The sequence below is a fragment of the Camelus ferus genome, chromosome X (genome assembly GCF_009834535.1).
Source record: "Camelus ferus isolate YT-003-E chromosome X, BCGSAC_Cfer_1.0, whole genome shotgun sequence".
Classification (NCBI taxonomy): domain Eukaryota; kingdom Metazoa; phylum Chordata; class Mammalia; order Artiodactyla; family Camelidae; genus Camelus; species Camelus ferus.
The window spans coordinates 25234455-25356923 of NC_045732.1; the positions used below are offsets into that span (position 1 = coordinate 25234455).

The 122469-nt window shown below is 40.7% G+C and overlaps 2 protein-coding genes and 1 pseudogene across 2 annotated transcripts; 2 read left to right on the forward strand and 1 right to left on the reverse strand.

Moving 5' to 3' along the window:
- Positions 1-766: 766 nt before the first annotated feature.
- Positions 767-6162, forward strand: LOC116662204 (annotated as a pseudogene).
- Positions 6163-8423: 2261 nt separating this feature from the next.
- LOC116661986 (mitogen-activated protein kinase kinase kinase kinase 1-like) lies at positions 8424-9574 on the reverse strand. Its single transcript, XM_032475056.1, has 3 exons — positions 9396-9574; positions 8925-8987; positions 8424-8692 (listed from the first exon to the last, which is right to left on the reverse strand). The coding sequence occupies exons 1-3, from the start codon at positions 9524-9526 to the stop codon at positions 8635-8637; spliced, it is 252 nt and encodes an 83-aa protein (XP_032330947.1). The 5' UTR covers positions 9527-9574; the 3' UTR covers positions 8424-8634.
- A 15019-nt stretch (positions 9575-24593) lies between these two features.
- LOC116662205 (probable ATP-dependent RNA helicase DDX60) lies at positions 24594-121471 on the forward strand. Its single transcript, XM_032475672.1, has 7 exons — positions 24594-24654; positions 34132-34178; positions 115556-115660; positions 115928-116069; positions 117617-117738; positions 119493-119640; positions 121090-121471. The coding sequence occupies exons 1-7, from the start codon at positions 24594-24596 to the stop codon at positions 121254-121256; spliced, it is 792 nt and encodes a 263-aa protein (XP_032331563.1). The 3' UTR covers positions 121257-121471.
- Positions 121472-122469: the final 998 nt, after the last annotated feature.

Here is a 122469-nt window from a genome sequence, read left to right on the forward strand (position 1 = left end):
GAAGGGCTATGAATTGAAACAGCAAATAGATCTAAATCCATGGATTCATAGTAAATCTCTGTTCCACTCCCCATCCCACCCCCTGCAAACAAAACCCATTGGCCACCTTGGCAGGATGTTAGAACATCAAATCGTCATTTATAAAACTGGTAACTAAAGAGTCTGATTCATCTTAAATGAAACAGTGAGGAAGCACACCGTTCCCCAGAGCCAGAGCAAGGCCAGACCGCTGGCCCTGCCTCCCCACCTGAATTCAGGTCTATGTTGTTTGTCTTTTGTTTTTTGTTTTTGCACATCCCGGCTCCAAATGCAAGCCACCTACCTCCCCTAAGCTCCCCAAAAGATGGCAGTAGGGGGGAAGGACAAACTTCACCTGGCACGGGGTCTTTAGAGCCTGACCCCGAGTGAGATGCGACCCCACTGTGTGGAGTCCCCTGTGAGAGAAGGACTGGAATTCCAAAGCCCCCTGGCCTGGCTGGTGGCTCCTCTTCCCTCCTGCCCTGACATCTTGTGGCCTCTTTCTCTCGGCAGGTCTTTCCCCAGCAACTACTGGGACAAGTTTCGTCAAGCGGAAGGTGAGAGAATGTGAATGGGGCAGTAGATGGGCCTCCTGGGCTGGGTCCCTTCCTGCCACCTGGCCATCTAAGCCCCATCAGGCACTCGCTGTGTGTGTGACCTTGGGCGAGGGGATTTGCTGAGGGAGCACCTCAGTTTGCCCATCTGGAAATAGGCATGAGAACCACACACCCCTCTCTGGAAAGCGACGATGTGCATAACAAGCATGACGCAGTGCCTGGCACAGAGGTAAGTACTCAATAAATACTAATTTTAGGGGAGGAAGTAAAGCATTCTGTTTTAAGCACATTGACTCGGGAGCTGGACTGTCTTGTTTGTCTCCTCCTAGCTGTGTGAGCCTTTCGGTGTCTCAGTTTCCCTCATGTTCAAAGTGAGGTAATAAGAGGGCCGCCCCCACAGGGTTGTTGTAAAGTTTATATGACCTACTAGGTGCACAGTATCTGGCCCATAGGAAAACATCAGGGCTGCGGTATGCTCAGTGGCAGAGCACATGCCCACCATGCATGAGGTCCTGGGTCCAATCCCCAGTACCTGCACCTAAAAAAAAACAGATACATGTTTGCTGATACGTTCATTCACTCAGCAGATGTTTGCTGAGCACCTACTACGTGCCAAGAACAATTTTGGAGGGCGTGGAGTCCAAGCAGTAGGTACGTTTCAAGCAGTAAACACATTTTGATGCTCGAGTTGGACAGACAGATGAGGAACATGTTTATGGTGTTCAGGCGGTGATAAGTGTGCTGCAGAAGGAAAACATAGTCCAGTAAGAGGGTTGGGGGGTGCGTGGGTGCTGGCCCAGAGAGGTTGCTCTTTCTTGTGCAGGGTGGTAAGGGAGTGAGCCAGGGGGAAATCTGGGGGAAGACCGCCCTGGGCAGGGGGAACAGCCAGTGCAAAGGTCCTGGGGGAGGAACGTGCCTGGCGTATTTGAGGAGCCGTGAGGGGGGCCAGTGTGGCTGGAGCAGAGTGAGTAAGGGGGTGAGGGGGAGGAGATAAGTCCATAGATGACAGGCGGCCCAGTTGTATAGGATTCTTTGCCCACCTGCCTAATAATAATGTTATCCCAAATAATTTGGCTAATGAATTAACTGGACCTTTATCACGTTTGGACCCTCCCCCTGAGGATCTGAAAAAAGCTCTGGCCCTTCTTCCCAGAAAAATGCATTCCCAATTTTTCACACAAAATTCAGAGTGTTCCCAGATGCCTCTGCAACCCAGGCCATGACTCGCCCCACTCCAGTGCTGTCTGCTTGCCCTCTGCTCTCCTGCGCAGGTCCTGGACAAGCACGGGGACATCTGTGGGCGGGAGTGGATCGCCGAGCTGCTGGGCATGGATCTGTCCACGCTGGAGATCACAGCGCACAGTGAACGCAAGCCTGAGCCACCGCCGGGGCTGCTTATCTGGTGAGCCAGGGGTGATCCTGCCCAGGCCAGGGGCAGGCAGGGGAGGTGGCCAGGGTCTGACCCTCCGGCATCTGGCCATCCCTCTTCCCTCCACCTGACAGGCTCATGTCCATCGGCGTCAAGTACCAGATCTGGAAGTTCGGGGTCATCTTCACCGACAATGTGAGGAGGGGACTTGTAGGTGGGGGAGGGACCTGCAGGAGAAGGGCCCTGGGAGGGTTGGGGGCTCCAGCACCAGGGAGCCCTGACCAGGGACTGAGTCCTGAGCCTCTGTGCACCTCTGTTCCTCGGGCACCCTCTGAACACCCGCCCAAGGCTCCTTGTCCCCTAGAATGCTCTTGGATTTCCAGACTACGTCCTGCAGAGGGCTCCTCAACCCCACCCAGGATGGCTTCTCACCCAGAGTGCTCCATTGTTCTAGAGTGTTCCTGATCCCTCAAGTAATCCCAAGCCAGCGATGGCACCCTGACCCCCCAGAGCGCACCTGACCCTCTTGAATGTTCCGGGGGCTCCCCGAGCTCTCCTTGACCCTCAGGAATGCTCTCTGACCCTGACTCTGTGTGCCCACAGTCTTTCCTGAACCTGGGCTGGTACATGGTGATGTCCCTCCTGGGGCACTACAACAACTTCTTTTTCGCTGCTCACCTCCTGGACATTGCCATGGGGGGTCAAGACGCTGCGCACCATCCTCTCCTCCGTCACCCACGATGGGAAACAGGTGTGGAGAGGAACTGCCTGAGGGATGTGAGCCGGGCAGGGCCAAGCATGGCAGTCTGAGCAAGGGTGGAGGGGTGAGGGCTGGGCGGCCAGGGTGAGGAGGGGCCAGGCGAGTAGGCTGAGCCAGGGTGGGTGTGGGTCGTGAGGCCCCAGCAGGGAGAGCCACCTGGGTAGCAGCAGGGTCAGGAGCCCGAAGGCTGGGCAAGGTGGAGGGGCCGGCTGAACATGGCGCTGACCCGCCCATTGCCTGCCCCCAGCTGGTGATGACCGTGGGCCTCCTGGCGGTGGTGCTCTACCTGTACACCGTGGTGGCCTTCAACTTCTTCCGCAAGCTCTACAACAAGAGCGAGGACGAGGACGAGCCTGACATGAAGTGTGACAACATGATGACGGTGAGCCCTTCCCCCCCAACGCTCTTGGGCAACTTCCGACCACCCCTGACCCTCAGGTTTCCCATCTGCCAAGGGGCTTAGGAACAGTGCCTACCTTGTAGGCTTATCGTGAGGGTTCAGTGAGCTGATACTTGTGAGGTACTTCGAACAGTGCTCAATAAACGTTAGCCACTGTTGTCGTATTATTTGAGCTTTTAAAGCTGTTATTATTGGAAAGGTGCTCAGGCACAGTGCCTGACTTACAAGCTACATGTTTTGGGGTTGGCTACTCAGCTTCCCCTATGCTCTGGTGTCCTCACCTGTGAAATGAGTGTATAATAACAGTGCCTACATCCTAGGATGGCTTTTAGGACGTAGTGATGCTCCCTGATCATCTAAGAATTAATAGTAGTAGAACACTGCCTGGTAGGGATTAAGGATTCCATAGAGGTGAGCTATTGTCATCATTATCTGTAATTAAAAGTTTCACCCAAAGAATGCTATGCAGGTTTCATTTTTTTCTCTTCTAGTCTACTAGAGATGATCATAACCAAATTGAGTTTCTCCTACTAGAGGCATGGGCCACATTTAAATGAATTGTCCCAGGGCTTTATCTCAGAAGATGGCCTGTAATCAGGCACCGTGCTCCTGGGACCTATCCAGCTCCTCAGCCTGACGTTTGAGCCCCACCACCCAGACCTGGCCTTGCCACTCAGCCTTGTTCCCTCCAGTCACTGGTCTTAGCCCTTACCTAAGACAACTAGGTTCTCCCACTTCCCAGGGACACAAAAAGGATAGTGTAAAATCTTTCCCACATGCCAGGCAGACCATGTTCCTCTCTCTTCTCAGAACTTCCTCTTGGTTCCCCAGTGCCTTCAGCATGGCTTATGAATAGCCAGGGAATAGCTAGCCTGGCCTGAGTCTAACCACAGTCCTTCTTGCTTTTTGCTCTCTGGCTGCCTGGTGCCCCTCAGTTCCCCTAAGATCATGTATTTCCTCCCAACCCAAGCCCTTTGCATCTGACGGTCTCTCTGCCCCACCTCCACCTCAGACCCTGAGTACAAATACCCCTTCCCTTGATGCCTCACCTTTCAACTTAAGTGCTGCCTCCTACAGGAAGCCCTCCTTGACCATCGGCTGGACCTCATTCCTCTTGCTGTTCTTGCTCACGGGAGCTCTACTTTCCAGCTTCACTGACCCTCTTTCACTTCCTCACAGGAACGAGATGTCTTCTTTCCTCCCCAGTGGTGACGTTGCATGTGTGGTTTTCCCTGCCTGGAACACTCTCTTCCACCTAACATTTCCTTCAAGTTCCAGTTCACACATGTCCCTGCTTCTAGGAAGCCTTGCCTGATCACCCAGGCTTTGTGAGGCTTTCAGAGCTTCAGCGCTTCCTGTACTCCCACTATCTCGCCCCCGATTACACTGTGCTTTCCCCGTCCCAGCCCTCAGCCCTCTGCCTGAGCTGTCCCTGTCACAACCCTGATCATTTCTGGGCTGTCACTGTCTGATGCCATGTGAGGGCGGAGCCCAGGGCTGTCTCAGCCATTACTGTGAGTCTCCTGCCCCACTAGCCCAGGGTCCCGTAGGTACTTTGTGAATACCGAATGACTGAATGCATGACTAATGTGCTTCTCACCTTGCCCCCACAGTGTTACCTGTTTCACATGTACGTGGGTGTCCGAGCTGGTGGGGGCATTGGGGACGAGATTGAGGACCCAGCAGGTGATGAATATGAGCTGTACCGGGTGGTCTTCGACATCACCTTCTTCTTCTTTGTCATCGTCATCCTGCTGGCCATCATCCAGGGTCAGTGCTGGTCGGGGTTGTGGGAGTGGGGATGCCCAGAGGCAGACTAGCTCCTCTGAGATTGCAGGCCCGGGATCTGGTTGACCTGGCTCTGTTTCTCCCTACTGTGAGACTTTGGGCAAGTTACCTCTCTGAACCTCAGTTTCTCCATCTGTAAAATGGGGATATTAATTATACTAGTCTTACAGGGTCGTTGTGAGAAATAAGTCAATTCATAGGTAGTAAGGGTCTCATGCTAAGTGCTCAATAAATGCTAGGTATTACTTTCAAGCAGCAGGGTGAGATTAGGGAGATGAGAGATTAGGGAATGGGAGGCAAGGCTCAGAAGGGGGTAGCCAGAAGAAGGAGCAGTCTGAATTTGGTCAGAGATTAGGCACTGACTTGCACCCTGCCTCCCCAGGTCTGATCACTGACGCTCTTGGTGAGCTCTGAGACCAACAACAGCAAGTGAGGGACGATATGGAGGTAGGCCATATCAGGGGGCGATCCAGAGGGATTACAGGACCCTGGGGGGGTCAAATGGGCCTCGACTCTGATGCTTCCTGCCACCCACAGACCAAGTGCTTCATCTGCGGCATCAGCATTGGCAGCGATGACTTTGATACGACACTGCATGGTTTCAAGACCCACATGCTAGAGGAGCACAACCTGGCCAATTACATGTGAGTGTGGGCCCGCTGGCTAATCAGGAGGGTGGGGCCGTGGCCGGGAACATCCGGGGAGGGGATACCGGGCTTTGGTCAGTTAGGAAAGGGCTGTGGCTTCCATGTGGGTGGGTTCTCAGCCAGCCAATCAGGAGAAGGTAAGTAAGGCTGGTTCTGACCTATCTCTCACAGCCCTTCCAACCCCAGGTTTTTCCTGAAGTGTCTGATAAACAAGGATGAGACAGAACACACGGGTCAGGTAAGGGGGTGTTAATGGGAGAAAAATGGGCAAGGACATGGAGAATTTTAATAAAAGTTCAATCAGCAGGTGGCAGTAAAAAGCTCAGATCTTATCAAGCATTTGAAGATGTGACCAACCAACTCTTCCCCAAACCCAACCCCTAGGAGTCTTATGTCTGGAAGATGTACCAAGAGAGATGTTGGGATGTCTCCCCTGCTGGTGATTGTTTCCGCAAGCAGTATGAGGACCAGCTTAGCTGAGACACCCACAGCTGGCCCTTCACTCACACTTCAAGTGCCCTATTCTTACAGCAAGCCCCTTAGTCCCCAAATCCCTCCTCCCAAGGCTGCTGGGGGAGAGGTGACCATGTGCTGTAGAAATAAAGTCTGTGCTACATCCCTGATGTTGTACTGGATCGTTGAATTTGGCGGGGGGGTTCAGTAGGCATCCAGGAATTCGGCCCTCCTCCCCTCCCCCCAGAAAACCAAGATGACAGCAGAGGATAAAATCACAGTTTATTGGGAGACACAGGCATGTCATGTCCACTATATTGTGTCCACTGGGGAGGGAAGGGGGTGCAGAGACTGATTCCAAACACCCACCCCCAACCCCAGGGACTCATTCCTGGATATAGAGGTTGCTGGGGGCAGTAGGATCATCTGCTGGGTGTGTCTCCACTACCACAGGCCTGGGGAAGTAAGAGAAAAATCATTTACTCATTCATTTATTCATTTATTCATTCATTCATTCATTCATACACTCACAAAAGAGACTACAGAGGGTGTGCCAGCACAATGCTCGGCTTCAGCAGTGCGAGAGCAGGCACGGCTCCTGCTCTCGGGGAGCTCAGTCTGGAGCAGCAGCCCAACATGAATCAGTGAATGACGTGAGTGCTGGGTACTAGGATGTGGCAGGGGCTCCAGGGTTGAGTTGGGGTGAGGTTAGGGGTGAAGGGTTGGTGGGGAGGAGAGTGGGGGCTGGTGTGGGAGGGTCAGGGTTAGGGTGAAGGTAGGTGGGTACTGAGTGTCCAGCCAGGGGTCACGGCTGAGTGGTGGAAGGAAAGCAGGGGCTGAGGTTGGGGTCATGGATGGTGGGGCTGGGTGGGGTCTGAGGCGCTCTCTCACATGTCCACGTTGTCGTAGTCATCTTCGGACTCTGACAGGTTCCTCCTGAGGAGGGACAGGCGTGATCCTCGGGCGGTCCCCACACATATCCCAGCCCCCCTCCCATGCTGAGGGTCCCTGACCTAGGACTGCTGCTCTTGAAGCCTCCAGGGGGTTGTAAGCGAGCCTGTGGGATAGGAAAGAGTCAGCAGTGGCCCAGGGGGAGGGGAGGGCGGTGGGGCAGTGGGGAGGCATCTCACCGTGTCAGCTGTGGGTCTGGACTACATGCCTCTGAGCTTCCTGAACTCCATGTGCCGCCATGGGGGTTGGGGTGGGGTGGTATGCAGGTGACACACAGTGAGCTGGGGACATGGATTCGGGAATAGAAAGAATAGAAGTGGGGTGGGGGAGTGGTCTGCAGCCAGGATCTTAGGAGTAGAGCTGTCCCTTCAGGGGAGGGATCTTGGTTTACAGGGGTCTCATTTTGGGGTCAAGATTTGTGATCAGGATGATGGGGGCTCAACATGGTTATAGAGTGTTTGTTTTTAGATTCCACTTGGGTATCTGGGATCAGAACAAGGTTTCTGAGGTCTCTGGGAGTCCTGGTGGTTATAGGAAATCTTATGGGGTCCGTGTGCAGAGCAGAGAGGTAGGGGTCTCTAGAATCATTTCGTAGATGAGGTTCTCTGGGGCCTCTTGTGGGATCAGATGGTAATGGGGGGCCTCTGAGGGTCTATTTAGAAGCGAGAAGGGTCTCTGGGGTCTCTGGCAATCTGATGAGGGGGTTACAAGGGTCTCCAAAGCTTAAGGATTCTCTACTGACGACAGCAGTCCGCATCTGGGATCCCCACAGAGCTGGATCGATGGGTGGATCGGATCCGCCGAGGGATGGCGGGGGGTAGCTGGGCAGAGCGGCAGCCGCATCGGGCCCACCTGCCTCCAGCAGCCCAGTCTGGAGCCCTCGGCTCTCCCGTAACCTCTGTGCCCCCAGCTCTGTGCCAAGCCCCCCATGCTCCCTGGCTTTTCTCTTTCTAAGAGAGGCAACAAATGGACACCCCAGGCAGGGGAGCAGCCTGAGCAAAGGTGGGGACCGTCCAGTGCTTTTGTCATCCGAGCAAGGCCCACTCACCTCAGGCTCCTCATCTTCAATCTCGCCAACAGCTGCCCCCTTCCCTGGGTTCCTCAGTTTGTCAAGAAGCTCTAGGATCAGGCCTCTGTTTAGCCCGGGCTGGGTCACCAGTTTATGCTGGGGGTGGGAGGAGGAGGCGGTCAGCAGACAGAGGGCTGGGCTGCAGGGAGAGGGCTGGCACAGGGGCTTGAGAACCCATCTAAGGGAATCTGGCGGTGAAGGTGCCAATAGAGGAAGAAGGCGGGGAAGTCTGGGCAGCTGCCACCTGGGGGATTCTGAGGTGTCTGAAGGGATCAGACGAATTCAGAGAAGTTGGAGAATGCCAGAGGTGTCTCGGGTGTCCCCTGGAATTCCAGAGAACCCCCAGGAATGGGTCCTGAAGCCGTTGGCAACTTGTGAGGTTTTAGAACTCAGCATATCTTGGGGGAAAGGTCTGGGGTACAGTTTGGAGGGTCTTGGAAGGCGGAGCCCTGGGGATTTCAGAGGGAGCAGGGACTTTGAAAGGGCCATAGGCATTCTGTGGAATAAAATCATCAGTGTTCTAGGGAGCCGAGGGAGGCCCTGGGGGGTTCCCACAGGGGGTGAGTTTGGGAAGGCTGCTCAGGGAGGGGAGGTTTACACTGAGCATCTTGGTGGCGCCAGGTCATTTCTTGGCGCTCTTGGTGAGGGTGACTTTGACGAAGATGTGGAAGGCAGCCGACCTTGGGAAGAAAAAGGCAAGTACTCGGGGAGGGTACAGTTGAAGTGTTAGAGCGCATGCTTAGAATGCAGGAGGCCCTAGGTTCAACCCCTTCCTCTAAAAGTAAATAAATAAATAAATAAATAACCCCCCCTAAAGGCAAGTTCTGGGATGAGGGGACCAGAGACCCTCCCATCAGACCATCAGCCCTGACTCTGCCCTCTCTCCCCCGCCTTCCCATGACTCTCTCCTACCATTTGCCTTTTTCCTTTAGCCGAGGAGGCTGATAGCCACTCTTGGTCATGAGGAAGAGAACTCTAGAAAGCAAGGACAGAACATGGGATTCAGACTTCCCAGTGGAGGTCAGATCTCACGATGTGAGGGACCCCCGATGGCACTGAGGTCAGCAGAGAGCAGTGAGGGACAGGAGGAGAATGAGGGGTAGGTTTTACGATGCATAGGACGCCACTTCCAGGGGATGCTGCTCATCATGTTACAGAGTTCCAGAAGTCTCAGGGGAGCCTCAAGACAGGACTCCCTGCATTGGGGGCTCCTGGTGTGGACTGGAGAAAATGCTTTCTGGGTTGAGGTTCTCGGGTTGGGCTCGAAGGGAGAGGGATCCCCTGTAGGGGGGTCTTGATGTGGGGAAGCAGGCGGGGGTTGGTGTTCAGGGTCAGAGTCGAGTGGGATCTCTGGGACCAGGTGGACCTGCCACACCTGCCTACCTGAGAGGGTGAACGTCAAAGAGGGGTGGCTGTAGCTCGGCTAATTCAATGGCTGTGATGCCCAGTGACCAGATGTCACACAGCTTGTTGTATCCCCCCTTCAGGGCCACGGCCGCCACTTCCGGAGCCATCCTAGAGGCAGAGACCCTCAGAGAGCCAGGGCATGAGCTTTCTGGGGAGACCAGGGAACATATTGTCATGTCTGAATGAATGAATCTCAGATGGTTGGGGAGAACCCTGCCCAGTGTTCTAAATATTAGTGAATGTTCCAGACAGGCTTCAGTCGCCCAGACTGCACATAAAAACTGAGTGATGGGGACCCTTAGAATGAATAACAGCATTTATTGAAACTAAAAATCCCAAGACTTCCAGATTCAGAATCCACAATGTCCAGCCTGAGCCTTGATATTCCACCGGTTTTATTTTAGAATACATCATCCTTGCTCCTTAGATGACAAGTCTTGCCTTGTTGCCATTTACACTTCAAAATGTAGGCTACTTCTTGGAGGAAATATTGTTAATTATTTGCCAGTAGGAAAAGAAATAGTGTTAAAGTAAATATATGCTGTCAAGCTGTCAATAATTATTTAATGCCACTGTGTACAAGCTATGAGCCCTGTCAATTTGCTCTGAATGAATTAGGCAAAGACAGAACCTACATTTGCAGAGTTTCTGGAGTAGTCACATTAATACATAATTACAACATACAATATAATAATATAAATTCGAGATAGGGAGGTGGGCAAAACTCCCACCGAAACCAAATCCAAAACAAAAACAGAAGATAGGTTTGAATCAACTGTGAGCAATAATTTTTATTCTAAAACCAGTTGGGAAATAGAGGAAAGGCTATTACCTTCCTGGGAAGGGAGGGAGGGACATTGCCAGAGAATCGGATATTTATGAGTTTCTCCTCTGTTCCAGACCCTTTATATCCTTCAAGAACTTTTGAAGTTATTTTTTGCCTCACATTTCATAGATGAAGACACCAAGACTCAAGAAAATTGAGGCAAAATTCCCTCAAGGGTAAAGTCCTGGAAGTTTCCACAACTGAGCCCCAGATAGTTTTGTCTTTGAAGGCCATTCGTTTTGAGATTCCTTAGAAACCCCACCCAGAGCCGACAGAAATGTACCCATTAGCTGTAGGGCAATGTGAGAGACGACTGCATCGCTGCAACTATTGTTTCTATTTTATATCATCTAGTTTATAAAAAACAAGTTCTGCTCTCCGTTTCTATTATTCCTTGAAATAGCTGTGGAATAAGTAAGGAAGGATTCTTTAAGAAAACGAAGAAACACAGCTTTGGAGGATTTTAGGGCAAGACCCTCTAAAACAGCAACATGGCTGCTATTTGTTCCTTTGGCCATTGAGCCAAATCTTCTACCGAGATCTACTGTCGGGTGTGAAGACCTACTTTTTGCTGCCTCAAAATAGAGGGAATCAGGCCTGACTCAATAAATGCCAGCTATTATTATTATTGTTGTTATTAATACTCAGTCATGTTATAAAACAAGCCCAGTTTTAAGCTATTGAAAGTTTTGTTTTGCTAAAGTATTTATTCTTCAAAAGTTTTTTTTTGGGGGGAGGAGGTAATTAGGCTTGTTTGTTTGTTTAATGGAGGCACTGGAGATTGAAACCAGAAGAGTTGGAATCACTTTTTTATCAGAAGGATGCTGGGAATGATTGGAGAACTTGACGACGCTCTGGAAAGATTCCCTTTTGCCCTGCTCCATCCTTTCCTCTGTTTTGATTTCTGCATGGCTGTCTTCTTCCTTGGCTCTCATCACTCCTGTTCAATCTAAACCTTTCCACGTGGCCTTCCAAACACCATTTCATGGTGTCCTCAGTCTCCTCACAGAATGATTGCACGTGTTGGGAAAGGCAGTCTCCTACATGTAGTCTTTTGACCCCCACTTGGCTGCCTGAGAACAGCCCTTGGGGTTGGAACACTTCCTTACCGAAAGATAGAGAGTCCTCACAGTTGGTGATGAGCTTAGTACCTTGTATGGGAAGATCGCTCTCTGTTTCAGACTCAGCATGTGCTCCTTTGTTCTGCTTTAGTGGGCATGTCATGTGGTGCCTGGCTGACCCAACTCCTATATCTTGGTTCTTCTGCACAAGAAAGGTGCTTGCCAGTCAGGAGGGGTCTTCTGGCCTTTCCTGGCTGTCACTGGGAGACTGACATTCACTCCGAAAGCTGCTCTTGCTGTCTCTTCTCTATGTGACTAAGGCGTTGTGTCCAGTGCTGGACTATATTGTTTTCCTTAACAATTCTGATATCAAGATGCAGTGGGCAGAAGTATTGGGACTTAGATTCCCCATAGCAGGCAACAGATGGCACTTGCTTGACCCTTGTAGCTGGCCCTCCAAAGCTATTGCTCTTCCTGCAGCTCTCCCCAGGGGCTGCACCTTCTCTACCTACCTACTCATTCAGGGTTGGGTGTTGGGATTGGCTTCCTAAGTGAAGATTCTGATCTCCATTGCTGGACGTTTGCATTCTTTTGTCCCCGTTCCTCTGAAGCTTAGGTTGTCTAGCTGCCTCGCCCAGGAGTTTTCTTGTTGCTCTCCTTGGATTCACTGTCCATGCCATTGTCCACTGAATATTTGATAGCTGGCTCACAGCATTAGTTTCTACCCTGCTGTCATTGTGTGAAAAAGGAAGACCTACACAACAAATAGATCTCTTCCTGTCTTGACCTCAGTGAATTTCATTTACATCCCATTTAGCCACTTACTCTCATGAAAATAACCTATCACCACTTAGAATAGCTTCTCCTATGAAATCTTAAAAATTTGTACATCTGAACTTTTCACTAATGCCCTATATAGCTCTTGTAGTTCTCTGCTTTCATTTTCCCACCTCCCTTTTTCTTTGATCTCATGGAGACCTTGGGTTCCATGACAGCTCTAGTTTATTCTCAATGCTCTTATTATCGACCACATATCTATCAATAATTTCCTTAAATGTCAATGGACTATATAGCCCAATCAAAAGACAGAGAGCTCCTTATCCATAGACTATCACTTCCTCCACTCTTTTGCCAATATCCTTGGTCATCTTACACCATTGTTCCATTGTATCCACCAAGAAAAACCAAAGTAAATAAGTGAAAGCTTGACAACCCTTTCTGCATGTCATCAGAGCTTTAAATCTGGGTCTCTGTAGCCCTAGAGATACTCTCATTCCCTTAGCTGGGTCCCACTACAGATTCACGATTTCCATCGTTAGCTGGCTGTCCACATTGATTCTTGCTGTTCACTTCAGCATCTGTGTACATCTCCACTCTGCTCAAACTTATTACTCCACCATCTCTTCGTTCACTTTGTATCCAACTCTGCCTACTACTGCGCCTCTCACAAGAGAAAATAGAAACCAACTTCTTCAGCTTCTGCAACCACACCTGTATGAGAACTTTTGGCCTGTCTGAATAGAAGGTATACCTTCTTGTAGCTAAAACTAAGCTTTTCACCCATACTCCAGATGCCAGTGATTCCTGACTTCTTAGGAATTACATTTTCTAATATTTGTCTGCTCTCCTGTGCCCCATCTGATCAACTCAACAAAACCCCCAAACCCTTTCTTGACAGTTTGTTCCCTTTTTTAGTCACTGTACTCTTTCTGTTACCGGGAAAAGGAAAATAAGAATTACCTCAGTTCTTAGTCACCCCCCCAAAAAAAAGAATTTTTGACAAGAGACGAAAAACATGATATAAGCAAGATTTTTATTAGTGAAGTTAAAAAAAATAGTGAAAGATAGCACACTTAGAGAACTAGGAGCGGGCCAATCCAAGAGAGGAAACATGGCCCTGTTCCTTTGTTCTGCCTGTTTTTATATCCTGGTTTTGTGATTGATTGATTGATTGATTGATTGATTGATTGATTGACAACTCAGGTTCCCTGTGCTCTGGCATGCCCATCTTTTGGGCAGGTTCATTGGGTCAAGTTATACCAGGGCTCCCTCCCATGTGCAGCTGCAGTGCTTTTACTGGCCCTCATTTAGAGAAAGTAAAAATTTCTGGATTGTTCCTTTCTCCTTCCCCTCCCCCTGCCCATTGCTCATTTCTATCTAAACTACCTAACATTTCTTTCCTTTCTTAGCCAAACTTCATGTTGACGTTACTTGTATCTAATTGCTGCACTGCCTTATATCCCATTAACCCCTCAACCCACGGAGACATTTAAAGTTGTTCCTAGAGTTGGTTCTGACCTTCTCAGCATTGAAGACAAGACAGTAGAAACAGGGACCCTGTTTTCAATGACTGTTAAAAGGAAATTTATGTTCAACAAGACAGAAAAAAGGTACTGCACCTGAATTTCAAAAAAGGAAGTGATTGGAAACATTATAATAGGGACGTTGATCAGTAGTATAGGTATTATTTTATAGAGCATAAAGAAATATTCTGCATTTATATTCATTGTTTCAACTGGACAATACTGAGTGTCACACTTAGCACTCTGCTGAGAGCCCTCAAAACCACCTGTTTGTACTTTTGAGAGGAAAACTATACATAGGTACCATAATCAGATCTGCAGGCGGGAAGTTTTAATTTTGAAAACTGAAAAATCTAGTAAGTATGTAAAATCTCTCCCCACCTTGGTTGAAGAATCAGACTACCAGAAGAAAGGAAATAAACTTCCTCAACAAACAAGAAGTTTTGAATTTGTAAAAGTTCATAAAAACATGGAAAAGATATTGGAGAAAAATTAAGGGCAGGGATTATCAGTTGCCTGCAGCTTAATTCATAATATTTATTCATTTGTGTGTGTGTGAATAAAAGTGAAATAAGAATTTATTTAGTAAAAATATTTAATATTTATATTTTTAAAAAATAACGAGTAGTACATGATTCATTATTTAAAAGCTTGAAGTTATAAATGTTGAAATTTGTAGGTGGAAGTGGCAAAATGTTCAGGAGGGAAGGTTGACGGGGGCTAGCCATGACTTTGCTTAGGAATATTTTGGGGATAAATGCACACACAAAAAAATGGAGACAGACATCCGAATGCCAATTGATTAAGGTCCCATGAGAAATAACAGTCGGAGCACTGGAATACGCAGTGTCTGCATCCTCACCGGTGGTCATAAGTATGGAAGCCAAATTTTTCTTTGCAGCGTAAGAAACAAAGCTAAAGATGAGGTCACAGAAAGTCCCTCAACTAAACTAGATGAACAAATCTTCAACCTTGCGGAATTGCTTTACTCCTGGGATCAGGATATTTGAAATCTAATGGCAAACATTTGCTTTGACAGGGCTGTGTAGCTATTGTTGATATTTCATATCTGTCCATCATCTTTATTTATCCTTCATTGTAATGTTCCATCAATAGCCACTTGCTCTTTGTATCTCTGGGTAGCAGTATTATAGTCTGTGTTGCAGTTTTGGCAACTGACGTACGCCCGGATTGTCTGGGGCAGTGATTCTCGATGCTGGCTACACGTTAGGATCACCTGGAGAACTCTTAAATATATCAATTTAATCAATTAAATCAAAAGCCCAGGGATTGGGGCTCAGGCGTTGGCAAGTTTCAGAAACTCCCCAGGTGATTCTAATATGTAGCCAGGGTTGGAAACCCTGGGCTAGAGCATTGGAGAGGGCTGCTTATTTAATCTTTTTGTTTTTTCCCCCCAGGGTTGACTAAGTTAAATCTCTTTCTAGCACATTTCTGTGTTTATTTTCAGAAGGCAGTCTATTTCTGTATTTCCAAGTTCTTGGGGATATCTCTTTGTAGCCTCAAAGAACAGTCAATAGACAAGTGCTCTACTTTAAGATGATTTAATTTTGCCAAGTTAGGGCTTTTTATTGCTCTTTTTCAATATTTGAATGTGCAGTGTTTCTCAACCTTGACTGCATTTGTCTGCCCCTGACTGCAGCTAGGAAACTTTAAAAAAAATATCAATGCCCTGGTAGAGTCACATCCCTAGAAATTCTAATCAAATTGGTCTAGGGTGCAGCCTGGACATTGGGATTTTTAGAGAGACTCCCCAGGTCATATGGTAATAGACTCTTAGCAGAAAAGTCTTGTAAATATATTCAAGATCAGTAAACGACCTGATAGGTAAATGATATGCCTAATCTCTGGTCAAACTGAGGCTGAAAACCCAGCAGTTCCACTGGCAGCCAGCCAACCTGGGCTGCATGTGGGAACTGCCTGGGATCAGGGAGCTTTTAAAACTACTGATGCCCATGCCCTAGCCCTAGCAATTATGATGTAATTAGTCTGCCAAATAGCTTGGATTTCAGAACCCTTGAAGGCTTTCCAGGGGATTCTGGTACACAGCAAAGGTTGAGAACCACAATTTAGCCTTGCCTACCAAACACGTGGCCTATTTAGTCAGTTTCAGTAGTTTAAGTCATATGAAAGTTTTTAAGGGTAACTGCACATGCATTTCATCTACCAGAGCCCTCAATGACTTAATAAGTTGATGGTATATTCTTGCTTCCTCTCCCCAACCACAATATGTGTTATTTCAGAATTAAAGGACTGAACTGTGAAAACTGAATGTGGGATGGAACCCTATTACTTTGAGTTACTTATTCTTCATACCTCTGTTACAGAATTTTGGCTTCCTTTGGTCTGATTTCTGTCGTATTGAATGCAAGTTTCTAAAGGGCAAGCCCAATTTTTTTGACTTGTTTAATTGACCATTTAACACCCATATATATCTTTTCATATTTCAATTCACTTATTATCTTTCTAGATTTCAGTTAGACTTAAATAGCTGCTGATTCAATTCCCACTAAGGCTGAATCTCAGAACCCACTGGCCACACAGTGGTATAGGTTGTAGGGGAGGAAAAGCTTTTTCCTCTCTCCTTCTTGGTTCTTTGGCTGGTCTAGTAATTAAATTAGCATAAGACAGATTAACAAGAATAGAACAAATTTAATTACGTACATCTTTGGGAACCCCAAAGAGATGAGACCCAAGAGTAAGTGAGGCAGTTGAGGCTTACATACCATCCTGAGCTAAGGACTGGGATAGGGCCCTGGGGCTTCGGAGGGGAAGAGGTAATTCACAGGATGATGAGAAGAGTGGGTGTTTGGTAGTTAGATGTTTGCCTCGCTGTACACTTGGGTTGCTCAGATAAAAATTTCTCTCTGACAGTAGCTCTTTCTCTGAGCCAGGTCCTCTATATTCATTCTTTTAGGCAGTTTGTGGGGAGTGCTAAAAAGCCCATCCTGAGTCTTTGGGGGCTTAATTGTCTTCAGCTGAAAATAATCCACATGCCAAAGTGGCACATTTGGGGGAGGCTCCTCGTGAACTCCTTCGAGGTGAAGCCATGTTTGAGCTAGGCCTCATTTTTACCTCTCTGAGAAAAGTGTCATTAAGACCATTGCTGAGCAGGCTTTGCAGAGACTGTGCTTCTTCCTTGAAAAAGAGTCTCTTTTGAAAGGAAAACTCATGCGTTTAACTAGTGACAATAAAGTAGAGGAGATGATATTGATTTTTTGGAACCAACACACAGTTTTTATTACAGTTCAACAAAATTGCCAATATCCTTCTTAAAGAAAGCATTTTAATAAAATTGACTTCCTTGGTGGAGAAATGGTGCCAGTTTTTCATTTGCAAACAGTTGCCACTGGGGGTCACCATTACAATAGCTAAGCTTTGCCAGCAGCTCTGAAGCTGTGACTGCGACTTGCCTAAAACGAGGGGGAAGATGGGGGAAGGATTAATATCTTTCCAGCAGCTTCTTTTCCTCAGTATCTCAGGGAGGCATTGTTCAGATACAAAGATAAATATTTGTGTTTTGTGGGTAGGATACTCGCCTGGGCTAAGAAGGGATTCAATAAATTGTCTTGTCTGTCTAATAGAGAAGATGATTCTTCATGGTTATAGCTTGTCTCTGAGGTCTGTGCCATCCCTCAGAGAAGGTGATCAATATGCACTTTTCTGCCCTTATTTTTCAAAAATTTAACTAGGATTTGTCTGCAGCATGCTTTAAATCACTCAGCTTTGTTTTCTTTATTTTATGAGGACCACCCCTTACCATCTTACCGTATATGTCAATACGTTGTTTCTGCCTAGAAAATCTCTTCAGCTGTTTGCTTCTTATATATTAAATCACTGCCACTGTCATTACATAAGGGACATCTAATAAATAACCCAACCAAAGCCAGAGGCCCCTAGGGTGGAAATCCACATAGGACACACCAGGCTTTTGGGCCATGAGAGGAAATGTGTGAGCAAATCCTGCGGTGTAGATGTGTGAGGTAGCAGCCCAGGCAGGAGAGGGAGGGTGACAGCAGGTGGCACTCTGATGTGTCTTAAACAGGCCATCTTAACTGCTGGGTGGACTCCACTCATGTTCAACTTCCCGTGAGTAAACCCCTTTTTATAAACCCTCCTGACATTCATTGTTTACTCAGTATGTTTAACATTCATCAAACATTCCCATGGTGGGAGCCATAGTTAAAACAGTGCATAAGGCAGAATTACTGCCGTTAAGACTTTTTTGGGTTGTGACCTGGGCACACAGGGCCTACAACTCAGAAGTACCTTCTCATATGTGGAATCTTAAAAAAAAAAAAAAAGAAAGAAAGAAAAAAGAAGACACTAATGGACTTATGTACAAAACAGAAACAGACTCACAGACATAGTAAACAAACTTATGGTTATGGGGGTGGGGAAGAGGGTGGGAAAGGATAAATTGGGAGTTTAAGATTTGCAGATACTACTATATATAAAATAGATAAACAACAGATTTCTCCTTATAGCACAGGGAACTATATTCAATATCTTGTAGTACCCTAAAATGAGAAAGAATATGAAAAGGAATTTATGTGTGTATATGTATAACTGAACCATTATGCTGTACACCAGAAATTGACACATTGTAACTGACTATACTTCAGTTAAAAAAAAAAAGAAGTATCTCCTCACTCGCATTCACTGTCTTGAAATTTCTAATACTATTTTTGGGGGACTGGGTAGTTAGGTTTGTTTTAGTTCGTATAAACTTTTTTTTTTTTTCAATAGAAGTATTGCAGATTGAACCTAGAACCTCGTGCATGCTAAGCACACACTCTACCACTGAGCTAGACCCTCCCCACCCCCATTACTTTTGAAACAAGGGTCCCTGCATTTTCATTTTGCTTTGGCCTGGCAAATTATATAGCTGGTCCTGAATACCTTGAAGAGGGTTCCCACTGTAGCGGGGAGACAAAGGAATAAAGTATAATGAGTAATAGAATGCTAATATTAAATAAGTGGTCTATTAGCGATATGAACAAAATATTAAGGAAAGAATGTTATTCTGTCTTCAGGGAAGAGGAGCGAATTGAGGAAGGTTTCATTCGTGATTCAAATACTAATAAGTACTTACTATGTTCAGGGCAGTGCTAAATGGTTCAGAGGATTCAAAAATGAATTGGCCATGAATCCTGCCATCCATCACAAGGTAACTCAGTGTATAAAAAACATATATAGGGCAGAATGAATTTGATATGATTAGACAGGATATGTGACTGGGATGGAATATTTATGTGAATGATTCATCTTTCCTACCTTCCTGTTTTCTTTTTCTAATCTAGTCCATGCAGGTCAGCTAAACTAATCTAACACACTCTTTTGATAACTCCCTTTTCCCGAAATACTCATAGGATCCTCATTGCCTCTCCAGATAAAGTCTAGACCCCCTTAGCCTGGCATTCAAGATACCCTGAGATATGGCTTCAGCCCTCATACTTCATAGTTAACTAAATGCTTTATTACTCTCTTAAGTGATTCCTTCCCCTCGGACCAGATTGGGCCATCTGAAGTCCTAATGTGTTAGTTACATTTTGCTATATAACAAATTACCCCGATATTTAGTAGCTTAAAACAAAACAAAACAAAAAAAAAAACCCACATTTGTTATCTCAGTTTCTGTGGATTAGGAATCTGGAAGGAGCTTTGCTGCATGGTTCTGTTCTTGATTTGGCAGGAGAGAGAAGCTGACAGTGTAAAAGGAAGCTGAAACAGAGTCCCAGACATAAATGGGGTTGCACCTCTAGAGAAAGGAGCAAAGATACTACTGAATTCTTAGACATTCTTGGTTGAGTTGAAGCATCCTACTTAGTAAAACACTCCCTCGCTCCCCTGGCAATGCTGGGTGAAGGCACAGGGATCAGTGAATGAGCTATGGAGAAACAAGGGCTTCCCACTTACATTGAGATATTTGGATTTTAGTAGTTACTGCTAGCTTAATACTGTTCTGGATTTTACTTACTCTTCTATAAAGGGTTAACTATATCATTTAGTTTGTGGATGTAGAATTATAAGAACTACTACCTGAATAGGATAGTGACAGAACTCAGGGAGAAACGGATATCCCATGAGAATCATGGACTCTGAAACTGATAAACAGCTTTTACATTGGTTCCCAAAGCCCCTCTCTTGGATGAGTGACTGTTATCTTATGGGGGAAAACAGAATATGTTTGCACTTGTTCAGAGGACAGTTTGAATAAGTTGGTTAGGGCTCATATTTGAGCTCATATTTCTAGGAAGAACACTGGTTCCTGGCAGCTAGTGAAGGTTGAAATGTACTAGATATGTATTTCTGCCATTGTTAAAGATCTGATCAGATCCAGGAACCATAGGCACATCACTGGGACTTCATGTTGACAGGCTCCACTAATCAACTACCCATTAATTCAACTTTGAACCCACCTAATATACCAGTAAGCCTGAATTCTTCCATCTGAGCCATGAAGATAATATGATACTTGTCAAGAAAACCTACAGGTAGAGTTAGAAGAAAACTACAAAGGGGAGAGGCAGAGAGATGATGTCCCCTCACACAAAGGGGCCTATGGGATTATGGGCTCTCTGTCCTTGATCTTGGATATCTGTCTCTTTATCTTTAATTGTCCTGGGAGAAGCTTGTTACCATGGGACTAGAAGTGAAGGTACATTTTCTAAGGAGGAGTTGGCTTTCAAATAATGACCTGAAACTGTTGCACAGTGTTCTGTGACAAACCTCCTGTGGCCCTGCTCTAATTAGAACTCTGGAAATGAAGTTAGTTAGGTGTGGATTAGGATGATGCAGTTGCAAGGTTGGAAGGACTCTGAAAGGGCATCTTGTATAACCCATGTCTGAATTCCTTTTAAAAAGCAGCCTCTGTCACAGAGATTAAATCCACACTTGTACAAGATGCTTAGCGCCAGGGCAGTTTTACTGTACAGAAGTCCTGCCATATATTGAACTGAACTCTTTCTTCCTGTAGCTTCTTCTGTTGGGTTTTTGGGGTTGTAACAAGACAGTTGAGTCTCTTGTAAAACAGTTCTTTAAATTTTTTATATGGCTTGATTCCTAAACACAAGTCACCTAGTACATTTCTGCTTTCTTGATGAAACAGTGAAAAGATCTGACACTTTTTAACTTTCAAACCTAACCCTGCAAAGTAAGATGTGAGTCTATATAACTTCTATCACTCTGCTTCTATTCTTGCCCCTGTGTTATTTTTAACCCTGAAACTGGAGTTTATTTTTTAAATTATTTAATTCATTGAATTTATTTTTAATTAGTTTAATTTAAAAACAAATGTTGATGGGTAATTGACATATCACATATAAGGGGGTCGAGAAGTACAAGTTTCCAAGGGAGTGTATGGCTCGGTGGTAGAGCACATGCTTAACAGGCAAAACGTCCTCGGTTCAATTCCTAGAACCTGCATTAACAATGAAAAAAGGTACAAATTTCCAGTTATTAGAGTTAACTTTAATCAGTTGAAGTCAGATAATTTCATTCCTCTAAAAATCTGTCCAAGGCTTCGCATTTCACACAGAATGCAAAGTCCTCATGATGGCCCAGAAATCCTATATGATCTGTCCCCTGTTACCCCACTGACCTTTTCTCTTATTGTGTCCCCTTTGCCAGCCCCCTGCTCCATCCACACTGACCACCTTGCTGTCTCTGGAACACGCCTCCCCATGAGGGTCCTTACTCTACCTGTCTCTCTCCCAGAACCTTCTTCTCCCTGATATCTCCCTGGTTTACCCTCCTACCCCCCATCTCACCCTTTCAATTACGCCCACCCTTTCCGCCCTGTTCCATGTTGCAAACTGCACCACTGCCCTGCTTCCTGTACTTCAGTTCCCTTTGCCCCTACTCGCCTTAGATTTATCCCTTTAAAATTTTTATTTTTATTTTTAATTTTTTAATTGAAATTGTCAGCCGTGGGAGGCTGGAGAGGGATCCGAGGAGGTGAGCTGCCCAACTGGAAGAAGGCACGAGGAGCCCACATGGAGCAAAACAGCACTTTATTGCAGTACAAGCAGGTGGCGCGCGCGCTCAGGTGTACGCACTTGTCCTTTTATTATGCTAGTGGTGCATGCGTATTGTTTATAATGCTGACTCATGGCACTAGCGCATGCGTATACTTCTTACCTTGCATGTGCAGGTTATTGTGAACTTTGACCTGGGTCCCACGGCCTACTCACTTAAGACTGCCGACAGAAATATAGTCAGTTGACAATGGGGTAATTTCTGGTGTACAGCATAGTGATTCATTTATACATGTATAGATTCCTTTTCATATTCTTTTTCATTATAGGCTATTACAAGGTATTGAATGTACAAGGACCTTGTTGTTTAGACTTACCCTTTTTAACTCTTTATTATTTAATTTGCTTATTATGTCTATTGTTTGTTGTCTCCCATCCCCCCACCCTCGAATGTGAGCTCAATAAGGGAAGGGACCTTCACCTGTTTGGTTCACTAATCTAGCCCGAATACCTAGATTTGTGCCTGGCCAGCACATCATCAGTAAACTTTGAATTTTATTTCATTCTTCTCAGCTCTTTCTTAATGGATCTGGAACTTTTCATTTTGTAGGGTTTTTTTTAGGAGTTAATCCTTGCTTCCTTCTTGAAAATCGTTAAGTGCATCTTCAGGGGCATTTTGACTTTTCTTCATGTTTCCCAGGAGTAATTATTACCTGGGTGTGGGGGTGTTAGATGTTCATATCTATAAATTATTTATGGTAGAAAACATTATGTTCTGAAGTCCTGATTGTAGCATGGACTTTGAAAATGCCAGACCCCACAAGGGTTGGAATCCTAGTCTTATTATTTACTAACTCTGACACTAAGCAAGTGACTTATTTTATTTGAGCTTGAGTTTCTTCATTTATACTAAGAGGAATTAAAATCTGCCTCATAGGGTTTTTGTAAAGTTTAAATGAAATCATATACATAAATCTCCCAACATGGTTCCTAGACCAGTATTTTTAAATTGAATGTGTTTGCAAAATCACCTGAGAGTCTTCTTAAATTGCAGATTCTGACACAGCAGATCTGAGGTGAGGCCCAAAATTGTTTCTAAAAAGCTTCCAGGTGATACTGATGCTACTAGTCCATGGACCACATTCAATTGTTTACTGTTGAGATCCAAGTGCATTTAAAGTGGCTCACACTACTTTACATATTTGGTCTTCAGTTCCTTTTGTTTTATTTTACTTTTTTAATAGAGTTACTGGACTTCATGCATGCTAAGCATGTGCTCTACCATTGAGCTATTACCCCCTTACCCTATTCCCTTTAAATGAAGTTTGTTCTACTCTTTCCAATTTGATGATCATTTTTGCTGATGGAAAGCTGGAAGTAACAGAGGAGAGGTTTTCCTTTCTCATTTGAAATCTGTTCTTAGGACTTAGCTTTTCTTTTTCGTGTCATTTTTCTCATTCCTTTGTCATTTGCAGACTTGATTTTTTGGTCCTTATGTTCATGAGTCCATTCTTTTCCTGGCAATTATCAATGCCTACATGCTTCTTTTTCAGTTTTAAGTGTATGGACTTTTAAGATCTGAATTAGGGAATCCCCTTTGCACAGTCAAGTAACATATCTCCTATAAACCCCAATATCAGAGAGTAACATTTTAAGACAAATTGCTAATGGGCATAGAATTCTGATTTAAAGGGTTTATTAATCACAAAGTTTATCCCTTTTCTCATACACAGACCCCCCCCATTCATTCATTCATATTCTCTCTCTCTGAGAAACTTGTTCTGGTGAGAAGAAAAGTGGGAGGGGATGTAGTCTGTGTAGAACATCCCAGAAACTTCTCTTCCCTTGGGTAGTTTATATAATGCCAGAGATACTGCTTAAATGCCCTTTGCCCGTGGAGCTGCTCTGAGCTGCATTAGCATATCTATTAGTTTGTAGTTTTGAAGATCTGGAATTTTTATTCACTGTTATAATCAATTCAATTCAATTTCACAGACACTTACAGAATTCCTACCTGTGCCAGTCACGGTGTAGCTAACGTTACAAAGATGTGCACGAACCTCCCTCGGGGGTGGGGCAGGACAGACACTTAAAAGAAACAAGTACATTGAAGTATATATAATATGTGCATACGGTACAGAGACAGCAGGCGGGGTGTAGGCTTAAGTGGGGAGAGGGGATGCTCAGGGAAGTCTTCACAAGGGAGGCTTCATTTTTTTATTTGTAAAGAATAAGGGTGAGGCCTTATTTCCATTAGATGGCATTGTAGCCAAGGAGACTAGAAAAACTAGAATTCTGGCTTCACTTGTAATTGGATCATTCCCTCTTCCGTGAGGTTCCTAAGGAAACTATGCTCAAGAGAACAAAAAAGAAGACTATCAAAAGATCATCTTTTTGTTCATTGGATAAATGTTGCTCCCCCAAAGCTGGCTTCCATAAGTAGTGCAGGAACACCTGTCTCTTATTTTCCCCTGGAATCTCAGGCCTCCAGGCCCTCTAAATGACGGGAGCTCTTGATTGGGCAGGGACTACTGTGGGAGGAGGAGAACGCCTCCACTAGGCCCAACAGCTGCGTCGTAGGAGGGTGTGATGGGGAAAACAAAGCAGCCTGCGCCATTTCCTGCAGGAGAGTTCTGGAGGGAGGTGGGAGAGAGGAAGGAGCCTGGAATCAGATCATCTTGCTTCGCCCCTTTGACGGAGGAAGTCGAAGAGAAGTGACCTCTCACCCTGCAGTAGATCGTTTGCCAAGTTGCTCATAATAGTCCCTTCCTGTTGGACATGACTTGGCTGCTCCCTGCAGCACGGAGTGGACTGGATTTCGCCCGCTCTTCTGTCTGGGCCGGCCTGACTTGCTCTGACCAACCCAGGGCGGCCGGCGCGCGTTGTATGCGCTCTGGAGCTGAGGCGGCAGGAGGCTTTGTAGTTTCTTCCGCTCCCTTGGAGCCCTGAGATGGTCGTGTGAAGAAGTCAGGCCAGCCTCCTTGTGGATGATAGGACATGCCGAGGAGAGAGAAGCCAAGCTTGCAAACAACAGGAGCCGCCAGACAGGTGAGTGAAGCCGTAATGGACCATCCCGTCCCTCTGAGGAGCAAGGGCCGCAGAAGCAATGCCCAAATGAGTCCAGACCGAATCACTGAGCCGGAGCATCGGGAGTGGCATTTAGGCCACCCTGATTTGAGGCAGTTTGTTTTACAGCACTAGATAACTGATAGAAACATCTGACAATAGTGGGCTAATTATTGGGCTGGAATCTGACTAATCAGATTTGAAACGCCTTTTCTGGAAGGCCTCTAGGACAAGGCCTGGGCTAAGGGGCTGAGGAAGGAGATAAACCCTCCTCTGCATGGTTACCGGGAGGCTTCACATCCAAGCAACTTTCTAAAAGAGTACCTTTCAATACATAGCTCTTTTGAAATTCTTTGGTAGGTTGGTTTCTTTGATTGTAAGCAATAGCTCAGAACCTTTAACAGCCCCCTCCTCGCCTCACACTTGGCAGTATTAAAGACCAAAGAACTCTGCAAAGTGTTGCTTGAGGGGGTCTTCTTTGCCTGTTCTCTGTTTAAGCCCCCGTTTTCTGTTGCTTTTGACAGCTTTCAGGAACTTGATGTTTCAGCTGTTCTCTGATTTCCACCCTCCCACTTTCAGCAATATAATCACCCTTTGCCATTAGCCTCTCACTCCCCACCTGGGGCTTAGGCTTGCGCGCCCTTAATCCCACAGCGGGTCCTGTCCCCCCTCAACTCTGGGTTCCAGGACGAACCACAGTCTGCTTCCACCTCTCCTTACCAGGTAAGGGGATCTGACCAGACCGTTCTCGACACTCACAACCGAGACTCACCATTATCTTGTCTCAGGCGTCTCTTCCGTTCCTATTAAAATGATACCGTCGTTTTAGACTGTGGAGACAGCATGCAATCTTGGTTATGTCCTCTTTGATGTAGAAAGAAAGTTTTAAACTACTAAATAAAGCTCTTAAAATATTGTTTATTTTGAGGTAGAGTATGTTGAAACCTGGGGCAAGTCTCATTCCTGTTTCAGGGTCTGAAGTTTTCTTAGTTTTCAGTTCTTTCCATGGTTTTTGCACTTCAGTCATCTCTCTGTTCACATGTCACCTCCAGGAAGAATCCTTCCTTAATCACCTACCTTCCCAGCCAGTCTCTAGTCTTTTTTTTTTTTTTTCCCAGTCTCTAGTCTCTTAAGCAGATGAATTTTTTTCCTAGATCTTCTCACTTCCTGACTACATATATATGTATCCATACATACGAATATATGTGTATGTATGTATATATATATTTATTTTTTATTGGCTTATAACATTATATAAGTTTCATGTGCACAATATTATATTTTGACTTCTGTGTACACTACAGCATGTTCACTACCAAAAGTTTAGTTTTTCTATCCATTACTGTACAATCGAACCCCTTTACCTGTGATAACCAGTCCTCTGTTCTCTGTATCTGTGTGTTGTTATTTGGTTTGATTTGTTCATTTATTTGGGGCATTTTGTTTGTTTTTTTATATTCCACACATGAGTGAAATCGTATGGTATTTATCTTTCTCCATCTGATTTATTTCGCTTAGCATAATACCCTCAAGGTCCATCCATGTTGTCACAAATGGCAAGATTTCATCATTTTTATGGCTGGGTAGTATTCCATTGTATTAAAATACACCACATCTTCTTTATCCATTCATCTGTCTATGGACACTTAAGATTGTTTCCATATCTCAGCTATTGTAAATAGTGCTGGGATGAACATTGGGGTGCATGTATCTTTTCAAGTTAATGTTTTCATGTTCTTTGGATCAGTACCCGGAAGTAGAATAGCTGGATCATATGGCAGTTCTGTTCTTAATTTTTTGAGGAACCTCCATACTGTTTCCTGTAGTGGCTGCACCCATTTACATTCCCACCAAAAGTGTATTAGGGTTCCCTTTTCTCCACACCCTCTCCAACACTTACTTCTTACTTTTTTGATAATAGCCATTCTGATAGGTATGAGGTAATATCTCATTATGGTTTTGACTTGCATTTCCCTAATACTTAGTAATATTGAACATCTCTTCATGTGCCTGTTGGTCATCTGTATGTCTTCTTTGGAAAAATGTCTATTTAGCTCCTCTACTTAGTTTTAAAATTGGGTTTGGTTTATTAAGTTTTATTAGTTCTTTATGTATTTTAGATACTAACCCCTTATTGCAATATGATATGCATATATTTTCCCATTTGGTAGGTTGTCTTTTCATTTTGATGATAGTTTCCTTTGCTGTGGTAGAATCTTACTAGTTTGATGTGCCCGTTAATTTTCTTTTGTTTCCCTTGTCTGAGGAGACATATCCAGAAAGATACTACTAAGCCCAATGTCAAATAGCAAACCGCCAATGTTTTCTTCTAGAAGTTTTATGGCTTCAGGTCTTACATAGGATTTCTTCTCCTTCCCCATTGCCTCCTTCTTTGCCTCTGCCTCCTCCTCCTTTTGGTCCTTGATTCTTTCTCCTCTTCTACATGTATCGTTTCTAGATTTCTTTCTTCATGCTTTTCCATATAGTCTGCTCTATTTCCAGCACTTTTAATGCATTCTTCATCTTACTTATGGAGCTCTTCAGCTTCAGAATTCTTGTTTGATTCTTTTTTAGAGTTTCAATCTCTTTGACAAAGTATTCCTTCTGTTCATTCATTTTCTTCCTCTTGTTGAATGCCTTTCTGAGTTTTCTTAAAGTGCCTTGAGTTTCTTCGTGACAACTACTTTGAATTCTTTTCTCATGACAACGATTTTGAATTCTCTACCAGATTAGATTGCAGTATTCCATGACTTTAAGTCTGGTTTCTGGAGAATTGTCTTTTTCTTTTAGTGATACCGTGTTACCATGGTTCTTCATGGTACTTGATGAGTTTTTTCTCTGCTGGTACATTTGAGGTAGTGAACACCTTTCTTAGGTAAAGCTGTTTTTTTTTTTCTTTCTTTTTTTAAACTTGATTTTATTGATTCAACAGGTTAGTAATTAGAGGCTTTTTTCTTTGTTTGTTTTCAAGTAGGTGGCACCCTGGCACAAGTTTTGGTTTGTCTTGCCTGAGTTGATTCTGGTTATATTTGAGAGTCATCACTTCCTGCCCTCCACCACCCGTGTCAGTGGTGTTACCTGGTGCCCTCCTTGACACTGCTTGTGCCTCTGGGGTCCTTGGTGCCTTGCTGCTCCAAATGTTGCTGGTGTTGCCCCCTGGGGCACTGGGATGGTGGACTCCTCTGTGTCTGGGGTCTCGTGGGCTGTAGGCTCTGCTGCAGTGAGGGTAGGTAGGAGGGAGGGAGAGGGCCGGATCACGGGTATCTCTGCCATGATCAGGATTGTTGGGTTTGCAGGCACCGCTGCTGAGTGGAGGCAGTGGGTAGAGTCTCAGGCAGCCCTGTAGATGGATAGGGAGGGTCACAGGCCTTGCTGCTGTTGCTGTCTGCCTGTGGCTGTGAGTGCTGGGAGGCTGGTGTCCTGTACGCTCCTTTCCCTGTTGCTACTAGGTTCTCTGGGGCTATGAGCTCAGCTGCCATGGCTGGGGATCCAGGGTGGTGGCACCTCCTCCACTGTGCCCCCAGTCCTGCCTGCTCGTCGTACTGTAGTCCACCTGCCTTTAGGTGTACAGATGTGTGGAATTCTCTGGCGTCCTGGTGTTCTGGGAGAGGCACCTTTGTTGAATTATAGATGTTTTACTGGTTATAGATTGAAGGGGAGAGACGAAGGGAATATGCCAAATCACCATGATGCTGACATCACTCTCCTATTATATTTTTATTTGTCTACCACAAGGGTAGGATCTTTGCCTTGTTCTCTGCTGTATCTAAAACCTAAAAAAGTGCTCAGATCATAATAGATGCTTAGTAAACATTTGCTATATACGTAGATGAATACAGAATCCCCTATGTTTGTGTCTATTATTTTGATAAAAATTCCTACTGTGACTTCATTCATGTCATAGATAATGCTGTTCAGCAGCATATAGTGAAGGAAAGAGCTCTGTGGCATACCACTAGAGATAACTTCCCCACTGAATGGGAACAAATAATCAATACTTATAAGTTTTAATTATTTAAGTATTGGTTTTGCCCTCATAAGAGAATCCTCTAGGCCATAGTTGAGTACTTTATCCACAAGAGCATTGTCGTAGGGTGACCAACTTGTCTTGGTTTGCCTGGAACTTTCTTGATTTTAAAACAGGAATTCCTATGTCTTTTCAGACCCCCTCAGTCCTGAGCAAACCAAGACAATTGGTATCACCCTAACATGGGATAATGTTCTGAACGCTCCGTACATGATGTCTGTGTCAATCCTCTGAGTTATTAGTTTGGTTTCCTACCAGAAACCTAATGAGATTTGCTTGCTATGCTTTGTTAATGAAGTCATGTTGCTAATTCATGATCTAAATGTTCATAATTCATCTTTAGTGATTGCTTCTAGTACCTTTTCATGGATTAATCTCAAACTAGCTAGCCTGTACCTCCCAGTAGAGATGACACTCATTTTTGAATACTGGGATATTTGAATTCAAGTTCTCTGGCATATCCCTTTTTTCCTCCCAGAATTTTCAAGTATAAAAGACAGCGGTGCCAAGGTTTTATGCCTGCTTTGTCCTTAAGATGTCTAAAGGCAGTGTATGCCGGGAGGTGTTTGTTGTCCTAGAAGCCCAAGGTACTAGGAAGATCTGAGGGCTCATCTTTTGGGATTTGTGGGTCTGTGCCTTAGCAGGATGCCTGTTGATGATAAGACCAGGGAAGTACACATTCTATTACTTAGCCTCTTAATTTGAATCTTTAATCAATTGGCTGTGAATTAGCCTGCCTAAAGAACCTTCTGGAACTTTTGTTTAACTCATAATACATTATATATTTTTCATTTACAGGTTGATTTATGCTGGCCCAAATCTATATATTATAAAATCTAAGAAAGTAGGTTGTGTGCTTTGTTTTAATATGGATATAGAACTTAGAACTGTAAATGTTTCCTAAATGTTGATATTTCTAGACTCCATCATGTCCAAATGACCTCATACTTTCTGCACTGCCCCTTAAATATTGGTGTTCCCTAAATCTCTGTCTCTTGTGCATCTATCATCTCATAGGATAGCTGCTTTTTCACCCTTGGATTCAACTACTTCCCATAAGGAATATCTCCCACATCCAAGTCATACCTCTAGTCCCTTTTTTCCCCTCTGAGCTTCTTAATTACGTAGCCAACTGTCTTCACTAAGAATTGCATCCAATAACTCTCCACCCTACCTGTGCCCTGCCTTGTTCCTCCTGTGTTTCTTATCTAATATTATGTTAGGATTATAATCAAGATGCCTGGCCCTAGTTCCAGGTCATAAAATTGTGGGTACCAGGGAAGTATCCTAAAGTAAGTCCTGTGTCAGAACTTGGAAGGCCAGGTGGAGATCAGGGGCAACCAGAAACCTAAGCAAGCAAAAGCATTTGGATATCAAGTGCAAAGAAGTAGGAAAGGATTTCAGAGGAATGAAGAAAAAAATTTGGCGTACGCCAGGAAGATGGATGTCTAGGCAAGTCAAAGGATGGTTGAGGAAGGCTCTTATCAAGACTTAGTTCTGTCTCTAGCCTTCATCTCTTGTGTAGTGTACTTGGTATTGAGGTCTGGTTACTCAGTAGACAAACTGTCACTATGCTGGGAAAAACGGGGCATGGACCAATCTGACTTCTGTACTATATATCATTCCCCATTTTACCAATCACATATGAACTAACTCATGCTACAGAAACACACGTAATGGAATAGTTGGTCATTGACCTATTATCTCATTAATCTTTATCCAGCCCCGTGAGGCTTAGTCCATTTGGGCTGCTCTAACTGAATACCATAGTCTGGGTGACTTATATACAACAGAAATTTATTTCTCACAGTTCTGGAGGCCCAAGATAAAAGTGCCAGTAGATTGGAGTCTGGTGAGGACCCACTTCCTGCTTCACAGACGGCCTTCTTTTCACCATGTCCTCACATGGCAGAAGGGGTGAGGGCCTTCTCTGGGGCCTTTTTCATAAGGGCACTGATCCTTATAATCACCTCCCAAAGGCCCCACCTACAAATACCTTCACAATGGGGATTAGGTTTCAACATAAGAATTTGAGGTGGATATATTCATCCCATAGCAAGGTATCATCCCTATTTTTCTGATGAGAAAACTGAACACTAAAGAAGTTACATAGCTTGTCCAAAACCATGTAATTAATGGATTTATTAAGGTAGGATTATGTGGGAAGAATTAACTCTGAAATCAAAACAGTTAAACACAACAAAGTTCTATTGTGCTTATTGTGTTTATTTATTCTCACTCATGTTACATATCTGATGTGGGTTAGTCGGGGGCTCTACTTAATATAGCTATTAAGAGACTCAAGATGACGTAGGCTCTGCACCTTGTACCTACATCATCTGAAACAGGTTTCCAAGAAAGTAAAGGTGGAAGTAATAGACAAGGCACACTTAACTGCTTCTCACTGGTCAGAACTAGTCATGTGACATCAACCTAATTGGAAGGGAGGCTAGAAATAAGGGATTGCAAATAGAGTATTTGGTGAACACTGCCTTTATCAAACTAGTAAGTGTTGGGCCTGAGATGTAAACTCAGGTCTGTGTAGTCTCAAATCCTCTATCAAATTCATACCTAACCCTGTGCCACAAGTTTCCTGAAGGGCAGGGTCTCTGGAATCAAGGGAGAGCCTAGGGTTCTGAGTTTCACTCATCAGGGCTGCTTGTTGAGGTCGACTACCAAGAAAGTCTAACGGGACCAAGTTGAATAGATCAAATGGGAGCAGTCATGCCTAGAACAAGCACAGAACTACGGAGTAGGAGGCAAGCCATGGGAGGGAAGAAGTGGGAAGGTTTTGAGGCAGAGAAAATGTAATCAATAGAGATGTCAAAGTATAAAGGCCAGAGTAAACAGGATTTGCAGCCATCAAGCAGCAATCAATATAGAGCAAGCAAAAATGGATCAAGGAGTGGGTAGATGAAAGGCAGTTTAAGAACCAACCAGGGACATAGCCCACTTACGCTGACAGCAGGCCATAGAATCCTCTCAGTGTGCCAATTGTCAAAACCCATGCTAGGCAGGAAATGTCCTTAAAATATCAAGATATTTTTTAAAAATCCATCACTGACTCAATTCTTTGGCCAGCTGAACCAGGCCCGTATCTTTGCTGCCAATCTTGTTTCTGCCAGAAACTATTCACAGATCAGGTATACTGTACTTTTTCACACCTCCATGCCCTTTACCTTTGGGATCCCTTTCCTAGAATGCTTTTTCTTTTCTTTTTTTTTTTTTTTTGGCCCCTTCTCCTCTGGCTAAAATCTTCCCACTATTGTTGAAGCAATAGGGAGCAGAGAAAGTGGTCAGAACATACGCAAGATGCCTTTTGTTCCCATGGCAACCCAAGCCTATTTCTATCACTGCATTTAACATGTGGTCTTTTAACTGTTAGCTTTCTTGTGGGTAAGAGCTTTGTATCCCATTATTTAGCACAGAGCTTGGCGCATAGAAGGTGCTCTGTAAATACTTACTGAATCAGAACTGCAGATAAATGTGTTTAGGTGCTATTTCATGGAGTTCCAGATCAGGTCTATGCATTAATTTAAGAGTGAATGTAAATACTAAAATCAACCTATGGAAGATCAACATTTATTTATTTGATACTATTTATCTGGCATAAAGCAAGACTATGTAAGTATCAGAGTTTTAATTAATTTTCTCCAGGAAATAAAGGCATTTAGCTAAGTATTTGTTATTTCTTTCAATTATTTTTCACGTATCAGCCTACTCTTAGAGTTGATATGTTTTTTAAATTTGAAAGACAGTATGATACAATAGTGAAAAAAGGTTTATCCATCAAGGTCCAGTCAAAAGGACCACCAGTTTTTTGAACTGATGCAGTTTAATATAAAGAATTGTTAATCAAGTATTAGAGAACCAAAAAGGCAAAGTGAGGATGTAGAGGTATACTAGTGGTAGTAACAGCAGGTAAATGTGTATACTCTTAGGACGGTGGGATCAAAGGAAGGAGACAGGGATTATTAAAATATAGACCTTAGAGGAGTTTCAGGAACTGGGTGCAGACCTATGAAGGTGGGGTGTGGGCCATCTGATGGTGGCATCTGTGAGAGGGTGCAATGAGGCTGGTTCTGAGCACGTGCGGAAACTACAGACTAGAACTAAAAGCTGTTGCTGGGGTTCAGAACCATCGTTCGGATGACTCAAAAGAACAAGAAACAAGCCTAGTCCTTTGTCATCTTCCAGTCTTATGGTCTTCCTCTACCACCTCCTAGTGGTAAAGTCTAATAGGAAGCAGCTGGCTGAGTGCAAATGGGATTCCCAGAGTCTCAGTCCCAGCATACCAGAGCAGTCTAGAGGAGAGTTGCTACTCAGAGATAACATCTTTATCACTGGTGTACAAAATAAAAAGAAAGCCCACCAACCACCATAAAACATCTGTTTTAATTTTTGCAGCTTAACTTCCATATATGAATTCATCTTTACATAGTTTCAGTGTTATTCTCTACTTGATATTAAATCAGAATTATTTTTCACGTTTCTACATTATATTTGTAATCTTTATGTTAATGGTTGTATAATAGTATATTGTTTTCCAGTACTGTAATTTATGAAATTGTTCCCCTAAATTTGGGCATTCATATAGTTTCTAATTTATGGCTGCTACAGATAAAACTTTAACATCTTTGTGTACATACTTTTTTCCTTCTATTTAATATTCCTAAGAGTGGAATTATTCTTTTAAAACATCTGAGCATCTTTATGTGTTGCTTTATTGCTCTTCAAAAGCTATTTATGCTACTATCAGCAATAAATGAGTATACCTGTTTAACCAGTAAATACTGATTTTTAAGCATCCCAGTGAAATTGTGGGGAAAACAAAGACATATATTTTGGAGGCAGGGGCAAAATAAATTGTGGGACAGAGGGCATTTAAAACTTACCTTTTTTAATCTGTGCTTTTGCTCTTTTAACAAGAAATAGAGCCACAATGTAAAGCAGACAGATTTCTTAGCTTGGTCTTCCTTAGGCTAAATTTTTCCTTTGAATTAAAATTATGTAAGACAGTCTGAAAATGTGGTCCCTGGCCCAGCAGCATTGGCATCTTTTGAGAACTTGTTAGAAAAGTAAATTCTTGGTCTCCTCCACAGTTAGATCTATGCTAGATCTACTGAGTCAGAAAATCTGATGGTGGAGCCCAGCAATGTGTTTTACTAAGCCTTCCAGGTGATTATGAGCCATGTGAAAACTGAAGAACCACTAACCTAAGATGAATTCTGTGGAGAGAGGTTGTTACTTTAACTCTATTGTACACTTTAAACATACTTAAAGAACTTTTTCCCTTTATATTGAGGAATAATTTTCAAAAAGTAAATTTTTTAACATACAGAAATTTTAACATGAATTTTTATCTTTCTTTCTTTCTTTTTTTTTTTTTGCTGCAGCTTGAACTTTATGTGTCCACAAGATATTTTAAAAAGTGAAAATAAGGAGGTCACAATACCAACGCAGCTTTTACCCCATATCTGTGAGTACACTCATTTTTAATTCTTATCGTTATTTGCAATGGTTTCCTGTGACACTGAGGCAAAGAAATTAAAGTGTTCTTAGAAGACAAATGTAAAATGATTTGGCTACTAATGGCTAAAATGCAAAATAGGATGAATTTTGACAGGGTCCAACGAAGAAACTTAGAAGTTCAGAGGAGGAACAGATTACTTCTGATGTAGATGATCAATGGAAGTGTCATTTCATAGAGGTGGTGACATATAATCTATGGGTGGAATGAAGGATATAATTTTAAACAGGCAGAAAAGAGTGGACCATTTCAGACAAAGGGAACCAATAGATTAAGTGCAACAAGGGACATGGATGACTGGAGCATAGTGTGCATTAAAAGGGTAATGGACGATAAGACTGCAATGGAAGTTTGGGGTTAAAAAATTTTTAAAGTAATTACATCTTGATTTGCATGGAACTTTAACCTTTCCAAGCTTTCCGCATTCATTCTGTTAGGACTTCTGATCACTAGTAACAAAAATCTGACTCAAACCAGGTCAACAAAAAGGAGAATTTTTCTGATCATATAACCTAAGCATGGGCAGTTGAGGGGTCAGGCTGGGCTTCAGGGATGATGAAATCATGGGCTTTCTCCATTTCCTGTCTGCTTTTGTACTGGCTTCCTCCATACAGCCAGAAGCCTGGCTGCCCCAAGCTCCTTGGCTCAAATGGTGATGGTGGTGAGGAGGAGGAGGAGGAAATAACAATTACAGCTGACTTTTAATAAATACTTGCTGTGTTCTAGTACTCTGCTGTATGCTTTCCATGTAGTGACATAGATTACCTCTGATTCACTGTGTATACTTTAAATGTAAGACTGAGACTTAACAGGGGTTAAGTAAATTAACCAAGGTCACGCAGTTAGAAAGTGGCAAGACCAGGACTCAAACTCACAAAGTCCAAACTGGTGTCCGTGTTCTAGATCCGTGGGTGATAACATCAGGAGTGGCTAAGGGCCCTTCTTAAAGAGTTGGGAACATCTATTTGAAACACACCATTAAGAGTACAGAAAGGAGCATTTGTTTTTTGTTTGTTTGTTTGTTCGTTTTCAGAAGACATAGGATACTGTTTGGAGCAGAGAATAATTCAGGTGTTAAAAGATAAACTGAGGCATATGAAAGTTTTCAAGAGTTTATTTGAGTAAAAATTGGTAAGGGTCAGGCAGCATCCAATCCTAGCAGCTAGAAAGGCACTCTGTGGAGTTAGTTGTACAAAATGAAAGACTTTTATAGGCAGAAGGGGGGGCAGGAACAAGAAAACTAGACCAGGCGAAAAAGCAGGTTGGTTATGGCAAAGTTACTTTCCTTTAGGGGCTGGTAGGGGCCTATCAGGCAGATGGCCTAAGTAGTGCTGATTAGGTGATTCCTGATTGACTGGTTGAAGGTTCTGTTTTGGGGAGAACTGAAGCCATAATGAACTCTTGGTTTGGTGATGTGGGACTTAGTGTGACCAAGCAAAAGGGCTCGTGTGCCAGTGGTGCAGCCAGCCAAACCCTGACAGTCCAGGGTTCTTAAAGGGGAGGAACAAAGAAGGTGAGATTAAGCATCGCATCTCGTGGCATTTCTTAGTCGTACTTTCAGGAGTGAGGATGTCTATGGTTTTTGGTGGTCTGTGGTTCAAGGAGGTGTCTGAGCTCCTTTGGTCCTGGAGGAACAGGCTGAGTTTAGAAATGATGTTATCGACAATAGCAGTTTTGTCATCTGACAGTTAACACAGGATTGAAATCAGAGGCGCAAGGAAGGAAATGAAATTTTGGATAGAGAGGTTAATCACAAACTTGGCAGGGGAACTCAGTTTTAAGGAGACTCCATTTCACAAGCATAAGTGACTATTTTTGACCTGTTGTCTTGTTTTTTGTTTTTTCAACACAGGACACTAAATCCTAACTTGGACAATGACTCCTCACTGTGAGGCGTATTTACCAGCCATACTATACAGTTTTAGAAGTTTTAAGAAATTTTCCCCAGATAAACTAGTAATTCAGTAGCAGAGTTGGAACTAGAATTAGGTCTTTAGACTCAGAGATGAGTGGTCTTTTCATGATAAAATTCTGTACCTTCTGATCCATCCTGTTCTCTTACTCTTGGAATTGTCCTTCTGGGTTCATTCCTGCTGTGATGGTCTGAGCTTCTCTGTCTTGGCTGTGTAGACCCTATGTCAGCTCTTTTCCTCTTCAATCTGATCAGCTCACCCTCACTCTCCAGCAAACTAAGGGGCAGCATCTTCCGGTCCCCTCTTGGGCTTGGTGAACACCTCCATCGTACAAGGATCTTCTTTACTTCTGCCTGTTTATCGGCATGTATGTCTCCCCACCAGAATAGTAGTATGGTAAGGGCAGAACTGAGCTGGCCCTACTTGTATACACAGGCAAGACCAATGCAAATCACAAAATCAGATTGTAATACATACTGAAATGGTTAAATAGTTTGGGACTCTATTTAGTCATTTCACAAATATCTATTGACCAACTCTCTTGAAAGGTACTGTGAGAGGGTAATTGAAAATACCTCAAAGGATCCACTGTCTTAAGAGAAGAGGTAAGTCATGGGTCATAAATAACTAAGGTAGAAATTTAGATTTAGAGTACAAATGACCCTCTCTAGACTGAGAAAACCTCCTCTGTGTTCAATGTTAGCAAATGACTATAGCAAGTGCAACTCAGGCCTGCCCTTCTCATACAGATTTCTGTTAAAGTGAATCAGACAGAATGGAAACTTGATTGAGTTTGCAATGCCACTGCTTAAATGGGCCTCCTGTCCGCAGGTTTTTGTTTTCTGTTGCTGATGTTAGTTGGTTACCTTTGTAAGGAGACATCTGTGCTAACCTAACAAGTCTACTTTAGGAAAATACTGTGTATCTTGATGGGTTAATAGCACCTTATTGGGTTGTGGTAAGAATTAAATGAACTATGTCTTGACACATTTTGTATGGTAAGTATCCAAAATGTTTTTCTTGGCTCCAGAGGTGTTAAAGTAAGCTTTGAGAACTCCACATCCAAAAAAAAAAAAAAAAGTATCAGTAAAAACATATATTTGGCAAATTGAATTGTTATTCTTTGTTAAAGTGTTAAAGAACATCTTTGATAGACTTCAAGCATGCACAGAATGGTCCAGGCCCCACTGAATTTTACGTCTCCAGCCCAGACACATTTGAAACTACACTCCCTTGCATCAGTGATGTGAAATTTGAAAGTAACAATTCAAGCAGTCTATCACAATACACCTTGTAGGACAACCAGAGGACTCAATCCAGAATATTGCCTTATTTGGAGTACATTCTCCTGAAGGGGAGCAGAATTTGCCACCCCAAAATATACCTATTTGGCATAAGGATGATTTTAAGCTGATTATTTTTAAGAAACAGCAGACAGAGGAGAAGCCCTGGAAAACCAAGTAGAAGCTACCCTTTTGTAAGAGACATTTAAGTTTATAAAGGAAATCTCCACTTGTAAGGGTGTCTCCCTCCTGTACCAGGAGGACAAGCATGACTAAGTCTCTAGAAACTTAACAGTGGAGATGTGGATGTAAATCTGCTTTACAATCTTACCCTTGTTTGCTCTACTTTGCCTGGTAACCTCCCATAACTGGTTTTCCCAACCCCAACGTCTTCTTTTGTCTTAGCTGGAGATGATATTGAAGGTGGTGGCTTGGGCCATTTCAAGGAGTTACTCAGTTTTCTTGGGTCTCTCCCATGTGTACAGGAGGTATCCATGTTATTAAACTTCTGTTTGTAATAAGACGGATTAGTAAGAGGAAAACAGTGGGGTTTCAGCTGAGAACCTAGAAGGATAAAGGGAAAATTATTTTTCCTCCCCTACAGCCCCTCTTTCCTAAATATTTAACTCTTTCAATTCTCGGAGACCTGCTGAATGCATCCCTGAGGGACCTGGCTCTCTTGCGAGGCAAGCAAATAAATTCATCTTTGTGTCTTCCATTTAACACCTGTCTTCTAGCTTCTAACTCTGGAAGAAGTATGGGTCTGTCTTAGCTTAAAATAAATTAACATATTGGGGAAATCCATCATAGAATATAAAACACTCCCAACCTAATAAAGTGCTCAAAAGGATGATATTAAATCTTTATGGACTATAAAATCACAGTATTTGCTCTTAAAATGATAGAACAGCCTTCAAATATTTTAGAAATGAGAAGAGAGGTGTCATTTGTAAGCGAGAAAATTACCCCAAGAATTTCTTTTTATTTTTTGAGTTATAGTCTTCTGTATGTTGTTAAGGTTTTGCTGGCTTGCTTGCTTGTCTTCACTTTACGTCATCAGTTTTTTTACACACACTGGAACACCCTTAACGAAAGTTTAGCTAAATGATACTGTGGACTTCTGTTTCTTCTTTTCTTATATCTAATCTTTTCTGGGTAACATGTTGAGAAGAACATTGAGGGGTTTTGAAATAAGAAAGAAGTCATAAAGTATGTGACTGGCAGGATAAGGGTAGCAATACATATGGATGAAAGGAGAGATGTTCTCTCCATTCATTTTGGTCTCTCTTATTCTGATTAGGTGGAAAGGGTTTTTGTTGAAGAACTGATTGTAGGCCTAGAAGGCTTCCTTCAGAGCTGCATAATTGGCAGTCTTCTCTCCAAAGGCCAAAAGACATTAAAGATGTGATTGTAGGAAAGTAATAGAAATTTCATCCTTCCTGCCTGCCTGCCATCTGTCAAATTAATCACTCTCAATGTCTTTCTCCTTTTTCCCCCTCAACTTTTCCTTCTCTCCCTTTCTGCTCTGTCTGCCTGTCCCTCTCTCCTCTGCATCATCCTGTGCCACCCTTGAGCCTATGTCTCCCTTCCCAGCGGTCTCTCTTTAAAATTGCTTTCGGTAATACTGACTCAGAGCACGACTTTCAACATACGGCTAGTGCTCTGTAAGTCCAGAGAGAATTGGATTAGCTGTTTTTTCAATTTGTCAAGAGGCAAATATGACCAAACGCTTAGCTGTTAGAGTATGAAAAACAGAGTGCAATCGCACATTTGCTTTTAGTAAAGGCGATGACTGCACTGTGCCAGGTCTTGACGACTCTTTCCCCTGCAAATATTGGCAGATATTTCATCATGGGGGTGACGTACACAGATGTGAGACATGTGTAACTAACGGAGATGGGCTCCATGCTGTACTGTTGTCTTTAAAAACTGCAGAGGAAATTCCCCTTTTGTGCTGGCTTCTCTTAAGGAAGTTTTGTGAACCTCAGCACTTTTGCTGCCAAAAGGTTAAAGGTTCCTTGGAAGACTGAGGGAAAAGATTCTCAAACCTCTGCCTTGCTTTCTGTCCTTTGAGGTGTTAAATGATTTGCTGATGAAGTAAAGAAAGAACCCGCAAAACTCTGCATAGCAGAATAATGGCAAATAGTGCCTGGCTTTTGTGATTACAACCAAAGCCATTCAGGTGTACCACAAGCTTACAGAGAGTTGATAGTTGCAAAAATCTACTGATTGTTACCAAGACCCTTAGAGAATGGCCCAGAATTTTACAGGTGATCAAAAGTGACATTCGAAGAACAAGGAACTTTTCCAGACAGAAAATAATCACCAGAGATGTTAAAATTATGTTAAAAAAAATTAATGCGTTTATTTGGAAAGAAATGGAAGAGTAATTGAACGTAACATATGTGCTAATGACAACCACAAAATGACTCTCCCACCCCTTAAGTTTATTTAGTTACTACTAAAATTGATGTAATGCAAGTAATATAAGAGAAAGGCAGATTTGCAATTCTGAAATGAAATTTCATCTGTTAATAAACACTTCTGAGATAAACAACAAGGTCCTACTACTGTGTAGCATAGGAAACTATATTCAATATCTTGTAATAACCTATAATGAAAAAGAATATGAAAAGGAATATATATGTGTGTAACTGAATCACTGCTGTACATCAGAAACTAACACAACATTGTAAACTGACTATACTTCAATAAAAAAGATTCAATCATACACTAAAAAACCAAAAACCAGAAAACCCCCAAAAACCAAGGTACTTCGTGATTATGAGCACATTATAATGAAAAGAAAAAAAAAAAACCTGCAGAGTTTTGAGTTCAAAACTCCTTGGGCCAGTAATTAGTAATATGCTCTTGGGAAATGTAACTTCTTTAAACCTCCATTTTCTTCTCTTTGAAATGGAAGCAAAAAGCTGCCATGATATTTAGTGGGTGCTGAATAAAAGTTCTGTTGTAGTCCTTTACTTTTCCTGAGCATTTGATGACGGTATGTTGGAAGAATTAGCAGCCTTATTTGTGTGTTGTGCACAGCAAACCCTACAGGCGTCTCACTTTTGAGAAAACATCTGCTGTTCTTAGTTTGTCTGGAATGTTCTGATTAGGTTCTGAATGGGACGCAAGAGGAAAGACTGGATGCCTTCTCAGGGCTTCATGGGACTAGAGTGACATGGTCACTGGAAGCAACTTAAACATCTGTTTCTTCCTAACGCCTGTGCAGAGCAACGCCCTGCCTCTCCTTCCCACTCAGCGTTCTTGCTTTGGCCCCGTCTAATGCTGTATCTTTGCTTTAACTGAGCTCCCCCCTGGTTGATGTGTTTGGTGTGTTTGTTGCTGTGCACTTCCGGGAGTTCATTGATGTGACGCTGTGGATTACAGTAAGCTTTAGTGATATATAAAGTGCACATGTAATAGGAACTTTCGCTTTAATAACTGTTGCTCGCCAGTATTTCTGCACAGTAATATCCCCAAGCAACTGAATTTCAGAAGAGCTCAAGGAGTTACTTAGTCATATTAAAGAGTATCTGAGTTCTGGATTTTATCTGTGACATCATGACAATTCTGAAAGATGAACTCATTTAGCTCCCCTGGGTTGTAGGTTCTGCACACATAAGATGGAAGTATTTGCCCTCTCGTAGATTTGAATAATAATGAGGATTAACCAAATATACTACAAATGAAAATCACCATTTGTAAGGTAAAACTAGGGCTTTAATCTCCAATTTGAGGCTTTATTAATCAGTTTATATATCTTCACGTGGGCACCAGAAGATCACAAAACTGTGACCTACACTATTATGTATTTTGGAACTCGAAAACTTGTACTATATCTTTATGACTTTTTACAACTTACTAATTTTGCCAAAAGTTAAACTTGAATGGCAGAAAAAGGCTTTGGCCATATGCAGGTTGTTGAGGTTAACACTCTTTGAGAGTGGAGCCCCGTGCTTAATGAAATCATTTCATTAAGTAAGGAGGGAAACTCTCACCAGGCAGTTGGGCAACTGCAGGTTTGATTTCGGATCTGTTTATATTTCCGGCAATTCTCATTAGAACGTCCGTCCATGTTCCCCTTCTTTCTAAGGGGCAAAGGTTACATTAAAGATGTGAAACCTTACTGAGTTCTGTGCTGTTCAAGGCTCTGAACATCCTTATTTACGTGTGTCATGTTGTGTAATTATTTCAATGACCATCAAAGTCTGTCCCTATAAAGCAAGCTACACAGGAAGCCAAATCACCATCGCAGGGTTCTTTGGTGAGCATGGAATCAGAACAAAAAGTTTATTGTGTAAGAGGAATGTTTAATGTTTGTGACAACTTCTTGTTAAATATATGCCTGCACATGCAGATCAGAGAGGTTCTGTGCATGGGTGTGGTTCACACGCTTCGGGGTTGTTATTGGAGAGGTCCGTTTGCCTCGCGGGCTTTCTCATTTCTGTGTCTGTGGCTGACCGCCCCTATTCTGATAGACCTTGGCCTGGGAGAGATGTGTTCTTTAAGATGACTGTGAGTTTTTACTGTGAAACAGACAACTTGAAAATCTCAGTGATGATGACATCAAACATTCATTTTCAAGCTCTTAGGTCTGTAGGTCAGCCGTGATTCAGCTGATGAGGCTGAACTTGGCTGGGCCAGGATGGACGCCAGGCTTCTGTTCAGGCTCAGGTCCTCTGGGGCCATGGCTGCCTAGAGTATGCTCTTCTAATGACAGGTCATAGGAGCGCAAGAGGACAAGCAAAACATGTGATGTTTAAGACCTCAGCTTGGAACTGTCACTTCCCCCTCACTCTGTCGACTAAGGTCACAGGGTAAGCCCAGCATCAGCGGAGTGGGGATGTATAACTGTTCAAAGGGAGAGGTAAACTACAAAGAGCATGGATGTAAACTCCCTAAGAAAAGTGAGGGAAGAGTGTAGAATTGGGAAAAACGATCTCATCTGCCATGATAACTCTGAAGATATGTACTTTAATCCGTTATGTGTTGATTGCATAGTTTAGTTCTCAGTAGACAAATTCCTTTCAATTCTTTGGGGTGGCAAAGGAGCACAGAGTCTCATTTTTGCCTTCAGTTCTCACCTGCAGGGAGGGGGCAAGATTGAATCTTCTGGCTTTGCCTTGGAGCATTTGCTCTGTAAGCCAAACTGACTCTTATCCCTGCCACCAGATATATTAATGATGTAAAGAATTGTACAGGAGGTCAAAAACCTGGGGGATGCCTTCCTTGCCCTGATGTCAAGGTAGATGACAAATTCTATTAAATCAGAACCTTTTCCCTTCCTGTTAAATCAGCCTCATCTATCTTTGCTAAAGTTAATTTATGAGCCATCCCAAGGCATTCGTGACATTTAGGCATCTGTGTGTCTGCTATATTGGTTGCTCCTGAAAATTAAATTGCTTACCTATTTCACCAAATAAAAGAGATGACAATTTTCATTCTAAGTAAATTATGAAATATTTCATACATACAGGAGAGTGTCTAAAATATATGTACAGATCAAGACTAATTCTGAAGCTGTATTCTAAATTACGAATATAGCACAATTGAGTGATCTTTTCTACTAATGAACTTTTTCCTGTTTGGGACTATTATCAACAATGCTTCTATGAAAGCTTTTGTATATATCTCCTGGGGACATTTGTGTTTCTCCTGGGAGTTTCTCTAGACTTCAAAACTACAAGTGGAATTTCTGAGTCAAAAGATAAGAATCGGTGAATCAGGTATTTGTTTCTGTGTAACAAGCCACCATAAACATAGCGACTTAGGACAACCACCACTTTATTTGCTCATGAATTCAGCAGTTTAGGCTGGGTTCAGCTAGGCAGTTCTTTCACTGGTCTGTTTTGGGCTTAGTCATCTGGCAGCTCGACTGGAGTGAGATGGCTCAAGATTGCTTCATTCATATGTCTGGCAATCAGTGCTAGCTGTCGTCCAGATCTTTCTGCATGTAGGCTCTACTCTTCAAGGGCTACCCTGGTTTCTTCACTTAATGGTGTCATGGCAGCAAGGTGACTAGAAGTGGAAATTGCCAGGCTTCTTTAGGGCTATACTCAGTATTCCCACATCACCACATCTACCTCATCCTACTAGTTAAAACATGCCATGAGGCCATCCTGGAAAAAAGAGTGTGGGGAGATAGACTCTACCCATTGATGGCAAGAGCAGCAAAGGCACATTACCAAAGGGGCAGACTTTGTGGTCACGTTTTGTAGAAGACACGTCTCTAAGTTTACTAGGTAACAACAGACCACTTTCCAATGTGGTTGTACTTTAAAATATATGCATCCCAAGGTGTCTGACACATAGGAAGATTTTAATTAATATTTCTTTCATTTCTTCTCTATCTTCTCTCTTCCAATAAATACTAACAAAGTGCTTCATGGGATATGATGGATAAATAGGACAAGAACCCTGTCCTCATGTATCTTTTAATTAAGAAAAAAATGAGTACCTATGTGACAATTAAGAAACATAAGATCATTAAACAAATACTAAATTACTTGATATAGCCTGTATGTGTTCCCCAAAATGCATGTGTTGAAACCTTACCCCTAAGGTGATGGATGGTGTTAGGAGGTGGGGCCTATGGAAGGCTCTGCCCTTGTGAATGGGATTAATGCCCTTATAAAAGAGGCCCCAGAGAGCTTCCTTGCCCCCTTCCACCATGTGAGGGCATACCAGTCTGATACCAGGAAGAGAGCCCTTTCTCAATCAGGGTACCAACATGGTCTCCAGAACTTGGAGAAATGTTTCTGTTGCTTAGAAGCTATCCAGTCTGTGGAATTTTGTCATAGCAGCCTAAATGGACTAAGAGATAACTTGTTATATTTACTTTTTGGCACTTGAGGGTTCCAGAAGAAGAGATCACTGAGGGCTGTTACTTGTCAGGGAAGGACCCACTGAATAGTTGAGATTTAATTTGTTATCAAGCAAGAAGTTCTGTATTACTGGCAGGCTGATAACAGCTTATGTAGAAGCCCGAAAACCAGGTAGAGGGATTTTGGCTGGAAGCGGTTAACATTTGGGTGGGAAAACATTTTAGACTTTTGGGAAGAAAAGCCCAAAAGAAGCGTGCAGGCAGTCAGGGTGTGAAAAAATGTGATCTCATGGCCTCTTGTAAAGAGGCTGTCACAGTAGTGGACACATCAGCCTGGCTGGCACCAGGAGCAGTTGCAGCGAAGACTAGACAAGCCTTATGGAAACGGTATTTCATGTCTCTTTCTTACATTACATGGTCGTTGGCATCTGTCCCCACCCCAAGGATGGGGCCTATTCCTTTGGAATCCCCAGTAACTCCTACTGTGCTTTTCACAGACGGATGTGCAGAAAATGTGGGCTGAATTAAAGGAGATTTGGAAAGTCTTGGTGATGACTGGTTACTGGGGAGAAAGGAGAAGTTGTATTCAAAGGTGTCTCTGTGACAAGGAGAATGGTAGGTCTGAGAAGCGGGGTTTCAAGGTTAGTGTTAACGTTAAGTATAAACAGGGACTAGGTGGGGCAGGAAAGCCAAGGGGAGATGGGAGAGGGGGAGCAGGAAAACCCCAAAAGGGCAACCTCTAGGAAACCAAGAGAGGAAGATTCAAGGGAAGATTCAACAGAGGAGAGGAGAAAGTACTCTAGCAGTCGATCAGGATGAGAACGAAGCAAAAAGTCCACTCTCATAAGGTGATTTCAATAAAAAGGTGGGAAGAGAAAGCAGATCACAGTGTAAATGAGGAAATCTGTGGTAAGAAGAAGAAAATATTAGGCACAACCTAAACTGGAGTGTCCTTAAACACTGGGGCCTGTAAAACCCCATGACTGACTGTAATCCTCGCACTAGTGATGAATTGCTCCTATGGAATTCTGCCCTGGCACCTTGTCTGATGCCGATCCTTGAGGGGCAGTTTTCCCCCCGGTGAGCCACAGCATAGAGCCTTCCTCCCTCTTTGGGTGGTTGCAGGGGATGTTTCAAATGTCTTGCTCATTTTGCTGCCATTCTCCTAGCACTGAATGTCTTTGTTGTCAGGCAGTTTCCAACTGGAAGCTGATCCCACAGCAAGGACCCTTGGAAGAGAGTTATTGTAAAGGTTTTGGAGGGTTTTGTAACTACCTGTCCTATCATTTCTAAGTAACATTGTAAATATTGGCTTCTGTCAACCTTTAACTGCACACTCCTACATCATGTGTCAGAGTTAAGTATTATTTTCCCCATAGCCTTTCAGGACACGACACAAAAATCTTGCCCTGGTTCTGTTCATTGGTGAAAAACTCTCACATCAAAACAGGAACTAGTGAATCACACGGGGGAAAATACGCATGGCAGGGAACGCTTGGAGCCTAATGCTTTTTGCTCTCCTTGACTCTGAACTAATCCAGAGTCCCTTGAATTAGATGCAGGTGAAGGACCTGGAAACCTCAAGTGGGATTTTCTACAGGGGTCCTTTGACCCGACCTCGAGAGAAATTTCTTTGGATGCTTCTGGATAGAAATCCTCTGTGCCCATACTTCAGTTCTCCCTGTGTGCTGAGAGATGGATTTGGGGCCTCTAATAGGAAGAAGGATGGAGCATTTCATATATTATGAATGAGTGTTTCAAATTCAATGTTCAGTGTCAGAGAAATAGATATCTGCTCATCAGCATCCTCTCCTGGAGGCATCATGGCCAGGCCCACAGAAACATTTGGACAGCCTGTGGCCCAGCAAATACCCTCATCTGAGCCACATCACTCTCGCTAGGATGGTTAGCACAGCGGGTGGTTCAGAGCGATAGGCCCTGTTTGATGTCCCTGAAGTTGATCTCCAGTGTGCTTGCTATGTTAGCAAGCTGGTATGTCCCAAGATGGCAGAACACAACAACAATATGCAGACATTAAAGAAATTTGCCTGTTTGACAGTGACAAATTAAGGTATTGCCACCTCTGGCAGAATGATGGGCCTTGAAGCAATATTAGCTTGAAAGCTTTGCTTGCAGAAGTTTGTAAAGTGGAGCTCTGCTGTCTGTCAGGAGTGGGATTGTCACACAGGGAGGAGACATTTTGGTTAATTAGACCCCAGATTTTCTTCTGTATTTCCATCTCCCCGCCCAGATTGTCCAGCCCACATTGCTGGCCTTTCCCGCCTTTCCCCGCCCCAGCAGCCACAAGACGATGTTGGGAAATGTGCTTTGTGGCCTATTGCTTATTTATATCACAACCATAGCCTTTCTGTAATTAATAATATGCTTAAAATGCAGAAATGCTCAGGGGAGGGGGGCCTTAATATTGATGATTTAGATGTTTTATATATGAAACTGTTAGCAGATGGTGAGACCCCCAAGTTTGGAAGCCCACCAAAGTGTGGGTCCTTGCCGCTGGCTGTGAAAGAATTCACAGCAGAGGCAGAGGGACAAAGTGAAAAGCTGCTTGATTTCTCAAAAGAGGAAAAGGAAAGAAAGTGCTTGAACAGAGAGCTGTCAGCCGAGATGGCCAGTAGAGACAGCTCCAGCTCCGGGTCTGGCCATGTGGATGTTTATTAGAGGCTTTGGCCATCATATCCTTGTTCAGGGTATGCTGGAGCAAATTGCCTTTTTTTTTTCCATCCTTGTTCAGACTTTTCCTGTTATTGTCATGGCAGTCAGCTATAATGGTGCTGGTGGGTGTGTCATTTAGCACTTTACAAGGAGCGTATAATGAGGCTCAAGATCCACTGGATGGTAAATCCTCTGCCATCTTGGGCCTAGTTGGTTCTAACCAGTTCTTGTTTCTTCTCTTTGGGGCTGCCTCCTGAGACTTAGATAAGAGTAATTGGTTTATATTCAAGGGAGGGACAAGTGTGTGATTCTAGGGGCAGCAGCCATGGTAACAAAAAGGAAAGTTGCTTTTAATCAGAATGCCTGCAATCTGGTGGATTCAGTGTCCTTAAAAACCATCTCCAAAGATTCTTCTCAGCCATGAAAATTTTAAAAGGAAACGGAAGCAATCGCAGTTAGTCATGAGATAGGTGGTCAGAGTTGTCACCATCCCCTACTGTGTGCAGACTTGTCCTAATCATCAACTGCTTGGGCCTGCTCTTCTATGACTCAGGGAGGCCTGGGAGACTTCAGCATTTCTGTAAACAAGAGGCAGCGGTTGGAGGAGGGGTGCCCTGCAGGGTCTTACTCGATATTAATAAGAAAGTAAGAAAAGAAAAGCTACTGGTTCACAGCTCTAATTATAAAAGTTTAGATTTTGCTTTATTCTTGTTTTCAAATGTAGAAAGGGAATTTCAGGTTATTTGGTGCCTAATGAAGTCTAATGTTGGTATTGGGGGTCAACATCTTTGCATATTCTATTCATGGTTCTTGCTAGTTGGTATTCTCTGTTCATCTGTATGATTCTGGTTCTTAAAGGCAAGAAATATGTGCAGTCCTGCTTTTCTGGAACCAGAGGTATGGCAGAGATAGGTACTAGGAGAATAGGGATAGGGAGGACAGAAGTTAGGTGACCGTAGGGGACTGTTGAATGCAAGTTTGTGTGCCCGATGCACAGTGAGGCCAAGCAAACTGAAAAGTCGGAGTTTGGAGCAGAGAAAGGTTTATCGCAGGGCCTAGCAAGGAGAACAAGCAGCTCATGCTCAAAAGACCCAAACTCTCCAATGGTTTTTGGGGAGGAGTTTTTATAGGCAGAATTTGAGGTGAGGGCAGCAGAATGTGTGACTTTTCTTCTGATTGGTTGCTGGTGAGGTAACAGGGCAGTGTTCCAGGAATCTTGTGCTCAGCCTGAAGTTACCATCCTCCACCTGTGTGGGGCCTTAGTTCCTGCAGAAGAGCTCAGAGATACCTGGATGTTTATCCCTTGAGGAGGAACTAGGACTCTGCTTTAGTGCTGCACTATTGTTTCTTGACTGTCCCTCCCTTGTTTCTGCACCCCTCCCCTTCTCTGATTATCAACTGTTTGAATCTGCCCTTTGAAACTCAGGGAAGATCTGGGAGGCCGAATGAAGCCCATTTCCTACAAACAAGAAATGGGGCTCGTGGAAAGAATTTGTACCCAGGAGGGCCCCATAAGGGTCCTGCTCGGTTTCATTAGCCATGTAGTTCTTGTTTTGTCATTTGTCTATCTTCCTTAAAATAGTCTTACTCCTCACTTCTGATTCATGGGACAGTAAGTATTTCATAATAGGAGGAAGTCCTTGGGGTTCTAAAATAAGAAACTAAATCATGCAAAGGGCATTTATTTTCAGATGCATGATTGGATTGAAGTTAATATTTGTTCATAGTCTAAAGGTATCATTCTAATGGTATAAGAATTTCCATTAGTCTTCATTTAATGACATTTATTTTTGTTTCTGTTGTTGTTGGTTTTTTAATCACTGTCTTCCTCTGGCTGGCCTGGCAGTGCATCAGTCTGTAGCCCAATATATGTACCATTTCCCCCATGAGCTTTTCCTAATGACTCTAGAAATTACCTTTTCTTCTTTTCGATTGCTACATGACTTAGAATCAAACCCACCTCCTTCCTGGTCCTGCTCCACCCATTCTACTCCTTGAATACTCATCTGCTTGAATGATGCAACCTGAATGATGGCATGCTTTTTGGTGAAAGCAGTCAACCCTCTCTCTTTTGTAGTTCTCGTTTCTGATACAGGTGCATCTGACCTGTTTTGATCTGATTCTAGATACCTACCTGGATTCTTCTAATTCCATGGTGTTAACAGAAGTAGTAAGAAAAAGGTTTTGTCCAGAACAAATAGTTTCATTGATAAACAAAGTACCTCTGAATGTCTGTACTGACCTAAAAAATGTTGAATTAATTTCTGAGACTGTTGGTGTCCTGAATAATAAACCAATTTTCCTCAGAGTGGAGTTCTTTTATTAGATTTTGTTTCTTCCACCTTATGAAAATTTTCACCAACTAATACATATTAAGTGCCATTAGCTTGATGGAATTGTGTTATGAATTTTATGGAAATTGTGGAGATATGGAAATATGGGCATATTTGGTCTTTTTCCACTCCCTTTAGTTTATAAATCATCTTAATCCTATTAGCATGATTACACACCTGTATGGAAGGTAAAGAAATATTATTTTATAACATAAAGTGAAGAGCCTTGTTAACTTAAAAAGATTTAGTAAGAACAAAATGAAGAATGCTCTCTTGGGCATATTACTAATATAAAGGTACATATGACTATAGAAAAGTTCTTGAGCTTTGTCTAAGGACACTTGTTTCACTTCCCCTAATTAGCAATACTTATGTATTTCCAGTATTTCAGATGTTCTAATTGTTTTTGTGATACCTTTCTTTATATGCACTGAAGTCATTGCTAAAGAATTCCCCTTTAGCCCTTCAATGTCATCTCTTACACTTTTCTTTTTAGTATACTCAAAGTGAAAACACTTCCTCAAGATAGTTTTGAACATTGTCCCCCTGAGTTATTGCTGTCACTCCAGAATTTAGTGCTTAAAATAAAAATCACTTATTTCTTTTGAGTCTGTGGTTCAGATTGGAAGTTGGCTGATCTGAGGTAGGATCAGGTGAGTGGTTCTGCTGGTCTCTGGCCAATCCAGACTAAGCTTGGCTGGGGGGATCTGATCCACATGTCTCCAGCCTTCTTCCTGGGACCAGTGGACTAGCTGGCCATGTCCTCGAGGGGGTCCAGGGCAGGCTGCTCCAGAATGTGCCACTTTGGCATGTGGATTATTTCAAGCTGAAGATAATTGATGCCCAGCAGACTCAGAAAGAGCTTTTTACTTCTGCCTTAAATACCTAAAAGAATTGAGATAGCAGACTTGTACCAGGAAGAGAGCTATTACCAGAGATAACTTTTTACATCATAAAGATTTGTCTGCATGGCCTGGCAAACATGTGTTTACCAAACATTTGCTCTTCTCATCTTCCTGTGAATTATTTTCCTCTTCTGAAGCCCCAGATCCCTACCCCCTTCTTAGCTCAGGATGGTATATAACTGCCATCAGCTTGGTGGAATTGTGCCATGAATTTTATGGAAATTGTGAATTGCCTGACTCAATTGCCTGAGTGCTAAGGAGTCTCATGTCTTTATGGGGCAACCATATGTACAAAATTAAATTTGTTTTTCTCCTGTTCAGCTGCCTTATTTCAATTTAATTATTAGATCAGGTATGAGAGCAAACCTACTTCCCAAGCACTTTTACAAGTGTCAGTTTGCATCATATGCAAACATCCTAATGTCAAAACAATCAAATGGCTGAACCAAGCAGCAGGTGGCAGAGAAATATTCTCCACTTCTTAAAGTGAGGAACTGCAAAGTCACGCAACAAAGGGTGTGGATATAGGGAAGGCTGAAGAACTAGCATTGCTGATTAAATCTGCTAGAGTTGCTTTCTGTTTTGACTCTGCCCAAATATACTGTTCATTTGTTTTGCTTGAGATAAATTCCAAATCTTATTTCTAGATTGGTTTTTACATAAATAACCTTCCTTCAGGTAAGAGTTAATTTATCCAACACTTAAGCCCTGCAAGTTGGCCTCCCAGAAGGAGATGATCTGCAAACTTCTTTGGAAATTAGTTATGACCAAATGCAGACGACAGTCAATCCAGGTCAACTGCAAGGCTGACTTAGATTCCTACCGTCCCTTATCCCCACTTATGTCAGGAGAGTGGTAATTGCTTCCACAGCTATGATCGTTGATGTGGTGAATCCTGTTGAGTTTGCTGTCATTTAACTGCAATCAGAGGCTTACATCCCAAACACTCTAACCCAACTAGTGAAGATCCTGTTGCTTCTTCCAATCATTAATGCTGAGCTGACAGGACAGAGTTGGAGGCAAGGTTTTGATAAGTCATGTTACTATTATATTCTGGCCTCTGATTACGTTTAGGGGCTGGTACTTCTGTAATCAGACTCAGAATCTGAAATCCAGCCATGTAGATTTATTTGGGCTGTCCTAGGGTAAGTGGATGATGGGACACCTGTACATCTGCTAATGGTCCTTTGAGTTGTTACCAAAGAACATTGCTCTAATTTATCTGGTGTAGGTGCTGCTTGGCCATTTGCCCTTATTTGCCCATCACTTAGTCTCCATTTTACTTTGTGATAAGGCAAAAAGCTTGTCACTTTCTCTCTGGACTCTCTTCATGATGAATCCATTGGTCCCTGTGATAACTGCGATTTATAAGAAAGAACACATATTTGATCTTCATCTCTGTTCCTGGCTCATGGCTCCTAAATCTCTTTGTTTTCCTAAATAATAAGAGCAATGGGAGTCTTTTGTTTTAACATTTGGTCTTTTGTCCTCAGAGAGCCTCAATTCCTGAATCAGCCCCAGAACAATAAAGGGGAAAAAGGTATTTTGTTATTTATAAAAAGCCCCTTTCACCCACACTTGAATTTATGTTAATGAGGTGACTTTGGGCAAGGATGGGGGGCTGATTGTGGGGGAGAGGGTGTGAGGGTGACCAACTACGTGATTAGATGGTTGGAACTTTCATCCTTACCTTCTGACCTCCGGGGACAGGAGAAAGGCTGGAAGTTGAATCAAGTAGCCATGACAGATGATTTAATCAATCAGGCTTCTATAATGAAGCCTCAGTAAAAACCCAGAAGGGTGGGATTTGGAGAGCTTCTAGGTTGGTGAACAAGACTGCATCCATATGCTGGGAAGGTGGTGCACCCCACACTCCATGGGGACAAAAAGCAGCTCCTATTCTCAGGACCTTTCTGGACTTCACCCTATGCATCTCTTCATCTGGATATTCAAATCCTTTGTAATAAACCAGTAAGCTAGTACATAAACTATTTTCCTGAATTTTGAGAGCTGCTCTAGCAAATTAATCTAACCTAAGGAGGGGGTCATGGTTACTTCTGACTTAAAGCCAGTTGGTCAGAAGTACAGGTCACAATTTGGGCTTGAAGTTGGCATCTGAAAGGGTGATGGTGGTGGAAGTGGTGGTGCATGGCAGTCTGCCAGGACTGGACACTTAACCTGTGCTGTTTGATGCTGTCTCCAGGTAGACAGTGTCAGAATTGAGTTAGATTATTGGACCTGCAGCTAGTGTGGAAGAATTGCTTGATATGTGGAAAACTCCATGTGTCAGAAATGAAGTCATGTTGTACTAGAAGACTGAGAGTAGAGGCTACACTTGGGGGGTGGGGGGTGGGGGGTTCTCCTAATAGTCCCTAGTCTGAACCATAAAGTTTTTAGTTTTACCAACTAGAGTGCCAACATCCTTCCATGAGAATTGTAGTCTGGAGTCACTTCCATCAAAACTTTTTTTCCTACTCTCATTCACAAAGACCTTTAAAGTTTCATGTTTAATACAGAGACCTATAGTAGTGAGTTTCTAGGTGAGTCCCACAACCAAAGAAAAGACCTTTTGTGTTCTGCAGTAACACTTAACTTGTATCTAACATCAACAATTTTTACCTTGTATCGCCTCTATTGTGATTGTTAAATATTCAACGATAACATATTAAGTACATGTCAATATTAATATTCCTCATTTTAAGAATGTAACCCTCTAGAGGAGATGGATGGTGTATGTGGTTCTTATGTCTCTTGATGTGTATCTGAATTATCATTTGAGGACATTGAGCACAGTTGGGGGTAGACCCTGAGTTTCTGACATTCAGTTCTATCTTTGCCTAGTTACATTGTCTGTCTGATTTATTTTTATTTTAATAGAAATGACTTGGAGTAGAACTAGAAAGTGAACACTGAGAAATTGCTCTTGAGAAATGAAGTTTTTTTTCCCCCCAGAAACCATAAAATCTTATTAATTCTGACAAGACTACCCTGGAATTGAAGTAGCCTTTTCCTGGCCACTCCACACTGGCTCTCTCTACCTTTACTGAACTCGTGCGTTCCGAGTTTTAGTGCTTGAGCACAAACCACCTCACTCTGTTCTATTGCTTTTGCATTTAAGTGTCTGGTTTTCTCAAGCAGGTTTCAATATTGCTGAAGATGGAAACTCTTATATTGACATTCTCTTTGTCCCCTTCTTGTCACTGTCTAAGGGCATCCAGGTCTGTTAAGACTTGATTATGAGTGAAATGAATTAATGAGGAGAGGAGGTATAATAAAAAGAAGTACATGATAGGAAAGAGGAGCCCACAGCCCCCTCCCCGTTCTGTTTCTTTCTTTAGGTTTGAGAGCTTTCTTTTGTCCCATCGTCCCCTTGGAAATTTCACACAATCCATCTCGCTCTCTTCAGGCACTCCTCTTACACATCTTTTATCACCTGCTCTAACTTTTCTACCCTGCACCAGCTAGAACTATCACCCTGAATGAAGCTCTGACAAAGATGATTTTGTATATGTAGTTCTTTCTTGATAGCCAGTTTCCTTAAAAGAAGTAAGTTTCATTACTCAGCACTGGCTTTAGGCTTGCTAAGTGGGGTGCCTAAACTGGGCCCTACAATCTAGAGGGCTCTACTTGGGCCCTCCTCCATGGGTTTGCCCCATCTCTGAGGAGAAGAGTCTGGGGGCCAATGGGGACATGCCTATTCAGAACCTGCACTCCCTCTTGTGTATCACTACGCCAGAATGCCCGTTTAAAGATCCCCATGCTTACTCTTGCCCTGAGGGCCTGCATGGTCATCTTCCCCAAGTCTATACTCTCAAAGGCAGATGGTGACATCAGCATGAGCACATAGACCCAAAGAGTAGCCAAAGGGTGACTGTGGGGGCTTGGGGCAGACCTGAGGTGCAGATGAGGGCATCCACACACAAGTGTGCAAATTTGCCACATGGAGTGGGGAAAGGTCAAGGGAAAGAAGAGAAGGGAGCGGGCCGCAGGCTTCTCCATGGTGCCGTGTTTTTGCTCAAAACCTCCTAGAATTGTATACTCATACCTGGGTTTCCAGGTTGTTATGAAGACAGTGTGAGACGTGAGCCTCCATGGATACTCTTGCCCCAATCCTGCAAATGTTGGGGAAGAATCTACCAGTAATCCTAAAATTCTGTTTTTCTTTTTCCCCTTTTATCTGCCTGTGCTTTTCTTCTTGTTAAATGGCTGTCACAAACACTGCTCCTGGAAAGTAATGAGACGACACTGTCAGCTAGGCTTTTCTTCAGTGAGATGTGTCAGTACCTCAGGTGTCTGTAAAGTCTGTATTTAGACAAACTATCATTATACTTCGCTCCAGGATCACTTAGGAAAATAATGAACACTTGTATGGCTTCTATTGGTAATCTGATCATTTATGAACTGTGATCAAGGGGGAAGAAATGATTTCCTCATTGAAACTATTTTAGAATTCTAGAGGGTTTGAGTTAATTGACACTTAAATTTTTTTCATTGAAGTATAGTTAATTTACAGTATTGTGAACTGGCATTTTGTATGTGTGTTAAAGAGTGAGTTTTTAGCATTGTGTAAAAGGAATTTTACCCATGATACTTAAAAAGATGTAAGAAATGATAGCTTAAGCAGGGAGAAAGTAAAAGACAAAGCAGGAAGTGCCATCTAATAAAAATGGCTTAGAGATAAAGCTTTCCACTCACCTTGAATGGAAAGCAGTCTCACAGATTTATGAAAAATCTCACAGGTCTGATGTTAGGTCCAGCAATACGTAAGCAATTATGTGTGTTCCTGTTCGGTAGTTGTTACAAAGTTAGTCTCACTCAATTGAATTTTTATTATTATTTTGTCCCCGTCTTCAACTTGTAGAAGAAAGGAAGTTTTTCCTCTTCTTTCCAGTGCATCAGTTTTTCCACCTAGGACGTTTTGTTCTCGGAAAATGTTTTATGGCATTATCATTGGGTTCTTTGACTCTCAAGTGGAAAGCATTGTCATTGGTTCATCATCTTTGTCTTGTCAGATGATTCATTCATCTTGACATTTTGCAGAAGACGTCAAAGGTGTGTCTTCTATTTGTAATAGTAAATTGCAGTTGTTCTCATAATTTTCAATGGAGTTTGAATAGGATGCAGAAAATTACTAGAAGATGTGTTTTGGGCACTTGTGAGCTGAATAATGCAGTGTCAACAAGTTTGGCATTTTGTTCTGTTCAGTGAGGAAAAGCACTCTGAAAATAATAGTACTTTATTTGCTTAGAACATGAATAGATAGTCTTCATGGGGTTGGTTTTAATTTCTATCTGTCTTTGAGCTTTCCATGATAGGCCCGCCCACCAAGTGGTTCCGGCTTTGCTTCACCCCTGCCTACAACTCAGCATGGACCTCCTCATAAAACAGCATTTAAATTAGAACAGCAATCTAGAGAAAGCTGTGTTACACATATAAAATATTTATAGCAGTATTGTTTGTTTCAACAAAAAATTGGGACTAGCCTAAAAAATCATTAGTAGGAAAAAAATACATTATGGTCAAGTCATACAGTGGAATACTAGACAACGCTGAGATGGGAATAACTAAACCTATACGCGCTAATGTGGTTGGATCTCAAAAGCACATGGGAAAAAGGCAATTTGCAAAGGGAGGCTCACAGTACATGTGGCTGGTGTTGTTCCTGTTCCCCAACATCTTAAGTCCTCACTCCTACAGGGAACATGGCAGAATTTTATTTCCCTGTTGTCTTGAAGTTAGGTATGGCCACGTGACCTGCTTTGGCTAATTAAATCTGAGCAGCAGTGACGTCCATCACTTTGTGGGAGCATTTAACAAGGACCCCGGGGAGTAGCCTGGACCTACAGCTGACGGGGAGGAAGTGAGAAAAGAACCTTTGTTGTTTGAAGACAGTGAGATTGCTCTACTGTGCATTGGGGAAGCTGGCATGTTTACCTACCAACTTCTATTCCTCATTGGTTGAAGATATTAAATCCCTGTCATGTCCAGGCTGCCTAAGCTCCAGCACTGGATAAGCCCTGAGGCATAGAAACGGAGGACCTTGGGTGGTTTAAGTGAGAAGCTGCCACTTAATACGAATTGTCTGTTTCTCTGGCTAAAGTCAGAGGCGGACCCAGGGACCACGGAGTGGCCTCTGCTATGGATCAGACTGTCAGATATGCACACATGCTAGTTATTGGTGCCAAAGATCCTTTTTTTTTTTTTTCCCTGCGTTGTTAACACTTTGGGGGGAAGTAGTTACCGTATTTTGGAAATGTCAGGAAAAGAATGGCAGGTGACCATGCAGGAACAAAATTGTGTAGGTGAAAGAGGAGAAAGAAAATCACAGAAAGAAGGAGAGGGAGGGCTGTAGACAGTGGTGGTGGGAAGAGAGTGGAGAGGGGAGGGTGTGGGTTCTCATTTCCCAGGTATAGTTTTTTCCAACTACCAATTAGGAGATGAGTTGTTTCTTCTTGAGCACTTTGCCTGCATTTTTGTGTTGATGTCTCCAGGTGAATTATAAGTTGTATACAGCCCCTAGCATCAGAAGAGTTCTCATAAACTCTGCAGTGAAGCCAAGTGGGTCAGCGTTCCTTTCTCTTAAGTTAAACTTGATCCCAAACCATTGGAGCCAGATAACTTTTGAACTTCCTAGTTTTTTAGAGTTTAGAAGAGTAGTATGGTTCAGGTATTTTATATTAGCTAACACTCCAGGAGAGTCTGGGATCGCACCACCTAATCAAAAGCATTTATGCCTGAAATGTAGAAATGTTCACACCAAATGGGATAAATAGAGACTATAATTATCCTCTTATCAGTTTAGACCAGGTTCTGCTGGCAGGTGAGTTGAGGGTGGGTAACATTTAGCCGGCAGTAAAGTTATAAGGAATACATTTGTTTTCAAGGTCTAATGGATTTTGCATTTGTGGATAAGGAAATACAGACCTACATTAAATTACTCTAAGGTTACTATAAGGAATAAATGAACTAAGAACTATCATGTGGTGGCTAGCCTCCAAGATGGCCCTTAATGGATCCTCATCTCCACACCAAATAAGGTTGATCTGTGTGTATCCAAGAGAATATTGTGGAAATGACTAAGTGTGACTCCTAAGGCCAGGTCATAGAAGAAATGTTAACTTCTGCCTTGCCCTTCCTCCTGGATCACTAGCTCTGGGGAAGCCAGCCATCAGATCATGAGGATTGATTCTTGAACAATCAGGCATGTGAATGAGGAACTTGGGAAGCAGATCATCCAGCCCTAGTTAAGTCTTCTGATGACTGCAGCCCTGACCCACATCCTAATGAAAGACCTTGAACCAGAACCACCGAGCTAAGCTGCACCCAGATTTCTGACCCACAGAAACTGTGTAACATACTCAAGTTTATTGTTTGACTCTCCTAAGTTTTTTATACAGCAGTAGATAAGTAATAGAGATTTTGATATCTGGAAGTAGAGTGCTCCAGTAACAAAAACGTAAACGTGGGAGTGGCTTTGGAGCTAGGCAATGGGTGGAAACTGGCAGGTCTCGGAGGGAGTGTTAGTGAAATCCAGGCATGTGAGTGAAGTACAGGCAGACCTTGGAGATACAGCAGGTTTGGTTCCAGATCACCACGTAAAGCGAATGTGGCAATAAAGTGAGGTGAGTCATGTGAATTTTTTTGGTCCTAGAGCATATGAAAGTTATTTTCACACTCTACTGTCGTCTATTAAGTGTGCAGTAGCCTTATGTCTAAAAAAATGTACATACCTTAATTAAAAAATACTTTACTGCTAAAAAATGCTATCATCTGAGCCTTCAATGAGTCGTAATCTTTTTGCTGGTAGAGGGGGTTGCCTCAGTGTTGGTGGCTGATAACTGACCAAAGTGGTGGTTGCTGAAGGTTGGAGTGGCAATTTCTTAAAACAAGACAGCAATGAAGTTTGCCACATTGATAAACTCTTCCCTTCACTTGAACCCTTAGAGGGCTTTGTAGGGTTATTAATTGCCCTAATTTCCATATTGCTGTGAATCAGGGAATAGGGAGGCTCAAGGAGAGGGAGAGACTGGGGAATGGCTGGCTGGTGGAGCAGTCAGAACACACACAACATTTATTAAGTTCACCATCTTATATGGGCATGGTTTGTGGTGCCCCCAAACAATGACAATAGTAACATCAAAGATCACTGATTACAGATCATCATAACAAACATCATAATAGTGAAAAAGTTTGAAATATTGTGAGAATTACCAAAAAGTGACAGACGTGAAGTGAGAACATGCTGTTGGAAAAATGGCACCGATAGATTTGCTCAGTGCAGGCTTGCTACAAACCTTCAGTTTGCTTAAAAAACAAACAAACAAACAAAACGTAGTATCTGCGAAGTGGAGTAAAGCAAAGTACAAAAAAATGAGGTATGCCTGTACTTTAGAAGCAGGTCCTCCAGCCCCAGCTGACATCCTGACCACAAATCGATGAGAGACTTGAAGTACAAACCACGCAACTAAGACATCGGAATTCATGACCCACAGAAACCGTGTGTAATCATAGACAATAATGCCTGTTTTCGGTGGCAAAATTTGGGAGTAATTTGTTATGCAACAATAGATGATAGATATATGCAGTGAGAAGTTAGATCAAAGATGTATAAACTGATACTTAGGAATCATAGATCTCGTGGTAATTCTCCAATAGCTATAAATGGCAGTAACTGAATTTTTACTTTCTGTTGTCAAGGAAATCTTTGCCACATGTTTGCTTACAATATGGATAGTTTTGTAAAACTCAGACTTATTATTTATAGTACTTAGATTAAAAATTATTGAAGTTTATTCTCCTATTAGTGACATGAGAGTCAGCCTACAAAAGCGGGTCTCTCTACTTAAGAGAGAGCTATTCTATTTTCAAAATGACTGTCACCCTCTGCAGAGACTTTAGTCTCCTTTCTCTTAAAGATCAGAAACAGAAAACTCAAGCAAACAAACAATAACTCTGTATTCTCAAGATAAATCAAATGAAAAAAGCTTTTTTTTTTGCAATCAAGTATTAATTCACTCAATTAACTCCTCCATTCCTGATAGAAAGTCCATGCTATGAAAGAGCTTTCGTTACTAAGGCTTTACAGGGTTGGGGTTTTAGTAGGTATGCTAAGACCCTGGAATACACGGGGCAAGCAGACTTGTTCAAAAGAGCCACAAAATAAATATTTTGGGTTTTGTGGGTGGTACACTTTCTGTTGCAACTATTCAACTTGGCTGTTGTAGTGCAACAGCAGCCCTAGACAATATGTAAATGAATGAGCATGCCTATGTTCCAGTAAAACTTAATTTAAGAAAGCAGATGGCAGGCTAGATTTTTACCCATGGGCCTTAGTTTGACAACCCTGTCATATATGTTAATTTTTTTAATACAGAGCAGTTAATAGTTCTTCCTACTTGATTTATTAATTTCAAAAGATGTCTTATACACATCCCATGATATATTTAGGGGTACTCTAATTATGTCATAATGATGATACCCTTGCAAAGTGTGTTTGAACAAATCACTAGAGGGATGGTTTCATACTTAGACCAGAAACAGTGATGCTGGGCACTTAACGAACAAGAAGGTCCCTTCACGTTCCGTTATTTATCATTGAACTGAAAGGACAATTCTCAATGGCCCAGACTTTTGAAGCATTGAAATAAATTCATGAACCATCTTTTACCTTTCTCCAAACCCAATAAGCCTAGACTTAACAATTGTTTTTGTTTCTCTAAAGAACATTATTTGTCAAACTATCAGTTGGTTGAAGATAATTACTCATATTCATGTAGCATTTTTCATGTTTACAAAGTGATTTTATGTAAATGCACTGAGACACTACATTTTTACATCCTTTTCCCCTATCAAGGGGTTATAGATTTGGATAAACTAATATAAATAGAGAAGAGGAATAAAAACTGCCCACTCAATGTTTTTATCTGCTTAGGAGTATTTATAGTAACGCTGGTGCTTTCTGGCTCGAAAGCAAAAGAACAGGTCTGCTTAGGGCAAAGCCACCGAGTCTCTGACCTGTCACTCTCTCAAGTCACTCCGCCCTAAGTAGGATTCAACTTCTGACCTGTGAAAAAGAGGCCTTGAAGTTTCTAATGAAAGTTATTTTCAGTGGCATCCAATTTAGTTGCTGCCAAAGTAAGCCCAAGCAGAGAATTGGATAAAATGTGTTAAGGACACCCACCAATAAAAGGGTAAACAAAATACAGGGATGGAGGGGTTTTTAAGCTGGTTAGTCATGGAAGACCAAAGCCAAGAGCTAAATTCAGGTATACAATAGATATAAAACCACAGATTTTTAAGGACGAACTTTGTATGTACTACTTTTCCTTCCAGTCATCTTAAAATACACACACATTTGTAATGAAATACACACCCATATACATATATACATACATAAATGAATAGTTGGAAATATGACCGAGTAGTTAGAGAATAAAATCCAGCATGTAATGGTTTGCTCCTGTGGAGAAGAGTATAAAAATTCATTTATTGAAACACTTGGATGAATCAGGAAGGTTATGACCGATTTTGATGTCTTTTTCTGCCTGCATCACTGGCTAGATTAGGGAGTGATGCTGCCAGCCCAGAACTTGGGTAGCCAGCTCCATGAGCCAGGGAATGGAAATCTAGAGAGAAAATCTCATAGCAGGGAATCACCTTAAGAAGTTGAAGGGCTCTCATAGTCCCTTTGCTTTATCAAATGTCAGAAAAATGATGGTATAAAGTTATTTCCTTCCCAACATAGAAATTGGATGGTTTCTAGTTATTGGCTTCTGCTAGTAAGAAAGGAAAACATGTCCTTTGATGGCCAGCATGCGTAAGAGGTAAAAATAGTGCAAAGCTAGCTGTAAGGAAAGGAAGTGGGCTGAAAACTTACTGCTGATGTTCTGATACAGACCCAGGGAAAGCTGGGAAAGAAGACCCCAGGAACAGACTGGGTACTAATACGATGGGAAACCTGTAGTGAGTGGGAATAGGAGGCCAATAGGAGAGGCCAACTAGTGCCAAAGTAACAGTCAGAAATTACTTTCTGTGTTAGTAGAAGAAAACTGAGACTGGGTATGTGGCCAGCAAGTGGGAACAAACGAAAAAAGAAAAAAAAATGAAGAGCACATAAATAGGAGGATTGAGAAGAGCAATTGCCAATATATTGGCTATATTTCAGTGGATTGTTTTTTATATGAAACAAATATTTTTGCAAAAGCTTACTGCAAAAATGTTCCATTTTCCTCCTGGCTATTATGAGAACATTCACAGAGATTTAGTGAGAGCGCTAATAATAACTCAGATTTATTGAGCACTTAACATGTGGCAAGTAAGCTGATTTATATGTATTAACTCGTATTCTAATCACAGCATGTCTAGGGCAGGTTTGTTATTTTCTTTATCTTACAAATAAACTGAGGGGCAGAGAGATGAAATAACTCCTCCAGAGCTATTTTTGCAACCAGGTATCCTGGCTTCAGAGACGTCATACTTAACTGTGAACTTAGACTTTACTTTGGCTCTTTGGAACTTTGTTTAGAGTGCAGAATTGCTATATTTCAACTTTTGTTTCAAATGGCAGGGTGAACATGCATTTTTTTTTGTTGTTCCCCTGAAATCCCTATAAAATGAGAGTGAAGACATAAAAATAAGATAAAACCACAAGGACAAAGAGATTAGCATAGACGGTGAATACAGCAACATGGCGGCATCTGGAAAGCGGGATGACTGGTTAACTGACTTAGTAGGTCTGAGAGCCGAATGGAACCCTTACCTGATGGGGGTGGGGGTGGGGGGAAGTTGAAAATCAGCTTCACACCTGTGGATTCCCAAAGGTCTCATGGAATGGTGACACCTCTGAAAGTGAAGGGTGAAGGAGAGGTTGAAAATTAGAGCTTTGGATGCAATTCTGTTCGAGAAGCAGTTAGACCCCCCAAATCCCCTCTTCCACCCTGGTAGGAATTTGAAGTTTTGTTATTCAGGAGAGGTAACACAGAGGGCCTGAGCCAGGGGTTGCGGGTTGCTACATTGTCTAGTGCACCATTACCAAGAAGGGAAATTTAAGTGTTCATTCTCAATAGAACAACCAGACTCATCCTGAGAAAGTGACTTCTCATATAACTGGGAATAAGAATTGAAGTTCTTAGGAAGATTGACACGGTCCTAGGTGATCTACCCATCTCTCCTGCTGGAGAATTGCCTCTCTAAACTTTTCTGCCCCTCACCCATTCCGCTCCATTCACACTGGACTTCGTGCTGTTCCTCAAACATGGGGACCATTTCTTCTTTATGATTTTGACTCTCTTTTCTGTGTCTGGAATGCCCTTCCCCCAGAGATCTGTAAGCCCCACTCCCTTACTTTCCTAAGATATTTAATCAGATTTTACTTTTTCAAGGAGACCATTCCAGACCAACAGATCTAAAATTACAACCTTTCCCCAGTCCTTACTCTCCTTTCTTCTTGCTTTAGTCTTTATTTTTTAAAAAAATTTACTTGATTTACAATATTGTTAGTTTCAGGTGTAGAGCTTCAGATTATTTTCCATCATAGATTATGACAAAATATTGAATCTACTTCTATGTGCTAGTTCTAGTAAATCCTTGTTGTTTAACTGTTTTATATATAGTGGTATGTATCTATTACTCTCATCCTCTCAATTTATCCCTCTTCCTCCCCTTTCCCCTTTGGTAACCATAAGCTTGTTTTCTATGTCAGTGAGTCTGTTTCTGTTTTATAAGTTGATTTGTATTCTTTTTTCTGATTCTACATGTAAGTAACATCATACAGTAGCTGCCTTTCTATGCTGACTTCACTTACTGTGATAATCTCTAGGTCCGTCCATATTGCTACAAATGATAGCGTTTAATTCTTTTTTATGGCTGAATAGTATTTCATTGCATATGTATTTCACATCTTCTTTATCCATTCATCTGTCGATGGACATTTAGGTTGCTTCCATGTCTTGGCTATTATAAATAGTGTCACTATGAACATTGGGGTGCATGTAGCTTTTCAAATTAGAATTTTCTCTTTTGGGAATACATGCTTGGGAGTCAGCTTGCTGGATCATATGGTAACTCTATTTTTAGTTTTTTAGGGAACCTCTGGACTATTTTCCATAGCAGCTGCACCAATTTACATTTCTACCAACAGTGTAGGAGGGTTCTGTTTTCCCCACACCCTCTCCAGCATTTATTGTTTGTGAACTATTTAATGATGGCCACTCAGATCGGTGTGAGGTGATACCCCATGGTAGTTTCGATTTGCATTTCTTTAATAATTAGTGATGTGGAGCATCTTTTCATGTGCCTTTTGGCCATCTATATGTTGTCTTTGGAGAAGTGTCTATTTAGGTCTTCTGCCCATTTTTAGACTGGGTTGTTTGTTTTTTTTGATATTGAGTTGCATGAGTTGTCTGTATATTTTGGAAATTAAGCCCTTGTTGGTTGCATCGTTTGTGAATATTTTCTCCCAGTCCATAGGTTCTGTTTTCATTTTGTTCATGGTTTCCTTTGTTGGGCAAAAGCTTATAAGTTTCATTAGGTCCTGTTTGTTTATTTTTTATTTTATTTCTTTTGCCTTGGGAGACTGAACTAAGAAAATATTACTGTGCTTTATGACCAAGAATGTTTTGCCTATGTTCTCTTCTAGGAGTTTTATGGTATCATGTCTTATATTTTAAGTCTTTAAGCCATTTTGAGTTTATTTTTGTTTATGGTGTGAGGGGGTGTTTTAATTTCACTGATTTATATGAAGGTATCCAGCTTTCCCAACACCACTTGCTGAAGAAACCATCTTTTCTCCATTGTATATTCTTGCTTCCTTTGTCAAAGATTAACTGACTGTAGTTGTGTGAGTTTATTTCTGGGCTCTCTGTTCTGTTCCATTGATCTATATGTCGATGTTCTTGTGCCATCTTCTTGCTTTATCCTTCAATTTAGCATCCTATTCAATCTCCCTGTGCCTTAATTTCCTTACATGTAAAAGAAGGAAAATAACATAAGCTACTTTCTTTATCTTGTTCACTGTTTGTCTAGTATCCTGTACATCTTACTCATTCTGCTTATTTGTCTAGGGTAATAAGATCTAGAAAGAATAGATTGTCAGCTCCACAAGGCAGGGATTTTTGCATCTTGTTTGTTTAACTACCATGTCCCCGGCAATTAGAATAGTGCCTGACACATAGTAATGAAACAATAACTGTTGACATGTAAATAAAAGGATGCCAAGGTTAAAGTTGAGGAAATCTTTAGGAAAGCAGGCCAAAAAGATTAAGTGAAGGAAATTGGGAGATAAAGCAATAAGAAAATTTCATATCCAATCTGCAAGGTCCATTATCCAAATAAGAGTTCTGAAGGAGCGAATGGAGACTAGAGAGGGTATACATTAGCTAAGGAACTTGAAAAAAAAGTCTCAGGGCATAAGTTTCCAGTAAGTGGCTTACCTAAGTCAGTGGTTGAAGTTAGATTGACATCAAAGAACATTTTAGAACACAGAGACAAAGAGAGATTTCTAAAAGTATGTTGAGAGGAAAAAAAATTATTTACAAAGGATCGGTAACCGTAATGTCCTCAGCTTTCAACAGCAATACTGGAAGCTAGAAGTCATGCCTTCAAACTTTAGAGGTGTAAAACAATTAGTAAATAGAAACCTCAATTCAGTAGAGGTGGGGGACCAGAAAGGGGAACTCTCATGCCCTGCGACCATAGCAGAACTCAGTGGAAAGAAGGAAGACGCCTCTTCTTTCCTGGCAGGGACTCAGCCAGTGAAAAGCCACGGACTCTTTGTTCACTAGAGCCACCCCAACAACTTCCTTTTCCTCTATGAAAGCATCCTCCTTGCTTTGCCATGTGGGGACTTGCACGTGGCTCACCCTGTTGGCAGACCCTGAATTGCTATTCTCTGCTGACCCTGAATAAATCCATCTTTGCTGTAGAAGTATCTGGCAATACCTATTTGTTGTAAGTCTACAGAGGGAAAGGCAGTGTAAACCTGAAATTCACCAAACTGTCAATTAAATGTGAGTCCATTAAAAAGATACTTTCAGACAGCCTGGGCCTCGTAATGTTTACTTCTCATGCAGCCTTTCTCAGAAAGCTGGGAGACAAGACTTCACAGTGTAAGGGATGAGACATAGAAAGTGGAATATATCTGAGATCCAACCCGAGACAGCTGAAGAGAAGCCAACGGGCACAGCCATACAGTATGCCTGGAGAGCATCCAGTCCAGACTGGGAGAGTCGGAAGCTTCTAGAACCATGTGTCCAAGTAAAGGAAACTGATAAATAGCTGAAGTGATTGACCATCTTGAGAGGAGTTTTACACAGCTAAGGGAGAGTCTGGGGGATAAACTGATAATTAGGATATAGGAAACTAAGAAAAGGAGCAAAACAATGAACTCCAAGGAGAAACAAGTTGTGCAAGAAAGGAAACGTAACCGTAATGCAGTCTGTGATTCAGCTGTGAAAATCATTTACAAGTCAAAGTCATGCAAATACTGCTTATTGGTACAACCAAAATTATGCTCTAGAAGTGTTGCTGTGATTGCATCTGGGAGGAGGCAGGGTGCGAATCACCCAAATCCTTAGCTGTCGTAGTGGTATCTCAGTAAATAACATCTCAAATGAAGAAAATATCTAGAAATAGCCAAATAAGCATATTATTTAGGCTTATAGAGTTAATTTCTTATAAAACCCAGCTCCAGTTATCAAGTGATTGTCTCTATGTCCTGTGAAATGGAGGAGGACGAGAGGACTACTGTTCATTTGTAATATGACTTTGAGCACCGTACGCTCCAAGGAACTATATGATGGACGATCTCAATAAGCAGCAAGACAATGTAAGCAACTTCAATAAATATAAAGAAAAATCTATTATGTATCTCATTTAATTTTGAAATAAAGGATACTTAATAATCTGACATGTCACAAGACCCCTTTGGACTCCAAACAAGCCTGTTCATGCCCATGACACTGTCACCTCAGAGAGGTGCACTTTGAAAGGCTTCCCACCCTTTCTGCATTGTTCTCTAGAAGGAACTCAGATAAAGCCAGCAGCTCTAAACTCTGGGATCTTGGTTCTGGTCCTCTTTTCACATGACTTAAGGGCAATATTAGGCAGATTGCTATTAGCTTCTAGTCTGCTTTTTCTCCTTTTTAAAGATCACCTACTTGAAAACACTGAAATGTCTAGAAATCAAAACTGAAGAAGAAATTGGGAGTCCTAGTGGGTGGTAAATATTTTGAAAGGTTGAGAAGGAATGCAGACACCGTCCTCCCATTATGAATTATATTTTACATGAAGCAGTGTGTGAGTTCTGTCTTTCAGGTAGCTTATAAGTGTACTCACTATGGAAATAGCTAGGTTCTAATGACCATGACAATTTTTAGGCTTTGGATTGAAAGCATAATACAAATATCACCAATGCTACTGACTGCAGAAAAGTGTCATGGTTAGTACTGAATTGAGGCTCGATTATTTTTTCTTTAAATTTTCCAAGATTTATATGAATTTATTTTCCATTTCTTTTGTCTAGCTGAATTTAAAATGAAGCTAACACAAACTCTTTGTTTTAAAATATGCTACTGAAGTATCTTATCTCATGCTGGTCTGAGTTATTTTTCAAGGACCCCAGGAGTTGACGGAAGGCACTATGATTGAGACATACATGAAATTTTATGGAAACATTTTAAGTACATTTCTGACTACATTTATTCTGAATTATTCACCATTAATTTCCCCCAAGCCAATTTCACTGTGACATGACACACACACATTCTTTGTGGCCTACACGTTCTTTCATAATAGATAGTTTGGGTTGATGTTGCCATCCCATATTTAACTTTACCTTGGTCTCTTAATCTAGCTGCAGTGATGAATCTGTAATTAAAATAACCTTTCAGTTTAATTTGAGCAGTTAAAGTGGTACCTTGAATTTAATATTTACACTCCATCTACTTGATGTAGTTCCCAAATTAGAACACTGTGAAAGGTAGGACACAGAAGGTTAAAACAATATTACTGAAGAAAGCAGAAGAGGTAAATAATGTCAAGCACCAGAAATGAGCAGATTATAATACATGGGAGAAAGCTTATTTCTCAAGTTTCTCAAAGTGAAGGCTCTAGAGGAAACCATTTATTTGGTAATGCTTTTGTTGGTTTTTTGACAGCCCAGTGCCCACACATAAATTGAATAGAGATGAAACATTTCCTTAAGCTAAATTGGTGCTCCTGGCGGTCAGGACAAAAAGGAGCGTGCAGAAGTTTATTGTGTATAAATGACGTTAAGTTCACCCAGAGCCAATATTTTGAATTATGTTTATAGGACTAAGGTAGAAATTCTGTTTAACAAGATGATTCCCATTTCTCCTCCCAATAAAAGGCAGAAGGGGAGAGTCATACGGTAGAAGCATTTTGAGGTAGGGTGATGGAAGGAGGGGAATTTAAGTGAATGTGATACAAGTATGATCACCATGAGCGAAATTATCCAGTTGTGGTTAATAACAGGTTACTAACCATGAAGGCAAGTCTAGGTATTGGTGTTTTGTTTTGGACAGAGCTATAGAATGATAGAAGCTTAAGTCTAGGTCAGAACATGAGGTCTGAAAATTGTGTGTGTGTGTGTGTGTGTACACACATCTGATAATGGCAGATGATGAAGGCGGAGGAGAACAGACCCATGAGTATTAATGTTTAATTAGTCAAAATATCAAGTTCAAGAACTGCTGAGATTTTGATCTTCAGGGCCAGGACTTGCAGGCACTGAGATGGATTATTAAACTTGCTTTCCACACCTTGGGCCTGGTTTTCTTCTATTAAACAGAATTCCTTTGAGCATTTTAATGTCTGAGACCCAGATGAGACAAAGAAGAGCTGGGAGAGCAGAGACAGCAGACAGGAACAAGGTTTCTGGGAAGTGGGAAAAAGAGTCGGAGTGGGGCCAACAGGGAAAAATCTTGATTTTGAATCACTGGGATCCTCAGGTCAGCACTCTTATGTCCGCACCCCTCCTCCCCTGCATAGTGGGATTGGTCCCAGGGTCAGGCATGGGTGAATGGACACAGGTGGCCTTTGAGAGGCTCAGTGATGGAGGTTAGATGTGAGGGTCAAGGTGAGGAAACAGCCTTTGCTGTCATAGTCCTCAACAGATATTACCCTCTGGATCTTGTCTTTTTTAAAATTGAAGTCTAGTCAGTTTACAGTGTTATGTCAATTTCTGGTGTACAGCATTGGACTTTATCTTTAAGGCACTAACAATTGGACTTTTCCCATATGCTTTAACTCTTTATATGTTTATATATCTGTCTGCATTTTGGCTGGGTTACCCAAGAATTTGCTCTTTAGGGAGATAAGCTATAGTACCTCTCATACCCTAGTTATTCTTTGTATTTCCTAGGCTTTCCTAACCATTGTGGGGGTCTGTGATGGTTAGTTTTATGTGTGAACTTGACTTACGTGCCCAGACATTATTTCTCAGTGTGTCTGTGAGGGTGTTTCCAGAAATTATTAGCATTTAAATTGATAGAATGAGCAAAGAAGATTCCCTCACCAGGGCAAGTAGTGGGCATCATCTCATCCATTGAGGACCTAAAGACAACAAAAAGGTGGAGGAAGGGCCAATTTGCCCTCTCTGCTTGAGCTGGGACATCCAACTTCTCCTGCCCTTGGACATCAGTGCTCCTGCTTCTCAGGCCTTTGAATTTGGCCTGTGACTATCCATCCAGCTTTCCTGGGCCTCCAGCTTGGAGACAGGAAGCTTGTCTCAGCATCTGCTCTGTAATCACTTGAGCCAGTTCGTCATAGTAAATCTCCTTCTGTGTATCTCTATGTATCCTATTTCTCTGAAGAACCCTAATACAAGGTCTTTTAAAATATTTCCTTTTTTTTTTTTGTGGGGAAGAATTACATGTGCATTTGTGGAAACTGTCACAACATAAAGTGTGAAATTAACTAAATGAAAATTTGCAGGAACACAGTATTAATTTATTCCCCAGATAATACTCTGTATTTATTATCTGCTGGAGATAAAGTAGTGACCAAGACAGGCAGGGTTTCTGCCCTCATGGTGGTTACAATCTTAGGAAATCTTTGGGTAGAATAAGGGCCAAGGCTTTAGGTGGAGATGAGACGAAGTCTGTCTATGAAGAGAGCAGTATTAAGAGGTTTAGTACACACTACGCGCTAGCTGATAGAGCTGGAATAATTGCAGGGGGAGGAAAAGATGACTTCAGGTAGGAGAGCTGTGTTGACAGAAGCACAAACACAGGCTGTGATGAGGAGTGGACTGATTTGTCTGGTGTCTAGGGCTTATATATAGGAATAGTGGGAGACAACATTTGAGAGGTAGAGATGGAGCCACTGACAAGTTGTGAACAGGGAGTAAAATTGGCATTAGCCCAGCTGAGATGGAAATTAAGTCAGGAAGTAGGGATGCTGAAAAAGACCAGGGACAGACTGAAGGCGATGCCAGTGGGAATGCAAAGCTAGTGAGACATGTAAGACGTTTGAAAGGAAGACTCAGTAGGCTTTGGACTAGTGACTGTGAGGCCAGAAGGAGAGAGAGGAATCAAGCAAGGATTACACCAGCATGTCCAACCTCAGTTGTAATGAAGTGATGTTGGTACAAATGGAGAAGTTCAGATGGGAGGTAGTTTGGGAGGGTCATTGATGAGATATAATTTAGATATACACAGCCAGGGAATTTGGGAATAGAAGAATTTAAATGTATTCCAGCTTCATTTTCCCCTCCAATTTTCCTTATCAGCATTTTCACATATACAGAGAAGTTGAAAGACTACTACAGTTAACATCTATATATCCCATACATCTAGACTGTAGATCCAACAATCTCCATTTTGCCTTATTATTTTTTTTTTATTGAAGTATAGTCAGTTGCAATGTGTCAATTTCTGGTGTACAGCATAATGTTTCAGTTGTATACATACATAAACATATTTGTTTTCATATTCTTTTTCATTATAGGTGACTACAAGTTTTGAATATAGTTCCCTGTGCTATACAGAAGAAATTTGTTTTTTATCTGTTTTATATATAGTAGATAATATTTGTAAATCTCAAACTCCCAATTTATCCCTTCTCACCCCTTTTCCCCCTAGTAACCATAAGATTGTTTACTATGTCTGTGAGTCTGTTACTGTTTTGTAAATGAGTTCATTTTGTGTCTCTCTTTCTTTTTTAGATGCCACACATGAGTGATATCATATGATGTTTTTCTTTCTCTTTCTGGCTTACTTCACTTAGAATGATGATCTCCAGGTCCATCTATGTTGCTGCAAATGGCATTATTTTATTCTTTTTATGGCTGAGTAGTATTCCATTGTATAAATATACCATAGCTTCTTTATCTAGTCATCTGTTGACAGACATTTAGGTTGTTTCCATGTCTTGGCTACTATATATAGTGCTGCTATGAACATTGGGGCAAACGTATCTTTTTGAATTAGAGTTCCCTCCAGATAGATGCCTAGGAGTGGGATTGCTGTTCCTGTTTTACATCCATATATCTGTCTGTCTGTCTGTCTATCTGTTTTTGAATGAACTATTTGAAAATAACTTGAAGGTGCAATAAAACTTCATTCCTAAATACTTTAGCATGCATCTCCTAAGGATATAAACTTAAATTTTGGAGAAGATTAATACCGAGGGTGTTTCACTTAGTGGTAAAAGCTGTATGAATGCATCAAGTCACCTGACAGTCAAATCTACTACTCTTGTCTCCTACCACGTATCTTCTGTGTCTTAATAAAGTGTTTATTGCTTGGCGTGTTCAGACATATAAACTAGATTTGGGCAAGTAAGGAACAATATAAGAGAGTATAAAAGAGGGCCAGTAAGGTTTTATGGACAGCTGAAGACTTGAGAGCTCAAAAAGGAAATGATGAATGAGAAGAACAGTGGAGCAGAGATTTTATTTTCAGGGGGGAAATTTAATGGTTATATCCAGTGGCCCTTGGTGACATCTGACTAGTGCAACCATCCTTTGTTTTTTATAACCACACGTCCCACTGAAGAAAGCAGTATTTTGGATTGATATGTAGGTGTACCTAGTGATGATAGTATTTTACTACTGGCCTAGGAAAAGCAGACAGACAATTATTGTGGTAGGTATGGAGGTCAGGGGAATATTTGAGGTTTGTGTCAAGGTGGGGAGAATATCAAGAGTGATCTTGTAACCTCTTAATGGGTTACAGTTGTGTTGTTAAAGTCCCTTTCAACTTGAGAGAGCCATTGGGAAGATACATATTCTTATGAGGAATGATTGAAGCACGTGGTTATTCTATTAATATCGTGACCCAGGAGAACATGACTTTGGGGGAATGGGCTTCCAGAGATTGACGTATGACTTACATGCTTAAAATGATGAAAAAGAGCCCTGAAGTATTCAAAGTTGCATGATAAGCTTTTTTAGTGTATTTACCTTTGTAATTTGTTTCACATCTTTTACTCAGTGTTCATTTGATACAGACTAGGTGTTGAGAGAGTAAAACATTTGAATCATAGACAGAGTGCCATCCAGAAGCTTACAGTCTAAGATTTGAGTGCCCTCCTTCCAGTTCATTTCTACTCAGAACCTCAGAATATGACCTCATTTGGAAACTGGTTCTTTATAGATGTAATTAGATAAAGATTAAGTTTTACTGGATTAGGATGAGCCCTAATTCAGTGTGACTGATGTCCTTACAAGAAGAGAAGAGGACATAGAGCTCCACTGAGATAGAGAGAGGCCAACGCCAGTGTGAAGACAGAGGCAGAGACTGGAGTGATGTGTCTCTGAGCCAGGGGACATCAAGGACTGCTGGTGCCCACCAGAAGCTAGGAGAGAGGCTGTGAAATGGTTTCTCTCTAGCAGCCTCCAGAAGGAACCAGCCCTGCCCACACCTTGATTTTGGACTTCGAGCCTCCAGAACTGGGAGAATAAATTTCTGTTGTTTTAAAACCACCCAGTTTGTGGTACTTTTTTATGGCAGCCACAGGAAAGCAGTACAGGTTCTAAATCAAACGATTCATAACATTCAGGCCTTTTGTTGTTGTTATTGTTAATTTTTTATTAGTCTGCAATAGAATCTGAAAGAGTGCACTAAAAAAAGTGCATGTGGTCTAAAGCCAAATGAAGTACCGTTCCTGAGCAGGTATTGACTCTGAAAATTACGCAGATAGAAATCAATGTTCCATTTGATTTGGTTAGCAGGAAGGGTTCTGAAACAAAAATCTTTTCTTTGAGATGAAGAAGTGCTGCTCATTGAAAAAAGAAGCAGAGTCTACTTAAACAGGCACAGAATTTTTTTTTCCCAAGAATCATTTTCATTTATTATTTTAACTTTTTTTGGTACAGTATATTGGATGCTTTTTAGTGGGAGGTTTTGACCATCTTCTTTTTTTAGTTTTTTATCCAAGACCAGAGCCAGAGGTTATACAGTCTTAGGAAGACAATATAAACACAATATTTAGAGTATTGTAAAGTGGCATGCTAGAATAGGCTTGTGGAAATGATCATGTGGGAGTATAATTGAGAATTTAGGGTGAAAAACCTGTCTAATATTTCAAAGTAAATAGTAGTCTCCTGATCTATTTATTAAGCTCAGTTTTCCTCATCTAAATAATGAGAACCACGTCAATGTGACATCATGAGCTTCTTGGTCACGGTAAAATCAAAGCAGCAGATTGAGTTGTTAATGATATAGTCCTTAATTTTTCACTTCATATCTGCCTTCAATTTTATATTGTCTCACCACTTGTTCAGAGAGTTCAAGCTTTTATGAGTCCTTTTTGGATTCTGACTTTGGAATGATATTCCCAGCAGCATCTCTTCTCACCTTTGATAAACCGCTCCTCTCTGGCACTTCATTTCTGCTGAACACTGCGGCAGTCTTGGGTAGGATACGCTTTTGGCTCAAGTCTGTAAACTCTAGGTTGGATGATTTAATCAAAGATGCAGCTGGGTGCTGGCCTTAGTTCAGAAATCCTGACTGAGCCGTCAAATATATGCTGCCTGTACATTTTGTCCCTTTGTTCAAGAGGACTGACGTTGCTTGGTTTGATGCCAACCCTGATGTCAAACTGTGTCCCTTCACTGGCTTCCACAGTAAAGCCAATCACACCGAGCATAGCGTGAAGATTTGTGGCTCATGAAGTTGGGTCAGGTTGCAGAGCACAAGCATTTGCTTTGAAAAGCAAGCATCACTACCCTTGTGCCTGATCTCAGAATTTTCCAACCCCTACTGCTGACTGAGGTGTCTTTCTTCCTGTTCTTTGCATGTCCAGTGCCCAGTCTGTCTGGCTCCTTTATGATTCTACTGAGATTTACCCCTTGCCCTTATCCTCTCCTCTTTCCCCTTGAATCTTAATATGCCTTCTCTTCTTTATCATGGAGAGCAGTTCAATCCAAGCTTTCACTTCTCGACATGCTCATGGCCAAGCAGCAAGCAAGGAATCTTCCAGGTAAAAGGCCTACTGCTCTTAAAAATGACTGTATGACAAATATATTTTTTCAAGTTATAATCCATACACTCTGATCGCCTTCCAAAACAACTCCACCCACAACAAGCTCAGTGAAAGAAATCATAGTGTATTAGGTTCTCTGCAAAGTGTTTTCCTTTGGCAGTATGCAGTGCGGGTTTTAAAATCTGGAGTGCTCTGGCACATGAATTTGAACTAACCATCATTTCATACTGCCAGTCCACTAGAGAAGGAGAGTAAATTTAGTAAGATGTGGCCCGAGGTTATTCAAAATCTGTTCATCTTTCTGAATTATCATGCTAATTACTCTGTAATTGGTCTTTGATAATCTAATAGAGAAACAATTCTGGATCACGGACTTCTCTTTCAACAGTATAGTATTCCAGCTTTTGTAAGCATTTGGCTTCTGAATAACAAGTAGTACTATGGTCCTTCATGCTACAAGGCAGTATTTTTCATTAAGATGGTCATTGATGGTCACCATCTGCAGATATATGTGTCCTTAAAAGCATAGATTAATGTTAGTTGTTGCCTTTTCCTGGTATACTGATTCTACTTAAATGTTAGCTTTGTGGATTGGGATGATGGTTATTGGTCTTACAGGCTAACCTGACCACGCCTTACCAATATAAAGTGTCTGCTATTTCTGTACACTCTGCTAATTTCTCTACTTTCTGTAATCATGTGGCTTCACTCCAGAGTTTGCCTACATTATGCTCCAGAAATGTCTCCTTTGCCTGGTATGGATAATACTAACTCAGCCAGATAACTGTAAAGGGGCTATAAGGGAGTTGTAAGGGATCACAATAATTATTCACTTTTCTTATGGGCTTGCTGAGCTGAATGGACTTCAGATGGCTGGAGTTTTAATAACAAGGTCTGATTATGATCAAAGATTTAAAGCAGGAATCTTGTGCCATTTTATGCTGCTGGACTGTGGTATTATCTCTGTAATTGAGTGTTTTTTGCCAACAGTGGCCATTCCAGATATTCAGTCCTTGAAGACAATTGGGCAAAAGTGCAGTCTGGCCAATTTTGATTTTTTGTGGTCAAGCCAGTTTGCTGTGATGTCCTTCCAGGCATCCCAAAGGCTCTAAACTCTGCATTTTCCTAATCAGAGGTTTAACCTCCATATCCAAATGCTAGTTTATGGAGAATATTCGTCCAAGTGACCATGTAACCATTGTGAGTTGCCTGTAAAGTTTATTTTGTACTGATGAAAAAAATTAACCTGTTTTGAGCCCACACTGCCCCTTACCCTGTTCTATATACTGGAGGATTATGGGGTGCTATTGTGTTGCTTTCACTTAATAATTAGAAACAGTATTCAGGAAAACATTCTAACCATGGGGGTGAAAAATGAATGCAAGGGAAATAGCCTCATATGAACAGGCAGATGATCTAATCAGCATATAAAACCAATGAGGTGGAACTGCCCCAACTGTGACAATGCATCAAATGGACAACACACACTTTGCTGCATACACACTCCCATTCTGATATATTAACAAGCATAGACACACCTGCTCTGGTCTCCGTGCTACTATCTAAGCCATGATTCCTGGCTGCCTCCAAAGACGGCCATGCCATTCAGATATTCTTCGTGTTGGCTGTCCCAGCTTACCGTGAAGGGAAGAGCACAGGCTTCAGAAGAGAAAAATTTGGGTTTGAATCCCGGTTCTACGCCTACTAGCTGTGTTCCTTTTGTTACAAGATGTCTCTGGACCTCAGATTCCTCACCTGTAAAATACAAAGAATCATGCCGATTTTGTAGGGTTGCTGATGAAGGATAACATGAGGTAATGTCCCTGAAATCAATAACACGATGCCTAGCACACAGTGGCTACACAAAATTTTTAGTTCCTTCCTCAGTCTTTTCTTTCCTTTTCCATAAAATCTAAATTTTCACCTTAGGACCCTGAGATAAGATCTTATGTGTTTCATCTGGTTGGGTCCACCCTTGGGCTCCCCTCGTCGAGGTGTATGCACTCTGCCCATGTCTCATGCCCTCAGGATGTCTTGGGTGGACTGAAACATCCTTGTTACCCCTGTTCCCAGTGTGCTATGCCCTCCACGTTATTAGTTGCTCCTTTAGATGTGCTCCTTGTCATAGTCCCTTTGTCCTATTGTACATTCTTGTGAACTCAGAACATGCTTCGGGCACCCTTAATAAGAATGTTAACAAACTTCATAAGTTAAGCACTTTGTCATTTCTCAGATGACTGGGTAAAAGGAAAAGATAGCACAGAGTCTACTTCTAAGGTACACGGTGTGCTCTGTGGCAGCAAGGGCTGGATTGCAGAGGGAGGCAAGGCCTATTTACATAATGAAAGACTTGGAACCGATGGAGGAGAAAGTTAAGAAGGGTTGATGTTTGCATATTTCCATAATGGAAGATTAGAGGGAGCATCTGACATTGAAAATACCAGAGGAGCTACGATTGCTGTGTGGGGGTTATAGTTATGTGGGACAATACAGCATAATAAAGCCAAGTTCAAATAATGGCCTCCGTTATCACTTGCTGTGTAAGTCTGAGGAATTGATAACCTTCAATTTCCACGTTTTAAAAAATGGGTTGAGAAGAGAACTTAACGATAATTCTGGTTTGGGAGATGGTAGAAGAATTAATGGTTATAGAATGACTACCATAGTGCCTGGAACTTAGTTAACTGTTCAGTGAAGGTGGGGTGTATTTAAGAACATTCAGCAGAATCATGGAGAAATGTGGGGTGGACCATTGGATTCATGTGTTAGTGCTCCTCATTGGACTCAGTTGACCGGGCCATTTTTCTTGGTTTTCAGTATTGACTGAAATGTGTTAGCTTCATGTATTGACTGTAAGCGCTGGTTTAAGATGATTAAATAATTTGCAACCAGATAATTTTTCATGGTTTGGTGGTGTTACATTACACAGGAGGAATATGCCACATTCAGCTAACATTCTCAACACTGAAACAGTTTATAAATGTTATATTTAAAAACATTAAAATTAGAAAGAGAAAAAACTAAAAGCATATTTTTTTTACATTTGCTAAGGAGATGAGTTTTGAAGAAAGAATTAGCTAACTGTGGCCAACTACATCTTTTTGGTTTGTGACTCAGAACCTTTTAAAATTAAGTAATTGACACATTCTAGCTGATTGCTTCAAAGATTTATAGGGTAATAACATTCTGCTTAGGCGTGTAAACATGCTGCTTGCTTTTAGATTGCTAAATATCGTTGTTTCATGTTACAATTTCCTTGTGTAAGTGTCACAGTTACCTGGTTTCATTGCAGACCAGACTAGTGCTTTATAGAAAGGGAAGGGTGCTGTTTATAAGCTTGCTAATGACTGTTTACTTATGACCTTAGGATTGGCTTGAATACAATGATGCTAAACTGTCTTAACTCTATTCAGAAAAATCACTGTAGTTAACATGTCAAAGCTTGTCATTTCCTTGATATTGTGAGATATGTCTGTGGATCTTATGGGAACACAGAAAGGTCAGCAAGAGGGACTGTCCAGGACCCTGGGGACTCTGGTCACTTCCTGAGAATGGTGGGAATTAAGATATTGCAAAGATGGATCCTTATTATGAGAGGCAGGAATGCATTGTACTCGTGTATGTGGATATTGAAGCGCACTTAGCATCAAACTTACCCAGTCCTAAAGAAAATCCTCATATTTTTTCAGACAGCCTGAGAAATTCAGGCAATTTTTAATTTTCTTTCTCTTTCCTCTCCCTCCCTCCCTCCCTCCCTCCCTTCCTTCCTTCAGACCTTCCCATTTGAAATAGAGGTTTTCTGTAAAAACTCAGGCAAGAATCATTGTTCTGTTCTGACTTTTATTTTATGAAGTATAATTACTTTTCATTAAGATCATTTAGAAAACTAGTCATTCAATCAGTTGTGACCTTTTTGCACTTTTATTTGTGTCTGGTTTGATTTCCTAGTATCTACAGAATCCTGGATGAAACTTTTGGCAGCTGAGTGTATTTTTAAGCATTCTACTTTGGTCTAGTGATTGCCCAAATTCTCTTTCATTCTCTTATCCCAAGAATCCTTTTTTTTTTTTTTTTTTTTGAGTGGGGATAAAAGGGAGCTTTCAAAGTATTTTCAGAGTGAGAACTTACGAGTGATGTCTCATAGAAGAAACAGGAAAACTACTTTTGTTCTCTTGAAAGCCTCTGTTCACTCATCAGGCAGGAAGATGGGGAGGCATCTTCAAATATAAGATAATCTCCCCAGATGGCTTCACCAATGTCTGTTGGTAAACTTCTGCAATAGAAAAGTAAGCCTTGACCACAGGAAGCAGGAGGATTATTTGTGGTACCAGAAAAGATGAGCAAAGTTTATGGCAAGATTTTGGGCACTGAACGTAATAAGGAGAGATGCTGCATCTAGGTCAAGTAGCTACTCATTCCATTGCCAGCAGAGTTTGCCTTCTGTAGTTAAATGTGTGAACACTTGCTCTGAATCTTGGTGATCTCGAGGTGGTTCCAGCAGCAAAGTCGTCTATAATTAATTGCATGTGTATTGCCATTCACTTGGGAGGCAGGTGATTACTTGCCTGAGCCCTACTCTAAGACATTACAATATCAATAGCACTACTGATTTTAATTAAAACTTCAAAATGTATGTCTGTTGAAATACTCATTTTTGCACCGTTGATTGTGAGTGAGAATTCAAAGTCTTCTATGCTTATTTTTTTCATATAATAATAAGGCCAATTAACAGGAGACAGACTGCAGAATATTTTTCTTTCTTCATCGGACAATGAAATGGTTCCATGTATGTGCGTGCAGGTGTGTGTGTGTGTGCAGTATATTTGATATTATTCTGATTAGACTTTTCCTTTGAACTCTAAAAAATGTTTGTTCATTGTCGAAGCTAGTAGACAAAATAAAATGAGACAAATGGGAGAAAAGAGGTAAACAGGCAGAATGAATAATCCTTTCATTGCCAGTTAATTGTATTCTAATCTTGGTTTATTCCAATAGTTCTGTAGTCTGTAAAACATACTGATCTCTAGTATAAAGCCGCACCTGGATTTGCTTAATTAAGATATTTAAAGGGAATAGGGTACTAGCACTGCAAAAGAAGAGAGGAAAAGCTGCATGGAACAGGAAGGTGTTGATGGGGCTGTCTTGAGTGTGGAGACATTTTAAGGCTGTCTGGTTTATGGACCAAATGCATCAAATACAAACTACAAGGGAGAGTAGGGATGATCCAGGCTAGTCCCTTCATTTTACAGATTGTGTTTCTAATCATCCTCTCTGGTAAGTATTGTTTGAGACCCTGCATGTGAAGAAACCTTCAATAAGGTAAACAATCTCATTAAATTTAGCATTATTTTTAAAATTCAAGTTTTTCAGGTTTTGCAGACAAAATAAAGAGAAAGGTCTCTTTGTGTGTATGTGGTGTATCTACAGTCTTTGTGGCCCTGTGTTGCATTCTGACATGGGAAATAAGGTTCTAAAACTTGGTGAGAAGTTGGTCATTAAATTATTGCTACTGTTTTTTGAACAATGTTGATTGTGCTGTGGTTTTCTTCCTCCAAAACCTTTAATATAGGGTTATATTTTTTATGGTTTTGAAGTTTTTAGTGACTCCGTTAGGAACATTTGTAGTGAGACTGAATCATATTCACGATATCACTTCCTTGCTGGGGAAAGAGCAGTGAAATTATTGCAATAAAAACAAGATGCTTCTGAAAAACAAAAATAGGTGGTTTTTATTCAAATGGATATGCAGTGCTTAAGCAGCACGAGTGGAACAGGTAGGCTGCAGTGTCGCTGCGGATTTCTTTACAGGAGAGAAAAATCTGGTGTTGATTACTTCAACTCTATGCCGACTCTGGAAGGCAGGTTTCAATTAAAACTTTCCCCCTAGCTTTAGAGGCAAATCTTTTTCTTCTTTATTAAAGTTGGTTTGGGGATGAAACTTTTGAAACCAGAAAGAGCCATATCATTGAGAGTTTAGATTCAGTGTGTGGAAAGCAAGATAAAAAATCCAGATTTCCTTTGTAGGTTTCAGGTGAAAACAATACTTTAATTATAGCAGTATTTTTAGATAAGATAAGCAAATACCCAGAGCATTGGGACCTAGTTATAACATCAGTTCGGAGCTCTGACCCCATCTGTAATTTGTTTAATGACTTGGGGTGAATATCATTCATCTTTTGACTTCAGTACCTTGTGTAAATTGGTGACTTTCTTCCTTCTTTTTATGCTGTTTTCTTTCATTTCCTGTGTCAAAATTTCTTTTCCCAAAAGGACTTGTTTTCAGTGTGCCCTAGACATTGAGAAATCCCATGATCCTCTGTTTTGCCCTTACCTTGAACCAAAGTTAATTTCCAGTGTTGAAAAGTTGGCATTCCTCCAATTGTTTCTCAGTAGATGTTCTTGACATTGTCTTTAGACAGATGAGAATTTTCACTTCTTTTTGGAAGACTTCAAAGGAGTTGATCCTTGGCGCTTCCTTTTAAACTCATCCTAATATTCAACAGACCTTCGGGTTTTGTTCTTTTTGTTTTTGAAGTTAATATTTATTTACATTTTAAGGTAAGATTTCTATACAAAGAGATGTGTGGATCTTAAGTGTATAATTTGATGAGTTTTGACAAATACATGCGACTGTGCGATTCATACTGCTAGTCAGGATGGAGAACATTTCTGTCACCTGGGAAATGTTGTTCATGGGTCTTTTCACTTAATCTTCGCTCCACAGAGCAGCGACCTTCCCAGTTTTTTTCATCATAGGTTAATTATTCCTGTTTAGAATTTCATATAAAAGGAATTACACAGTATGATCTTTTGAGACCAGTTTCTTTTGCTGAGAATAATATCTGTGAGATTCATCCATGTCATTGCTTAAATCAAGTTTGTTTCTTTTAAAAAAATTTTGCTGTTGTTGTTGTCTGTTATTTTTAGCAGGGAGGAGGTAATTAGGTTTATTGATTTCCTTATTTATTTAATGGAGGTAGTGGGGATTGAACCCAGGACCTTGTGCATGCTAAGCATGAGCTATACCCTCCCCCACATTGATTCACTTCTAATGAGTTGAATACAGCAGAGGTGATGGGGTGCTGCTTCTGGGATTGGGTGCTCTCTATCTCTCTCGACCTGCTAACTCTGGGGAGAGCCAGCTTTCATGTTATGAGATGACCCTACAGAGAGGCCCATGTGGGTAAATTTGGAAGATGAACCACTGAGGCCTTGCCAACAGCCACGTGAATGAGCTCAGAAGCTAATTCTTTGCCATTTGAGCCTTGAAATGACTGTAGCACTGGCTGACACCTTGACTGCAACATCATAAGACACTCTGAACTTGAACCACCCCATTACGCTGCTCCTAAGTTCCTGACACTAAGAAAATGTAGGATAATAAATGTTTGTTGTTTCCAGCCATTAAGTTTTCACGTGATTTCTTACACAGCAATAGATAGCTAGTACAGTGCACTTAGGTGACCATGGTATTGTTTTATTTATTTTTTCAGTTTTATTGAGATATAATTGACATACAGCTCTGTAGAAATTTAAGGTGTACCACATGATGACTTGCCATACATATATTCTGAAGTGATTACCATAATAGGTTTAGTTAGCATTCATCTTATACCCCCCAAAATGTTTTTCCTTGTGATGCGAACTTTTAGGATTTACTCGTAACACTACTGCGTGATATATTTGAAAGATACTGTCTATAGTCATCATGTTGTACCATACCCAATACTTACTTATCCTTATAAGCAAAAGTCTGTACCTTTTGACAGTCTTCTTCTGATTCTCCCTCTCCTCCCCCCACTCCCCCCCCTCCACCTCTGGTAATCACAGATCTGTTCTCTTTCTATGAGTTTGTTTTTGATTCCATGGTGTGGTTTTATATAGATTCCTCGGTGGAGGATAGTTTACTAGGAGCTTTGTGTTTCTCAGATCCACAGCAGTTAGCAGAAGTTAGGGTAATCTTCTACAGAGAAAACTTTACATAGTTTCTTCAGGCATTTTTGGAAAGTGGCTAAAGAACTTTGTTGTTTTTCTCAAAATCGAGTTTTAGTTAATCATTATTGTGAAATAGCACAAACTCATTAAACTATTCAATTAATAAGGAAGAAATAAAGAAAAAGTGAAAATCTTCCCCTAAATCACTAGCTCAACACAATAATTGTTAAAATTACACTATTCATTATCCTAGATTTTTTTCTCCATAAAAATACACATATGTACAAGTATGCACACATTTTCACAAATGTAATCGGGCTAGATATGTTTTTTTTATCTCCTTTTCCACCTTCACAGTGTAATCTGGTATTATTTCAGTGCCAACAAAAACAGACTTAAGTGATCATTTTAGTGATTTCATGGTGTTATGTATCAGTCATTTATCCTATTCCTTGCCATTGATCAGTTACATTCTTTCTACCTTTTTTTAAGTTACAAAAAGCCACTGATAATCATCTTTGATCATTCTTTCTGCACCTATGCACTAGTTCCTTAGCATAAAATTTATCAAGCATATATTTCCAGAAGGGTATGTGCATTTAAGAGCCTTGGATACATAATCTCTCTCTCTATATATATATATTAAAAAAACAAAAACAAAAACAAAAACAAACAAAAACCCCCCGCATAATGGAATACTACTCAGCCATGAAAAAGAATGAAATAATGCCATTTGTAGCAACATGGATGGACCTAGAAATTATCATACTCAGTGAAGTAGGTCAGAGAGAGACAAATACCATATGGTATCACTTATATATGGAATCTAAAATATGACACAAATTAACTTATTTATGAAACAGAAATAGACTCACAGACACAGAAGACAAACTTAGAGTTACCAAAGGGGAAAAGGGATGGGTGATGGATAAATTAGGAGTTTGGGCTTAGCAGATACAAACTACTATATATAAAATAGACAATCAGGTACTACTGTATAGCACAAGGGACTATATTCAATATCTTGTAATAACCTATAATGAAAAAGAATATGAAAATATATATATACATAACTGAATTATTTTGCTGTACTCCAGAAACTAACACAATATTGTAAATCAACTATATGTCAATTAAAAAAAAAAACAGGTTGTTAAATCCAATCGGAAAAAACATCCAATTGACATGTTCCAGTTCTCATTTTACGTGATCTTGTAGCTTTAACCACTTCTTGAAACCATCTCTTCTTGTGGCTTCTATTATTCACGGCTCCTTGGTCACTTCTCTTTCTCTTTGCTGTTCATCGTCTTCTTCCCCGCTTTTAAATGGAGTTATTTACTGCTTGAATCTAGGTCATTTCCAACTCTCTGTGCTCTCCCTTGGTGATCTAGTCTAAGCTTGTGGCTTCAAGTTTATTCTCAATACAGATAACTTATAAATCTAAACTGTAGCCCAGAAGCCCCCCTGAAATACAAACCTGTGTCTAATTGACTCCTGAACATTTTCTTGTTGATGGCCCAAAGTCACTGCAAATACCTAATGTCCAACTAAACCTGAGTTCCAATCTTCCTTCCAAATCTGTTTTTACTTAGTGCACCTTAGTTGAGTTGTGCAAGCTAGAAATCCACAGTCATACTTTATACCTCCCTCTCTCTCACTCCATCTCCAATTCTTCACCAAGTCTTACTGATTTTCCTTTCCCAGTGTCTTTTGAGTCTCTCCACTTTTCTTCCTTCCGGACAGCAATTTGTTTCTCTCCTATTAGTTCTTCACATGGAAGCTATGTATTTTTTCCCACATAGCACATGTGATATATCATCTCTCTGTCTCTCTGCCCAAAACTCTTCAATGATTTCTTAATTCTTTTAGGGTAAAGGCAAGGGTTTTGGGTGTTGGTTTGTTGGTTTCACTTTGCCTACGAGCCCTGTGTGGCATGGTTTCTACATACCTCCCTAGTCTCTTTTTTCACCTTCTTCTCCCATGATCTCAGTGATCTAGCCATGTGGTTCTTTTTTTTTTCTGTCAAAGGACCTTGCATATGATGTTCTCTCTGGCTGGAACATTCTTTTCCTTCTTTCCAGTTAACTCCTTCCCATCTTCCCATTGCAGCTTTTGTCATTCTCTCAGGGAAACTATCTCCAGGGAAGTCTTTGCTTTGTTTGTCTCTTTTCATAGACCTCTGTCTCCTTAGCCTTGCATCCATTGTTCCTCAGGATGGCTAGATCTTGTCTCTTGTCAGATATCACCATTCTTTTCTGCATATATGGAGAATTTTAGGTCAGCTCTACCTAATATCTCTAAGCTTGCACACCTTTAGCCATTTTTAATACAGTTGTCAGATATGACGGTGGCTGAAATGCTAGGGATGAAGTCTCTTTTGTTCTTAGCAAATTAAAGATCCTAGAGCTCCACAGTACACCCTTCTTAAGAAATGAGGTGTCATTGGAGAGATGGGTTTATCATGAACAGTTATAAGCACGTGAAACCCTTATTTGAAAAAGGTGGGTGAGATGTGTGCATGTTTAAATCCTAATGGTAAGGATCCTGTTAAGAGGAAGAGATGCACATCCAGAGGAGGATATTCTATGGGGATGAGGTTCCTGACAATGAGGGCGGGAGAGATGTATCAGATGCTGGTGGCGAGGCTGGCCTTTTTTTTTGAAACAAGAGGGAAGGAAGGAGACAGCGTGCAGTTGTGGTAGATGGCTGCCTTCAGTTTGGTTGAAAACCTCAGCATTTTGTGTGAATGATCAGGCTTGGCCATCTTTTAAAACTGAAAGAGAGATGGCGATCAGAGGTTTGCGGAGGATGGAGAGGTTTGAAAACCCTTTGCTGAGAGTGGGAGTTGAGCAGAAGAATGTGAGAGGGTTTCTGGTAATTGTGGAGGCTGCAATTCAAGTTGCCACTGTGAACTGATTGTGGTACTGCTTGCTCCATTGTGTGACCGTCTTCAGGGGCATCCAGTTGACCCTGGTGCAGGCTTACAGAGAGTAAATGTTTGGTTTCATCCGCATCAGGGGTTTACTTAGATGGGTCTGATGAAAGACAGATGGGTAATTAATTGACTTTAGAGTATTTGCTGATTTTTTTTTTTTGAAATGCTAATTGTGGATTCTCTTGTGGCCAAAGAGGAAGATGAAAAAAAGTAGAAAGACTGATGTTTGGGAGAAAGCAGAGAGGTCAGTGACTCTGTGTTCCAAATGAGGACAAAGTATAATGAATAAAAATTATTTCATTTCCCGCCAACATTTGGAACTGTTTCCTACTGTTTATCTGAAACTTAGAAAACTGTTTGTGAATCTCTTGTCAACATACTATAATTAAGTTTCCCGTCTGTGGTGAATGTTACAGGAAGTACTAAGCTAATTTAATAATGTTTCATCCAATTCTAGATGTAAAATTTGACCAACCTCTAAAGAGTCTTCATGAAAATATTTCTTCATTGATTGGTTTCACCTCGTGTTTTCTTGTATTAATTAGCAAGAATAAAGGAAAGTAAATCAGTCAAGGGCCCAACAGCCAACAAATGGCACACTCAGAAGATCATTTGAATTGAGGGTTTATTTAGAAAGGAGTTATTTTAAAAAGTGTGTCTTGGTGTAGTGGAACCACAAGGGAAATAACAGTGACCTGCAGCTAGTAATGGCTGAGCTTTACCATCCTAAGTATAGAAGGATGGTTGGGGGGCGGGGATTGGGCTCTGTCTGCAAGGATAGACAGCCCTATAGAACCTGGCAACCTTGGGAAATACAATGACTTTTAGTCAAGGAATATGACCAGGCCACACAGACCTTGGGGTATAGAATATAAATACTCTGACCTCATCCATTCCCTTTCCCTCCCATCTTCTCAGGGTTTCCAATTGGCTGAACTCAACTGGAAGGGAATCCCATTGATGTGGTACAAAAAGATTAACTCTTTGAGGCTCAGAGCAGGATGGAGAAGGATGAACATGGCTCTCGAGGGCCTAATAGAAGATACCTGGCACAGGGACAGAGGAAACTAGTATTTTTATTCCTTTTCTAATTCAGATCCTATTTTAATCTCTTGTTACGCTTAAAGTGAGGACCTAACTATGTGATCTTCTGTAATCCAGTCTCTTTAATCATGCATTTAAAACTTGCTGTCTATGTGGTGGATACTGTTTTAGGGATTGTGTGTGTGTGTGTGTGCGTGTGCATAAGACATGGTTCCGGTCTTTGAGATGCAATATGTAGTGATAGAGATAGACAGAGGGACTGTATGAATATTACCATTATATTGTGTTTATTATTATTTATGTCTCCTATTGTTTGATATCTAAAGTCCTATGGTAGTCTGAAGAATGGAGGATGTAAATTTTCACCTATATATGTTTAATATGTGTATATGTATGTGTGGAAGTTGCTTGAGGGGAAGGAATGTGATTTCAGTCTTATTCAATGCTTATTACCATCTGACTAATTTAATTGAAATGTCACACTTATTACATCATTCTCTTTTCTTGAGAACTTGTAATGACTTCCTTTTAGAGGGACTCCCAGAAGCTTCTTCCTGCTTTTCAGAGGCCTCCATCCTTTGGTCCTACTCAGCCTCTCCAGATGCATTTTCCAGCACCCTCAAATTTGAGATCAGCAGGTCTTTTCTACCCCTTCTAGTGTTTTGCAGTAATTTCTGTGATGATGTGAGTACTGCTAACATTCCCTCACCCTCAACTTAAGTCCATTTTAAACTATCGCTGCTAACCATTCAAAGTTGTGTGCAACTCCTACCTTCTCCTATTAAGTCTTTCCCAAAATTTTAGTTGATAATCAACTCTTCCTTTGCTCAATTTTGCTGGTTCTCATAGATGGTTGGACAGTCAACTTAATCTTTAGATGTTGGACATGTGATGGTTTTGCCTCCACAGGTATACTGTGAACATATCTCTTACTTCCTCTGTGTCTCCTTCAGCACTTAGGAAAGTGCTGAGTTTAATAAACACTTGGTTGGGAGTGTCATGTGACGGTACTGAGGCAAATATGCCATTGCTCTTGGAAAAATCACTCAAAGGAGATGCTTTACCAACTGAGGACACTCATTGTGTAGGAAAGATCAAGCATCATATTTGCTTGCATAAGTTGTTCATGCTGTTTTATTGCTGTTGATCTGTTGTGGAGGTTAGATCTGAGTAGATAATAAATTAGGACTTTTAGCCATAGTCCATGTAAACAAAACTGGCCTTCAATTTTAGATATAATGTATTACCCACGTGGAGCGTCATCAACTCAAATTATAACAGCTCACACTTCCTTTTGCTAGTGTTGTTGGGCTCTATATGAAGTCCTTTCAGGTTCCCTCTGTGTTAACTTCCTAATTTGAATATGTGTGTGTGGAGTCTACCACCTACGGCTCCATTAAAAGCATTGATGTGATTAATGCCTCTTCTTAGGTCTGGTTTGCTCCCTCCTGATCACCTTTTGGACACTTAAGCCCCATGTTCAAGTTACTCCTCTCCTACATATATTTTCTTTTAGGTCTTCTAATTCACTATTCCTCTAGTATTTTTTTCAACCACATTAGAAAGAGCTAAAATTCCAAGATAGAGGACCTTTTGAATAAAAAATGAGGCATTTATTGGATTTAATCATGTGTATTTGAATAGTTAATCAGTATTTATGATGTGCTAAGAGAAAAATCAGATGATAAAATGTGTACAATATTGTCTCCAATTTTATAAAAATATGACAAATAATGTGTTTTCATAAAAACATAAGAATATTTACCAAACATAATTAGCAAGTAATAAGTGTTTTTAGCAGACATTAATGTTTTTTAGCAAATATTTCTGGCTCTTTGGGTAGTGGTAGAATTGCACTTTGCCATTTGCCTTTTTCATTTTTTAATTGAAGTATAGTCAGTTACAATGTGTTGATCTCTAGTGTATAGCATAAAGTCCCAGTCATATTCTTTTTCATTAAAGGTTATTACAAAATACTGAGTATAGTTCCCTGTGCTATGCAGAAGAAATTCATCTTTTTTTATATATATAGTAGTTAATATTTGCAAATATCAAACTCCAAAATTATCCCTTCTCACCTCCTTTCCCCTGGTAACCATAAGATTACTAGGTCTGTGAGTCTGTTTTGTAGGTGAGTTCGTTAGTGTCTTTTTTTTCTTTTCTGTAGATTCCACATATGAGTGATATATGATGGTATTTTTCTTTCTCTTTCTGGCTTACTTCACTTAGAATGACAATCTCCAGGTCCATCCATGTTGCTGCAAATGGCATTATTTTATTCTTTTTAATGACTGAGTAGTATTCCATTGTCCTTTGACAATAAGCATGGCCATGTGACTTGCTTTGGCCTGTGAAGTGTGAGTGGAATATGTGTCATTTCTGAGTGGTACTTTATGAGCCATTGCGAAGTTTGTGTTTTCCCCCAGCTGCTGCTTATAATAAAGGCTATAGTAAAAGCACTCGTTCAAATGATGCCTCCATTTGCCAAGTTCCTGAGTGACCAGTGAGTGAAATGTGACCTTTTGTTATGCTAAACCACAGGGATTTGGGAAGTTATTTGTTGTTGCAGCATGAGCTATCCCATACTGAGTGGTTTGATATCCTTTTAGAATTTTCAGAAGATACAAGTAAGCAAGAAGGAGGAAAGGAAAACCGCCTGTGACCCCACACTGTAGGTATGCAGTACTGTTTTTTGGGCAGTTGGGCTTTTGCATAAGCTACACCAATTTTCCTGATTTTTTTAATACTGATTATAATTTCCATAAGTGGTAATAAAAAAGAACTGAGTCTTGTGGAGAGCCCTATTCCTAGTGTTCTGCCACCCAAGTCCCTTATCGATGTTGCTGCATCATCAGGCACACTGCTACTTAGCACTGACCCTAAGCAGATGAAGGAGTGAGTAGTTTAAGGCATCCTGAGCCTCTCTTTTCTGTTACTTTTATTGAGCCCTTCCTTCCCTTCCATTTTACCTACCTACTTAAAGATATTCCTAAAAAAGCTATCATATCCTCTTTAGCAGGAGATGAGTGCATTTAATGCTCTGCTGACTTAAGAACCCTTCAGACCTGTCTTTAATTATGTTCTTAATTATTCCTCTTGTCCTTGGAATAATGTTCACCACCTAAAGTATTTCATAATAAGATGGAATCCAGGTTAAAGAAAATACTTATTTGGTTCTCTTCTTGTGTGCATGTCCAATATATGAAGTAGGGGGAACAATCGAACTTATGAGGCTTTGAAACAATCACTTGTGAATAGTCACTTAGCTCAGTTGAACAGTGAATTCTAGAAGATCAGTAGGAATTTCTTTTGAGACATATAGAGGCAGACAGTGTACAGAAACCATCCTATGTTATAAACGATTACTGTGAAAGAACAGCTGAAAAGACTTTCTTGTTTATTGTATCAATATTTTCTTTTATTTGCTTTCCTCTAACGCTCTCACCAACCTATTTCTCGACATACATTACAAGTACATCAGCTTCTGCGCCCAGGACCCTGAGACTAATGTCAGTTATAAAAGTATGGCATGGCATTTAACAAAAATTGCAAAACACATATTATGCAAATTCTCCTTCGCATCTTGAACATTAAAAGAATGAAGAATAGTATCTTTCTTTATAAATTCATTTTCTACTGTCAGAGCCAAGACTCATATGACCTTGCAACTCACAATTAGGATTGCAAAAGAACCAGTTTTTGACAGTCAGCCAACTCCATAAAAGAAAGGGAAGAGCAATTCGAAGAGTCAAAAATGGGCCGTTAGATTGAGGCATGGGACCAGGAGATGGCTCTCCGTTTGTAAGTGAAACGCCATCATTACAGAATGACACCTTTCAGGACTTAGGTTTTAAATCCTAGAAAAAATAAGAAGGTGAAGTTGCCAAACAGATATGAGGCTTTCATGCAAATGTCTTTGGTAATTAAGGGGCGGGTGCTAAATATTCCTTTGAAGCAGAATTGTTTCTAAATTCAGGGGTATGTTCACACTGCAGTCTACAGTGGCAACAGCTGTTCTTAAGAGGACGCTGTCAATGTTGATAAGTTACTTTTAAAACTAAATCTGTTTGCTGAGCTCATGTTGTTTGGGCAACCATAAAGGATGAAATCTTCAAAATGCATTTTTTTTCCCTTGGAAAAAAGGGAAACATCCTATCAATTGCAAGCAAAAGCAATTTTCGAAAAGCCCACAACCTAGAGAGATCCGAGGGTAAGCTCATTTATATGAGCGAGGGAGGGAATCACAAAGCAGATTGGAATTCTGAGTCCCTAATCTCTGGGTAACAACTTAAACTCTGAAAATGCACTGATTGCATTCTTTTAGTTCTTTGTTGGAGTGACTGAGTGTTGAACTGAGAGCTAGTTTGAATAGCTGCCCTTTGGTTTATTTTCCAGGACACACTATTTATTGTGAGTCTATTTGTTGAGAATGATATTCCAGCCAAGACACTCCTGGGCATCATTCTTCTCTTTATGTCATGTGGAACTTTGGCCATTGTTTACCTACGAGGGTGGAACAAAGCATGTAGTCTGGTGTCTGATGAGACTATACTGACTCTGGCCTTCAGGAAAACGTGTGAGAAATTATTTTCTCTCTAGTGTGGTTCCCTTCTTCCTCCTACTCAATTCCATAACTGTTTAATCTTATTCAAGAGCCCAGACCAAGCCCAAGAGAGATGCAGTCAATCACATTGTTTATTCTTCTAATTTTTGTCTTTTTTACAAACTAACCATTTCCTTGTCTCATAAGTGTGAGGGCCTTTGACAGGTATAGAATCAGAGTGCTGGAGAGGATATTTTTAAGGTTTCTTAGTCCTTGCAGGAAATACAAAATTCCATCCCCTGTATTTGACTGATGATCTAGTTTTTGCCCAAACATGACATCTGGGGGCAGTTTTAAATGTTAGAAAAATTTCTCGTCTATTAAAGATAGTTTTACTAGTAAATTTTTACCTACTAGTTATAGTTTTGCCCTCTGCACTACAGAATAATCTCACTTGGTTGCATAATTAAGGACTGTGAACCCAAACCTTAACGGTGGGCATATTAAGACCTCAGCTCAAATTTGGCATTGAAGAGTTAGAGCTTTTTTAAGAAGAGATGATCGAGGGTGTTCAGCTTGAAGATGGTAAGGACTGAGGGAGACATGATCAGTCTCAGGTGTATGTGTGTCACATATCTGAATGACTATTGGGTAGAAGAGTAATTAAGCTTTCTGAATATGGCTCCAAAAGGCAGAATGGAGGTAAGGGTGTATAGCTCTGTGGTAGAGCACGTGTTTAGCAAGCATGAGGTCCTGGGTTCAATCTCCAGTACCTCCATTAAAAAAAAAAAGGGAGAATTGGAACCAGTGGCTGGAAACCAGTGGTAGGCAGATTCTAGGTTAACCAGATGGTGAACATGGTCTGTTCTTCATTAGGAGCGCATTTAAGATTGAATAGTTGGATTTGATGACCTTCAAGGAGCTATGGCACCGTTAGAAGTCTGATGTCTAACAGGAATATAAAAGAAATACTAATATATTTAGAAGATGTATAATATTGTGTAGTTATTGACATATGAGGGATATCAGCATAATGGAGAACTATTAGATGAGACTGCTAGAAAGGAGAGAAGAATTCAAGTAATTTGGCGACTTTAAGATTGATGATCTGTCTCATGAAAGGTTATAGAACAATAGTTTTAAAAAATCAATTTTCTTATGATCTAGTTTACATAAAATAGTCCAATTTTGTTTACATTTTGATGAATTTTGACAGATTTAGTCACTTATGTAACCATCACCACCAAGATTTCCACACCTGCCCTCCAAAAGTTCCTTTGTGCTCCTTCCTGTTCAAATCCCACTTTATGCCCTGTCTGGCTTCTTGTAGCCAGCATTATGTTTTTGAGATTTGTACATATTGCTATGTGTATCTATGTTGTCTTCCTTTTTATTGCTGAGTAGTATTCCATTGTGTGCATATACTGCAACTATATAATGTCACCATTTGATGGACAGTTATGTTTACAATGTTTACAGTTTTTGGCTTTGTGAATAAAGCTGCTATAAACATTCACGTCCAAGTCTTCTTGTAGATGTATATTTTTATTTCTCTTGGATAAATACCTGGAAGTTCAACTTCTAAGTCATAGAGAAAGGCCTGTTTAGCTTTATAAGAAAACATCAAAGTATTTTCCAAAGTACTTGTACCATTTTATATACCCAGCAGTAGTGTATGAGAGTTTCAGGTCTCCCGTGTCCTTGCCAACACTCGGTGTGGTCAGTCTTCTTCCTTTCAACTATTCTACTGGTTGTGAAATAGTATATTATTGTGGCTTTAGTTTGCATTTCTCCACTGAATAATGATATGCATCTCTTCTTACTGGCATTTTGTATATATCTTCTTTCATGAAGTTGGACCAGTCTTTTCTGAGGTGGTTGGCACAGAGCAGATATAGCATTGATAGGTACTATTATTATTTAGAGAATGGTTAGTAAACTTTTTTCTGTAAAGGGCCAGATAGTAACTATTTCCAGCTTTGAGGTCCATAGACTGTTGCAACTACTCAACTCTGCCATTGTAGCCTGGAAACTGCCATAGACCGTACACCCTGGTGTTCCAACAAAACTTTATTTACGTAAAAATAGGTGATGGGTTAGATTTGGCTGGACGCTGATCTAGAGAAATAGTCTAAGTCCATTTTGTGGTAAATAATGCCTCTGGTTATAACATCTTTTATCAGAAGTTAAAGACAGCCTTGAGCGGAAGTGCTGCTGTACACTCAACTCTACTCATCAAATGAGAATTGGTAATGGTGAGAACTAAGGAAAAGAGGGCTGGACATCCTCAGGATGGCCATTATATATCTTGAGTAGCTTTAAAAAGTAGATATTTAGAAATGCAACGTTTCTGAGAAGCACTAAGAATTAGTGTCATCACCAGTAGGCCTTCTGAGTCTGTCTGAGGAGAACAGTCCTAGAGGGATATGGGTAGTTTTGCCTTTCGTCACTCTGGTACCCATTTGTACTACAGTCAAGGAGGGTTGTGCCCCAGTGTTCGGGTTGTATACATTAGAACTTCGTCTCTGGTGTAATAAGTTGTTATTACCCTCTTGATGATTCATTTACAGCATCTCTTACAAACTGCGACTCTTGCTAATGATGAGTTTGGGTCTGAACTATTTATCCCAAGAAGAATCTAGTCAAGTGTAAATCAAGGAGGAGGAGACATTTTTCTCTAGATAGAAGATCTACTTGATTTCTCATATCCTTCAGGTGATAGATCATATTTTTCCTAGTTGACTTCTAATAGCTTTTCTCTTATCCATATATTAGTTTTACCCTTTTCTGGAGCAAATACAAAGTTAAGGTGGAAAAGCCAGTAATGTAAAGGAGACGTGTAATCATATAAACAGATTTTATGTTAAGCTTAAAAGACCACCAGCAAAATGGAAACCAACCAGTTTTATCTACTCAGACATTTTTAACATCCTGAAATTTTTCCACTGGCCACGTGCCTGCCTATTTGGCCATCCTTTCCTCCCGCCTGCTGTGCTCACAATTTTCCTTCTGTAAGGTTTAGACAGTGTAGTTATTTGTTGGAAGAAAAGGCTTCAGATATTCCTCTTTGTGCTTGAAACTACAATTCTTTGATCATTCTTCTCAATTGAGAATTTTTGATCAAGTACTTAGAATATGACCAGCTCTGTATCAAATTCTGTGGGGTATATAAAGATAATAAAACACTTGATTGCTTAAAATCTAACCAGATGTGAAACAGAGGGAAGTTTTATCTGTTAATGTTATTGTATACATTGATTCATTTCCTTTAGGCTTGTAATTTTCCTGGCCTGAAAAGATATTGAAAGGTTTTTGTTTGTTTGTTTGTTTGGGGGGGGGGAACGTAATTAGGTTTATTTACTTATTTAACGGAGGTACTGGGGATTGAACGTAGGACCTCATGCATGCTAAGCATGTGCTCTACCACTGAGCTATACCCTCCCCCTGATGTTGAAAATTTTGTAGAACTTTGTGTCCAACTCATCTATTGTGATTAATTTTCTTTTTCCAATCATCAAAGAAGGCTAGAGGCCATGGTCATCTTCAAGATGAGAGCATATCTTTCATAGCTTTATTCACCAAAGGCATGGTGGCATGGCCCATAGTGTGGGTCAAGATACATTTCTTCACTTAAGCTGAATTAGCAGAGGTGTCAGTGAAAAACATAGGCTTGTTTTGGATGAGATACTAGTTTAGTATTATTCAATAACTGAATCAACCAATGTAAGTGATTCACTAGGTAAAAGAGGGAAAGGATATTTAAATTTTTTTTTCATTTGCAGGAAATGTAGTGGTAAAAGCACTTTAGGAATTGTTACTTACCAAATATTTTGAATGCTATAGGGAGTTAGGAGAGAGTACCCAAAGTACTAAATACAGAGATAGTGAATGCAGATATTGATAAAACATGTAGAGACTATTATAATTTAGTTAGAAAAAAAATGATTCATTCAGGTTTAGGAAAGAGAATGAGACGAAATGAAATACCTCCTCACCTGTACTGCCCTGTGAGGAACAGAGCCAGTTGCCAGTTTTAGGTGCTGGACCCAGAAGTAGCCTCTGCTTGGCATGAACCCTGTGGGCAGATTAGAACATCTCAGGGAATGTTCTGAGGAAGACTTCTTTAAATGTACTGCATCTGACCTTCAGAACACTGACATTTTTCTTTTATTCTTACCATGTGGACTCTGAACATTTCAATTTGTAAAGTAGTTTCTCTGCATGTTGTCTGTGACGTCTAGGTTAAAAAATAAATCAGGGGTCACTTCAGGCTTACAGGCATGTATATTTCCTCCTTGAAGGCATTAATAACTCAGAAAATGGAAGCATCTCTTGTCCACTCCCAGCTCCTCCCATGCCTGCACCCCCTCACTGTCTGACTTCACTGATGCTAGGCGGGCAGGGAAGAACCTGTGTCTTCCCTCATTACTCATCCGCACCTTACTTATCTCTGTAATCCTGAGTCAGAGGAGAAAGTATATATTTTGCTCTACAAACTTATTAATTTTTCCTGTTAAGTCGTTGGTTTGACATCGGCATTTCAATATCGTCCATTTTGCATTGGGGGAGCAGAACATAGAAAACCTTTTTTTGTTGTGTACGCCTCTTCCATTGGCCTTGAGGTGGTCCCAGCACCATGAGCCCAGACAGGTCCTCGGAGGAGAGCACCGAGGGAGATGCTGGGGAAAGAGAGTGGAAGCCCACAGTGAGAGGTGGAGGAGGCCAAGCTGGGCTCCGAGCCGGGTCTACAGGAAGGATAGGGAGAGGGGCCTGGGAGATCAGTGTGGTTATAATGCAGATACATACACACGGATAGAGAAACGTGATGGATAATCTTAACAATTCCAGAGCTTGAGATTTCCATGCCTCTGTGGCAGAATGTCCTTGAAATTGTCATTGAGCTTTGGGTAACCTTTCAGAATAAGACTTTGCTGCCAGTGAAATGTAATGGGCTTTGTCTTTATTTATATTCATTTTAATAAAGGAGAATAAATAATCTCTTCAAATGCATTCTTCTTCTCCAATGAACACACTTGACAGGAGTCAAAAGGGAGGGAAAAATACCCTTATTTGCTCCTTGATGAATATATGCAAAAATAAATCTATTATGAAGCTCCCTTGAATAAGCATGGCTTAGCTATTACAACATTATATCTAACCTTCCAGTTCAACTACATGAGTATATACTTAAGCACTGAAAATTATTATGAGATGCATTGTCAAAAAACACATTTCAAAAGTAGAAATGCATTTAGGTTTAATAGATATTTAAGTGATTAGGGTTGTGGAAGATTGTTTTGGGGAGCTATAACAAAGTATTTATTCCTATATTAACAATGCAGGTATTAACAAAGGATGACTGGATAGATTATAAAATCTGAAAGTACATTAAAGGCATTTTTCAGGGTAAAATACGAGATTTTTCTCTTAACAGTGTATTAGTTTTAGGGCTCTGTGTGTGTTGTTTAAAGGAAGCAATGGAATTGTTCTCAAACTTTACTTAACACACTGAAGTGCTCAAAGAGTTAGTGGGGAACACAAACTTGATTTATGTATAAGAAACGTCATCCTGTTGTAGGGGTATAATTGGCAAGACACTGTTCTTAATGTGGCAAGTAAAAGGCACCCGGAGAAGTAACTGGCCAGGCAGAAGTGAGGGACCCAGGGAACGTGTGAGCACACACTGTCATGGACTGGTAACACCTGCAGAAAAGCACGAGAATCACAGAGCTATGGCTGGCCAGGGGCATGGCCTTAAAGTGGTAAGTCAAGTATGGGTCATGTGAGGCTCGTTGCAGGTTGGGGAGAAACCACCAGGGACGAAATGGAGTTCGACGGCTCACCCCACCCTATGACTGCCTCCACTGTCACCTTAGTGGTGGCAGTACAGTCTCTGGACTATCCTTCCTCATGAGACTTAACAGTTTTTAATGATATACCTTCCTTAACACCATCCTAGAACCCAGGGTAATCACAGGAGTCTCAGCACTCTTAAGGACCTTTCAAAGGATCTATTACAAATTCAAGGTCATATTAATTAAAACAATTATAAAATTTTGGGCACAAATGAAGTATAAGTTGAATAGAGGTATACATTCCCATCACGGCTCTGTAGAATCAGACAGCAGAGTTCTGTTTTTATGAATTCTTGGGGGTTACCGTTGAAGACTTAGGTTGTTTCCAAATTTGAGTTTTGATTTTTAGCATATGTCTATTTAAAAAATCAGTTGTATTTCTGTGGAGCCACACATTGTGTTACTCTGTCACCAGGTATTTTACACTGCTTTATCAGGTGGGTTAGGTATTGGCAAGCATAACTAGGGCTGGACCTGAGCGTTCCAACAAAGCACAAAATAACCCGTGTATATTAAACTCAGTAATGGGTGAAAAGAAGCTATAACTGTTACTCTGAACTCATAAGTGAATCCAGGGATCAGGAATTCCTCTTGTATGTGTGCATTATTTATTTGCACAAAATTAGGCTGATAAAGAGGTCTTTTTTTTTTTTTTGACTCTGTGTATGTCTGTGTAAGTTTTACTTTGCTCTAAATGTAGCTCACAAGATATAACCCCAACAGGGAATTGATTTTATATGCAAAATTTCAGAACAAGCCAGAGCTGTTTTAACCTTGATAAGTGATAGGAACCTAAGGACTAAAAGGCTGGCTGTGTGTGTGTGTGCGTGTGCGTGTGCGTGCACACGCATGCACAGAATTTCAGAGCCCAGCACTTTTCTGTAAAAATAACCTGTGATTTTACTAGAACCTGCCCTGCCCTTAAATACTCGGGTCCTCTTTCTGCCGTGCTTGATACTAGAAGACTCCCAATGCCAGGGTGCTTCTCTGGGCAGTGAGACTGGTGTGTACCTGCGCTTCTGCCTCTTCTGGGTCTAGGGAGTCACCTGGGAATAGCATTTAGCCAGTGTTGGTTGCTGAGTCTTGCAGCATCATCATGGGTCTGTTGCAGAGTGGTTCTGCAACTTGCTGGAAGCTTTTCATCAGGCTTCTTCTCTGGGGGAAATGGCTGTAGAAATGCGTGCACCACAGGGATTAGGTTGGGTCCAGCAGGCCTAATGATAACCAGACTGGTTGGGACAGCCTGGTTCTTGCTGGAGCCTAACCAGTTCAACTGGAATGGAACCAGTTTGGGGAATGAGGCAAGTCTAACAGCTGTTTAACTTCCTGTGTTCAGCTAACTGGGAAGCTTCCAATTTACCTGGCAGTCTGTTTTGAATAAATAGGAAAAAATTGTCCAAAATTTTTATCTCTGAGTTAAAATTCCCAGAGAAATAGTTCTCTTTCCAGGAGTCCTCTCCAAGTTGTAATAAACCACCTGCCTTCCGTAGGCAGAGTCCACAGAAGTAGAATATTGACCAACACAACTGCTCACATTTCATTTCATTTCATTGCTGACTGTAGCCTCCTCTCAGAACCCCGTATCCAGGTTACATGGTCATCTTCTTACTTAGTTGTAAAGGTGTTAGCGTTGGTTCTCTTGTTTTATTAATTTTTCTGGAAAAGAATTGGTTATAATAAACTTATTTGTGTATGACTGGAAAGATATCAAAGCTCTGCTTAGAATCTGTTTGATACAAGAAATAATTTGGGGCACTTTATGCTTGAGTGTCCAGATTGATAACTGGTTTTAAGAAAACACAAATTATATTTAGGATAACAGGGGTTTAATATGCAAACAGAGATGGAAGGAGATTAGGCAAAGTAGAAGGAAAATTTGAGGCATTGGACATCATCTTCAAGGAGAATATCATGATTGCCAGGAGTCTGTATAATACATATCTTTTCTAGTATTTCTTCTGTTTTTCCTGTTATTGGTTTTATTTTATTTAAAAAGCTCTTTTTAGTTTTTATTTACTTATTTATTTTTCCCCTAATGGAGGCGCTGAGGATTGAACCCAAGGCCTCGTGCACACCAAGCACGTGCTCTACCACTGAGCTCTACCCACTGCCTCCCTCTTGCTATTGGTTTTAGAATGCTGCGGCTAACTTCTCACATTTACTTTATAAGTGTAGGTAACCTGGGTGTGATACCGTGATTGATAATCAGAAATATATATTGGTCTCTGCCCCATCTCCTGACACAGGGCTCCTGAAACCCCTGTAATTTCCTCGGTTAGAGGAGTATCTTTTGTGCTGATGAGACAACTTTGGGTGGACTCGCAGAAGGGAGCTGGTCACTGGAAAGCCCAAGCCATGATTAGAAGCTTGGAATTTTTAGCTCATTCACACATTATCTTGAGAAGGGAATGAAGCTGAAAATGGAGTTAATGATCAATCATGCTTCCCTCCAAAAAAAATCCCCAAAGTGTTGAGGTTCAGAGAGCTTTGGGGTTGGTGAAGCTGGCAGGTGCCAGGAGAGGGGCGTGCCAGCAGAGGGCATGGAAGCTCCGCGCTCCTTCCTCGCAGACCCTGCCCTGTGCAGCTTTTCCATTTGGATGTTCATCTGTATCCTTTATCATGTCCTTTTATAATAAACAGTAAACATAAGTAAACTTTTCCTGAGTCCTGGGAGCCGCTCTAGCAAATTGGTAGAACCTGAGGAGTGAGTCGTGGGAACCTCTGATTTACAGCTGGCTGGTCAGATGTACAGTTGAGCTCACGACTGGCCTCTGAAGTGGGAAAGAGGGAGCAGTCTTGTAGGACTGAACCCTTAATTTGTGGGATCTGATGGTACATCCAGGTTGTGCCAGAATTGAGTTGAATTGTAGGACACCCAGCTGATGTCACAGAGAATTGGTTGTTGTGGGTAAACACCTATACATATTTGGTGACCAAAGTTGTGGGATGTGTGAGTGTTCGAGGAAGCTCATAGTAAGGAAAGATGTAGTGGGGAAGAACTGAGTTTTCCTTAATGCAGGTGGAAAGCAGGGTTTTTCCTTTTCCCGGGGTGAGCAAATTCAAAATGCCAGGGTGCAAAATTGTACTAGATGATATTGTATACACAGTGATATCACAGAGATGGTCACCCCGTCCCACCCTTTCCTCTAGGCTCTAAAAGGCACACAACACAGTAATTTCTCCTGCTGTTCCTGGTGGGAGAAATGTCTGTGGTTTTTCCTAAATCTGGACCAAAATACATTCCTTTCGGGCAACTTTGCGACATCACATGGTTGTCCCTTATGTTGACTGAGATTTGTCCTTGTAGTTTTTGGTGCAGTGGATATGATATTTCCAAGTGATGTTTTTTCCAAGGGTACAAAATTGTGACTGTTTTTCTCTAATTCACCTTATTTTGAGTTGAAGCCCTGATCTTTCCAGCGGCTTAACACTTAAAAGCAGTGAATTCTGGACAAGCAGATATTTAAGGTTTCAATACACTTCATTAAGAACTTTCCTTCTTTCTTCTTAAGATGGCAACTAAGTTGCCATGTTTATATAGCATTACAGCTCTGGGTGCTGGCTGGGCATGAGTTGAGGGTGGTGGTGGGGGAGGTGGCATCAGGCTTCTAAGCTGTGGTCATGTGTCTTGCACTGGTATCTACTGAGGTCAGCTGTGCTGTCTGTCCTCAGCTGTGGTCACTCCTCCTCATTGGCATCAGGCTATCCGCTCATGGGCACTCTGGGTGCCAGCAGTGCCATGTGGGAAGATACTTGGTTTTTCCCCAGGATGTGCATTGTGGCAGGGGCAGCTGCAAGGATGCAAGGTTGATTCAGGCCTATTGCACTTAAGGCAGTGGTGACTCAGGCCTGATAGACTAAATCCCTTCTCTCCTCAGCTCTTGATTTTATTATACTCTCTACACCTCACGGGAACTGGTTCTACCATGATAATCGCTCTTGCAGAGTAATGGTGGCTTCATATCTTAGAGCCTCAAATCACAGTGGTCTGGGGTTGTATGGTTAAAAGGAAGTCCAGGATGGGGTGAGATTGCATGGTGGAGTGCATAGGTCTATCAGTTAATGCTGAAAAAGTTCATCCTACCATAAGAGGTTACCAGGTGAGCTCAAGAAGGTCTCAGCTGCTGTGGGGAAGGTTCCGGTTACTAGAAACAAAGATAAATAGAATGGAATAAATGTGTTGCTATAGGAGAAGTTATGTAGAGGTGGGTATTGACCTGGGACACTGGGTAGGGCAGGTTCAGGTTGATGTGGGCAGAGAAGAGGGGCTCTGCACAGGGATGAAAACCAGAGTAGACAGAAGATGGCAAAGCAAAACTAGGAGTGTGTATTATGTCTAGGCATCACACACACATATGCACATACACATATTCATTTTTTGCTAGTGTAAATGGAATTTTTGCCCATTATGTATTCTAGGTAGTGACTGCTGGTATGCAGGGAAACTGCTAGTTTTTAAAATATGTATATAATATAGATAACAGCTTACTCAACTTTTTCTTTATTTTTAATAGTTTTTTTTGGAGTGTTCTGTGTAGACAATTCTGTAAATAATTCTAAATTTTTATCTTTTCCCTAATTTACCTAAAATTATTCTGGTTTTTATTTTATCAAAAATAGGTGTTAACACTTGACATTGATCTTTTGGGATTTATGTGGATACACATGTTTCTTGTGGTAGAGGGTCTTCATAGTAAATAATTCCTGAATTTCTGTAATAAAACATGATTTTGGAGGATTTTTCTTTTCTTTTTCTTTTTTTTTTTTTTTAACCTTTTTTAAAGCCAGTTTATTTTATTTATTTTTTGGTTGGGGGAGGTAATTAGGTTTATTTATTCTTAGAGGAGGTACCGGGGATTGAACCCAGCACCTCATGCATACACTCTACCACTTGAGCTATACCTTCCCCCATGGGGTTTTTCTTTTAAAATGTCTGTTCTCAATAAGAGTATATTTTAATTTGATTTGCTAATGACTACTAGGAATTTTTATTGGATATATTAATATTGGAGTGCTGGGTTGTGTGTGTGTCACAGGCTACTTTTGCAAAGCTTTGGAATCACAGCTGCATTAGATTCATAAAATGAATTGAGAAGCTTTGCTTCCTTTAATCTGATCAGATATGTTTGACAAAATATAGGAATTAGATGTAATACTGAATGAACATAACTATAAAATCATGTGGTACCTGGCTAGGTTTTTCAAATAATATTTAATATTTCAATTGAATTACACTTTTTGCTTTATAAGATTAAGATTTTTCTCCCTTACTGTTCTTTCTCAAAAACATATTTTTTGTTGTACTATTTTTTCAGTTACCATTATCAACTCCTTACTAATTTCATTGGGCCTTTTTTGTGTATGTGGATTTCTTGTTTCTTGAACGAAGTGTTTGGCCCTGTGTTTTTATTCTTTTGTGTGCTAGTGTGTGTATTTTCCTCTGAAGTTGACTTCGGTTGCCTTCATAGTATAGTGTGTGCTTTGACCTCATTACCTTTCCTGGCTAAAGAAACAGTAATTTCAGTTTTGATCTCTTCTTTAACCCAAGAGTTCTTTGGAAGAGTGTTAGATTTCTGAACAGATAGACCTTTTTATCCTTTGTTTTATAAATTTCTTGTTTATAGCTTGCTGTAAGAGAATGAGGCCTGCATAGTTTCTACTTGTATAAGGCTTTAGTGGGTTGTTAGTGATACAGGAAAATTTTAACATTCCATGTTAATTTGATAATTCAGTTTCTATTTTAGAGATTCAACATTTTGTGTATATATTAAATCACTCACCTATTCAAAAACATGAATGCTTATCATTAACATGAGGGGGGACCAAAAGGGAGCTATTTTGATCACACTGAGTCTCCATTTTGTACTCTGCTAATGATTCAGCTGCCTGTGATATTTTCCCATAGGCCGTGCCCCATGAATTCATAAATTCCTGTTTTGTTTACCATAAGCAACTGAGACAGACCAGATATATCCGATGAGAAGCATTCCAGATTCTCTTAGCAAGTTCTATCGATGTACAAGGAGATTTTTTGGCCAGATTCTTTATTTTTCTCCCCAGGAAATAGGAGATGGGATATAGGCAAGCTATGAATATTTTCCTTCCCAATTGTTAAAGAAATAATTCCAAATAAACAAAGGGGAAATGTTTAAAATCTGAAAATAAAATTCCAGATGCTCTCAAAATAAATTGGAAGTGAGAATTAAGGTAATAAAGGGGAAATAAAAACTAGAGATACCAGTTAATTCTCAACAATGATAGAAGAATATAGATTAAAATATCTGTTACTTCTCATCTCATTCTTCCCCTTACTCCCTACCCTCCAGCAACCCTGGCCTACTTGTCATCTCTCAAGTGTGCCAAGTTTCTTCTCTACCTTAGCCTTTGCCTGGACCGACCCCCCCCCCCAACCTGAAACATCTTTCTCCCAAGTGTTCAGATATCTAATTCCTTTTTGTAAATGATGGTGTGGTTTAATGATTGAGACTATACACCCTGAAATCAGACTCTGTGGATTCAAAAACCATGTCCACCACTAAACAGCAGGGTTATGTAGCCTCTCTATGCCTCAGTTTTGCCATCTGTAAAATGGAGGTAATATACTTGCCTCCTGGAAGTGTGAGAATGAAGAGTCAATCCATAGTAGGTGACACATAACAACTTAGCCATCATTTTCCTTCATGAGTGAGTTATTTGTTCACTCTTCATCTTATTCACTGTAATTTAAATAGTCAAAGAATATTTATATCTCTGAATTATCCTTTACTTTTTTTTTTTTTTTTTTTTTTGCAGTGTGGAAGTTAACTGAACTCACTGTTGGCAGTGCCCACTAAATTGATTAGGGTGTTGGTGTCAAAGTTTCATTCTTTTGAAAGTGACAAGACATTCTAAAATGAGTTAATGATATTATCACTAAGCGCTACATCAGCATGTCACTGATGGTACTGAACATGTGTTCCACTGTTTTCTTTGAGATTAGATGTCAACATTAATATGCTGTTACCTTAAACTTTATTTTTATTCTCAGAGGCAACGTTCCCTAATGAAAGACATATTATACAGGTTATTGTAAGCTTCGTTACACTTGACCCTGGCTGCTTTTTATAGTTTAGATCAACATTTATTGACCAACATGATCCAGTTGACTCATTTGGATTCAGTCAATATGATTGACCTGCTATTAATCTCAGTGGAAGTCAATAAATTTATATTCAGACATTAAAAACTTATTAGATTGAAAGCTTTCTGAAGCAATTCAAGGCAGTATCTTGTTAGCTACATTAGTTCTGTCATTCATTTGACTTGGAGGTTCTGGCCTAGGGTAATAGAAGGCTGAAGCAGAGTTTAAGCGAAGTTTGAGAATTAAATTAAATTCAGAGATGTTCTGGCAAAGCTTTTGCCATCAAGCATTGCAAGTCATGGAATGGATAGGATTCAGAGGCCAGCATTTTAAAATGGTGAGGCTTTAGAAGGGGTTCAGAATGAGCTTCCCCGAGATGTGTCACCTCAGCATGTGGATTATTTTGGACTAAGGCAGTTGAGACTCTGAGGGCTCAAGAGAAACCACTGTCCCTCCCGTAACCACCTAGAAGAATTCAAATTGGGGGTGTTTCCTAGAATGAGAATTATTACCAGAAATAAATTTTATCTGAATGACTCATCTGTACAACGGGGCCAACATTTACTTACCAAACATCCACTCTTCTCATTGTCCTGTGAACTGCCCTCCTCCCCTTTGAAGCCCCAGATCGCTGTCCCAGTCCTTACCTCAGGAAAGCATCTATTTTACCCTTCTGTATTGGAACCTCTCATGTTGGGGGGATTCCTGCACATACAACACTGATTGATTTGTTCTTCTCCTGTTGATCTGTCTCATGTCAATTTGATGATCAGACCAGCCAGAGGACCTTTGAAGGGTAGAGGAAAATTCTTTCTCCCAAACACATTCAATACATACATTTTAGGAGACTTGACAGAGTAAAGGCATTTGTGTACAATTACCTTTTTGTGCCTTTTTGTTTGTTCCCAATACTGTTTAATCAGAATATTTAATTTCATTCCTCCTGAATCCACCTCCTTTATGCATTGTTTATGATTGTGAATATATATTCTTCTCAGCAGAGCTTTGGATTTGGATAGTTTCATGCATTCAATATTAATAAAGGGCCTGTCTTTATTAGGTTTCTCCACCTTTGCATCCTAGAACACGGCTTTGTGTATAGTATTTGTCAAGATATGAAAAGAAAAAATATTGCAAGAGAATTTAGATGCCTCTCAAATTTTTTTTTTTGTTTTGTTTTATATGATCTGAAATAAAATACAGGCTTATTTCACTGTTTTTGGTTGGGGGGGTGGAGCCTTGGGGGAAGGATGTGACAGTTAACAAACAGTGTTACTTTCAAAGTGTTTTTGGATTTAGGAAAGAAAGCTAATTATACCAGAATCAAATTAGAAATGTGAATAAACCTACCACGTGAGCCTTACAGTATTTCATAATGTTCTGCCTTCCACTGGACCAGTGGTTCTCTACCAGGGGTGACTTTACTTACCCAAGGGACATTTGGCAATGTCTGGGAAACTTTTTGGTTGACACAGCTGGTTGTAGGGGTGGAGTGCTACTGATACTTGTTCGGTAGTGCTCAGAGATGCTGTTAAACATCCTCCGATGAGCAGGACGATGCCCACAACAGAGCTCCCAGCTCCAAATGTCAACAGTGTCAAGTTGAGAAACCCTGTTCTGGAGGAAGCACCACCCTTTGCTTTAGCTCTGGTCATTCAGAAGGAGCATCCAAGATTCATTTTCCCAGCTAACTCACATTATGCAACCCGGTTTTTAAATTCCTATCTGTCTGTGTCGGATGCACAGCAGTTAGTCTGCTTCTCCGTATGAGGGAAATTGTTTTCTACTAACTGATGACCTCAGCTTAGCAGTTTCTTTCCCAGCACATCAAAGCTCACAGTCAGACTTGCAGCAGCAAGTGCACTTCTGAGCGGCTTTATGACATGTAAAGACCCTCTTTGGCATTCATACTGTGCTGCTCTATTGTTTACAAGCTAGCAGTAAATTATTTATGGATATTGCTGGAGATAGGACTCCTTTGCTCTCTTTTTTAACCCTAAAGCTGTTTTTTATCTGGTGGCAAGATTTTATATGAAAGCTATTTTGGGGGGTTATGTCCTCTTTGCATTTATGTGACAGGTTTTACAGTACCCACCCCATCCACTTTTTATTACTTTAAACTTGTTCTGGAAATTAGTATTAACTACCTCATGAGCTCAACAGATAGGATTTTTTTCCCTTAGAATTACTGGTTTAACATGATTTCAGGAAGGCTTTTCCTGAGTCAGTCTAGAGGGAAACTGAGAAAAATCTCATTTTGGATCAAATGCAAAGCAAAAGATCTTCAGGTTGCTTTGGAGCATTGATCTGTTAAAAGATTTAGTTTGAGAATGGGTTTTTGTTTTATAGTCAGTTGATCACCAAAGGAATCACTATATGGTTGGCAGTTATTTCTGTTGGCATTAGTGTCCTTCAGTTTTTTGTTTTTTGTTTTTTGTTTTTTTTAATACACAGACCATTCTTAATGTGTTTCCACTGACATATTTTCAACCACTGCCTCTGAGTTGGGGACATTTTCTTTTGGTCTTCATCACCCCTCCCATCAAGTGGTAACATCTTGTTCTTAAATTTGCCAGACATTTAGGAGATTGACTATTTTCTAAACTACAATAAATCTGAAAGTATATGTAGAATGCAGTACTAATCAGAATGTGTAACTTAACCCACGTCGACTGAAATAAATGCACAGCGTAAAAGTTAAGAGTTACATTTTATTTGTGGGGAGGACTCGAGCCGGGGTGACAGCCTCTCAGGTCGCTCTGAGGGACTGCTCTGAAGAGGTAGGGGAGGAGCTAGAATATATAGGAGCTTTACAACAAAGACCAGGTTGTTGGAACATTAAAAGTTGACCTGTTAACTAAAGAAAACCAGACATCTCAAGTTAAAAAATTTAGTGCTTTTCTGTGTATGGGAGGAAGCAAACATTTGGGCTCACTGAATTCATTCCTTTGACAAGCACCTAGCTATCGAGGGCCAGTATCCTGTCTGTTCTTATTCTGAGTCCCCTCAGGCTGCAGAGGCTGGGCTGCAGGCTTGTCTGCACCCAGAGCTCACTGCAGGGTGGTGGCAGCGGCTGATGACTTGATGGCTTCAGCTTTCTTTGTCTACTGATATGGTTTGCAGTATTTTTTTGTTCACACCCAGAACCCCATAGGTTTTTCTAGTAGATCTTTACTTTTCATTGTGGCTGATAAAAGATCAATTGAAAATTAAAAGAATGACTGGTTAATGAATTAACAGGGGACAAACTATTGGATGTCAACAAGAATGTTCTTCTTAGTGGATTTCGTTGATAGACTGAAAGTTCATGCCAGTAGTTTAGGCTCTAAGGAAACTCAAAAACCAGATTTGAAATAAAGGACAAAAGGTGATGTTTACTTGGAATCAAGTCATTAGTCCCTGAGTATTGTAGGGGAGGATGAAATTTTCCTTTGCCTTTCTGGTTCTTCTGGCTGGTCTAAGAATTAAACTGACATGAGATGGAGTAATAGAAGAAAATCAAACAAAAGTTTAATAACATGTAGACATGGGAGAGACCCAGGAAAACTGAGTAACTTGCCAAAATAGCTGAAACTCTAACCTTAAATACCATCCTCAGTGACAAAAGAGGATGTTGAGTGTGGGGAATATCCATTATGGGAGGTTCCCAGGAAAAGCACAGTAAACAAGGCTGATTTTGATGCAAATTTAAGTCATTACCTTCTTCATTTCTAGATACGTGGTCATCCTCCACTTCCTGATGCTGGGAGAAAAACACCCTTACAAATAGAGATTTCCCTTACAGATGTAAACGTCTCTTACAAAAGTTTAACTCTTACTTAATTTTCAGAGTTTCTCACGTATCTGCTGTTTCTTACAAAATAACCAGCTTAAAATAATAATTATGCCAAAGAGACATATTTTAGGTTGGCACATTCTGTTCTACACTACAATAAAGCTTATTGGTAACAAGGAATAAAAGGGTTAAAGAAAAGATAAACATAATATTATTTTTAAATGACTTCTTTGTTTTATAGAGGCATCATATTGCAGTCTTGAGATTTCCTATTTTAGAGGTTTAGTTAAAAACACAATATAGGGGGAGGGTATAGCTCAAGTGGTATTGTCAGAGCAGGCAGATAGCTAGATATGAGCAGAGAAAGGGGGACACAGACCAAATGGCAGGAATTAGGCAGAAAGGAGGGGCACAGGGCAAATGCAGGAAACCACACATCATGTGAGCAGCAGGGGGTCCCTGGGCAGAGAAAGAAAAGCAGGAACCTTGGGGCTGATAAGGGATCATGCCTTTGGGGATGACAAGTGGCCTGGAGAAGAACAAAGAAAGGTGAGAAAAGGCAGGAATTTCTAGTGTCCGAATGTAGCCTTTTGCTCATTATGCCTTCATTTCAATAAAATTAGCCTTGCAGATCAGAAGTACCCATCATGCACCAACACCATGACACTTCTGATCCAGACTAAATAAGGACAAAAATCCCTCCTCCCTTCGGGAAGGTGGAGTTGGGATGATAATCAGGGAATACAACCCCAAACCCTTCCCTCCCCAGTGAATATTCCGCCCATTCATTCTTACACCCTCTGTAGCTAACTTGCCAAAGAAATGCAGGGCAGCCGCTCACCTGAGCCTGCCCACTCTCCCCTGAGAGTGTGCTATCCATCTTTTATAAATCCTCACTTTACCTTTTTTTAACCTCTAAGTCTTGTCTCTGAATTCTTTCGGGATGGGACAATAACCTGGAACACCAGTTGCATCTATCGGCAACAGTATTTGGGTTTCTGCTATACGAAGTTTTAGAGGCTCTTCTGTCCTATTGGGTCCCCCAAGAATCTTGGTCCTTGCATACAACTAGATTTTATAGGAGGAACTTGTTCCTTGGTGAGAAAGTAAAATTTGTAGGTAAAGACTTGAAAAAAAAAAAGTCTCATGAAAATTGCATTTCTAAAGTTGGGTAAATCAGCCAGTATATAAGGTTGGTTTATATATGATTTTAGGGCTATCAGTTTGGGTCCTTCAATAAAAAAGAAAACAAAGCAAAGCAAATAAAATGGGGGAAAACCTGCCAACAAAACAATAACAATAATAAAACCTCAAGTTTAATATTTTTAATATATTGGACAACATTGGGATGACCATACATCCTGGTTTATGGCTGTTCATTATTTTTAGGGCTCCTTTTCACTATCAAAAGTGTTCCTATTTGGGTGAGAAAGTAGTTTGTATTTTCCTAATGACTTAATGGTCTTGAGCATCTTTTGATGTGCTTATTTGCATTCCATTTATCTTTGGTGAAAATATATGGTAGACAGATAACTAGCAAAGCTTTAGCCCATTTTTAAAAATTGGGTTGTTTGTTTTCTTATTGTTAAAAGTTTTGAGAATTCTTCACGTATTATACCTACAGGCCCTTTGTTGGATAAGTGATATGCAAATATGTTCTCCCAGTCTATAGCTTGTCTTTTTATTCTTCTAATAATGTCTTTTTAAGAGCAAAATTTTTAAATTTTGATAAAGTCACATTTCTCTTTTTTACCTTTTATAGATCAGAACTCTTTGTTTAACCCAGTATCATGAAGATTTTCTCCTAGAAGTTTTATACTTGAAAATTTTACATTTCTGCCTATGATCCATTTTGAGTTAATTTTATGCAAGTTTGGGGAATACAGGTTGATTTCTCTTTTTCTAACCACCCCCCCCTTTTTTTTTTTGCTTATGGCTGTCCATTTGTGCAGCAACATTTCTTTAAAAGACTATCCCTTTTCCACTGAATTGATTTTGAAAATTATCAGTTGGCTATCTATGTGTGGCCATATTTCTGTGTTCTCTAATTTGCTCAGTTGATCTATGTTCAATCTCTTGATTATGGTAGCTTTATTGTTAAGTCTTAAAATCAAGTGGTGTGCATCTTCCAACTTGTTCTTTCAATAGTCATTTCTTAATATTATTTATTATCTACTCTATTTTAAATTTGTTCCAATTCCCTCAAACTTATTTTTCTCCAGTTGTTTTGAATCAGGACCTAAATCCACTTTCACACATTGAGTTTAGCTGTATGTCTCTTAAGTCCCTTCTTAAGAAACTTCATGCTAGAAAACTATTACACCTTTCATGCCATAAGAAACCAGGTCATTTGTTCAGTAGTGTGTCCCACATACTGGTTTTGGCTGATTTTTTTTTTCCCTTATGATGTCATTCAAGTTGTTCTATTATTCCTCATACATCTTGTGAGCAAGTGATGAGATTTTCATTGGGTTTGGGTTTAAATTTTGGGTAAGTGACTTCACAGTCCACTTTCTAAGCTTTACGTCAAGAACCAAATAGTTGGTGTCCTATTTGAAGTGCTGCAATTTTATGTTTAATCAGTGGGTTCAGGCGTTATCGCCTTTATCCAAGCATTATAAAGTTGCCCATCAGCTTCTTATCTAATGGCTTTAGCAGACATTCCTGCTGTTTCTCTAGATTCATTATTTTATTAAGAGTTGTGCAATGGTGATATTCTGATTTTAGAATTTATTTTGCATGTATTAGGCGGGAGGTTTATAGACAAAAAGCCTTTACTCATCAACTCTTGGGTTATCCTAAAATATACTTAGCATCAGAGAGGCAGGACAGATGTTTCTTAATTTATCAATTTTTAGAGTAATGAGTTAGTGCCCTGGCAACTTCTAATTGTGCTAAATTATTATTTCTAGTATCATTGTGAACTTAAGGATTTGTATACACTTGACATATTTAAATCCATTGAAGGCATTTTTTTTTTCTTTTTAATGCTCAAATTATCACATCTTAGTCCCCTGGAAACTCCTTCATCTTACATTAACTCATTCACTTTTAACAGCTTTCTTGCTTTCTCATACAGTAATGTCCTAAACTAATCTTGTGCATTTCCTGTTCCATTCCTGAATTCAGTCATTTCTCCAAGAAATCCTTGGAACCTTTTAATGGAAGATAGAATTTAGAGACTACATTTTGGGAATTATGGTAAAATAGATACATTTTCAGTGTTGGCTGTCTGGTAGTTTTTAGAGTTTTGATTCTAAAGCGCCATAAAAATCCTCAAAGAAAGTTTATAATCATAATGTTCCCATTATGTATTGTTAAAGACTCAATTAAAAGGACTTTCTCAGGGTGGGAATTTACCAACCTCAAGTCCTAAAATGGCTGCCCTCAATTCCTATAACCATGTATTAGTCACTTGTGGTTGGAAAGGGTTGGAGCATTCTGGGAGGACAAATTCAGTGAGAGATTGCTTTTAGGCAATGACTGACTATGTTGTCAATACAAATGCCCCTGCCAGTAGGGCTGAAAATGTCCTTACATTATAAGACAGGACCATTCATCACCATACATCAAAATGTGGTTAATATTGGGTAACCACCTTCCCTTTCACCAGTGCCACACTTACTTTCCTGTCATATTTGCTCACTGAAGATGAGGAGAAAAAGACATGCTCCAAGATTAAACCTGCTGTGCTGCGAGTATACAGATTTTTCTTAAGCTCGACAACAGTGTCAATGCTTAGGCTTTAAAGTGACAATTTTTGTATGGAACTAGCTACACATTTTGATTTCATTACCTTGAATAAAGTTATGCTGTACTTTGCATAAATGTGTTTTTTCTCCTGTTTGCTTTGGGAAATGACCTTTCACTCAGTACTGTTGCCAGCTGCAATGCAGAAAGCACTATATAACTTAGCAGGCCTGTGACAGTATTCAGGCAGGTGCTGTGTATTGCCTCAGTCTGTCTACTATCGCATTTTCAAGAAATTAGAAAGGTCAAAGATTGCTGCATCCTGTGATTTAAAATTCAAATGGGGAAATTTCTCTTATTCTATGAACCAAATCATTATCTATGTTCAGTATATCCTTTGCCTACTTGATTTTTTCCTGGTTTTTTTTATCACTTGTGCAGAATACTAGAAACAAAAGTTGTCTATGAGAAGGTTCCCCAGTATTAGATTCCCTTTATCTGTCTCTATTATATCTACATCTGTATCTCTGTCTATATCTGGATCTGTCTAGCTAGCTAGATGAGTAAGAATTTGGTGAGCTTTTCATTATGTTTCTGTTTTCATTGTTTGCTAGCACTTAACACAACATCCCAGAATACTAATATTTTCTTCTAAACCATTTATGGAAACCATTCATAGAAAGTAACTATTTACAAGTATCTGAATGCTGACACATATACGTACTTGATGTCACACCAAAGCTGTAGTGTAAAAAATATTTGCCTAAATAAAGACTTGGAGATAGTCCACTCTCCATCCAATGCTCCATCATGAACCATGGTCCCTGGCCTGTGCTCCCCGTGATTTAGCCGGGTGCTTATATTGATGGCGACATTAACCCAGTAGTTTTCTAGGAAGAACTGAGCATATCGTTTATTATACAGCATGGTGTCAGAGGCCTTTATAAATATTTTGGCTCTACATATATTCCAACTGAAATAAAATAAACTGCAGTCAAGGCTTTAAAAACAGCTCCATTGACTCAGTGCTCGTACCACATGACAATCCATTGTGTAACCCTGGGGCCTACCATCCCCCCTGATCTTTGCATTTTATTTATGAATTTTATATGAAATCATTACCATTTCTGTATTCAGTTTTTCTGCAGTGGCGGAAGCAGGAATCTAAACAGGCTGCTACATCTCAAAGACACATTCATTAGGCCTGAATTATGAGTTCAGCACATCCTGAAAATAGGAACTGCTCTGAGCCTCCGCACAGCTGGCGTTTTGCTTCTCTCCTACAACTGCCATCGCCCTGTGCAAAATGATGACTCCATTCCACACCCACCAGATGTTTTGCCCCCGTTTTATGGTGTCAGCCTTGAATACAGAAATCTTGGGTCTTATGAAAACCCAAATAGGCTGCTTTGAAGGAAGATGAGGAGAGAAAACACAACGTTGTTGACATTAATATAAAGGTGCTACAAAAATCTGTCTGTCGACTTCAGTCACTCTTCAGAAGGTAGAAAAATATATGTATTTTATATTGTGAAAAGATTAATTTGAGAGATCTAACATTTTTTAAAGATAGTGGCTCATACCATAAAATACCACATGTTTTGGTCCTAAATGGAAGGTAATAAAAATCGCCAGCAATCTTCTTTGGAACCAATCAATTAAAATAATCTTTATTAATTTTTATTAATAGTAATAGATTTATTGGAGAGTCATCATACAAAATATAAGATTCTCATGATTTGAATAGAGAGACCTCTTCAAAGAAACCAGTTACCTATCTAGTTACACCGTCTACTGTACAAGCTTAATTAAATCTTTTACATGAAGAGTATTTGGCTGAATGCAAAAAGAAAAAAGGAATAAAGGAATTCAAGGTTTCATAAAAAGAAGCAAAGAAGTAAAAAATAGTAAGGAAGTTAGAATTAATATCTAGTCCTCATGTCTCTTTGTTCATTCATGTTAATATAATTAACACATATTTAATGTTTATTATTTGTCAGATGCTCTGGTAGTTGGAGATAATTATATCACAATGTATGAGAGCTGGAACAGAGGAATGACAGTGAGCCTTTATCATGTGTCTGATGTGTTCTAACTTCTTTTTATGTATCCTATTTTATTTAACCCTGACAAAATTTCTATGAAGGAGAAATTTATGTCATTTTGTTACAAATGAAAATATTAGCTTGAAGATGATTATTTGCCCTTTTCAATGTTGCTGAGCAAAAATGGGGCAGACCACATTCTCTTCAGGTCTGTCTGTTCTGAGAGGATGCTACTTCATGTGAGCAATGTCAGAAAGAATACATAAGAGTTTGCCAGTAAGTACACAAAGAAGGAAGGCTATTCCATGTCGAGACTCGTGGAAAAGAAAAAACTTTGCTCTTTCTGGTAATTGCCCGGAGTTCAGGGAGATTGGTGTGCAGGCTGAATGAAGGGTCATAAGGAGATGGAGTCTGATTCAGTGGCCCACAGCTTAGGAAGTGTTTCAATAAAAATCAGTTTTACTCATGAAAAAATCATAAGCAATATAATTTTCTAGGTACAGTTGCATGAATTTTGACAAATGCATACACCTGTGTCACCATCACAATCACAACAGAGAACATCTCTGCTACCCAAGAAAGTTCCCTTGCACCTCTTTGTAGTCAATACCTCCACCCTCTCCATTGCCCCAGGTGACGGGTGATCTGCCTTCTAGCACTATATATATTAGTTTTGCTTTTTCTAGAATGTCATATAAATGCAGTCATGTGGCATGTGTGCTTTTATGTCCGACTTACTTTGCTCAGCATAACAAACTTTAATCATGTTGCTGTGTCAGTAGTTAATTGCTTTTTTTAGTGAGTAGAGGTCTACTGTATGGATGTAGGACAAACTGTTTGTCTTCAGTTGTTGAGATATTTGGGTTCTTTCAACTTTTTGACCATGATAAATAAAGCGTCTGTTAACATTTACATCCCAGTCTTTGGGTGGACATATATTTACATTTCTCTTGGGTGAATTCCTAGTTATGTTTGCACGGTACCTTGTTTAGCATCCTTTTACTTTTAGTCAGTCTTTGTCTTTTAATCTGGTTTCTTAAGGAGAGCACAGAGTTGGTTCTTGCATTTCTTATCCAGTCTGACAATCTGTGCCTTTTAACTGGAACATTCAGGTCATTTTTAGTTAATTTAATTACATATTCAGCTAAGTTTAAATCTGCCATCTTGTTATTCATGTTTGTTTGTCCCATCTGCAGTTTCCCCCCTACTTTCTCCATTTTCTTTTAGATAAATTGAGTATGTTTTGTTTTTCCATTTGATTTCTACTGTTCGTTTCTTTCTTTTTTTTTCTCAGCTTTTTTTTTTTTTTGGTGATGGGGAGGTAATTAGGTTTATTTATTTTTAGAGGAGGTACTGGGGATTGAACCCGGGACCTTGTGCATGCAAAGCATGCGCTCTACCACTGAGCTATACCCACCCCCCTCTACTATTTGTTTCTTAGCTATAATTCCTTGGTTTATTTTCTCAGAGGTTGCTCTAGGACATACGGTGTGCATTTTAATTTATTAATTTATCACAGTTTACCTTCATATATAAGTATACCATTTCACAAATAATGTAAAACCATTACATTAGTACACTTTGATTCACCCTACCATCCTTTGTGCTGTTCCTGTCATACTTGTTATTCTATATATGTTTAAAACTCCACAATAAATACATTATTTCACTGTTTCTCTGGTCTTTTTCTCATTTTAAAAATTGAGGAAAAAATTCTTTCACACTAACCCATATATTTACCATTTCCAGTAGTCTTCATTCCTTTGTGTGGGTCCAAGTTTGTATTAGGTTTCTTCAGAGACACAGAATCACAAAGATACATAAATATAATACGAGATTTATTATAGGAAATGGTTTATGCACTTATGGAAGCTGAAAATTCCCATGATCTGTCATCCATTAGCAAGAGGCCCAGGAAAGCCTCTAAGTGGTGTAATTCAATCTGAATCCAAAGGCCTGAGAACCAGGATCGCCAGTGTCCCAGGGCAGAAGATGGATGTCTCGGCTCCCTCATAGGGAATGCACCCTTCCTCTGCCTTCTGGTTTCCTTTAGGCCCTCAATGGATTGTATGATGTCCATGTGCACCAGTGAAGGTGATCATCTTTACTTAGTAGTGATTCAGAAGCTCATCTCTTCTTCTGGAAACACCTTCACAGACGCACCCAGAAATGTTTTATCAGCTATCTGAGCATCCTGTAAGCCTAGTCAAATTGACACACAAAATTAACCATCAAATTAATCAATTAGCACTCTCCTTCTGTCTGGAAAATTTACATAACATTTTCCCATAGTACATTGGCAATAATCTCTCTTAGGTTTTGTTGGTCTGACAACAATTATTTATTTCAACTTAATTTTTGAAAGGTATTTTCATAATAAGTAGAACTCAAGATTCTTTAAATTCTTTTCCCCAGGGTTTTCTATTTTGTGGGTCCTTGTTAATTTTGATTGATGTCTTCCTTATTATATGATGAGGACTTTCTGTCTTCATGCTCAGGTGTTTTTATTGGGGTTACACTCACCTAGCATCAAGTTTGCTGTCCTAACCATCTTTCAGTGCGCAATCCAGTGATGTTAGTAAGTACACATGCACTGTGCAGTGCTCAGGTCATTTTGGAACTAGGAAAAGGTTTCTTAAGTTAGATCTTCGATACTTCCCTCTGCTTTAATTTGTTGTTTCTTTTTCAGAGAAGTTATTTTAAGTAGAAAACCCTCGTCCTGTTCTCCACTGCTGTTTTTCTTCATTATGAGAGAACACGTGAATTTGCCTCCCACATCTCTGACACACTCTCAGAGTTTGAGTTCTGCTCCGTAGTGATGCCATGTGAATGTCAGTTCTGCTGCTGGACTTTTCGATTCCCTGAAATTCTTCACCACTCTGTGCATCTCTCTCTCATTTCATAGTGATGCATTATTGTAAATGTCAGTGTCAATTGTGCACCTGCCTTTCGTGATTGTGCTGCACACGAGCGTGGTGCGAATGAACGCGCTCACCTCCGCAGGTGCTGTCGGTGCTGAAGCACTCACTGCTCGCCTTCAAACAGCCGCGAGCCCTGGAGATGCTGAGACTCTACTTCCTGTTTTCACTGCAGTTCCTGGTGAAAGAGGTACGACTGTGCTTGTCTGTCCCTGAAGCAGGACTGGTGCTGGCTCTGATCCTCAGCAGGCTGGGCTGGCTCCAGTCCCTACAGGTACTGTTCAGTGACTCACATTCCTTGTGACTGATACACTTCTCAAGGCTGGGCCAGGTAGTAATTGTTAGTCTCTCTCATATGGGTATTAAGTACTATTTTAAAGTGGCATTTAGTAAGTTATCTATTAATTCATGTATGTGGTGAATGCAGTCAAACTGATAAATGATTCTTGTTCTTTAGGGCTATGTAGACCGAGAAGGAAACCCCATGGGGTTTGCTGGACTGGTGTCACACTTGCACTATCACGAGCCTTCCAATCTTGTTTTCGTCAGTTTTCTGGTAAAGGGCCTTTTCCATAACCTGTGTCAGCCAACCAGGAGAGGTAAGCTTGGTGTTCCACGTGTGGTCTGAAAGCAGCACCGGGCGCTGTGGAGAAGCTAGCACGTTGGGAATACTGTTTCTACAAGGAAAATACAAGTGAACAGATAATGTAGATGCCAAATTAGATAAAATAAAGCGGTATATGCCTACTAATATAGATTATATAGGAGACAGCTACATTTTGTGGCAGCTGTCGAAAAATGTCGAGTTACTAATTTTGGAGATTCCTTGACTCCAGGATTCAGAACATTTTAATATATGATTTTTTTGATAAATATCTTTTCCGACTAAATCTAATATATGCTCATGTTAGAAAAAGGACAGGGAAAACCCTTATGTTAAAAATAATACTCACTGTTGATATTTGTGAATATTTTCTTTGAATAATTGTACAGTGTATTTAGACAGCTGATATCATGTCAGTTGCACAATCTGGCATCTTGTTTTCCCCCAAATATTTTTTTGGCAATATCACGTGCAAATTTTTGAATTCCACTTGCAATTTCTACCTGAAATTTCATTTAACATAGTTTTTATGAAAGCCTTTGATTTTTATAACTAAACCATAGATCTTTAAACAACGTCTCCCAGAGAAATGTTTCCGTTTGTCCTTAAATCTGTTATAGTTTCTGACGCTGGTGATTTCAGTGCCTTCCACAGCATGACTTGACTTTATCTTCTGTTGTTAACTGGCAGGAATGATGTCCCTTGCACAGTGTCACTAGGCTCTGAATGTGCAGTGTTCTGTGAGTCAAGGATGCTCAGGAAATTCTGTCTCCCACAGGCTCTGTAGGAGGAGAAATAATTTCAGGCAGTAAGAAGTGTGGTTGTGTTTATTGCTGTGTGTGGTGGAGGCAGGGCGTGTGCAGTTACAGACGTGGAGGTTGAACATTGGGTTGCTCTGTGAGGCAGGTAACATGGAATTTCATAAATAATGAAACTGAAACACAGAGAAGTTAAATCAGTTGCCTTGGTCCCCAAATCTTGAGCCAAGATTCGAAGATGAGCAGACTGACTCCAGAGCCCAAGCTTTTAAAGGTAGCATTTCTTAACACTGCATGTGATGCTCACGTGATGTGAAGGGTAAGGAATGACTCAGGCTGATGGTATTGACATGAGTGGCTGGCAGGTGAGGCAGGGAGGGGCCAGATGGTCTTTGGTGGGTGACTTTTGGAAAGCCTTAAGTGCTGGACTCAGGAGACTGGATTTTGTTTATGAGACACTGAGATGCAATCAGAGACTTTCGAGGAGGGGAGATGTGGTCATTACATGCTTTAGGAAAACTGATGACAGACTGAAGAAGGAGGAGTTCAGGTAAGGAGACACGGCAGCTAGTGGTTGGAGGACAGGGTCTGATGCAGAGGTGAAGGAGCAGCTGGAAGGACAAAGAAGGAGTAAGACTGTCCTTAGAGATTCCTTAGTTGCTGTATTTGTTACGCATTTCTAGTTTCTATGAAATAAAGTGCAATATAACATTCAATTTAAGCATTAAAAATGGGATTAATCCACTTTTTATGTTTATATAACAAGTCACTTTGTTCTGTATAGGCTCAAAATGTTTTTCTCAAGATGTTATGGAAAGGCTAGTGTTAGTCTTGGCACATCTGTTTGGAAGAAGATATATTCCAGCAAAGTTCCAAGATGCAAATCTCAAGTTTTATCAATCAAAGGTAAAATTTATGATCCTGTTAATGTTAAATAATTAAGATAATTAAATAGATCCTACCATAAATGATTCAGCAGCAGAATTTTATTAATATAGGATTCATTTGTTTTGTAGGGTAACAGTTTGTTCGTTCTGTAATCAGTGTAATCAATTTAATCTGTAATTCACGTCTCTATAAATCTATCCAAAGATTAAACGCTTTGAGGAGAATGGGATAAAAAATTTGATCTTGTTTTCCATATGATTGTATAGAAGTATAGCAGTCAGTGGCTAAAGAAAAAATGTAGGTAATTATACATGAAATGAACTAATAGTTCTCATTGACTATGTGGTTCTTTTAGGATCTTTTTACCTTGAGGTAGGGCTTCAGACAGGAAGTGTATGTTGTGAACCGTGATGTCCTCACTGAAAAAAATACTAGAATAGGCACCTAGGAAGTTACCACTTGACACACACAGAGCAACTCATCCAATTGTATTTGCAACACTTTCTGCGATCACGATTCCTTGTCACTGAATCAGCATCAAACATGATGACTTACGTGTTTCACTGGAATCTGAGAGAGTGGGGCGGGCTGGTTGTACCAGGTGATCTTCGTAAAAGGTGGCTAAGAAGAACAAAAAGAAGGCAGAGAAAGACAAATCCTCTGTTACCCGAGTTTTCTTCCTCCCTTGTAACCTCTGGTCTTTTGGTGACGGCCCTTCTGGCAGGTGTGAGGTGGCGCCTCACTCTGGTTCTGAGCTGCGTCTCCCTGAGGGTGAGGGATGATTAGTGTGGAGCACCTTCTAACATACGTGACGGGGACTGGGGTGCCTTCTTTGAGGAGATGTCTGTTCAAGTCCTTTGCCCCCTTTTTTGGCTGTTGGGCTGTACTAGATTCTTCTGTGTCTTATCTCCTTAGCAGGTAGATGGTTTAGAAGTATCTTCTCCCATTCCAGCAGTGCCTTTTCACCTTGTTGATTATTCCCTGTGCTGTGCAGAAGGTTTCAGTTTGATGTCGCCCCCCTTGTGTTTTCACTTGCATTGTCTGTGCTTTTGGTGTCACGTTAACAGAATTACGGCCAAAATCAATGTTGCTGTATTTTCTCTTAGGAATTTTACAGTTTCAGGTCTTACATTTAAGTCTTGAATCCATTTTGAGTTTATTTTTATGTGCAGTGTATGGTAATAACACCAGGTTTTCACAGACTCTTCTAGGGAATACCAAAAGAGAAAGCAAAGCCTAAAGTTAACATCAGAACGTGACAAGGACATCATGAAAAAATTAGAGATGTGCCTCTTCCATGACTGTAGATGGAAGAATAATCAGAAAATATTAGCAAGACAAATCCAGTGTGAGTTTAAAACCCTCACAATCAGGTGAGTTGCATTCCAGGCTCAGAGGGGCTTTCTGTGGTTGCTGCTCCCAAGACATGCCACTAGATTCTTTGAAATATTCCCAAGTCCACTGTCATTTGAGGGCATCCTTCTATTTAAAAGATTGTTTTCACTAAGTAGCACAAAAGCAAATATTTACAAGTAGAGGTATTGGTTTTTATAACATACACAGAAACAGAAGAATGAGTTTCAAGTTAGTTTCACAGATGAAAGAATGAAATAGTTACGTTACTGAATAGATGGATAACTGTAGGATTATATTGTGCTGTTGTTTGCCCTTCTTCCAAACTTCCAGTTTTCAAGGAAGGTTTGTAGAGCTCTCTGAGAAAAATACTGGGCCTTCAGTTTTGTTTCGTCTTGATGATCTCCTTGCCGATGCAGGTGTTCCTGGAGGATCTCCCCGAGGACTTTAAGGCTGCCCTGGATGAGTATAACGTGAACGTCACCAAGGGCTTTGCCTCCTTCCTGCTGGTTGTTTCCAAATTGGCGGACATGAAACAGGAACATCAGCTCCCATTGTCAAAAATAGGTAAGTGGGTCTTAGCTCTGCTGTGGAACAATTTAGAGGCTGAATCATCTTGCCTTAGACTGTTCGATCCCAGATGAAGAGCAGAGCCCTGGAAAGCTCAGTCCACCTGAGGACAAGGGGATCCATCCCTTCTGCTTTCTCAAGAAAAAACAGATATGATTATTAGAAGTTAAATAAAGGACAATGGAGAATGAAATTGAATAGAGTCATTTATAAGCCGTCTTAATTAAAGGTTGCCTTTGGTTCAAGCCTGGAAAATGGAGTAAGTGCCCGTGGGAGGAGGAGACACTGGAGACTCTCCTGCCACTTCTTTCTTGGGAGGCACTCTGCTTGGTGGTCTTGGACGTCAACTCTGCGGATTACTTGGTCCAAACTCCGGCTTAGCTACAAGTTAGCAGTGAGGCCTCAGGCCAGTGACCCCATATTCACACCTCAGTTTTCTCCGCAGATAGTAAGAGAGAGTAACGTCATCCCCCTGGCGCAGGTGAGCTTTAAGTCACCGAGTTAACGCATGTGACTGTCTGGGAGCAGCGCCCAGCCCATGGTAACATCATCCACCTGGTGCAGGTGAGCTTTAAGTCACCGAGTTAATGCATGTGACTGTCTGGGAGCAGCGCCCAGCCCATGGTAACGTCATCCCCCTGGCGCAGGTGAGCTTTAAGTCACCGAGTTAACGCATGTGACTGGAAACAGCGCCCCAGCCCACAGTAAACACTGTTAATCTTTGTTCTTATTTTTCATGATCTGTTGGGTGGAAATCTCCCAGGGGAAAGTAAGGAGAAAGGGATGGGGATACAGGGAGAGGGTAGAACTGTGGGTAGTAATTTCCTGGTTTCATTTCAGTGTCACATTCTCCATTGGAAAAAGTCAGGGAAGCGGACTTGTAGCTCCCTGGGCAACATTAAGGTGGGGGAAGCAGCATGTTCAAAAGCAGACGATAGCAGTGGGCTTCCCGGAGGAGGCAGCACAGGAGTGTGTGGATGTAGCCTCTGTCACAAAGCAGAGCTGACTTTGATGCACCATCTGGTGCTTCATGAAACTGGAAATGGAAAAAAATAGGTCTTCTCATACACTGTTTACAAAGCTGCTGATGGTGGCTGCCTGAATCACCCTGTCTAGAAAGATTCTGAGGTCAAACCTAAGTAAGGTGGGAGAAGGTACCAAGGTGATAACAACAGTTCTGGGCTGAAAGGGCAAGAATTTAAATTTAGCCTTTAATTACCTGTTGATCAAAAAAATTCTATGATACTGATAAGGACATTAGTAGCTAACATTTACTGAACGTGCCAACATGTGCCAGTCACTGTGGTCAGTCTTGTTCGGTCTTCATACGACGTCGGCCCTGGGAAGTCGACTGTCCCCCCCAGCAGTATGGTGTAGAGCAGGTGCATCAAGCCTGGTAGTTTGGCTGAATTTTAAAAGCTGATCTATCCAATCTCTTGTGGTCAGATTTCACAGGTAAAGAGTGCGAGGACTCCCAGCTCGTGTCTCACCTGCTGAGCTGCAAGGAAGGGAGAAGAGCCGTTTCTCCATTTGCTTGTCTCTCTGGGAACTCTGATGCTGATTTGCTCCATCCAGAAACTCCAGACCATGTAAGTGGAAAATGGGGCTTATAAATAAAAGTCTCAAGAAAGAATTGGATGTATAGCTGTAGGCAGTTTAGCAAGGGCTTCAAATTCTCCAAATTGAAAAAAAAAAATCCAGGTGTAGCAACAGAAATATCCAGGAAGTGGCGCGATTTGTTTCTCATTCTGGCCTGAGGACCCCTGCCCCATTACACAGAAATCCAGGACCAGCACTTCTCTGGAGACTGACACGGGTTTGCTGTGAAAAGAGCACGTTAAACGACCTTCAGGCTTCCCAGTCTTGCTGTAGGTGCTGTTAATCCCATATATTCTGGATCTCAGATGTCAGAAATGGAGTATAAAGAACCAGATACATTTCAGATATGCTGGATAATCCATTCGAATGTTGGAATAGACTTGTAGAAATTTAATTTATACTTTAATTCAAAATCTGAGAAAGAAAATAAGTTTTGTCACATTTGATGTTACAGTGTCTCAGCTCCATTCTATTCCAGAAGCAGATAGTCCTCTGCCACGTAAAATAATCCAGTGTCACTGGAAGGAGTTTTGAAATGTTATATGGACCCTTGTGAATTTTAAATAGACACACATACTTTTATCATGTATTTAAACAGTTTCAGATGATTTGGGTTCCATCTTCAGATAAATGTTGACGTGTTAAAATAATAGCATTGCATCATTCTTTTAAATGGATAAAATGGAATATAAATACTAAAGTGTTTTAACACCCATAACTTGCAAGTTAAAAACATTCAATGGTGGTTCTGTTTTTGGGTTTTTGAGAAACCTCCATACTCTTCTCCATAGTGGCTGCACCAATTTACATTCCCACCAACGGTGTATGAGGGCTCCCTTTTCTACACACACACACACACACACACACACACATGAAAAAACAGTCCAGAATAAAATTTAATGATTTAATTAAATTTTCTCTTATGTTTAGATTCTGCATTCCCCCATATTTTTTACCTTAATGTAACAAATTTTTAAACATGAAGTTACTATACCATTTATATTTCTTAACTTAAGTAGAATACAGTTTCAATGTAATACTTATTTTCAGTTGGCCACAGAAACGTAAGTATAATACGAATTTGGAGAAGTAATTACTAGAAGTAATGTTAATACTGTATTGAAAAGGTGTGTATTAATGAGATGAATGAGGCCGTTTCTTTTTTAATTAGTCCGTGTAACTGTGGATGAATATTTACTTGTTTCAGAATGAAACAGAATTCCAGCA

What these genes read in the sequence shown, in the direction of transcription:
- LOC116662205 (XM_032475672.1), top strand. Translation starts at nt 24,594, where the DNA reads ATGATAGGACATGCCGAGGAGAGAGAAGCCAAGCTTGCAAACAACAGG. An exon ending in CAACAGGAGCCGCCAGACAG is followed by an intron (nt 24,655 to 34,131) that starts GTGAGTGAAGCC and finishes TATTTTAAAAAG; the next exon opens with TGAAAATAAGGAGGTCACAA. An exon ending in GTGTCAGCCAACCAGGAGAG is followed by an intron (nt 116,070 to 117,616) that starts GTAAGCTTGGTG and finishes TGTTCTGTATAG; the next exon opens with GCTCAAAATGTTTTTCTCAA.
- LOC116661986 (XM_032475056.1), bottom strand. Translation starts at nt 9,526, where the DNA reads ATGGCTCCGGAAGTGGCGGCCGTGGCCCTGAAGGGGGGATACAACAAG. An exon ending in TTTGACGTTCACCCTCTCAG is followed by an intron (nt 8,988 to 9,395) that starts GTAGGCAGGTGT and finishes CTTGCTTTCTAG; the next exon opens with AGTTCTCTTCCTCATGACCA. An exon ending in CTAAAGGAAAAAGGCAAATG is followed by an intron (nt 8,693 to 8,924) that starts GTAGGAGAGAGT and finishes TTTCTTCCCAAG; the next exon opens with GTCGGCTGCCTTCCACATCT.